This window comes from Dendropsophus ebraccatus, chromosome 15 (genome assembly GCF_027789765.1).
Source record: "Dendropsophus ebraccatus isolate aDenEbr1 chromosome 15, aDenEbr1.pat, whole genome shotgun sequence".
NCBI lineage: Eukaryota > Metazoa > Chordata > Amphibia > Anura > Hylidae > Dendropsophus > Dendropsophus ebraccatus.
Window position 1 is genome coordinate 23,307,237 of NC_091468.1, and position 144,179 is coordinate 23,451,415.

The 144,179-nt window shown below is 43.6% G+C and overlaps 1 protein-coding gene across 2 annotated transcripts; it reads right to left on the reverse strand.

The window, feature by feature from the left end:
- Window positions 1–25,888: 25,888 nt before the first annotated feature.
- ITPKB (inositol-trisphosphate 3-kinase B) lies at window positions 25,889–100,450 on the reverse strand. Of its 2 annotated transcripts, none has more exons than XM_069954929.1 (8): window positions 100,373–100,450; window positions 86,426–87,743; window positions 47,412–47,511; window positions 46,998–47,211; window positions 40,335–40,539; window positions 35,595–35,696; window positions 35,025–35,096; window positions 25,889–29,395 (listed from the first exon to the last, which is right to left on the reverse strand). In XM_069954929.1, the coding sequence occupies exons 2-8, from the start codon at window positions 87,596–87,598 to the stop codon at window positions 29,180–29,182; spliced, it is 2,082 nt and encodes a 693-aa protein (XP_069811030.1). In that variant the 5' UTR covers window positions 87,599–87,743; window positions 100,373–100,450; the 3' UTR covers window positions 25,889–29,179. The 2 variants fall into 2 exon arrangements, with proteins under 2 accessions (XP_069811030.1, XP_069811029.1); XM_069954928.1 differs by lacking the exon at window positions 100,373–100,450 and adding an exon at window positions 92,136–92,457.
- Window positions 100,451–144,179: the final 43,729 nt, after the last annotated feature.

A 144,179-nucleotide genomic window follows, 5' to 3' on the forward strand; every position in this document is an offset into this window, starting at 1 on the left:
GTACCATCCTTCCTTCCTAAGATCTCATCTACTGAGAATATCAATAGGGAAGTCTTCCTGCAAAAATTCATGACAGATCCAGCGTCTGAAGAAGAAAGCAGACTTCACACATTAGATGTGGTCAGAGCACTAAAAATCTATCTAGATAGAGTTGCTCAGTTCCGGATCGATGAAAATCTATTCCTGCAATTTGCTGGAGGCAACAAGGGGAAGAAGGCATCAAAAGATACCTTGGCCAGGTGGCTGAAAACAACTATTCTGGAAGCATACAGAATTCAAAATCTGCCACCACCAGAAGTTCTTCGAGCCCACTCAACAAGATCAATGTCAACATCATGGGCGGAGAGGGCTCAAGTCCCGATAATTGACATCTGTAATGCCGCATCCTGGACATCCCCGTCTACTTTCATCAGTCATTATCGACTAGACATGCAAGGTAGAGGTCCAGCCTTTAGCACGGCGGTTCTAAATGCAGCAGCGATACCCACCCTTTAGTAGCTAGTAAGCTCCCTATTGTGCTGCCTTGAGACGAAGAAGAAAGTAGAAATTTTTTCATACTTACGTAATTTTACTTTCTTCGAGTCTAAAGGCAGCACAAATATACCCGCCCTATTAAAAAGATTAAGCATCTAGAAGGCTATGTTATTACACGTGTCAGTGTGTGAGTGGGAGTGATTTAAAGGGGATCATACAGTGGTATTGGTGCTGTTAATGAGGTTTTTTTTAGGTGGGCGTTCCTAGGAGGATCTAAGGAGGAGCTGTATAACCCTATTGTGCTGCCTTTAGACTCGAAGAAAGTAAAATTACGTAAGTATGAAAAAATTTCTACTATAATACTGCTCCTATATACAAGAATATAACTACTATAATACTGCTCCTATGTACAAGAATATAACTACTATAATACTGCTCCTATATACAAGTATATAACTACTATAATACTGCTCCTTTATACAAGAATATAACTACTATAATACTGCTCCTATATACAAGAATATAACTACTATAATACTGCTCCTATATACAAGAATATAACTACTATAATACTACTCCTATATATAAGAATATAACTACTTATAAGACCCACGTGACCCAAATCAGCAGAATATACCTGTGCTCACATATCAGTACCTCCATGTTTCTCCCATTCTGTTTCTCCCATATTCATACTTGTGTTGTTTGGGGGTAGCTTTCTCCGCCGGTGGTGCTGGCTGGGTATTGGTGGGGCATTTTGGGTTTGGTCCTGTGACATTGGGGTTGCGGAGCCATTCTGGGGCCTCCCTTTCCTGCAGGTGCACGCTTTGCAGGGTTGCCACCGCTTTGCCCCTAGACCGACACAGTGTGGAGTTAGCGTGGGGACCCGTGTGAACCAGGAGACCTGCACGTGGTACACGGGGCGGTATGGTTTGATCAAATTATATGCCAACATCCTGACGTTGGATTTTAAAATAAGCTTAGCAGCACTAGTATCGGCCATAGGTGTGATGTGCAGCCGTTCCTCTCTCTCCATGTCGTGTATAACTACTATAATACTGCCCCCTATATACAAGAATATAACTACTATAATACTGCTCCTATATACAAGAATATAACTACTATAATATGCAATGGCGAGAGGAAATAGGGACTGGGGCACTCACCGATGCTTCCCAGCTGATAACTTTAATACTGATTTTTACAAGTCCATGGTGGAGGGAGGACAGATGGAGTAGCGGGCGCCTATACCCCGGAACGACGTTTCACGCCCACTCGGCGCTTTTTCCTGCCGGGAAGGTCACCTGACCTCAGAAGGGGGTGTGTTAAATACCATCACCAAAACCAATAACAAATTGCAAAACAAAAACGTGATAAACAATAAACAAAGTATCACAGGCAGTTGTTATAATCGTTGCGCTCGTTTAGTCCTAACGGGCCAGTGGCATTGAGCTTGGATATCCAATACACTTCTCTAGATAACAGCTGCTTGTGCCAGTCTCTACCGTCCGTGGGAGGTTTAACTCTTTCAAGGCCCATGTATCTCATACAGCTAGTATCTCCCTTATGTACAGTGCGGACATGTTCGATCAGGCGTGGTACGCCTTTGCCTGGCGTGAAACGTCGTTCCGGGGTATAGGCGCCCGCTACTCCATCTGTCCTCCCTCCACCATGGACTTGTAAATATCGGTATTAAAGTTATGAGCTTGGAAGCATCGGTGAGTGCCCCAGTCTCTATTTCCTCTCGCCATTGCATAGCATACTTCTGTTTGCCTTTTGTCTGGGAGCACCACTAGTACAAGCACTTCAGGCCGGTCCGCTCTATCATACGTCCTTTTATTGCTAGCGTTGCCGGCAGTGCCGACTGCACTCCCCAGCTCTATAACTACTATAATACTGCTCCTATATACAAGAATATAACTACTATAATACTGCCCCCTATATACAAGAATATAACTACTATAATACGGTTCAGGGAAGAAAAAGAGTGCTGCACCTCACACCTATGGCTGATACTAGTACCTCTCGGCTGCATAAAAAACATCAGAATTCTGTATGTGAATTGATCAAGTCACACTGCCCCATGTACCTCGTGCAGGTATCTGATACACATGGGTCCCTACACTAAGTCCACACTGTGCCGGTCAGTGACCACCACCCCCGCAGGCGTGCACAGTCAGGGAAGGGAGGCCATGGAACGGCCCTGTAACCCCCATGCCACAGGACCAGTCCCAAAAATGCCACACCAAAACCCAGCCAGCACCACCGGCGGAGGAAGCTGCCCCCAAACAGCACAAGTCTGGATAAGGTATTGCACTCACCATAGCTATCAAAGATAGAATGGGACAGACAGGAGGGATTAAAACCATGAGCACTCAGGTGTCTCCTGCTAATTGCGGTCATGTGGGTCTCACCAGGAGGAGTGCAAAACACGGAGAAAAGAGAGAAACAAAATACGGTTCAGGGAAGAAAAAGAGTGCTGCACCTCACACCTATGGCTGATACTAGTACCTCTCGGCTGCATAAAAAACATCAGAATTCTGTATGTGAATTGATCAAGTCACACTGCCCCATGTACCTCGTGCAGGTATCTGATACACATGGGTCCCTACACTAAGTCCACACTGTGCCGGTCAGTGACCACCACCCCCTGGCTGTGCACGCCTGCGGGGTTGGTGGCCACTGACTGGCACGGTGTAGACTTAGTGTAGGGACCCATGTGTAACAGATACCGGCACGAGGTACATGGGGCAGTATGGCTTGATCAATTCATACACAAAATTCTGATGTGTTTTTTATTTAGCCTAGCGGCACTAGTATCAGCCATAGGTGTGAGGTGCAGCACTCTGTTTCTTCCCTGAACCGCATTTTGTTTCTCTCTTTTCTCCGTGTTTTGCACTCCTCCTGGTGAGACCCACATGACCGCAATTAGCAGGAGACACCTGAGTGCACATGGTTTTAATCCCTCCTGTTTTTTCCCATTCTGTTTGCTGCAGCTATGGTGAGTGTAATACCTTATCCAGACTTGTGCTGCTTGGGGGCGACCTTCTCCGCCGGCGGTGCTGGCCGGGTTCTGGTGTGGTGTTTTTGGGTCTGGTCCTGTGGCATGGGGGTCGCAGGGCCGTCCCATGGCCCCCGTTCCCTGGCTGTGCACCCTGCGGGGTTGGTGGCCACTGACTGGCACGGTGTGGACTTAGTGTAGGGACCCATGTGTATCAGATACCGGCACGAGGTACATGGGGCAGTATGGCTTGATCAATTCATACACAAAATTCTGATGTGTTTTTTATTTAGCCTAGCGGCACTAGTATCAGCCATAGGTGTGAGGTGCAGCACTCTGTTTCTTCCCTGAACCGCATAACTACTATAATACTGCTTCTATATACAAGAATATAACTACTATAATACTGCTCCTATATACAAGAATATAACTACTATAATACTGCTCCTACATACAAGAATATAACTACTATAATACTGCTCCTATATACAAGAATATCACTACTATAATACTGCCCCCTATATACAAGAATATAACTACTATAATGCTGCTCTATATAAGGAACCTGGTAAGATTGGAAGCTTCATAAGTTCTCAGTGACCTCTCATGACTTGGTTGTGATCATGTGATTACATTTGTGACATTATTCCTGGTTAAACAAATTCATAGCATAGTTCTGAGATTGGGGCTCATGTTGTTTTGTTGCCACTGGCCAGGAACGTATCTCAGCGCTATCATCGTTCTGCTGACCGTAATGTCACTGTTGGCTTTGGGCAGCACCGCTGGTTGTTATTTGTATTTTTATTTTTTAATCTATTCCATTGTGTCCTGAGGGACTGGAGAAGCTTGTTTGCTTTACCCTGTACTAATCGTAAATTTAATCATGTTTTATTGTTGTTTTAGTATTCTGCCACATCCAGAGCTGCATTCAAGATTATGCTGACAATCAACCTGCAGAGGGCAGCAGTGAGGTTTATAGTTTAGGAGTGGATGTGACTCTGGATGTGATTGGAATATAATGCAGCAAGAAAATGAAGATTATTGAAAGTAAAAGTAATAAATGAACAGCTGAGTCTCTAATAAAAGTGCCCTAAAACATGCTTTTCAGTTGAAGGGACCATAAAGAAGCACTGATCCTAATCCTGTAGGTGATGTAGTATCCTGAATATGGCTGATGGAAAGGTAATGTCAGTGTAATCCCAGCAGGATGCCACAGCCGAGCATCATGTCACTAGCCCAGTCAGAGAACACCGAGGATGAAACATGACTCCAAATAATGCATCTACAGCAAACAGTCCTCTCAGGAGAGAGAACAACCTATGCGCAGTCCCCGGAGGAGGATGGGATGACAACCTATGTACAATATCTAAGGGAGGACTGGAAAACAACCTATGTACAGGCCCATGGAGGAAGGGAAAACCTATTGAGTCCCTGAAGAAGGATGTAATAAGAACGTATGTACAGTTTTTTGGAGGAGGATGGAATAATAACATATATGTGCGGTCAGTGTCGGACTGGCTACTTGGGGCCCACCAGGGGAAATGATCCTGGGGGCCCACCAATGAAGAACCATTAAGAGTGCTGACCCAATTCTATGCTGATTGATCTGTGTCCACAACTAGTCAAACTACAACTCTCAGAATGCCCTACACTTATGAAGCTCTCAGGGTATACTGGAAGTTGTAGTTCCAGAGAGGAGAATCCTTTAACAACTGAAGATCCATCAATAAATCTACAGCACCAGCTATTAGGGGATTTTCTATTCAGATATACTACAACTCCCACCATATCCTGAGGACTGTGTGCTGTCAGTAAATGCTGGGAGTTGTAGTGTTTGCAGCTGTTGTAGTAGGAGGATCCTGGGTGCATTGTACACTGGATGCTGAATGGGAGACCAGAATACACAGAATAGCTCTGTGGTGGCTGAGTGTATGGAAGTGACCCCAGCACTAATAGGGGATAGAACAAAAAAAAATTACACACACATAATTATATATATATATATATATATATATATATATATATCTTGTTGCTATATTATGACCATACAGTCACACTGTTACTGACCAAATCCAAAAAAACAAGACCAATGTTATTACCAATGTACTACTCCAATACAGCAATGTAGTGCTGGCCTATACAAGCATATATGTATCCTGTTTGTAGGCTGCATGGTACATATATGCTTATATAGGCCAGCACTACATTGCTGTATGTATATATATATATATATATATATATATATATATATATATATATATATATATATATACCTATATACTGTATATATAGGCCAGCACTACATTCCTGTATATACCTATATATATATAGGCCAGCACTACATTGCTGTATATACCTATATATATATGCCAGCACTACATTGCTGTATATACCTATATATATATGCCAGCACTACATTGCTGTATATACCAGCACTACATTGCTGTATATACCTATATATATACATATATATATATATATATATATATATATACATACATATACACACACACACACACACCAGCACTACATTGCTGTATATACCTATATATATATGCCAGCACTACATTGCTGTATATACCAGCACTACATTGCTGTATATACCTATATATATACATATATATATATATATATACATACATATACACACACACACACACCAGCACTACATTGCTGTATATACCTATATATATATGCCAGCACTACATTGCTGTATATACCTATATATATATGCCAGCACTACATTGCTGTATGTACCTATATATATATATATATATATATATATATATACATATACACACACACACACACCAGCACTACATTGCTGTATTGGTTACACACATATTGGAGTAGTACATTAGAATTCCCATTTTTCTCCTGTTCATACTGGTGTTGGTTGGTCTGAGGGGCCGTTTGTTACATCTCGGCCTCCTGGTTTTATCATATTTTTATTGTTTTTATCTTTTGGTGTTTTTTGCATGTTGTGTACTATTTAAAATGAAGATTTTTTTGGCTACTACATTTATTGGTGGAGCGCTGGTGTCTCTATATGACAGGTCTTTCTCTTATGATGCGACATATATACACGCTGCACCCACACACATTATACCTATATACACACACCCTGCAGAGTCAGTCACACATACACATATATACCCTCTGCACCCTCACACATTATACCTGTATACACACTTTGCAGAGTCAGTCACATACACATATATACACACTGCACCCCCACACCATATACCTATATACACACCCTGCAGAGTCAGTCACATACACATATATACACACTGCACCCCCACACCTTATACCTATATACACACTGCAGATTCAGTCACATACACATATATACACACTGCACCCCCACACATTATACCTATATACACACCCTGCAGAGTCAGTCACACATACACATATATACACACTGCACCCCCACACATTATACCTATATACACACCCTGCAGAGTCAGTCACACATACACATATATACACACTGCACCCCCACACCTTATACCTATATACACACCCTGCAGTCAGTCACACATACACATATATACCCTCTGCACCCTCACACATTATACCTATATACACACCCTGCAGAGTCAGTCACATACACATATATACACACTGCACCCCCACACCTTATACCTATATACACACCCTGCAGTCAGTCACACATACACATATATACCCTCTGCACCCTCACACATTATACCTATATACACACACCCTGCAGAGTCAGTCACACATACACATGTATACCCTCTGCACCCACACACATTATACCTATATACACACACCCTGCAGAGTCAGTCACACATACACATATATACCCTCTGCACCCTCACACATTATACCTATATACACACACCCTGCAGAGTCAGTCACACATACACATATATACCCTCTGCACCCACACACATTATACCTATATACACACACCCTGCAGAGTCAGTCACATACACATATATACACACTGCACCCCCACACCTTATACCTATATACACACCCTGCAGTCAGTCACACATACACATATATATACCCTCTGCACCCTCACACATTATACCTATATACACACACCCTGCAGAGTCAGTCACACATACACATATATACCCTCTGCACCCTCACACATTATACCTATATACACACCCTGCAGAGTCAGTCACACATACACATATATACACACTGCACCCCCACACCTTATACCTATATACACACCCTGCAGTCAGTCACACATACACATATATATACCCTCTGCACCCTCACACATTATACCTATATACACACACCCTGCAGAGTCAGTCACACATACACATATACATACCTCCCAACTTTTGCAAAGAGCAAAGAGGGACATGTGCGCCGCGGTCCCAATAGCCACGCCCCCATAGCGACCCTCCATAGCCACACCCCCATAGCAACCCTCCATAGCCACGCCCCTATATCAACCCTCCATAGCCACTCCCCTACAGTCACCACATGCTGCTGACTGAATAGTGCCCTATACAGTATCCAATCCCGCCAAAAATGCCCTATATGGTATCCAATCCCCCATTATAGTGCCCCACATAGTATCCAATGCCCCATATAGTGCCCCACATAGTATCCAATGCCCCATATAGTGCCCCACATAGTATCCAATGCCCCATATAGTGCCCCACATAGTAGCCATGCCCCCATATAGTGCCCCACATAGTAGCCAATCCCCATATAGTGTCCCACATAGTAGCCATGCCCCCATATAGTGCCCCACATAGTAGCCAATCCCCATTATAGTGCCCCACATAGTATTCAATCCCCCACATAGTGCCCCACATAGTATCCAATGCCCCCATATAGTGACCAACATAGTATCCAATCCTCACATAGTGCCCCACATAGAATCCAATCCCCCACATAGTGCCCCACATAGTATCCAATCCCCCACATAGAATCCAATCCCCCATATAGTGCCCCACATAGTATCCAATCCCCCATATAGTGCCCCACATAGTATCCAATGCCCCATATAGTGCCCCACATAGTATCCAATGCCCCATATAGTGCCCCACATAGTATCCAATGCCCCATATAGTGCCCCACATAGTAGCCATGCCCCCATATAGTGCCCCACATAGTAGCCAATCCCCATATAGTGTCCCACATAGTAGCCAATCCCCATATAGTGCCCCACATAATAGCCAAACCCCCAGAGTGCCCACATAGTAGCCAATGCCCCCATATATGCCCCATATAGTAGCCAATCCCCCATATAGTGCCCACATAGTAGCCAATGCCCCCATATATGCCCCACATAGTAGCCAATCCCCCATATAGTGCCCCACATAGTAGCCAATCCCCCATATATGCCCCACATAGTAGCCAATGCCCCCATATATGACCCACATAGTAGCCAATCCCCCATATAGTGCCCACATAGTAGCCAATGCCCCCATATATGCCCCACATAGTAGCCAATCCCCCATATAGTGCCCCACATAGTAGCCAATCCCCCATATATGCCCCACATAGTAGCCAATGCCCCCATATATGCCCCACATAGTAGCCAATCCCCCATATAGTGCCCACATAGTAGCCAATGCCCCCATATATGCCCCACATAGTAGCCAATCCCCCATATAGTGCCCCACATAGTAGCCAATCCCCCATATATGCCCCACATAGTAGCCAATGCCCCCATATATGCCCCACATAGTAGCCAATCCCCCATATAGTGCCCACATAGTAGCCAATCCCCCATATAGTTCCCACATAGTAGCCAATGCCCCCATATATGCCCCACATAGTAGCCAATCCCCCAAATAGTGCCCCACATAGTAGCCAATCCCCCATATATGCCCCACATAGTAGCCAATGCCCCCATATATGCCCCACATAGTAGCCAATCCCCCATATAGTGCCCACATAGTAGCCAATGCCCCCATATATGCCCCACATAGTAGCCAATCCCCCATATAGTGCCCCACATAGTAGCCAATCCCCCATATATGCCCCACATAGTAGCCAATGCCGCCATATATGCCCCACATAGTAGCCAATCCCCCAAATTTGCCCCACATAGTAGCCAATGCCCCCAAATTTGCCCCACATAGTAGCCAATGCCCCCAAATATGCCCCACATAGTAGCCAATGCCCCCAAATATGCCCCACATAGTAGCCAATCCCCCCACATAGTAGCCAATACCCCATATAGCGCCCCACAGAGTAGCCAATCCCCCCATTAGTGTGGCCCCAGCGGCAAAAACAATAAACCAGTAACTCACCTGTCCTCCGGTCCCAGCAGCTCCTCTTCCGGCAGAACGCGCACTCCCGTCATCCTCCGGGGCGGGCAGCGGGGTACAGAGACACTGACTGTGCCGGAAGTGATTCATGAGCAGGTCACTTCCGGTACAGTTAGTGACTCTGTACCCCCGCTGCCCGCCCCGGAGGATGACGGGAGTGCGCGTTCTGCCGGAAGAGGAGCTGCTGGGACCGGAGGACAGGTGAGTTACTGATTTATTGTTTTTTTCGCTGGGGCCACTTAAAATGCGGGAAACGGGGGGCCGTTCCGGGACCGCGGGACAGAACCCCGAAAACGGGACTGTCCCGCGAAATCCGGGACGGTTGGGAGGTATGCATATATACTCTGCACCCTCACACATTATACCTATATACACACCCTGCAGGGTCAGTCACACACACACACATATATACACTGCACCCCAACACCTTATACCTATATACACACTGCAGATTCAGTCACATACACATATATACACACTGCACCCCCACACACTATTATATCTATATACACACACTACAGAGTCAGTCACACATCACACATACAGTATAGTCACCCTGCACCTCCCATTACCACTATACCTGTGGAGCTTTTTCTCTTCAGGCCCCAGGACAGCAGAGGAGGGAGGGGGAGCTGACTGACCTCTGCCTGACTCTTCAGCAGCCACATCTGACCTCCTGGACGCTGCTGATAAGCAGGGGTGATTCTAGCCTCTCTGCTGCCCGAGGCGAACTATAGAATGACGCCCCCCCCCCCCCGGTCAATCCGCCCACATTATAATCCACTACTGCCCCCCCCCCCCACTGCTGTCCCCAATAAACATAATGTTTGGTCCCTTGCTGCACAGAGGATGTCAGGAGAGGAGGGGGCTGACTTTATAGGAGAGGTCCCAGCAGCACAGAGGATGTCAGGAGAGGAGGGGGCTAATCCTATAGGAGAGGTCCCAGCAGCACAGAGGATGTCAGGAGATGAGGGTGCTAATCCTATAGGAGAGGTCCCAGCAGCACAGAGGATGTCAGGAGAGGAGGGTGCTAATCCTATAGGAGAAGTCCCAGCAGCACAGAGGATGTCAGGAGAGGAGGGTGCTGATCTTTTAGGAGATGGTCCCCCTCTTCCCCCTTATAGATGGTCCCCCTCTTCCCCCCCTTATAGATGGTCCCCTCTCCCTTATAGATGGTCCCCCTCTCCCCCCCTTATAGATGGTCCCCCTCTCCCCCCCCCTTATAGATGGTCCCCCTCTCCCCCCCCCCTTATAGATGGTCCCCCTCTTTCCCCTCCCTTATAGATGGTCCCCCTCTTCCCCCCTTATAGATGGTCCCCCTCTTCCCCCCCCTTATAGTTGGTCCCCCTCTTCCCTCTCTCCCCCCCCCTTATAGATGGTCCCCCTCTCCCCCCCCTTATAGATGGTCCCCCTCTCCCCCCCCCTTATAGATGGTCCCCCTCTTCCCTCTCCCCCCCTTATAGATGGTCCCCCTCTTTCCCCCCTCCCTTATAGATGGTCCCCTTCCCCCCCTATAGATGGTCCCCCTCTTCCCTCTCTTCCTCCCTTATAGATGGCCCCCCCCCTTATAGATCGTCCCCCTCTTTCCCCCCTCCCTTATAGATCGTCCCCTCTTTCCCCCCTCCCTTATAGATTGTCCCCCTCTTTCCCCCCTCCCTTATAGATGGTCCCCCTCTTTCCCCCCTCCCTTATAGATGGTCCCCCTCTTTCCCCCCTCCCTTATAGATGGTCCCCTTCCCCCCCTACCTTATAGATGGTCCCCCTCTTTCCCCCCTCCCTTATAGATGGTCCCCTTCCCCCCCCTATAGATAGTCCCCCTCTTCCCTCTCCCCCTCCCTTATAGATGGTCCCCCCCCTTATAGATGGTCCCCCCTTATAGATCGTCCCCCTCTTTCCCCCCTCCCTTATGGATCGTCCCCCTCTTTCCACCCTACCTTATAGATGGTCCCCCTCTCCCCCCCCCCCCTGCACAGCAGATAAAACAAAAACAAAAAACAGCACACAACTCACCTACCCTCCGTTCCCCCGTCGAGCCTCTCTGGTCTGGTCCAGGCTGATGTGCGGCTGCCCGGGGTGTCCCGTCCTGTCCCCGGCAGCGCGCGCATCACAGAGCTCCCCATGCGCCTGTGACTTCCGGCACACAGGGAGCTCTCTGATGCGTGCGCTGCCGGGGACAGGACGGGACACCCCCGGCAGCCGCACATCACCCGGGGGACTAAGGCTGCATTCCCACGTTCCGTGATCCTGACGGATCACAGACGTGGAATGCATGTACTGGAGCCCCCCCCGCGCCCGGGCAGTATCTGTAATGAGATGCTGTGAGCGGGGGGGACTGTATTCATAAGCGCCGCGCTGTAGTATCAGCACGGCGCGGCTGATTTAGTACAGCGCGGCGCTTATGAATACAGTCTCCCCCGCTCACAGCATCTCATTACAGATACTGCCCGGGGGCGGGGGGGCTCCAGTACATGGTACAATCAGTGGCGGATTATAATGTGGGCGGCCGCCCGAACCGCCCATATTATAATCTGCCACTGAATGCCGCCAGAGCCGTTTTAATACATTGGTGGGCCCAGTGCACAGCCCTCAAGAGTGGGCCCCCCCTTCCCTTTCGGCACATTGTATAATGTACTGAATTTGCCCCCACACTGTATCAGGAGCCCCAATACATACAGTAGTTACCTTATAACACTATTTCCACAATACAGTGATTACATATTACATAAAAACTGCACTAAACAAAACAGAAAGATATCACCAATGATACCATTACATAATACCGCCACATCATGACCCCTAACACTACAATCCTATAACAGAGTGCAGTTACATCCAGTGACTCACCGGGGGCGTTTTCTCCAATCAGAGTCTGTCACCTTTTCTTTTTCTCTCCATCCAGCCTGGGCCACCTTGAAGTCTTCTCCTGGCTGTGAATCTTCTCTCCAGAATCTGCCAGACAAATATTTTAGGCTCCAACACATCCAGTAGTTAGGTCCCTTGTACCCCTATACAGTAGTTACACCCCTCTGTACTCCTACATAGTTACACCCCTCTGTGCCTCCATAGTTTTAAGGTGTCCCTGTAGTATATAGACCCTCATGTGCTCCTCCAGTTATATACAGCCCTCCTGTGCGCTCCCCCATTAGTATATAGCCCCCCTGTGCACTCTCCCCAGTAGTATATAGCCCCCCTGTGCTCTCCCACAATAGTATATAGCCCCCCTGTGCTCTCCCACAATAATATATAGCCCCCCTGTGCTCTCCCCCAATAGTATATAGTCCCCCTGTGCTCTCCAATAGTATATAGACCCCTATGCTCTCCCACAATAGTATATAGCCCCCCTGTGCTCTCCCCCAATAGTATATAGCCCCCCTGTGCTCCCCCCAATAGTATATAGCCCCCTGTGCTCTCCCCAATAGTATATAGCCCCCCTGTGCTCTCCATAATATATAGCCCCCCTGTGCTCTCCCCCATAGTATATAGACCCCTGTGCTCCTCAATATGATATAGCTCCCTGTGCTCACCAATAGTATATACCTCCCCTGTGCTCCCCAATAGTATATAGTCCCCTGTGCTCCCCAATAGTATATAGCTCCCCAGTGCTCCCCCATAGTATATATTCCCCTGTGCTCCCCCATAGTATATAGCCCCTCTGTGCTCCCCAGTAGTATATAGCCCCCTGTGCTCCCCAGTAGTATATAGCCCCCTGTGCTCCCCAGTAGTATATAGCCCCCTGTGCTCCCCAGTAGTATATAGCTCCCCTGTGCTCCCCAGTAGTATATAGCTCCCCTGTGCTCCCCAGTAGTATATAGCCCCCCTGTGCTCCCCCATAGTATATAGCCCCCTGTGCTCCCCCATAGTATATAGCCCCCCTGTGCTCCCCCATAGTATATAGCCCCCTGTGCTCCCCCATAGTATATAGATTCCCTGTGCTCCCCATAGTATATAGACCCCTGTGCTCCCCAGTAGTATATAGTCCCCTGTGCTCTCCCATAGTATATAGGTCCCCTGTGCTCCCCCATAGTATATAGCTCCCCTGTGCTCCCCCATAGTATATAGCCCCCTGTGCTCCCCCATAGTATATAGCCCCCCTGTGCTCCCCCATAGTATATAGCCCCCTGTGCTCCCCCATAGTATATAGCTCCCCTGTGCTCCCCCATAGTATATAGCCCCCTGTGCTCCCCCATAGTATATAGCTCCCCTGTGCTCCCCCATAGTATATAGCCCCCTAAGCTCCCCCATTGTATAAAGCTCCCTGTGCTCCCCAGTAGTATATAGCCCCCTGTGCTCCCCAGTAGTATATAGCTCCCTGTGCTCCCCCACAGTATATAGCTCCCCTGTGCTCCCCCATAGTATATAGCCCCCTGTCCTCCCCCATAGTATAGTCCCCTGTGCCCCCCCATAGTATATAGCCCCCTGTGCTCCCCAATAGTATATAGCCCCCTGTCCTCCCCTATAGTATATAGCCCCCTGTGCTCCCCCATAGTATATAGCCCCCTGTCCTCCCCCATAGTATATAGTCCCCTGTGCCCCCCCATAGTATATAGCCCCCTGTGCCCCCCCATAGTATATAGCTCCCCCTCCCATATAACATTGAAAAAAACAAACACTGTTACTCACCTGGGTCCACGCGTTCCTCTTCTCTTCCCTCCTGTGGCTGCACTTCCTCCGGTCACAAGAGGCTGCACTCCCCTTACCCTCGCGCCGACGCTCCAGTGACGTCGGCCGCTAGAGGGAGAGTGCGGCCTCTTGTGACCGCAGGAAGTGCGGCCACAAGAGTGAGTGACTGACAGGGAGGGAGCCAATGGCTCTCTCTCTGTCAGTGTCGCTGCTGCTGCAGCGCTGAAGAGCCGCAGCAGCAGCGGGCGGGGGCAGCGGTGATCGCCGGGGGGGCCCTGCAGGGGGCGCCATGGAGGCGTAAGTAGATTACCCATCCATGGCGCTCCCCCCTGACAGGCTGGTGGCCGGAGCCCTGTGCGACCGCATTGGTCGCACATAGCAACGGCCGGCCTGCTCGGGGGGGCCCCTTTAACCAGTGGGCCCGGTGCACGTGCACCATGTGCCCTCTGGTTAAAGCGGCCCTGAATGCCGCCCCCATTAAGATAGCTGGTGGCGCCGCCTGAGGCAGACGACTCAGGTCGCCTCATCATTGCGGCGCCCCTGCTGATAAGATCTTCTTTCACTTTAGTCGGAGCAGGAGGCTGGTGAGGAGAAGAGCAGCCAGGGCTCCTGTCATAGCTGCAGCCTCCTGCTCCTGCACATCCCGACAACAGCATCTATGGGAGGGTGAGGAGAACCTGCCTGCTGAGGCCCACTGAGGACCCTAGGAGAGCTGCCCACGGATCTGCCTGTATCAGGGGGCCCTGGAACTTGCTGTCATCTGGCTGGGAAACATCACCCAGGGCCCAGTCAGATGACAGCAGCACACACCTAAGGCTGCTCTGCAGGGGCCCACATACAGGCAGGGAGGGGGAGGGGCCCACCGGGGAAACCGAGCCTGTGTGCGGTCCATACAGAAGGAAGGGAAAACAACCCATGTACTGTCCCCAATCTGTTCATAGTCACCACAACAGTGAGAGCTAACAATCTATGTACAGTCCCCATAGGTGGGAGGGAATAATAATCTGTGTATAGTCACCACAACAGTGAGCGCTAACAATCTATGTACAGTCCCAGGGCCGTCGTCAGCACCTGGCATACTCGGGCAAGTGCCGGGGCCCACGGCCGCCCAAGGGGCCCCCAACACTTGCCCAAGCAGTGAGACAGATGCCCGCCGCATCACCGACCCCCGGGGGAGGACTGGAGGGGCTGGGGAAGGACCTGCCGTGTTTGCTGCACTGGGGAAGGACCTGTGGTGACCTCATAAGGGGGCGGGGCTGAGAACGGGAGAGGCTGCATATGGATGAAGGACCTGTGATCATTGTCATGTGACATGAGGAGGCGGGGCTCACTAATACCTTCCCTCTGTATGCTGTGAGTTTTAGTCCTTCTCTTATATCTCCTTCTGTAATGGCCTCTGAACTCCCATAATAACAGGCTGGCCATGCTGGGAGTTGTAGTACTCCTCTTAAATCTCCTTCTGTAATGGCCTCTGATCTCCCATAATAACAGGCTGTCCATGCTGGGAGTTGTAGTTCTCCTCATATCTTCTTCTGTAATGGCCTCTGATCTCCCATAATAACAGGCTGTCCATGCTGGGAGTTGTAGTCCTCTTATATCTCCTTCTGTAATGTCCTCTGATCTCCCATAATAACAGGCTGTCCATGCTGGGAGTTGTAGTACTCCTCTTAAATCTCCTCCTGTAATGTCCTTTGATCTCCCATAATAACAGGCTGGACACGCTGGGAGTTGTAGTCCTATTATATCTCCTCCTGTAATGTCCTCTGATATCCCATAATAACAGGCTGGACATGCTGGGAGTTGTAGTTCCCCCTGGTATACCTCATGTTATGTCTCTTATTGTAACTTCATTCTAGCCTGCTCTATGGTGAAGGAGCTAGAATACAGACTCCAGGGGGACGATCTCCTTCTAGCACCTCCATTCTAGTCCATTCTAGCATGATGCGCTCTCACCAACAGGCGCAGAGCGATGACGTCATCATGCCTGCTGGTGGATCCACAAGGCGCACACAAGGGAGAAGAGGACCCGTCCCCGCCCGGATTAGTGAGTATGATTCTATTTTTTTTTATTTTCTTGTGCTGAGGGAGATCAGGGGGCATTTCTATGGGGCAGAGTAGGGGGCATTTCTATGGGGCAGAGCAGGGGGCATTTCTATGGGGCAGAGCAGAGGGGCATTACTATGGGGACAGAGGGCATTATTACTATATGGAAGGCACAGCATGGGGACAATATTACTATATGGGGGGCACAGCACGGGACCCACAAACCTCCTTACTTTACTGCACATGACACCAAACAGTGGAGTTACTACTGTATGAGAGTCTATGGGTGGGGAAAAGAGAAGGAAGTTGCTGGAAATGTGCGGAGCCTAAGATGTTTGTCTGACAGGTCCCGAAGAGATGAATTGTAGCTGGAAGAAATCATCATGGAGGTCTGGGCAAGATGGAGAGGAAACGGAGAGCGATCGCCTCAGATCAAAGAAGAAGACGTCACCTGTGAGTTACTGAATTACGTTTTTTTCCCGTATTTTGGTAGGTGTGGCCCGAGGTGTGCTAGGTGTGCCCCGAGGTGTGCTATACAAAGGGGCCTGCTGAGGCTCTCTCGCCCAAGGGCCCACAAAAACCTGGAGCCGGCCCTGTACAGTCCCCATAGGTGGGATTGAATAATAATCTGTGTATAGTCACCACAACAGTGAGCGCTAACAATCTATGTATAGTCAGTGGCGGTCTTTGGCACCAAGCACCCCAAGCGATCGCTTGGGGCCCCCAACGTCCAGGGGGGCCCCACGCCCCGCTCTTGTGCTCAAGACCGCTGGACAGGGCTGCTGCCCCGCTCGCTGCTGCCATCTGAACTGTAACTATGAGCACTCGTAATGAGCGCTCATAGTTACATGCAGCAGCACTGACAGAAAGGGAGACATTGGCTCCCTTCCTGTCAGTCACTCTTGTGGCTGCAGGAAGTGGCAGCTTTGTCCTTGTGGTGCCGGCGCTCCAGTGACATCACTGGAGCATCGGCGCCAGGACAAGGGGAGTGTAGCCTCTTGTGATCGCAGGGAAAACCCTTCCTGCGGCCACAAGAGTGAAGAGAAGAGGAGACGCCCAGACCCAGGTGAGTATAAGTGTTTGTTTTATTGTGTTATATACTATATGGAAGGGGGAGCACACAGGGGTCTGTTTAACTGGGGGAGTGCACATCGGGGGTCTATATAAATGAGGGGAGCACACAGGGGGGCTATATAAAGGGGGAGCACACAGGGGGGCTATAGACTACTGGGGCTTCACAGAGGGGTCTATATACTACTGGGGGCAGCACACAGGGGGTCTATATACTACTTGGGGCAGCAGAATGGGGTCTATATACAACTTGGAGAGCACACAGGAGGTCTATATCCAAGTGGGGGAGCACACAGGGGGGCTATATACTACTGGGGGAGCACACAGGGGTCTATATACTACTGGTGGGGCACACAGGGGGTCTATATACTACTGGGGGAACATACAGGGGGTCTATATACTACTTGTGAGGCACACAGGTGGTCTATATATAATTGGGGGAGCACACAGGGGTCTGTATACTACTGGGGCAGCACACAAGGGGTCTATATAATACTGGTGGGGCACACAGGGGGTCTATATACTGCTGGGGGAACCACACAGGGGGTTTATATACTACTGGAGGAGCACACAGGGGTCTATATCCAAGTGGGGGAGCACACAGGAGGTCTATATCCAAGTGGGGGAGCACACAGGGGGGCTATATACTAGTGGGGGAGCACACAAGGGGTATATACAACTGGGGGCAGCACACAGGGGGTCTATATACAACTGGGGCAGCACACAGGAGGTCTATATACTTCTGGGGGAGCACACGGGGGGGGATATATATAACTGGGGGAACACACAGGGGTCTATATACTACTGGGGGAAGCAAACAAAGGGTATATACTACTGGGGGCAGGACACAAGGGGTATATACTATTGGGGGGAGCACAGAAGGAGTATATATTACTGGCGGTAGCGCACAAGGGGTATATACTACTGGGGGCAACACACAGCGGTCTATTGTTTCGGAACGGTGTCGAGGGGGGGGGCCAGACATAACTTCTCTTGGGGCCCCAGAAATGCAAAGACCACCCCTGTGTATAGTCCCCTCAGGTGGGAGGGTAGCAGCTTATGAACAGTCTCCACAGGAGTCCCCACAGCAGTGAACGTTAACAATCTATGTACAATGCCTTGAGGAGGAAGGAACCTATGTACAGCCAGCCCCCGCTGAAGGAAGGGATAACCTATCCAGTCCCTGGAGGAGGAAGGGATAACAATCTATGTATAGTCCATGTAGTAAGAAGGGAAAACAACCTATGTACTGTCCCTACCATTGTCAAGGATTACAAGGTATGTACAGTCTCCAATCTATGAACAGTTCTTAAAGGTGGGAGGGGGACAACTTATGAATAGTCCTTAGAGGGAGGGAAAAATACTATATACAGTCCCCACAACGGAGATGGCTAAACAAGCTATGTATATTCCCTAGAGGAGGAAGGGATAATAACTAGAGATGAATGAAAGTTCGGGTTTGCATAGACTGAACGATTGGCATTTGAATCCTGCTGCCCAGAAAAGGTGGATGCAGCCTGAGGACTGCTTGGAAAACATGGATACAGACATAGGTTGTTATACAGCCAAAGGCTGTATCCAGGTTTTCCAGGCAGTTTTTGGGCTGGATCCACCTTCTCCAGACAGTGGGAAATGCTGATTGTTTGGGTTCATGCAAACCCAAACTTTTGACAAGTTTGCTCATCTCTAATAACCTATATACAGTCCTCCCAGCAGGGACAAATAACAACCTACTGTATGTGGAGGAGGAAGGGATAACAATCTATGTACAGTCCCCAGAGGACAGATAGACGATAACAATCTATGTACAGTCCCCAGAGGACAGATAGACGATAACAATCTATGTACAGTCCCAGAGGACAGAGGAATAACAATCTATGTACAGTCCCCAGAGGACAGATAGACGATAACAATCTATGTACAGTCCCCAGAGGACAGAGGGTTAAAAATCTATGTACAGTCCCCAGAGGACAGAGGGATAACAATCTATGTTAAGTCCCTAGAGGACAGAGGGATAACAATCTATGTACAGTCCCCAGAGGACAGATAGACGATAACAATCTATGTACAGTCCCCAGAGGACAGAGGGATAACAATCTATGTACAGTCCCCAGAGGACAGAGGGATAACAATCTATGTACAGTCCCCAGAGGACAGAGGGATAACAATCTATGTACAGTCCCCAGAGGACAGAGGGATAACAATCTATGTATAGTCCCCAGAGGACAGAGGGATAACAATCTATGTACAGTCCCCAGAGGACAGATAGACGATAACAATCTATGTACAGTCCCCAAGGGACGGAGGGATAACAATCTATGTACAGTCCCCAGAGGACAGAGCGATAACAATCTATGTACAGTCCCCAGAGTACAGAGGGTTAAAAATCTATGTACAGTCCCTATAGGACAGAGGGGTAACAATCTATATACAGTCCCCAGAGGACAGATAGAGGGATAACAATCTATGTACAGTCCCCAGAGTGTGTATACCACTACGTTCAGTATGCAGTGCTAAGCACTTTAAAGGGAGGGGAGTCTAGGTACACCCTAACCCATGCCGAGAACACATCTAAAAAACGCAGGGCAGTATCCCGAACACAAGAGGAATTAGCCTGGATAGGACAAAGCTATCGTAAAGAAGGTCTACGTATCCTATATCGCGGTGCAGGTAACTGGGATACCCCCAGACACTTAGCTAAGCCCAGATAACCACAGCAGGGGGTTGTAGTACCTTGACAGGACAAGTTGCTCGACACTGTAGGGCACAAGGTGGTCAGACACAATCTAAACACAACTGCAAGTAAATTTCTCACTATAATCTATATCTATATCTCTACAAGTTGCGAGTACACAGCTACACAAGGTTGTATTTCATGTGTTATGAAGGCCTCCATGTATGTAGCCATTACTGCAGCCTGATTCCCTTGCTTCATATGTATATACCCAATGAAAGAACCAAAAATGTTCATATTCACTTGTTTGTTCTACAAAGTCATTGGAAACAATAAGAAAAATAAGGCTGCTTCCAGACATCAGGATTGTGCCAGCAGGATAAGCTGTAGTGACAAGTCATCAGCACCACCTTTCTGCTCCCACTCCATAGGTGCACAATGCCAGCAGGGCCCCGCACCACAGCCTCAAGGAGATGAAGAGGACAGACACATGAAGACACCTGAACCCTGACACCTTACACATCTGCATACAGAGCCTGAGCCAAGGGATGGTAAATAAAACATCCAGAGCTGCTCAGCATGTCCTATCTAATATATAATCAGTCCTTAAACCATGCAGTATCTTTTTGAAAGGGATATGTACAGTTTAAGGCTGCGTTCACACTACGTATATTTCAGTCAGTATATGTATATTTCAGTCAGTATATTTCAGTCAGTATTGCAACCAAAACCAGGAGTAGATTTAAAACACAGAAAGGCTCTGTTCACACAATGTTCAAATGTAATGTCCTCATCCCTCGGTGAAAGTATATAACATGTACAGTACATACCCATTAAATAATTAAAAGGAGGTAATGTCTTTTTTTTCTTTATATACTTTGTTTTGTTTTTTTCTTTTCTTGTTTGTATGTCTTTATCTGATTTTATGGAGGAAATCGACTGCAGCCTCTTCCTTCAGGGCAACAATGTAACTGAAATTTTCTATAAACTGAATTAAATGATATATTTCAGTGCCTGGGCGCAATGTAACAATATTTCTTATGGTTAAAGTGGGGCAATGGTTATAATGGTCACAAGGACTCTTGTGACTTTTCCCCATATGAAACAACTGAAGTTGCCTGATGCAGTACCTCACAGAAGTCAGTACATCCCTAAATTTTTTGTAAAGATTTTATTATATCTTTTCATGGGACAACACTGAAGATATGACACTCTGATACAATGTATAGTCAGTGTGCAGCTTGTATAACAGTGTAAATTTGGTGCGCCCTAAAAATAACTCAACAATCAACTAAATACTGTATGTGTGATTCTATTCTTCCTAGACTTTCAGCCTATATCCCTCTAGCGAATGGAGTGCCCACAGTAACTTATAACATGTTGAAATGAAGGCATGCACTGCCACCTAGTGGAGTTTTTGTAGAATTGCTGCTTTGAAGACTTCTTGGTTGAATAAGCATAACGTGCTCCTAGCCAGAGGGGTGGCTACAGGGGTACAGAGGTAAAAGTTGCACTAAGGCCCTCTGCTACATAGGAAGAGAGGGGAATTATAATTATATATATGTAATCTGTCCTACATCTGTAAGTGAGAGAGAAAGAGATGGATGGATGGATGGATGGACGGACAGTGACAGATAGGAGATAAATAGATAGAAAGAGACAGACAGAGACAGATGTCTTTTCACTGTTCCATTCCCACAGGAGAATGTAAAATGCAGAACACCGCAGTGACCTCTGTATTACTTGTGTGGAAAGTATACAGGACTTCACGCTACCTGCAGCCATCTTCCCATGACCTGACAGTCCAGGACATAGAGAACACTGCAGTATTTCCACTCAGCTTTAGCAGATAATTCCATAAGAAAAGAACATTATAAATTGAATAAAGGAAAAGAAAATCTTATGTACACATAGAATCACATTTACTATGTCTGGCATTTATAGCGCTTGGTTTAAAAATGTCCCTGCAGCGCTTAGGTTCACCAGATTTATGTAGAGGCCCAGTTCCATCCCTTTCTGTGCAAACCTCTTCATGTGCGCATGCAGTGAACCCCATATCAGCTCAGAGCTGGTGCAGGTTTCCTTTTAAATTTTAAATGCGACACATGCAGAGGCCATGCCCCTTCTGCGTGCAGCCGAACCCCCATTACACCCCTCTCTGCCCCTCTAGTGCCAGCGGGGCAGAGGTACCCGATGCAAATAATTTAATCACACAACAAGCGTGTGCAAATAAATGAATTGGCATCTGGCCCCCCTGTGCCAGATAATGTCATTTCTGCTAGTTCCGTTTCTTAGGTTCCCATCTTTTTAGCGGTAGCACTGCAATACTGGGGAGAAATAGATAGATAGAAATTTTGATGCTAGATAGGACACTGCATTTCCAATCGGTTCTGTTTATATTTTCCGTAAAATTAAGTAGAAAATAAAAATTCCTCCCCTCTATTGTTATTTCATGGAAAGGATCAGGAATAAGGTGGGAAATCTTCCCCCGCATATCCCTTTGACTATACTCTGCGCCTCATCAAATCCTTGGCTGATGGTAGAATGGATTTGTAGTTTTTGATATAGGATTAGCTTACTGCATGAGATCCTAGTATAGATAGTATACAGGGAGCTACCTCTAGGGGTGGACGATTCCACACACTATGATACCAATTATGTTTATTTATTTATTTTTATTTGTATGATAGGAAAAGATGTGATTTAAACTTTTATTGGGGGATGTTTAAAAAAAAAAAAAGAATTTAAAAACTTTTTTTTTTACACACTCTTTACACTTTAAGTTCCTAGATCATTAGATTGCATATACTGGTCATTGATATGCCATCAACGCTCTTCTCAAGGACTCTGCCTAAGGCAGACTCTATGAAAAGATCTCCAATCCGACAAGACGGAGGTAAATACTATTCTTCTACCTCTCAGAGAAAGTGATCACTTCAACCAGTCTTGACCAGTGACTGGTACTTCTTCGGTTACTGACTCTCTTAAACACTGCAATGGCTATAGATCATTGCATTTAGAGTTTAATGGCAGGCAGCTGTGTCTTCGCGGCAGCCTGTCATTATCTTTGCCTCCTGGAGGATTAATGTGTGCGTGAGTGCTCACATTGAAGCAGCCCCACACACATTAAAAGTATCAGGCCTCCAGTACATTACTAGAACTAGTCCCTTAGTCGTTCTCTTCCCTCTGGTACCTATTATAGCTGTTTGGTTCCCACTGAGGTCCCAAAAATATTTGTACTGCATCTGGCTATGCAGTATGCAGGTCCTCTCATGTGGTGTCTGGGGCAGCTACCGGTCCCTAGGTCTGGCTGAAAGCCCACAAAGGTCCTAGGATACTTACAAAGGAGCTTCTGTATAAGTCTCAAGTCTCTCTACTGAAACATGGGGCTGGTCCTTCTGTCTCATGAACCCTGCAAAAAGAAATCTTGTTTGCCCTATCCATTGCATCCCTGTTCATGGGATAGGTGGAGATCTGAACAGTCACGACCTACACCCCCCCCCCCCTCATTTTCTTTAAAAAATGACGCCATAGGAATCTCATATACTGTACATGCCTTTATTGGGTAACTAGGGCTGGAGTCACCACGGTGGGTGTATCCACTACATCCACACAGAAGCATGTACCAGGAAATATTCACAGCAAATAAACACGTTCCAGATAAACCACCCTCCACATGAGAAAACAACCCCCACCAACCGTATGTACAGCGAGACATGCTGCGATATAAAACTAAGCAAGCCGTAATAGCACACAAGCCGCGCTGCCATGCTGTTAGTGTCCCGTGCGATAAAAAAAATTATGAAATAAATATTAATTAAGAACATTACACAAAAGAAAAAAAAAATAAAAGCTATTGAAAGTTATTAAGGCACTTTATAATATATGGCTGATATAAATATATAATCTACATGTAACAATGTAAACGTGCCGAAGAAAATATCATACAACAAAGAGTTAAAAAGCCTGTGCCTGTGACAACAAATATGGCCGCCATTACTGCTCACCCAGATCTTAGGCATCATACTAGATCATAACTAAAGTTGTAAAGGTTGGTACGACGGCCATTTTGGTTGTCACCCAGCCTTTCCAGAAAACTGTAAGAAATTGCTGAATAGATTTTATTTCTAGAGTTTATATTATAAAACACAATCTGCAGATTCCACTTATAAGAATGTAATTGGTAAAATGGTTCCTCATTTAGGGTGGACATAGGTGTTGCCCCTAGCAAACAATCAGATTGCAGTTCTTAAAGGGGTTATCCAGCGCTACAAAAACATGGCCACTTTCTTCCTGAGACAGCCCCTCTCTTGTCTCCAGCTTGGGCGGGGTTTTACTGCTCAGTTCCATTGAAGTGAATGGAGCTTAAAGGGGTTATCCAGCGCTAAAAAAAACATGGCCACTTTCCCCATACTGTTGTCTCCAGTTTGGGTGGGGTTTAGAAACTCAGTTCCATTGAAGTAAATGGAGCTTAATTGCAAACCACACCTGAACTGGAGACAACAGTAGGGGGAAAAGTGGCCATGTTTTTGTAACTCTTGTAACCCCTTTAATTGCAAACTACACCTGAACTGGAAACAAGAGTCGTGTTGTCTCTGAAAGAAAGTGGCCATGTTTTTGTAGCACTGGATAACCCCTTTAACTGCTCCCTTAGCAATCAATCTATACTAATATCTATTTAGCCTGTATGGTTTACAACATGAACAAAATGGCCACCACCTACTTTGTAATATTTGCCCTGTATAATGCTATTCAACCGTGATAATATATTTTTTTAAATTAAATTTCGGTCCTTGACAGCATATACATTATACACTTCTCCTATATCAAATTGCTAAAAAAAAAGTTCTCCCTCTAAGCCTATCTTTATGTGACTGCACGCAAGTGACGCCTTAGGGTGACATCAGCTACTGGGGCCAGCAGCGGATCAAAATAGGTCCTTTTCGGGCGGTAGCTCCTGGGGGGCCCATGGCCACCCAAAAAGACTTATACTTTCAGGGGTGTATTGTCTCCTGGCTACAGTTCTGCCATGATTTGCAAAAAAATTGCTACTTTTTTACCGCAATTTTGCACAAAACAGGGCATCATGACATTATCTATCCTGTACCATGGACACTACTCTAGTGCTACCAAAGTTACAGTGGGGTGAGGGGGCCCAAGCTTGGTCAACAGCCCGGGGCCTATGGGAAAGTTAATCCGCCCCTGACTGGGCCACGTATATGAATGATCCTTGATCATGGTTGCCATGACAACCTTAGCCCTGTAACAATACAAAGGCCTAAATCACAATGAAATATCAAATTGGGGCTCCTTATACAGACATGCTAACCCCAATAGGGTCATTATTCTAAACAATGAGACTGTGTTCACACTAGCATAATATGGATGCTTTTTTGCATCCACATTATGACCGCAATTTCCAGCCTGGTTGTGCAGAAATGCACTTGTGTTATGCTAGTATGAGGGGAACATTAACTGGGTTCACACTACGTATATTTGAGGCTGTATGTTTGAGGCTGTATAGCAACCAAAACAAGGAGTGGATTGAAAACACAGAAAGGCTATGTTCACATAATGTTGTAATTGAGTGGATGGCCGTCATTTAATGGCAAATATTTGCTGTTATTTTAAAACAACGGCTGTTATATTGAAATAATGGCCGTTATTTACCGTTATATGGCGGCCATCCACTCAATTTCAACATTGTGTGAACAGATCCTTTCTGGGTTTTCAATCCACTCCTGGTTTTGGTTGCTATGAGGACCTGACATGAGGACCAAATACAGCCTGAAATATACATAGTGTGAACCCAGCCATTATAATTTGTAAAATTTGAGATGTTTTTGGCAAGAAAATCCACATCTAAATTTCATGTGGAATTTTGGGGAGCAGTTTTTAAACACAAAACCGCACCAAATACTAAGCCTAGATATTCATTCAAGTTCCCTTGACTTAAAAAAAAAAATAAAATGGGGAAAATCTGCAACTCATCAGCAACATAATATTGACGTGTTGCAGATTTGCATATCCTACTGTAAATACTGGAAATTCTGTGCAGAAAATCCACAGCATGTGTGATCACAGGCAGTAGGTAACTCCAACCTATCTATGTTATATGAGGACTCTGAGAAATGCACTTTGTTCAGCTCTTGGAAAATTACAGGAGACTCATCATTTGCATTGTTTTTACTGAAAAATTTCCATTAGTGGTGTAAACAGCATGAGGGCACAAAGGTACGGGGTCATTAAGGGTGACCCGGATATCTGATAATGAGTAAAGGTGGGATAATCCGATGATCATCGTCCATAGAGGATATCCTGAAAACAGACTGTTCAGGAAATTACAAGCAGAAAATGACATTTAAAAACTGAAAAGTGCTATTCCCTGTTTGGCCATTAGGGGGCAGTCAATACCACCATTTTTAAATGGTAAGCCTGCGGTAAACTTTTTGTTAAATTTTGTGATCTGCATAGATTAATTTTAAATTCTAAAAAAATATAATAATAATAATGTGCACCATTGGCATAATTCCTAATATGGTGAATTAAGCTGTAACTGGTGCCGACCCGCCCTCTATACGCTACAGTTGCCGCTAGCTTCTGGAATTTTAAAATTGTAATAATATTTAAAATTTAATTTGAATACAATAAATTAATTTGATTGTAAAGTGAAGAGAAACGGACAAGAGTCGTCCTAGTTACCCTTCATAGGAAATATTTAAAAACGTTGTCGTAAAAGCTCTAAAAAATACTTTTCCCTTCCTTTATGCTTCTTGTGTAATTGCACGGTATATTTTCTAATCAGTGGATCTATGAAATCCTGTGCAGGTTCCTTGCTGCCCCATATGTGTTGGAGAACTGTAACTCCCAGAACGCCTAGACAGCTGTTGATGTTTAACTAAATTCTCTCTATAGCTGTATAGGAGCACACCCCAACCTGTTGCTTTCCAGCTGTTGAAAAACTACAACTCCCATCATGCCCTGACAGTCTCTATCTGGAAAGGAACTGGTTGGAGAACACTCATTTAGAGAATTAGGCTATGTTCACACAATGGTTTTTTTTGTTTTTTTTTAAAGGCTGTTCTTTTCATATTGAAATGTGTTGCATTAAAGTCAATGCAAACAAGGGCCATTGTTCACAGGATGTATTGAACAACGGACATTGTTCGTTACGACTGTGAAAATAATTGATGTGTCAATTATTTCCGGCCATTCTGCATTAATTTCAAAGGTATTTTCAATGCAGCAACGGCCATTGTTTTTGAATTCCAAACAACGGCCGTTGTCTGTACTACGTATGAACATAGCCTCATTCTGTAAAACTTCTGGTTTATTTTCTCCTCCACTCACAGCCAAAGCTCTCCTGTCCCCAGGGAGTAGTGAATAAGATGACAACAAATCACATGACTGAGAGGGGGTGGAGCAAAACTTTTTTTTTACTTTAAACAATTAAAAAAAAAAACTATGATTATTTGTCGACTTTTAACTTTTTTTTTCAAATAGGATGGCTGGAGGATTGGATTAAAATTACTATAATATAAAATGTAATTTTTTATGGTTTTCGATTGTATTTGGATTCAATTGAAAAAAATAAAGTTTTCAAACTTTTTAAGAAGACTGCAATGGCTGGACAATTGCATTAATATGGATCTTTTTTACTTTAATAAGTGTGTTTGGATCCAATCGCTGTGCTGTACCCTCGTCATTCTCTTCCTCTGTGTGTAAATTGCAGTAATGGCATGAAAATATTTAATAACATTTCCACCACTGATTACCCAGAAGCCCTTTCAGAAGACAAAGCACAGGCAGGGCCTATAGGTCAGGTGACAGATGATGGAGTGGTCACCACAGAGGCATCTGTACAGTCCTACACTAATAGAGGGGCATCTTAAAGGGAAATATGATTATTTTAACACTAATGAGGCTATAATCCTTCCTGAGTCACATGGTAAAGATATATTTAAAAATTTTCCTTACAACCTTTTTTTTTTAATTTTACATTTACCTATCATATTGCCAGTGGGTGTGGTATAAATTTCATGTTCTAGTGAAACTGGGTTGAGCTTATTCCCATGCTCAATATTGCCCCCTGCTGATTATTACAGAGGAAAAGGAAGTGACAACTGCTTTGTATTACAGGCTGCTAAAAGATGGCAATCTAAGCTTAAAGGGGTTATCCAGCGTTAAAAAAAAAAAACATTGCCACTTTCTTCCAGAGACAGCACCACTCTTGTCTCTAGTTTGGGTGTAGGTTTTACAACTTAGATCCATTGAAGTAAATGGTGCTTAATTGTAAACCACGCCTAAACTGTCTCTGGAAGAAAGTGGCAATGTTTTTCTAACGCTGGATAACCCTTTTAATATATCAATGCTTCCCCCTATAGATAAGAAGATGGCATATTTATGCAGAATGGCTCTAGGTTTAAAAAAGACCAAGGCCCTATAATGTGACTTATCCAAAGAGCTTACAATCTAAAGGTGATGTTTCCAGTAGATGTATCAGGCAATGGAGACACAACCTGGCATGACATACGAAGAGCCAGGCCCATCGCTTACTCTCACGTTGTACTCCTGTGATCCTGCAGACAATGGAAGCAGCCATCATGTGGGCTGTACCCCTATTCTTTCAGAAGGATCCATGAAAAGATCCCCCCCCCCATCTTAATTATAAGGCTGCGCTCTCAAGAATAGCAGGTGGGGAGTAATAAACATGGCGGCTTCCATTGTGCACTGTTGGCAGGAAATTATATGGTGAAGAATGAGAAGACGACGAGGCTTGGAATATGCGAGTCTATAGAATATTCTGGTAAAAAAAAAATGTCTCTTTGTTCTGGCGAATATTTACAAAAAAATTCTGTGATCAAGGCATCAATATAAAAATAGGTCCTCGTTCACTGTACGGCGGTAGGAGGGCCACTGCGGGGTTTCCAGTATCTAAATGCGGGTGATCCCTATAAACGTCCTGTAGTGCATTCATGGAGTATCAGTCTGGAGAAGGATGAGCCCCCCTTGTTAGTCTGTGTCCTTCTCGTTGGCCAGCTCTCGCAGGATGTCTATCAGATTATCTAGTCCGTACAGGTAGCCGTCCTCGCGGTTCCCCTCCACCCAGGCTATCCTGTGGTTCAGTTCTTGGCCTTCTGGTAATGGGGTTGTTTTTCCAAAGTCGATCATCCAGACTTTGGCTTGTTCCCTTTTGTCGTGGATGAAGAGTAAGGAGCTTCCAATGACCTGCGGAGGGAACATTGGACAGGTTTAACTTTGGCGTAAGACGTACCAGAACTTGACGTGTTTTCATTTAAGACATATTTTTTGTCTGTTTAACAAGATTAGTAAGACTTAGCTGTATTCTTGCACAAAAACAGCGCCACCCCTGTCCTCGTGTGGTATTACAATTACATTCATTTCAATAAAACAGAACTGCAATACCACAGACAAACTGAGGACAAGAGTGGTGGCTTACATGAAAGAGTGATGACTTAAAGGGGTTAGCCAGGATTAGAAAAACCACACCTACTTTATTGCAAAAATGGCACCACCACTGTCCTCAGGTTGTGTGTGGTATTACAACTCAGCTCTATTTACTTTAATGTATCTGAGCTGCAAAAACCATACCCTAACTGAAGACAAGAAAGCGGCCATGTTCTTGTAAGCCTGGATAATGCCTTTAAACAGAAAGGGGCATGGTTCCCTGGGAAGAAGGTGTGGCCTAAGGGTGAAAGTGGAAAATCCGGCAGCAGCATGTGGCAGAAATATGGCAGCCGATCACTGGATCCTGTGTTTTCCCCATAAGGGTGCGTTCACACCTACAGGATCTGCAGCAGATCCGCAGCGGATTTGATGGTGCAGATTTGAGGCTGTGTTCAGTTATTTTAATGAAATCTGCTGCAGATCTGCTGCGGATCCGCAGCAGAAAATCCTGTAGGTGTGAACGCACCCTATGAAAGATTCAATGCTGAAATAGTATTTTTCTGCTTGTATTTTGGGGCTCATTATAAACTATAATATGGGCTGTAAAAATGCATGCAACACACAACACAACACAAAAAAAATTAGTAAAAAAAAGTCTAAATAATCTGAGGCAGATATCTGAGGCTGAATTTTTGGCAGACATTTCACTGCACATTTTTTTCCACAAGTGGAAGTATTAGATAGTGTCTGCCAATCTATTCCAGCCTGTGTAGTCACAAACATTCATGTCCACCTCTTCAGGCCATTTAAAGGGGAAGTCTATTTTTAAAGGGAATTCCACCTACAGATGTCACAAACCTAAAAAAACATATGAAACCCACCTCTTCAGAACATTTAAAGGGGAAGTCTATTTTAAAGGGAATTTTGCCTTTAAAACCAGTGACTCTTCATAATTGATGGGAGTTGTAGTTTTGCATCAGCTGGAGACTAAGTAAAGAAACACTATCTCAGAGCACAGGGAGACCCCAGAAGAGCGCAGCTCTGGATGTGAATGGAGAATAAAGATGTAAAATCAACTCAACTCAAAGCAATAAAACAAAGTATTTGTAAAGTTTCATAACTTTTTCTGTAGATGGAAACGTGTCCCCAGGATGTAACCTATTAAGTAGATTCGTCTCACTTGCCGGATTGGGTTCCTAATTCCCCTGTAAATCCTGCCATCCTCTAAGCTAATGTACTTGGCGTGGCGCTCGCTCTGGTGTGCAGCCGCCGTAAAACTATTAACGCTTATAAATAGATAATAAGACCTTTGTTGTACAGTAAATGAGTCATGAGAAAACATTAAGTTATATTGTGTCTCCACAAAGGACCATATTTAGCCGCTCAATAGAGAGAGTCAGACCTCCGTACTAGAGCGCTGAACACCCAAACCGCAACGGTTGAACCCGACAATAGCCGAACTGGGGAACGCCAGATGAGGGCTTTAAATAGAACTCCATTTCTTCCAGCGTTTTATAGGTTAAATTTACATTTTTAAAAAATCTAAATATTTTGCCTTTCTTTTTATGGTATTGTGAGCCATTTGGGTTGCTATGGGAAACAGACAGCAGTATTAGCTCCGCCCATCTGTCGGTCATGTGACCTCATAGCTTTTGCTCTAGTCCCACGGTATTCTGCAATGCTGTGGAAAATCTACTTAGAAGATCAAGAAGACTTTAGCTCTTCAATTGGAACGTTCCAGAGCAGTCTAGAACCCAAAGGATTTGTAATAAATGTCAGTACTGTGTTCTGGACTTGGTTGATGTAGAACATTACGGTCTTATTCTCACGCTCCGTAATCCACGGAGGTTATGGAGCATGAAGCTGCACTGTGGACTGGCAGCCCACATAGCTACACCATGTGCACGTCAGCCCTGCTACATCATCAGCTAGTATGGAATATATTCTAGGGTGATGTGATGCAAAATCAGTAAAAAAAACCCAAAAAACTGTCCTGTATTTACTGTGCAATAGTAATGAAAGCAATGGGCAGGAAAGAAAGCTAAGGGGGTGAGTACATGGATGGGCCAATCAGGGAAATGCATGATGGGAAATGTAGTTAGATATAGATTGCCTTTTAGAAAAAACGTGTACCTCAGGAGTGGAAGCAGCTAGAAAGAGAGGAGTCGGCTCAAAATAATCAGGGAGACTTGGTGAGTACGACCAACTAACCTTTTAATTTTTTCGTTCTTAGGTGGATAACCCCTTTAAATCTTTGCGGGACTTTACTGATGCAGACGTGTCGGTTAGGGTGGAGAATTTCCAATGTCGGTAATAATCTCAATGTCCATGGCTCAGTAATGTTCAGGAACCTCTATTGTCTACTATTCTTTATGACCCTATGAGTTAGTGTTGCTTATTAACCCCAGGTTTCCATTAGGACAGGTCTGTATATTGGCGTTGGACAATAAAAGACCTTGAACTTTACTTATACTGGTAGTGCTATAGAATTACAAGAACCATTAATGTTCCAGAGCCTCAGGGATCTTTAAAACTCTAGAACCATATGTAACAATTGTGCTGTAGAATGACATATAACAGTACCAATACCATGCTCTAGGTTGACAACTAACATTAGTGCTGTAGCATCAATAATCCTCTGTAACAGGGATGGGGGAACCTGCAGCCCTCTGGCTGTTTCAAAACTAAATACCATCATGCCTAGACAGACAAATATTTGCCATGCCCGATGCCTGCTGGTGCCATACCCTCTAGCTCCAGGTCTACGTGCCACGGTGAGGTGCCCACATGGAATATTTACCTTTCTAGGTACATGTGCTCCTAGTAAACAGATGGCACAGAGCTGGCATCAGCTTATATAAAGAGTCATCACCTGCCCGCAGTAAAGTTATATTAGAAGTACCTGCCATGTTTAGGGAAAGCTGGGTAACAATCCCTGCTGAAGCTGTAATGGCGGACATGTTAGCTTGGCGTCTAGCTTTCTCAAAGCTGATTTGTCTCTGTAATGCTCTTTCTATGCCAGCTTTGCCAATGAAGCCGGCAATTGTTGCTGCGTTTGCTGTGGCCTCCATGGAATATTCCGTCTTCGGGAAGCGTAGCCCCTCATAGAATTCCTCTCTATGGGAGATGGTGACTCTAGATGACCTCCTGTAAGATCCTCTAAGGGACGAGTGTCCTGAGAAAACGTCCCACATCTCGCAGACACTGGGGAATATTCATCTCCTCTTCCATATAAATAAACATCGGGTCGTGCACAGAATTCTCATTTTCATCGGCTTAAACAATATTTGCTCTTGTTGCTAAGTGAGGAGAGCAAGACCCCGCAGAATACGGGTTAGTGTACGTCGGGGGGCTGACGTAACCCACATTCCCTTCGGGTCAAAAAGCTTTCTAATGTACTTTAGCTTTCACTATATTCAAGATCTCCACTTGCTGCTGCTGAATGGAAACATTCTTGTTTCTAGAGATGACTGACAGAGAGATAAAACTAATGATTCCTGTCTCTTAGCTGTTAGCTGTTTGCAAAGCTATAAAATGTTTTCCTTCTAAGCTCAAGAGTGACAGAGGTCAGGCTGAGCTGCAGCATGCATGCCTCCTCCCTCCTCCACCCCTCCCTGCTTGGTTTAAAGCACGGAGCCTTGTGTATCTGTGGTGTCCCACCACAGGTGTTGCTAGTCTATACACCCCTCACAAAAGTCTGTACTTCAGGTAAACCTGTGCACCAATAAGAGCTTTTCTCTTTTCTCCACCTATCTCTATTCTCTCTTCTTTTCTCTGCACTTTCTTCTCCACCACTCACAGGAGTTAGTACACACCCTGTAGGAAGTTGTCACATGGGGAGAGCAAGTACACTCCCACACTTAAACAGTCCAGTGTAATCTAGTCTGGAGTGCGGTAGTGCACGGACACACATGGGAGACACAGAGACTTTCTTCCTAAAAGCAACTCTTATTCTAGTTATGCAGTTTTAAACCACTCCAGAGAACATCTCTAAAAGTGCAGAACAGTATTCCGAAACAAGAGGAAGTGATCTGGATAGAGCAAAGTTGTTACAACCCTACATACTATATCTCGCAGCGCCAGTGTAATGAGGTAATTTTGGACACCCTGCTAAACTCAGGTAACAAGGTCTGGGGCTTGTGTCACTCTAAGAGGACGGGTTATCTGACACTGTAGGGCAATAGGTGGTATTACGACAGAGGTGGAAACACGGGTACAAGTAGTCTTCTACTTTTAAGTATTCTTAAGTATTCTATTTCTTCTTCTTCTAGCAGAGCACATTTCTACCCTGGGTTGGGATTCTCAGGACAAAACTCCTCTCTGCTACTCTGAACTCTCAAGACAAACTCCTCTCTGCTACTCTGAACTCTCAAGACAAACTCCTCTCTGCTACTCTGAACTCACTCTACATCTCAGCACGCAATCAAGTCAGCACAGCTCTTCTGCCCCTAAAGCTCGAAGATTGTGTCTAGTCAAGTCAGAAGCCTATGGTCAGCTGGTGTATTAAGTATTCTTGCAGTAAAGAAGATTTTATTTATGGTAACCGGACTCAGTGATTATTGTTTAGGCACCTACACAGTTGTTGCACCTTCCTTGGGTCATCTCTAGAGATGAGGGAACCTGGAGCATGCTCGAGTCGATCCGAACCCGAACTTTCGGCATTTGATTAGCGGTGGCTGCTGAAGTTGGATAAAGCCCTAAGGCTATGTGGAAATCATGGATATAGTCATTGGCTGTATCCATGTTTTCCAGACAACCTTAGAGCTTTATCCAAGTTCAGCAGCCCCAGCTAATCAAATACCGAAAGTTCGGGTTCGGATGGACTCGAACCAAAACTCGGTTCGCTCATCTCTAGTCATCTCCCCTGTCTGTGGGTGGCAGATAGTCAGGGTGGGTCACAACTTCACTCCGGACCACCGTGATAAGTACCCAAGGGATCCCCTCAAAGCCCGGCAGGTCACCGACCACAGGGGAAAGGGTATAACCAGCCACCTTAAAATAAAAGCAGGTGTGCCCCCATACCTGTGTGTCCAAACGGCACTGGCGTCACAACAACCTACCATGGCGTCACAAAGCACCATCTGGCAAGTGACCGGTCGAGTGCACGCCACATATCAATCATGCAGGGCAGTGAGGGGTGGAGGAGGGAGGAGGTGGGCATACTGCAGTTCAGCAGGGCTTCTATGATTTTATATCTTAGCCATCAGCCCTCAGCTGTAGGTATCATTAGCTTTATCTGCCCATGTCTGCAGCTCCGAGCATGATCTAAAGCTGACAGATTCTCTATAAAGCCTATTTCTGGGACTCATGTTTTTAGACTTGTATGTAAATACACCATCTGGTGGCATCCAAACTGAAATCATTGCATTTGAATGGGGATGCCGCGCTCTATGTCAGGTGGCAGCATGTGAGACACAAGTTATGTAAGAGAACTGGAATCCTCACTCACCTCATGGGTCTTAAAGAACGAAGATTGTTCTAGAGTGCTCCTTATATCTTCTAAACGGTTCAGGTAAGACTTCTGCAAAGATAAACACAAGGTTAGTTTATATGGTGGTCAGGGATGGTTCTGGCTTTTGTGCTAACCCCCCTCCCCATGTGCCCAGTTTCCTGTAGATGATCTGCAGCGTATAACAGTAACAACAAACTGTACTGTATACCTCTATATAATAGTGTTACAGTTATCGAATAAGCAGTGTATTCCTAGTCCTGACTGCCTTGCATTCCATATCTGTGTCCAGACATCATCTGCAGTCATGGGGTCATTGGGTTTGCATACAGTATGGTCTACAGCCACTCCATGGAACATCCCATCCCACAGGGGACTCTGCAATCTGCCGCCAGAGGCGAGATACTCATCTCACTTCATGACAACATTTGAAAGGTCTATAGAAAAAGAATGAAGTGGTGGCTGTTGTACTACAATGTTACTAAGTCTTCAGGGTTGGTGGATGTTCCACTGGCTTACACGTTATCCCCTTAGGAGTACTCCTACCTTGCAGTAACCGGCAGTACTTACTAGAATATTGACATTAGATTTTGTGAATTCTCTGAAGGCAGCCATGACTTGTTCTCGGGTTTTGGTCTTTTTAAAGTCTTTGTTTACAGTTCCATCTTCTTTCTTTAAAAAAAAAAGACAAAAAGTTGCTTTAGAATAGATTTACTTAAAGGGGTTATCCAGTGCTACAAAAACATGGCCACCTCCTTCCAGAGACAACACTGCTCTTGTCTCCAGTTCAGGTGCGGTTTGCAATTAAGCTCCATTCACTTCAATGGAACTGACACTCAATCTGGAGACAAGAGAGGGGCTGTCTCTAGAAGAAAGTGGCCATGTTTTTGTAGCGCTGGATAATCTCTTTAAAGAGCAACTCCAGGAAACACCACATAACCCCACTGTAATTCCTGATTCGAGGGTCTCTGCTCCTGCCAAGCAGAGCTGCAGTGTAAAGCATGGTGCAGAGAGAGTCTCTGGTGAGAGCAGGAGGATATTGGACTACTTTAGGCCCCAATACACAACAAACATGATAGGGGATGTACGTTTGCAATAGCTGGAGCTATACAGGCTAGGGAGCACTGATATACAGCTATAGAGGGAAGAGGATATTTCATTAAATGTGAACGGAAAAAAAAAATCTCATTTTAATCTTTTGCTGCATCATGTTACACACGTGACACCTTCTAAAGGTCACCTGTGGTTTTGCGGTCGGCATCCTGGACATAAACAAAAAAAAAAGTATAACACATATTCTGGCCAGAAACATCTCCTGCAACTAAACGACTCGTGTTAAAGTGTTATTAACAACAATTCTATCGGATGGAACTATTTACAGAAAATGTTTTCATGTTTTCCACTCAGGTCGGTTACAGATAAGAGAACAAATCTCCAGAGCGTTGTGATCTGACTGGAGATACTTATATCTCCTCCAGGACAAGAAAGCAGCTGGGATCTGTATTTTGTTTAGAGGGTCTGGTCTGGGATCTGTTTTAGTTTAGGAGTCTAGTCTGGGGTCTGTATTAGTTTTAGGGTATGGGGTATATTAGTTTAGGAGTCTAATCTGGGGTCTGTATTAGTTTAGGAATCTAGTCTGGGTTCTGTATAAGTTAAGGGGTCTGGTCTGGGGTCTGTATTAGTTTTAGGGTATGGGGTATATTAGTTTAGGGGTCTGATCTGGGGTCTGTGTTAGTTAAGGGATCTAGTCTAGGGTCTGTATAAGTTTAGTGGTCTGTGGTCTGTATTAGTTTATGGGTCTAGTCTGGGGTTTGTATTAGTTTAGGGGCCTGGGGTCTGTATTAGTTAAGGGATCTAGTCTGGGGTTTGTATTAGTTTAGCGGTCTGGGGTCTGTATTAGTTAAGGGATCTAGTCTGGGGCCTGTATTAGTTTAGGGGTCTGGGGTCTGTATTAGTTTATGGGTCTAGTCTGGGGTCTGTATAAGTTTAGGAGTCTGGTCTGGGGTCTGTATTACTTGAGAGGTCTAGTCTGGGGCCTGTATTAGTTTAGGAGTCTGTGGTCTGTATTAGTTTAGATGTCTAGTCTGGGGTCTGTATTTTTATGGGTCTAGTCTGGAGTCTGTATAAGTTTAGAGCTCTAGTATGGGGGTCTGTATTTGTTTAAGGGTCTGTGGTCTGTATTAGTTAAGGGGTCTAGTCTGGGGTCTGTATTAGTGGAGGGGTCTGTGGTCTGTGTTAGTTAAGGGGTCTAGTCTGGGGTCTGTATTAGTTTAGGGGTCTAATCTGGGGTCTGTATAAATTTAGAAGTCTGTGGTCTGTATTAATTGATCTGGTGCGTGTATGTTTTAAAGGGTCTGATCCGTAATGTTTATCTATTTAGAGGATCTGGTCTGGGGTCTGTATTTGTTTAGGGATCAAGGTTCTATAAATCTTAAACACGTCTAGTTTGGGGTTCGGGCTTTGTGCTTGCTTAGTGGTCTGGAGTATATATTAGGTTTGTGGTATAATTAAGGGGGGTCATGTAATTTATCGCCGTTTACACAGAGAGATTTATCTGACAGATTTTTTTGAAGCCAAAGCCAGGAATGGATTTAAAAAAAAAAAAAAAGAGAAATCTTTCCTTTCTGACCTGTTCTCTGTTTACAGCCTGTTCCTGGCTTTGGCTTCAAAAATCTGTCAGATAAATCCGTCTGTGTAAATGCACCATTAGGTTGGTGAAGGCATTCCCCATAAAAATTCATGGAGTTCAATATGTTTGTGTTGAGCCCCTAAATACAATATTTTACAGGATGTTATTGATGTCACCTCTCAAAAGTTGATATACAGCATGCTAGCTGAGGCTCCTACAATGTCACTATATGGCATTATTACATGCAGTCTCTTCTGCACTATAGTATCCGTGAACCGTGCACAATGCAATAAAAGGACCATAAAAAAAATAAAAATTTAAAGGTCGACAAATTAAAATTCCTGATCTATAATGTAAGAGAGTCACATTTCTGTTCTGGCACCGGGCTCTGGGCGCAGGTATTTCTTTATTAAATCTCCATGTATTTAGCTTCTGGCAACATTAACACTGTGCTCCATGTAAGGGTAGTTTCCAGACATCCCAGTAAATTCAATTTATTTCATATTGAACCCGACAACCCCCTCCTCCAAACATCTGCCATCATCTTAGGGCAAGATAAAAGAGACCTTATAGTAAACTGCATTCGCCTCTTATACTTATATGTTATCTCTCTCTCTCTCTCTCTCTCTCTCTCTCTCTCTCTCTATATATATATATATGTGTTACAGGAGCAGCAATGATGCAGCTTCTATGTGACCACAAAACGCATATAAGGTGTCAGTAAATACTGACATCTGTCATTCTATTCATTAAAGTGGTTGTCCAGCAAAAATCTTTTTCTTTCAAATCAACTGGTGTCAGAAAGTTATATAGATTTGTAATTTATTTCTATTAAAAAATCTCAAGTCTTCCCATACTTATCAGCTGCTATACGTCCTTCTTTTCAGCCTGAGACATTGCTCTCTGCTGCCAGCTCTGGCCGAGACAGGAACTGTCCAGAGCAGCAGCAAATCCTCATAGAAAACCTCCCCTGCTCAGCCAGAGATGTCAGCAGAGAGCACTGTGTCAGCCTGAAGATAAAACAACATTTCCTGCAGGACGTATAGCAACTAATAAGTAAAGGATGACTTGAGATTTTTTAATTGAAGTAAATTATTAATCTTTATAACTTGCTGACCCCAGTTGATTTGAAAGAAAAAAGATTTTCGCTGGACAACCCCTTTAACTCAGAGTATGATCACTGCTATAGTGGTATTGGAGTATGTACAATATAAAATAGATCTAAAAAGCAGCCTATATTTGGGGTATATGATGACATGGATTCACGCAAAAAAAAACCCCAAAAAAACAGAAACAGAGAAAAAAAACACTGATCGCTGAGCCAGCGCCTTCTCTAAGCAATCGGATGATCGCAGTTTCAAGTTCCCTAGTCGGAGTAAAAGTAAAAGTAAAACAAAAAGTATATTGAAAATATATAGATAGATAGATTGAAGTAGAGTGAATGCATAAAATAGATATATTGAATCCTCAGCTATCAGCACTGGAGAAACCTAGAAGTAGGTGTTCAGTTTCCCTGCAGCGCCATCACAGGATGAGCTAAGTATTACACCGAGCCTATTCAATTCAAAGAGTTGTTTGTCTAATACAGGACAAGTCAGATCCTCCAGCGCAAGGGACGCTCTTTGCAACTGCTCCTGACTCTAGGCAACCCCTCTAAAGGGGGGGGGGGGGGAATAAATAGATGAATGCATTGATTTAATGATTATGTTAAAGTAAATCTTTAATTGTAATGTATTGGAACTTCTTCAATAGGAATTAGCTGCAGTGCACGCCACAGGCGGCAACACCCTGCACGTGAAGTGTAAAGTTACATAAATACTCCCACCGCAGGCTCTTTCCTGAAGGAAGCGAGTGACAACATGATGGAAGGACAATACACATCCTGTATGATGCCATTACTGAACATACAGCTGTATACATCCTTCCTGAGACACGTCGGCCGGTCACGTATACGGCACAGATGTTATATAACTATGTCCATGACATTTAAAGGGAACCTGATCCTCCAGCGCTCCAGGTTAGATATGGCAGATGATAGGATTGTTTACCAATTAATTTAAATTATTAAAGCGATACTGTATCCACCAGCCCACCCACCCCCCCAAACCGCTGGTACCAATGACAGTAAATTCTTCCTGGTTTTTTTTTTTTAAATGCTCCTGGCGCCATGGTAAGCATAAAAAATTATCTTTTAATCTGCAGTAGCCAAGTCAATGAGGCGTGGCCTATGGAAGCTCCAAGCCAAGCCTCATTGACTTATCTGCTGAAGATTTAAAGATATTCTTTTTACCCTAACAAAGGCACCGGACGCATTTTAAAAGACACAACCGGGAAGGACTTACCGTCATCAAACAGACAGACAGGTTGGTGGATACAATATTGCTTTAAATCTAGACTAACTATAAATTTCACCAAAGGCCTCCAAACAATAGATATGTTAATAACATGGACAAAACAACCCTAACTATGCGTCGAATCTGCGTATATGGCCATATGTATATCTGCATATATGCAGCAGATCTATTATTGCTGGGAAACAGTTACATAAATTGTATGACAATCAGGTTCTAAACCTCAAATTTAAACAGAAGCACCAATGGTTGCACTTCCTGCTATTACAAAAATGACATGTGGCTATTTTAAAAGGGAAGGTGGAATATCCCTTTAATTCTGGCCTGTACCTTTATGCCCTCGATTCTGAAGCCCAGGGTGGCGGTGGAGCTGATGGTCTCCCTCCATGTCATGTATCGCGGTTTGGTGACTGCTCTTTGCTGGTTCTCTTCTTCGGTTGGAGCAGTGGGATCGACCTCGATCATCTTGACGTACATGTCCTTCCTCAGGCTTGGCTTCTTCCTGGCCTTGGTCAGCTCTTCCTCTAAGTAAGTCCTGCAGATAGTGACACATAGTAAAATGGCAATCAGTAAATTTTCTACCAAAGACATGATTAAAATATAATTCTGGCTGCGAATGTGGCAACAATATAGGGATTGGCCTTAAAGGGATTATTTGGAATTAGAATAACTGTAGCTGCTTTTTTTCCCCAGAAACAACGCCACTCTTGCTCTCAGTTTGTGTTTGGTATTGCAGCCCAGTTCCATTAAAGTGAACGGAGATGAGCTGTAATATGGCATACAACCTGAAAATAGGTGTGGAGCTGTTTTTGGAAGCAAAGAACTATGCTTTTCTATTCCTGTATAAACCCTTCAAACATTAAAATATTGAAGACGCTAAGAAAGATATAGGGGAAGATTTATGGCGCTGTCTTGTGCAGACCTCTGAGGTGGCCAGTAAAGAAACTAAAATGGACACCTTTTATAGGGACTTCACATAGGCTACACTCATATTCATATTGCAGCCCCCCCCCCCCCCCAAAAAAAAAAGAAAATTGGGACTGCTAGCTAGAATGGTCGTGTACTGACAGTAATGAAGAGGGACAGCAGCCTGGCAGTGGTCACTCTACAGCAGTGTCTACTTTTCAGGTATATAGATAGAAAAACTTCTCTAAAAGGGTTATCCCATATAGACAACCCCCTCTCGAACCCAGGATCTTAGCTACTCAGCAAAGAACCCCCCAGTGATCAGCTATGATTACCAAAAAGAGGTGCAGTCATTAATCCTGCAGTGGCCACTACTGGAAAAATGTGGTATTACATGGTCCCTATTTAAATGAATGGGAAACCATATAATACACTGCAATACTGAGTCCTCCAGGGCAAGAGTCAGTTTTAGTTGCTTTTGCTTTGATAACAATGCTCAAACTACACACATCAGTACAAATGGATACTAATGGACAGAGCCAGGTTATCATTAAAGAATATATAGAATGTGCCGAATTATCAGACTTTCTGGATTGGCCAGTACCATGGTAGCAATGGAGGTTGCATTTTTGCAATCGTTGGACTGTCTCATCCTGAAACCCTCTGGGCTGCTGTTAATATGTGCCGACCTCCTTCCCTCGATCCCTACGGTGGGCTATAAGGAAGGACAGGGCGTGCGCCCTATTGTCCGTGTATTTTGGATCCGCTGGCTTTTCGCTCTGCTTTGGGTATTGTCGACAATGGAAACTTGTGCACTGATGTATTTAACAATAGGCTGTGTAATTATTATACTGACGGAGAACGAGTTTCCATCGAGCAAACAGGAAGAGGAGCCGAGGAGATAAGGAAGAACCGCAGAGAACACTAGAGCGACATTGTAACACTGCGGACTAAAGGTCAAGGTCCTAGCGAATGACTATAACAGCCCTCACCTGGGTGACCTGTGCTGACCAGCTGCACACACAAGTCCAAGACACGTGCAGCGGTATCAGAGCATATACAATGGGACACAGGGGGTGGGAAATAGTGCAAACAGGAGGGCCATACCTATAAAACCTATGGACGCCATTTACCTTCCGTATTTATGACAGCTTATATTATAGGGGTACTGTGGCTGACTCTATTATAGGGGTACTGTGGCTGACTCTATTATAGGGGTATTGTGGCCGACTCTATTATAGGGTTACTGCGGCTAACTCTATTATAGTGGTACAGTGGCTGACTCTATTATAGGGGTACTGTGACTGACTCTATTATAGGGGTATTGTGGCCGACTCTATTATAGGGGTACTGTGACTGACTCTATTATAGGGGTACTGTGACTGGCTCTATTATAGGGGTACTGTGACTGGCTCTATTATAGGGGTACTGTGGCTGGCTCTATTAAAGGGGTACTGTGGCTGACTATTATAAGGGTACTGTGACTGGCTCTATTAGAGGGGCACTGTGGCCGTCTCTATTATAGGGGTACTGTGGCCGGCTCTATTATAGGGGTACTGTGGCAAGCACTGTTATATAAACACTATGGCTGACTCTATTATAGGGGTACTGCGGCTAACTCTATTATAGTGCTACAGTGGCTGACTCTATTATTGGGGTACTGTGGCTGACTCTATTATAGGGGTACTGTGACTGACTATTATAGGGGTACTGTGACTGGCACTATTATAGGGGCACTGTGGCTGGCTCTATTAAAGGGGTACTGTAGCTGACTATTATAAGGGTACTGTGACTGGCTCTATTAGAGGGGCACTGTGGCCGTCTCTATTATAGGGGTACTGTGGCCGGCTCTATTATAGGGGTACTGTGGCCAGCTTTATTATAGGGGTACTGTGACTGGCTCTATTATAGGGGTACTGTGACTGGCTCTATTATAGGGGTACTGTGACTGGCTCTATTATAGGGGTACTGTGGCCAGCTCTATTATGGGGGTACTGTGGCCAGCTTTATTATAGGGGTACTGTGACTGGCTCTATGATAGGGGTACTGTGGCCGGCTCTATTATAGGGGTACTGTGGCAGGCTCTATTATAGGGGTGCTCTGACTGGCTCTATTATAGGGGTACTGTGACTGGCTCTATTATAGGGGTACTGTGGCAAGCACTGTTATATAAACACTATGGCTGACTCTATTATAGGGGTACTGTAGCTGACTCTATTACAGGGGTACTGTGGCTGGCTCTATTATAGGGGTACTGTGGCCGACTCTATTATAGGGGTACTGTGGCCGGCTCTATTATAGGGGTACTGTGACTGGCTCTATTATAGGGGTACTGTGGCCAGCTCTATTATAGGGGTACTGTGGCCGGCTCTATTATAGGGGTACTATGGCCGGCTCTATTATAGGGGTACTGTGGCTGACTCTATTATAGTGGTACTATAGCCGACTCTATTATAAGGGTACTGTGGCTGACGCTATTATAGGGGTACTGTGGCTGACGCTATTATAGGGGTACTGTGGCTAACTCTATTATAGGGGTACTGTGACTGGCTCTATTATGGGGTACTGTGGCTTACTCTATTATAGGGGTACTGTGGCTGACTCTATTATAGGGGTGCTGGGACTGGCTCTATTTTAAGGGTACTGTGACTGACTCTATTATAGGGGTACTGTGACTGACTATTATAAGGGTACTGTGGCTGACTCTATTATAGGGGTACTGTGACTGACTCTATTATAGGGGTACTGTGACTGGCTCTATTATAGGGGCACTGTGACTGGCTCTATTATAGGGGCACTGTGGCTGTTTTTATTATAGGGGTACTGTGGCTGGCTCTATTAAAGGGGTACTGTAGCTGACTATTATAAGGGTACTGTGACTGGCTCCATTAGAGGGGCACTGTGGCCGTCTCTATTATAGGGGTACTGTGACTGGCTCTATTATAGGGGTACTGTGGCTAACTCTATTATAGGGGTACTGTGACTGACTCTATTATAGGGGTACTGTGACTGACGCTATTATAGGGATACTGTGACTGGCTCTATTATAGGGGTACTGTGACTGGCTCTATTATAGGGGTACTGTGACTGGCTCTATTATAGGGGTACTGTGACTGGCTCTATTATAGGGGTACTGTGGCTAACTCTATTATAGGGGTACTGTGGCTGACGCTATTATAGGGGTACTGTGGCTAACTCTATTATAGGGGTACTGTGACTGACTATTATAGGGATACTGTGACTGACTCTATTATAAGGGTACTGTAGCTGGCTCTATTATAAGGGTACTGTGACTGGCTCTATTATAGGGGCACTGTGGCCGTCTCTATTATAGGGGTACTGTGGCCGGCTCTATTATAAGGGTACTGTAGCTGGCTCTATTATAAGGGTACTGTGACTGGCTCTATTATAGGGGTACTGTGACTGACTCTATTATAAGGGTACTGTGACTGGCTCTATTATAGGGGTACTGTGACTGACTATTATAGGGATACTGTGACTGGCTCTATTATAAGGGTACTGTGACTGGCTCTATTATAGGGGTACTGTGACTGACTATTATAGGGATACTGTGACTGACTCTATTATAAGGGTACTGTGACTGACTCTATTATAAGGGTACTGTGACTGGCTCTATTATAGGGGTACTGTGACTGACTATTATAGGGATACTGTGACTGGCTCTATTATAAGGGTACTGTGACTGACTATTATAGGGGTACTGTGGCTGGCTCTATTATAGGGGTACTGTGACTGGCTCTATTATAGGGGTACTGTGACTGGCTCTATTATAGGGGTACTGTGACTGGCTCTATTATAGGGGTACTGTGGCTGACGCTATTATAGGGGTACTGTGGCTGGCTCTATTATAGGGGTACTGTGACTGACTCTTTTATAAGGGTACTGTGACTGACCCTATTATAGGGGTACTGTGACTGGTTCTATTATGGGGTACTGTGACTGACGCTATTATAGGGGTACTGTGACTGGCTCTATTATAGGGGTACTGTGGCTGACGCTATTATAGGGGTACTGTGGCTGGCTCTGTTCTAGATTTATTGTAGGGCAGGGTCCTCTTCCCTTTGTACCAGTCTGCCAGTTACGTTTATGTAATGTTTTTTTTTTTATCTTGTATTGTTCCTGTTTTTCACCCCCAATGACTTGTATAGCACTCTGGAATTAAGGGAGCTTTTAAAATAAATAAATAAATAATAATAATCCTCATTTCCATGGCTTGTCCTGTTATGGAAGCACTGTGGCTAGAGCTGCTGTGGGAGCATTATGGCTGGGGGCACTATGGCACTGGTATGGCAACATGAACCTCAATATTTCATCACAGCCCTCATGGGAGGACACAGTGCCAAGACAAATGCTTTTCTGTGTTTGTTTGCTCGGGGTGGGTATTGGGGGCTCTGTGGCGGACGGGCACAGCTCTGGGTACAGTTATCACTGTCGGCATAGACACATGCAGCGCGGCTTCCTTCCATCTATATACGGCGCACACCCACGCACTATCTGGCTTTTGACAGCTCCTTTAACCCTTCAGATGCTGGACAGCTCTGTCTCTCCAAGTATTTCTGTCTTGTCACCACGGACCGCACTGAATAATTCCTCATTATTATTATTTTGTCAGCCAGATATCCATTCTGTAACATCACAATGACAAGTGGCTGCTTCGGGGTCTGGTCTGGGGTCTGTATTAGTTTAGGGGTCTGGTCTGGGGTCTGTATTAGTTTAGGGGTCTGGGTATGTATTAGTTTAGAGGTCTGGGGTCCATTAGCTTAGGGGTCTGGTCTGGGATCTGTATTAGATTAGGGGGTCTGTATTAGTTTAGGGGTCTGTATTAGTTTAGTTTGCCTAGTCTTGAGTCTGGAATAGTCTAGGGGTCTGGTCTGGGGTTTGTATTAGTTTAGAGGTCTGGTCTGGGGTCTGTATTAGTTTAGGGGTCTGGTCTGGGGTCTGTATTAGTTTAGAAGTCTGTAATAGTTTAGGGGTCTGGTCTGGGGTTTGTATTAGTTTAGAGGTCTGGTCTGTATTAGTTTAGGGGTCTGGTCCAGGATTTGTATTAGTTTAGAAGCCTGTAATAGTTTAGGGGTCTGGTCTGGGGCCAGTATAAGTTTAGGGGTCTGCTCTGAGGTCTGTATTTGTTTAGAGGTCTGGTCTCAGGTCTGTTTTTAGGGATCTGTAATAGTATAGGGGTCTGTATTAGTTTAGGGGTCTTGTCTGAGGTCTGTACTAGTTTAGAGGTTTGATCTGGGGTCTGTAATAGTTTAGAGGTCTGGTCTGGGGTCTGTATTTAGGGATCTTTAATAGTTTAGGGGTCTGGTCTGGGGTCTGTATTAGTTTAGGGGGTCTGGTCTGGGTTATATATTTAGGGGTCTTGCCTGTGGTCTGTATTAGTTTAGGGGTCTGGTCTGGGGTATGTATTAGTTAAGGGGTCTGGTCTGGGGTCTGTATTAGTTTAAGGGTCTGTAATAGTTTAGGGGTCTGTATTAGTTTAGGGTTGGTATGGTCTGGGGTCTGTATTAGTTTAGTGTTGGTCTGGTGTCTGTATTAGTTTAGGGGTTTGGGGTCTGTATTATTTTAGGGGTCGTGTCTGAGATCTGTATTAGTTTAGGGGTCTGGTCTGGGGTCTGTATTAGTTTGGGGGTCTAGTCTGGGGTCTGTATTAGTTTAGGGGTCTGGTCTGTGGTCTGTATTAGTTTAGGGGTCTGGTCTGCAGTCTGTGTTAGTTTAGGGGGCTGGTCTGGGGTCTGTATTAGGTCTGCGGTCTGTATTAGTTTAGGGATCTGGTCTGGGGTCTGTATTAGTTTAGGGGTCTGGTCTGCGGTCTGTATTAGTTTAGGGGTCTGGTCTGGGGTCTGTATTAGTTTAGGGGGTCTGGTCTGTGCCCTATTACCTCTCTGCGGACCTGACTGCTAAGAAGCGTTTTTCGACTGTAGCTAGCTTTCTCTGACCACCTTATTCATACTCAGTTAGGGGCCATTTTGTTTTTCCAGGTTCACTCATTTGGCCATATAGGAAGCCATGCCCCTTTATCTGCCCCAGAACAATTCACTACAAGAAGCTTCCGGAAAGAAATCTCACCTCACACCCATTTTACAATCCATGACACAAGGGCTTTCGAACTCTGAGAGCAGGTCTTCCATCTGGTTGTACTTCTCGCCATCTTTAAGCACATCCCCATGATACGCAGGCACAAAGGGCTTCAGGATGTCGTTCATCAGCTGACTCAGGCACCGCTGCTCACAGTCGCAGTGCTTCTTCAGGATCTTACCATTGGCTGCAGCTTTAAAGCTACCTGTAGATCCAAGGAAATAAAACCAGTCAGGTTACGGGAATACAAGGAGACACAAACCTTTAAACTCGCTATTGTGTGACATTAACTAATAGCAGCCAATAGCCTGAAAGATCTAGGGCCAACAATGCCAACACCTAGTTGGATTTCTTATAGTAGTACAATATTCTACATGATGGCAGCAATGACTATCTTTCCCATACCTGCATGTCCTGCCAGCTGAACCCATGGATACTTCTTCTTGAATGACATAACAAAGGGCGACCAATGCACCATGTTCTTGATTTTTCTCCATGATTTGCTCTGCAGAATAAAGAAATTAGATGTTATATTGGTGATTGGCTTTTGGATTTATTTTTTATTTCTATTAGTTTTATTGTTAATGTATGTACAGCGGTACTTCGATTTAAGAGTAACTTGGATTAAGAACATTTTGCAAGAAGAACTTTTCAAAATTGTAACTTGGTTTAATAGTATTGCTTTGGTTTAAGAGCTCCCTATTCTGGGTGCTCCCTGCAGTCTCTGTCAGCCGTTGTGTTTCCCATCCTCTCAATTCCTGCTATAATGTACCTGCACTTACACTCAGCTATACACACTGCTGCTATAATGTGCCTGCACTTACACTCAGCTATAAACACTGCTGTTATAATGTGCCTGCACTCACACTCAGCTATACACACTGCTGCTATAATGTGCCTGCACTTACACTCAGCTATAAACACTGCTGTTATAATGTGCCTGCACTCACACTCAGCTATACACACTGCTGCTATAATGTGCCTGCACTCACACTCAGCTATACACACTGCTGCTATAATGTGCCTGCACTCACACTCAGCTATAAACACTGCTGCTATAATGTGCCTGCACTCACACTCAGCTATACACACTGCTGCTATAATGAGCCTGCACTTCCTGATTGGTCCAGGCTGAACCCCCCCCCCCTTCCCTATTGCTGTCATGTGACCATCCAGACCTCTGACAGCAGCCCTGCTTCTCTATTCTAGCCTGTTGTGCTACGCTACTGCATTATGGGGATCTGCATCTCCATCCTGTATCTGGAAACTGCTCCTGTTCTTTCATTCCTATGTACAGTAACTTATAATATCACATATTCTGCTGTTTCTAAATGTTTGTTTCATCTGTTCTACGTGTTATTTAGAAGAAAAAATGATTATTTTTATGGTGTGGAACCAATTGTCTGCATTTCAATAATTTCTTACGGGAAAATTTGCTTTGGTTCAAGAGTGGATTTGGAACGAATTATGCTCACAATCCAAGGCACCACTGTGTATGTGTATATATATATATATATATATATATATATATAGTAAATGTTTAATTTAAGATCCAGTGGTGCACAAACAAGAGTGGTCAAATGGGTGTGCACCTCCTCCTGACGCTTATGAGATTGTCCTTACTGACCCTGGGTACTGGGGTAAAATATTGCCCCTGTAAATTTTAAAAAAAAGTTTGTATAGTAGTAAGTATATAACTCAACAGAAATGTAAAAAAACAATAAAAAATTCACATGGGATTTTTATGTAGTGTCTCTTTAAGGCTAGTGAGAGAAGCAAGGTTGCAATTACCCTCTAGCACACCCACAGGAGAAATGATACACAGTACTCATTGTAATCAATGGACTTTGGATGGATAGCTGTATGTAGCCATTCTAGCTTCTACAACAGGGCTAGGGAACCTTTGACCCTCCAGCTGTCCAGGCATGATGGGAATTGTAGTTTTGCTACAGCTGTAGGGTTGAAGGTTCCATATCCCTGTTCTACATGAGAAATAAATGGCATGAATTGCCCTTTACAAGAAATACCAGGTGGTGGCGCCTTCTTGACCCAGTAACCCAGTATAATTGCAATGTATAATGCAGAATATTAATCCAATATAGTAATAGTAAACTATCTATAGTGAATAACTATAGCTGGAGAGAAGATGCAACATTCATAAGAACCGGCCGAAGTAATCTTCAAGTGAAGTTCAAGAGCATTGAAACAAAGGTCTGCATCTTGTAGAGAACACGCTGGGAATATTGAGCTGTTCCCCAGCAAGGAATGTGGAAGCCCCCGGCGTGCAGGAAACGAGCGGCCAGCCCCGTCCTATGTCATGTATCAATAATAGTACACGGCTATATACACAACATGGTCACCCATTAAAGGGGCAAATACTGTAAAACAGCTTCATGGTGCGTTCACACCTACAGGATCTGCAGCTGATTTTCTGCAGCAGATTTCACTTAAATAACTGAACACAGCATCAAATCTGCTGCAGATCTGCTGCAGATCCTGTAGGTGTGAGAGTAAAAGTCCGAATATGAAGCATAAATAGTCTGGTATACTGCATTATTGTCCTAATCTACATGCACTATAGCAGTGATCTCCAACCTGCAGCTCCTCAGTTGCTGCAGAACTCTTATGTTTTGATAGCCAGGGCATAGTAGGAGTTGTAATTTTGTCACCGCCCGAGAGCCACACTTTGCTGAGATTGTTAAGGCCTGATGGGGTTGCGGCTACATAGAATGCTGGGTTGACAGGGCATAATGGGAGAGGTAGTTTTGCAACAGCTGAAAAGCTGCAGGCAGTCAGGGCATGCTGGGAGTTGTACTTTTGCTACTGATGGAGAGCTACAGGATGTTAGAACATGATGGGTGTTGTTGATTTGATATGTAACAGTGTAGTAGGCTCTCAAGAAATGGGTGAAATAATATTATAAATGTAGCTGTAATGATTTCAACAAATATTTAATACTGCAAGATAAAACGTCCACATGGACAATAAAAATATCCAATAAATGGTGGAAATGTATATATATAAATATACTAAAAAGAGAGCCAAGTGGTGAGCACCGCGCCGGGCCCAGCGCGGTCACCCCACTTTAATAATGGCAGTCCCGAGTCACGGTTTTTAACCTAGGCTCGTATTGTTGTTGAGCCGGTGTACTTGTACTTTAGATAAATAATACTCCTTTTAGAATGAGATCATGCAAGGGAGAATTAAAAGACAAGTAAATGGTGGTGGGATATCCACCTCTCACCCTGCTGGTGATATCATCTGCAGTCAAATGCGGTATTGTGATGGTAATCCGTGAACCAGTCTCTGCAGTCAGCTTGGAAGCCGTGTGATCGCGGTCTAGTGCAACTATGCGTTGACTTGTGGCGTCCGCGTGGATGGAAGCGCGCGCTCCTTCTGGCTGATGTTGTGTAGGGTGCCAGGGGAATGTGGCTCCGGTTCGGGATCTGCGTTTGTAAACTTAGGTATAGTTTCTAGAAGGCTCTGTTATCCTGAATTCCCAGGACGCGTTTCAAGAGATCTACTCGCTCCTTTCCTCAGCAAAAGGAATCTGGATAACTCTGTTGTTGATTTGAGGCAGCTGGAGAGCCACAGGTTGGGGGTCATTGTTTTATTATATAAATAGCCTAATATACTATATAAATGGTTTAAATACTGGGATTGATAGCCAATAACTAATACTAAAACTCACTCAACTTGACACTTTATTTTGATACATTATCCTGACCCCTGACTGTGATGCCTGACACTGATACTTGACTGTGATTCATGATTGTGACTCGGTTACCTGACACTGATACTTGACTCTCATAGATTTTTCTGATTAATGACACTTCTACATGACTCTGATTGATGAATCTGATATTTGACACTGATAAATGACTGACATCCAAAAGATATAGTATATATATCTATATATAAGTATATATAAGATCTCTGCTTGTTGTCAGCTGGCCATAGACACAGCTGAAGCAAGAAGTAATGAAATATAGGTCAGTGGGTTTATTTGGGTGCAATAGGGATCTGCCATCTGATGGACTGGACATACATGGTTGCAGCTCCATGCTCAGAAGGGCTGGGCCTTATTGTGACAGCAGGGATTTCCTAGCTGACATGCTCATTGAATTCCCCTTTAAGCACTCCTAATACATACAGCAGGTACACGGTTACCATACAAAACAATCCACGGATCCTTTAAATGGAAAATTAAAAGACGTCGGACATTGTAATTAGAGAAACATTGACCTTAAATCTGATATTTCAGCACAATGGCCAAATCTGAAGCGATTGTTGTCCTTGGGTGTTTAACCATTTTGTTTAGTGGCCGCACCTTTTGTTTCCAGGGCCGAGATTCCTGGAAGATGTGAACCTTCATGTTGGAAAGATTATATCAGGGAGCTGCGAGTCCTTGTATTCGCCAACTACGAACCTGGGCTGAATTGTAGTGTAGGTTAACCCCTTATGAGTGGTTTACCACATGACGATTTTTTGGAAAATACTGCATTTTTTCAGATTTTTTTTTCCAAAAAAATATCTGTATGTATATCATCATCATTGCAGCAGTTTCCACCAGTGCATTTTTCACGTGCTACACAAAAATCTCTGGTCTATGTGCAAAAATGATCGATAGTAGCACAGGCCTAGATAAATATTGTGGAATTTTTGCATTTTTTTGGCTTAAAAAAAGGCTTATAAACTACATCAGGGTCGGACTGGCTGCGTAAAACAAAAAATCGCACATGATAAATCTGGTTTTAGAAATAAAGCTAATATAAACCACACCCCCTCCGAGTAAAAAATTTGCAAAAAAGGCGCGGCCAGCGTAAACTGCTCAAAAATAGTGCAAATGGCTTGATAAATGCTGTCGAAATTATAAATTAAAAATGTATTTAAAAAAATATATGTATAAAAGTGAGGACATCCGCTGACCCAATAGGCTGTGAATTCCTCTCTGCGTCCAGAAGCATGGGTAACCATGGCGACAAGCACGCTGAAACCGTAATGCGCACGAATATCATTTTGGTAGAAAGGGGGGGGTCACGTGTATTACAATTTCTGCACGTTCGTAGCCATGGTTACGCATGGTTACGCATACTTCTGGTCACAGAGACGAATTCACGGCCTATTGGGTCAATGGACGTACTGACAGGTACACTTTAGAAATATCTCTGTACTTTGCTCCATTCAGCTTTCCCGCCACCCTGACCAGTCTCCCTGTTCCCCCCTCAGCATGATGATGCCCCCACCATGCATCATTGTAGGGATGGTATGACACCTTTTGAATGTATTGTACAATGTCTTTTTTTTTAATCCTTTATTCATAAGATCCATATGTAAACGTGTGTTGTTTTTTGTGATTTTTTTTTTTTTTTTGCAGATTCTTAAGGAAAAATCCTCGAATCACACGGTCAAAGAAAAAATGCGACAAATAAAATGCAACCAAAAACACACCTGCTAAAACATTATTCTAGAAAACCACTATAAAAACGATGTATCTCCCATGTCTCTGTATCTAATCCCAGCACTAGATGCCTGTGTAGCTATCAATGGGGGAGGGGCATGTCCGGTTTTTATAGGCAGCCATATAGTTACTGGATATAGCTGCCAGATGGCCACGTGTTATGTTTACACCACACCATATGGTGGCTACAGTTAGAAATAGGGTATTCAGAGGTGTAGTTACTGAATGTTATTTTCCTATGTGACTTGTATTCTATAATTGAATTTTCCAAGGAAAAACGCAAAAAAAAGATCAGTGCATGCCCCCATCTCCAGAATAAATCAGATCAGTATGGTTCTTCTCCATAACACTGAGCAGAAGTTGCAGAAACCTCACATTAATCCACCTACACTTGCTCCACTAAAAATAGGGAAGTACCCCCCCCCCACACACACACACACACAGACAGACACACACTTATTCCGTCCGACACCCCAGCAGACTATTGCATCACTTTATGTGGCACTTGTACAAAATGACCCCAATGAAATTAGTTTCACCTCTCCATTAAATACATCATATCCAGAGAATGCTTTATGTCAACTGATGGAAATACTTGAAGTGTCTGTAAAAGAGGATCAGGTGGTTGCAGAGATGCCAGGAAGAAAGGAGAACTGGTTACAGATGTGAAGTTTCCACTTAACTTTTGCAAAGGAGAAAAACAAAATAAAAAAAACAACGAACCAGGGTGGAGGATCCACCACTGGAGATGTGAGATAAGCTAGTGCTCACAGGGGGGAGGGCAAGACTATGGCCAATGTATCTGACAGGAAAATTAGTTGCAAGTACCATCAGGCACTATAGAGCACTGCATGGAGAATACATCATATGGTGCCATACGGAGCACAATATATGGTAATTCCCAAACTTCCCAAATATAGAGTCGCTGTGGATCTCCTATAATACTGCCTCCTATATACAAGAATATAACTACTATAATATTGCTTCTAGATACAAGAATATAACTACTATTATACTGCCCCCTATATACAAGAATATAACTACTATAATACTGCTCCTATGTGCAAGAATATAACTACAATAATACTGTCCCCTATATACAAGAATATAACTACTATAATACTGCCTCCTATATACAAGAATATAACTACTATAATACTGCTCCTAGATACAAGAATATAACTACTATAATACTGCCCCCTATATACAAGAATATAACTACTATAATACTGCTCCTATATACAAGAATATAACTACTATAATACTGCTCCTATATACAAGAATATAACTACTATAATACTGCTCCTATATACAAGAATATAACTACTATAATACTGCTTCTATATACAAGAATATAACTACTATAATATTGCTCCTAGATACAAAAATATAACTACTATAATACTGCCCCCTATATACAAGAATATAACTACTATAATACTGCTCCTATGTACAAGAATATAACTACTATTATACTGCTCCTATATACAAGAATATAACTACTATAATACTGCTCCTAGATACAAGAATATAACTACTATAATACTGCTCCTAGATACAAGAATATAACTACTATAATACTGCCCCCTATATACAAGAATATAACTACTATAATATTGCTCCTATGTACAAGAATATAATTACTATAATACTGCCTCCTATATACAAGAATATAACTACTATAATACTGCTCCTATATACACGAATATAACTACTATAATACTGCCCCCTATATACAAGAATATAATTACTATTATACTGCTCCTATATACAAGAGTATAACTACTATGATAGTTCCCTGAACCGCATAACTACTATGATACTGCTCCTATATACAAGAATATAACTACTATAATACTGCTCTTATATAGAAGAATATAACTACTATAATACTGCGCCTATATACAAGAATATAACTACTATAATACTGCTCTTATATAGAAGAATATAACTACTATAATACTGCGCCTATATACAAGAATATAACTACTATAATACTGCTCTTATATAGAAGAATATAACTACTATAATACTGCTCCTATATACAAGAATATAACTACTATAATACTGCTCCTATATACAAGAATATAACTACTATAATACTGCTCCTTTATACAGGAATATAACTACTATAATACTGCTCCTATATGCAAAAATATAACTACTATAATACTGCCTCCTATGTACAGTAATATAATTAGTATAATACTATATTGTAAGATATTATAAATAACATATTGGAACTGAGATATAAATTCTCTCCTTTATTCTCATCTGCTATTATATTCTATGTTTGATAACAGATGCCGCACTGTAGTGCCAGGACGTGGAGGGGGCAGAACAAATGTTCTCTGGCTGAATACACCACCTGGCCTTAGTCCGGGTATTAATAATGGATCACAGTTGTAATGTAAATCAATAAATTTTAGAAGTCAGAAGGCCGGAAAAACAATTATTCTGTTTTGTGTTTCTTTTGTTTTTTTAATTATCTAAATAATGACAGGACATAAATGACCGGGGACAATGACGATTGTACGGATGTAAATAATTCAGTGACCTCTGTATCTATGGTCATTACGGTAACAATCTCATATATCATAGGGCTGGATTACTGGATATTCTAGATTATTAGATGTTTTCCATTTCACCACTTATATAGCGCTATACTCGGGTACGTATAGACTTCTTATGGATCTACTGTACCGCCTTGTACCAGACTGAGAGACTGCACGGCGTCCAACAATAAGCGACTGCTCAATGATGTGGGGCAGTTTTACACCAAAGTCTACACAAAAACTATTGATAAATTTCCCCCTTAATGTTTTTGAATCTTCCTTTAACATATGATATAATGCTGTTGGATCTTAGCTAGAAATCAATAGGAAAATATAAATGAACTTTACCATTTGCTGTGCCAGTTCCGAGTTGCAAATGTGTGTAAAATGAATGAGCTGGTGCAGGGAATGATATATTCCCACCCTATACCTACAACGCCAAGTGTATAGGGCCAACCATGTCTCCCGGCTCCTTCTGATTGGTGGAGAGACTCAGTGTCTCAGTGTAATGTGTTGTGCGCCTCTGCCCTCCGATCAAATAATTGACATGTCAGTTCTTTGAGTGGAGAGTGGAGGTGTACAACAGATTACATTGAGACACTGAGGCAGGTGGGATTCCAAGCGGGGCAGGGGGTCTACTTGGGATTTCCACCCGTTTTACTCAGTGTAAATAGGTCCTAAAATTTTTTACTTGTCCCTTTAACCCACCTCCCCCTGTGCCTCCTCCAGGACCCCCGCCAAGCTCTGGGATCTCCAGGGCTGCAGACGCCATGTCCCGGCTGATGGACTGGCCACTCAGCGAAATAGTGATTGTGTCGGGATGCCGTCCAATCTCTGATTGGCTGAGCAGGCTGCCGCTGCCCATTAGCGGAGACAGGCATTTTTCCCCCCCGAGTCATAACTTCATCACAACACAGAGAAAATGCCTTCCGGTGGGGGTCCCAGGACCGGTCAGATGGCGCATCACATGCATGGGGAGAGGTAAGCAATGCCCCTGTCACCTGTGAGAAGTTAGCTGTGGCGGACTTCCCCTTTAAATGCTTGAATCACATGATCAAAGACACACTATTTAGTAAAATTACAAAAATTAGCTAAAAAAAAAAAAAAAAAAAGGTTAAGTAGAAAGAATGTAAGTGTGAAGGAGGGAAAAGTGATGCAGGCAGGTATGAAATGTTTTTGAAATTTTTGCTTAGTTTTAAACATGTTGAAATTTTCCACGTTCATTTTGAATAATATTATCTTTGAAATATGATTTACTAATATTACTTACAAGGAGTCAGAATTATATTTAGAAAGATGATTTAAAAAAAATACAAAAAAATACATGATATATAAATCATGCCAAATACAATTCACACCATTCTTTTCTTCTTTTACTCCATGTAATTTAATGCCCTATCTATATATGAGAATTGTTCCTCGAAGAACTCCCCGTCCCCTGTTCCTAATCCTCATACGTAAGCGCTTACATAATAGTTTCCTACCCACAAACACTACAGTCTGCAGTCAACAAGCCCCAAACACCTCGCAGCCTCCATTGTGTAACTTGGCTTTTGTGAAGTGTAAATTTAATAAACATCTCAGCCGACACCCCCCGGCGGAGAGGAACCCCGCGAGCCGCACTCTACAGGCCGCTGTGTATTTACTGTGGCCTTTGAATAGCAGAACAAATGGTTGTTGAATTTTCCATTGCTGCCAGCGTTCGCCTAATCTCCCGCAGGGTTTCCCTGAGAGACCATTCTACCCGTCCGCAGGTGAAGAACAGGAACAGATAAAAAACTACTTCACTACTATCACCACAATGATTATTATTATGGTTTTTGTCCTGCCCCTCCTCCGTTAAACACAAGTGTATTACGCGAGTTATTCAGTGCAAGCCCGGACAGGCCGTGACCACACTCATCGGCTCCTTTCTGGAACACAATGTAACCTGTAGGAAAGGAATTAACCCTATGCGGCGCCTGAAGGTGGAATAAATTTTTGTGGGATTGGGGACTCTCCTATCATAAGGACTATAAAATAACTGCAAATAATCATGTTTCCAAAATTGTATGGGGAGGGTACTGAAGTAAAGTTTAAGAATGATGATATTTTTATGATTTGTATGCTTATTTTTTTCCTGTTAACACTTTTTTCATATGAAATTTTAAAGCGGTTGTCTTATAGTCTGTTTAGACGAAGCCATAAATTGCCCAATCAATCGTTTAACGATTCTGAAGCAACGATTTTGTTTTAATGCCGATCAGCGTTTAGACGAAGCGATAAAAAAATTGTTGGAAATTTTTTTTTAACTTCGCTTAAGGTCATCTCACACACTGGGATGAATCTTTGAAAGACTGTTCAGATGAAGTCATCTGTGAATTTTCTTCGAACAACCCAGGACGATTGATTTGAGAACATGGTGAAAGACCACGATGAACAATTTCTCGCTTGTCGCTTGATCGTTAGCTGTGTTTACACGAGCCGATTATAGCTCAAATGCGATTGTTATCGTCAAAATTCAAACGATAATCGCTCCCTGTAAATAGACCATAAGATGAAACAATTCACAGGACAGGCTATCATTAGTTGATTGGTTGGGTGCCAACATCTGTGCATAGGACATCAATTTTTTTACTGTACTGTATACTCGCCAGCCAACACTGTGCCAAACGGTTACTAATAAATCACAATAAACTTTTTTTTTTTAAGGCCAATTTATTCACCATTTTAAAAAAGTTTAATGTCAGTCAGCAAGTACTTTTAAATGATAAGACTTGTATTGTGGTGTGTTCTGTGGGGGTATGACCACTACCAGAATATAGAGGTGATTATAGACCACGGAAAATCATTCTCTTATATAATGTATCTAGCTCATCCATTCTACATAACCAAGGAAGCCCTTGGGGAAGTATCTATTCCATGCCCAAGTGCAAATGGATGAAGGAATTTTTGGAATATGGCATTTTGATCATTTTTTTGGTGCCTATATCTATCAGAGTTGAGAGTAATTTCTTCTTACCCCCACCACCATGTTTTATTCTTCGCAGAAGCCCTTGCTGTGCCTGTATACAAAATGGTGTTAATAAAATGAAATTCCCCTCTAAAGGATCACAATGAGCCACGTTGATGAATTATGAGAATGGATGAAGTTCCTGCAAAATGCTGAATATTTATTACTACTATATATTACAATATTTATTATTATTATTATTATTATTATTATTATTATTATTATTGTATTATAGGGTTATCTACGTAGAACAAAAAGAAGATTAGATAAATCACAGGATCTCCAAACCTCAGTAATCGGCTGTAATAGGAGGTATTAAATTCCCCTACAGCACCACCACAGGAGAAATAAAGCATTACACCAATCCCACCAGGCAGTCCATCTAAATGGGGCTATGTAGAGTCCTCCAGAGACACTCTTTGTAGTTGACCTCTGAAATTTTTTGGGGGAAGGCCCCTTTTTGGTAAACTTTATATAATGTTGACATTAACCCAGTTTTGGGTTGTTTCTTGGTTGATTGCGGTGTGTGTGTGTGTGTGTGGGGGGGGGGGTGATTTTTTTTTTGTATTTATATGAATAAGTCCTCTTAGGGATTAATAATACATTTGTCATTTTTGTTATTTTCCGCAATGACTATGATGAGCTATTGTCACTCACTTGTGTCACCACAGTCGGGGGGACCCCCATTGGTCATCGTGCACTCACCAACAGCGTTTGCTTTGTGTCAGGGCCCTGGTTTTATAAATAGCAGCAATGTTTGCCAGCCTTGTACAAAGCACACTTGTTTAGCTAAGCCTCAGTTTACTTTTCCATCCTATGCTACATCTGTCAACACATCCATATTTCATGAGCTCCAAGACGGCTGGGGATGGCGCGGAGCACGATGGACGTCTGACAATGGGGATTTCTACACTGGGTGCGATGAATTACAATGACTTCAGTGCTGAAATCCCAAATCCCCAGCAAAGAGAAGCTCTTGAGTCATCTCCTATTTCTAGGAAAGCTATATAGCCTTCATTGGGGATGTCACACTGCTTTCATATACTCCAATGGGCTCTCTTGCTTATTGGGGGTCTTTTTCTGCCCAACTATGTTTGCTGGCCGAAATTTATGGCTATGGTAGAGTCCATATAGTTCTGTATCCCAGAGTTGAAGGCAATTTGGGTGCCACCATATTATGGAGATAGACTATAATAATATAGCATCCAATGTGTTAAGGGGCAATGATTCTCCTTATGGAAAATACCAAGTGGTGCAGGGTCTTATAGGCTCTGCAGAGCTTCCTGGGAAATATAGCATGCAAATTAGCTCTCCTCCAGAAGGAAGAAACTGTTTGCTTGTTCTAGGGTAATTTACAGTATATATGGCACCTTGCAGGGTCTATGTGTCTGTTATACAGAACTGCAGTGACCAGAGGTGTAACCTGAGGTTCCTGAGCTCCAATGGAAATCTGTAACAGGGCCCCACCTGCCAGGTGCCATTTTCAATGTTAGGGGGAGATTTATCAAACATGGTGTAAAGTGAAACTAGCTCAGTTGCCCCTAGCAACCAATCAGATTCCACTTTTCATTCCTCACAGACTCTTTGAAAAATGAAAGGTGGAATCTGATTGGTTGCTAGGGGCAACTGAGCCAGTTTCACTTTACACCATGTTTCATAAATCTCTCCCTAAGTGTCTGCTTATGTGCCATAGGGTCTCCCTCGGGCATCAGTACACAGTCTATGCACATGGCTTGCCTCTGTGCATCAATACTCTTAAATGTGCACTGTCAAAAGTTTTAATCTGAGTGTTCAGACCCTGACTAATGATTGTTAAGAAACCGGGACAGAGTGTCTTCTGTCCCAGCTCTGTGCCATGTGACTAAGATAGACTCCCAGTGTAAGTCTATAAGACTGTAACAGTTGAGACCGGAAAGAGAAGAGCTCAGGTTTGTGCTTCTCTCCCAGCTCATTCAGGGTTTAAACACTCAGATCTCTCACATCCATGCCTCTATGACATGTCAAAAGGTTTTGTTTTTTTTTTTAAAGGGACAGGCGCATGTTAAAGATTTGACTTTTAAGGGTCATGGGAAGTAGTGGTACACCTTTTATAGCTGTATAAGAACATACATATAATAACAAAAGGTTTAATCCCATGTAAAATAAAAATAAAATAAAAAACAAGGTATGAGTTTTCATTATAGAAGCAGAACCATGGGTGCATTGCTTTTGCTGAGTTTGCAAAACTGAAATTGTTGATTCTATGTCAAACTACTATTAGTTAATGTCAAATTTATTTACAGAAAACTAAATCTCTCCCGTCTCCGACCCATCAGGAGGAATTTTCTGCTTGATCAAATATTGTTTCACAAAGTTAGAAATGTCAGAGCGGCTCCGAGGTCGGGATTTTCACCAGGAATTTTGAAGCCAAATGTTTAACAAATGACAAGTTTACTGACCGCAGAAATGGAATTTCCATCGACATCAAAGCAAGCGTTAATATTTGTCTTCTCTGTGAATTTCCAATAACATATAACACCTCTGAGTGATGGCGGCAGACTGAGCTCCCAATACTGCCCTATATGAATTCTCCTGTGTAACAGCCCTGTAATCCAGCATCCAGTAATCCAGAGAGTCTGACAATCTAATCTGACAGATATATAGATAGATAGACAGATATTATGCTACGTTTACACAGAACGATAATTCGCCCGATTGTACGATTAACGATGTCGGAGTAACTTTTTTTTTTTTCATAACGATCAGCGTTTAGACGGTACGATATGTCAAATTTATTTACAGAAAACTAAATCTCTCCCGTCTCCAATAGATAGATAGATAGATAGATAGATGACAGACAGGGTTACATGGAATATTAGATGTGTGTTTTGTCTGCCCTGCCAGGAGAACACAGTCCAGACTTGCCTGGATTTGTCCCAATTTATGATAAAACTTTATCTGCTAAGAGTCAAACAGACAAAAGAGAAAAAAACTTTGTAAAACGTAAACTATGAGGCCAACGTTTCCTTTATTGTAATCTCTAGTCAGATTTTATGTCAACAGTCTGCTGGACGCGGAACAAATAGCGGGAGAGACAGACTTCCTATGACTAATACTAGATATCAGTCTAATCCCAGAGATGACTCCTGCATGATACCTCATCATAAAGCATGAGACTTTATCTATCTATCTATCTATCTATCTATCTATCTATCTATCTATCTATCTATCTTATATCTATCTTCTGTATGCCGGGGTAGCTTGTGCGGTGTAGTGGCAGCTCCGTGTACATGGGGTCACTTGGGCACTTGTCACGGTGGCCAGGAGTGGTGTTATAACCCACCCCGGACAAACGGCACAGCTGTCAAGGTTTGGATAGCTCAAGTGTGAATTGATGTGTAGGTGCTGGTGCAGAATGATAGACTGGAGTCCAGTGGCTTAGCCAAAACAACTTGGTTTACTTGTAGGAACTTCAGTGCAATACAAAATAATACACTTGTGGTAACTGCAGGTGCAGGCAGGAGGTAGTAAGAGAGATTGTGACAGCAAGGCAGAGGAGAGGAACGTCTTGAGGGCCCTGTCCAATGTAGCAATGTACTCTGCCGGGATAGCATAGTAGAAGATACAAGTGACTGAAGAAGAAGATACTCATACTCACATATAGATACAGTATCTGTGATCTGACTGCCTTATGCCCTATAGTGTCGTCATACCCGTCCTGCTAGGGTAGTACGAGGTCTCAGGTCCCTGTGTTGGGTTGAGCAGACTCTCTAAGACTTCCTTGAATAGCCGCGTGTTACAGTAGGATACGTAGGTATCCCTGGGGTGGACAAGGTTCTCCTGAGAGGACGTCCTCCCTCCTGAGGGGTATAGCGCTGCATGCTAGCGATAGTTGGTGCCATAGAAAATACAATAAGTCTCTTGGTTCCTGACAAAGGTCCTGGCCTGGGCCAGACCCTGGCTTCACTGCAGCAGGAACTGCTCTCTGTGTCTTTCTTCACTGACTAAAGAAGAAGAACTACCCTCGCACCAGGAACTAGCTCTTTTATATAGGGTTACCTTAGCTAGTGTAGGATTGGTGGGTCTGTGTGTGCAGAAAAGAGAATAGAGACGACAGGGTAGAAAAAAAGAAGCAAAAAGACCTGCACCTGTGACAGGAGAAAACATGACGTGTGACAAAAAACAGTTAACCCATTGCTTTCTTCAGCTGTGCTCAATACAAACAAGAAATACAACAATGACACCTAATGGGGAAAAACAAACAATACACGTATCCTTCATCCCCTTTGTGAGAACCTGAGTAAGTTACTTTGCCCAGGTGCAAAGGAAACTTAGTGGCACACCTGTGCTGGGATACTACATATCTATCTATCTATCTATCTATCTATCTATCTATCTATCTATCTGTCTGTCTGTCTGTCTGTCTGTCTATCTATCTATTTATCTATCTATCTATCTCATAACTGTTTATCTGTCTATCTATCCTTCCCCCTTTTTGTAGTGCTACCGCTAAAAACGAAGGGACTTAATAAACAGACTTATCTATGTTTTTATAAGATTTTATTTTCCTTTGTTCTTAAAATGGAATTATCCGCTGAAGCTGAGTGGAAATACTGCAGTGTTCTGTATGTCCTGGACTGTCAGGTCATGGGAAGATGGCTGCAGGTAGCGTGAAGCCCTGTATACTTTCCACACAAGTAATACAGAGGTCACTGGGGTGTTCTGCTCATCTTCTTCTGCTCTCTGCACTAACTACTGCACACAGCATATAACATGCTTGCTACATTTTCCTAAAAGAGTCAATAGAGACAGCTCCACTCCTTTCTCTCCCTGCAATGACTGCTGTACATGTCATAGAGCATGACCACTACACACTCCTATAGTATTCTCAATAGGGACAGCTCTTCTCCTTCTGCCACCGCTAACTATTGCACACAACATAGGGCATACTTAGTAGCGGATTATAATAGGTCCTTTTCGGGCGGTAGCCGGGGGCCCTGAGCTCCTGGGGGGCTCATGGGCACCCAAACAGACTTATTCTTTCAGTGAAGTATTGTCCCTGGCTACAGTTCTGCCATGATTTTCAAAAAATGGATGTTTCTTACCACAATTTTGAGCAGATCAGGGCACCATGACATTATCTATCCTGTACTACGAACACTACGCTAGTGCTACCATATGTACAGTAGGGTCGAGGGGGGGCCCAGACTTGGTGAACAGCCCGGGGCCTATGGTAAGGTTAATCCGCCCCTGGGCATACTTACTACTTTACTTCTGCAGTCGTCAATGGGGACAACTCTCAATTTCCCTCTGACTACTACATAGGAGAGAGCATGCTCACTACACTCTCCTACAGAGGTCAATAAGTAATCTTCTTACATATGTTATCACAGTCAGATACCTGCTCTAAACCAAATCTCTTTTTGTCCCTGTGTCTTAAGTGGTGAGTGACTATGTCACATCATTGTTGGGAATAAAAGCCAGAAACAAACATTTATAGATAAATTTCTTGATAAATCTAACTTTCTATATTCTTGATATTTAAAAAATTTTTTTTGCTTTCATTTATTTTATTCTTTATGTAATTTTTTTCTATTTTCGAGGGGCCGGGTAATTTATTTTTACTATGAACAATGTGTCCTGGTAATGAGAAGATTAAAAGATTAGAGTGAAAAAAAAAAAAAAAGCTAACATAAAATGTTTATCACCACAATAGCAGGCAAAACACTTTACGCCCACACTGTAAAAGTAAAAACAAAAATGTACAAATATGTGAAAAAAAGGAAGAGAACCTCACTTTAAAGAAACAGCAGTGATCAGACGTGCGAAGACGTGACTGGGAGGATTTTGGTCGAATGTTTTTTTTGTATCATATAAACATTAAAAAAAACTTGAAATAAAATTTTTACTACTACTTGACTTCTAATCTTCCATATGCTATAAATGTGGCCTCCTCTGCCTCCCTTATAGCTACATATAGTCAATAAATACAAGCTACAGCCGAGTATACACATTACTGAATTGAATTGTCTGTAGTTTTTAAATTTGCATAATTTATGCTGAAGTCAACAGTCCGACTCAAATTTGCATATCCCTACCCACAATTTCTTTGGGTTATTTTTCCGGATGTGTCTCCTGAATGCTTAGCGTCTACTCTGATATTGAAACAATTCCCAATAATGTTTTTTAAAGGAGATTTTTACACGTTTTTACACAAACAGCGCCACTTTTGTACACAGGCAGAGTCGGGTTTTGCAGTCCAGCTCCATTTATTTTAAAAAGGCTGAGATGTAATTTCAAGAACAAGCCATGGACTAAGGTGGCACTATTTTCCATGTCATACAATCCCTTTTAAGTTGTCCAAGACTGGGTAATTTTTGAACTACGGTAACTTTCAGAGGAAATGTTCAGGTTGGCGTACCGTGATCTGCAGTGGGTGCATCAGGTTCCTTAGTCCCATGCAATGTAGGTACCCTTCACCTGTCACGGGAAATGCTTCATTCCACAGCACAAACACACAGCACAAGCTCAGCACCACTAGTACAAGGACTATCTAGTGATTAGGGAACCTACAGGCCTCCAGCAATGATCATCTGTCATGTATCTGTTTACTGTGATGCCTGATGCTTAGGGGAAGTGGTTTCTGACCCCGAGGGGAAACACTCGTTTGAAACAGGAAAATGGAACCCTTAATTTTCCATTGTAGCGGTGCACACACAACCCGCCGATGAGCCAGCAGAGCACAGCCACACTGTTCATTGTGATTGTACTGTATATTAATGTACATAGGAGCAGTATTATAGTAGTTATATTCTTGTATATAGGAGCAGTATTATAGTAGTTATATTCTTGTATATAGGAGCAGTATTATAGTAGTTATATACTTGTACATAGGAGCAGTATTATAGTAGTTATATTCTTGTATATAGGAGCAGTATTATAGTAGTTATATTCCTGTATATAGGAGCAGTATTATAGTAGTTATATTCTTGTATATAGGAGCAGTATTATAGTAGTTATATACTTGTACATAGGAGCAGTATTATAGTAGTTATATTCTTGTATATAGGAGCAGTATTATAGTAGTTATATTCTTGTATATAGGAACAGTATTATAGTAGTTATATTCTTGTATATAGGAGCAGTATTATAGTAGTTATATTCTTGTATATAGGAGCAGTATTATAGTAGTTATATTCTTGTATATCGGGCCAGTATTATAGTAGTTATAGTCTTGAACATAGGAGCAGTATTATAGTAGTTATGGTTCAGGGAAGAAACAGAGTGCTGCACCTCACACCTATGGCTGATACTAGTGCCGCTAGGCTAAATAAAAAACACATCAGAATTTTGTGTATGAATTGATCAAGCCATACTGCCCCATGTACCTCGTGCCGGTATCTGATACACATGGGTCCCTATACTAAGTCCACACCGTGCCAGTCAGTGGCCACCAACCCCGCAGGCACGCACAGCCAGGGAACGGGGGCCATGGGACGGCCCTGCAACCCCCATGCCACAGCACCAGACCTGCGCGGTGGTACACGGGGCAATATGGCTTGATCAATTCATATACAGACACTCTGGTGTTGATTTTTAATATAGGCCTAGCAGCATTAGTATCAGCCATAGATGGGATGTGCAGCCGTTCCATTCTCTCCAGTTCGTGTTTTACAGTTCTCCCGCTCTGAACAGCTACCACTCCTTTATAAGACCCACATGACCAAAATTAGCAGGATATGCCTGTGCTCACATGTCTGGACCCTATGTCTTCCCCATTCTGTGAGAGCAGCAATGGTAAGTGTAATACCATATCCATACTTGTGTCGTTTGGGGGCAGCCTTCCCCGCCGTTGGTGCTGGCTGGGTTTTGGTGGGGCTTTTTGGGTCTGGTCCTGTGACATTGGGGTTGCAGGGCCGTTCCATGGCCTCCCTTCCCTGTACGTGCACGCTTTGCGGGGTTGGCGGTCGCTGACCGACACGGTGTGGAGTTAGCGTAGGGACCCGTGTGGACCAGAGGACCTGCGCGGTGGTACACGGGGCAATATGGCTTGATCAATTCATATACAGACACTCTGGTGTTGATTTTTAATATAGGCCTAGCGGCATTAGTATCAGCCATAGATGGGATGTGCAGCCGTTCCTTCTCTCCAGTTCGTGTATTATAGTAGTTATATTCTTGTATATAGGAGCAGTATTATAGTAGTTATATTCCTGTATATAGGAGCAGTATTATAGTAGTTATATTCTTGTATATAGTAGGCAGTATTATAGTAGTTATATTCTTATATATAGGAGCAGTATTATAGTAGTTATATTCTTGTATATAGGAGCAGTATTATAGTAGTTATATTCCTGTATATAGGAGCAGTATTATAGTAGTTATATTCTTGTACATAGGAGCAGTATTATAGTAGTTATATTCTTGTACATAGGAGCAGTATTATAGTAGTTATAGTCTTGTATATAGGATGTAGTATTATAGTAGTTATATTCTTGTATATAGGAGCAGTATTATAGTAGTTATATTCTTGTATATAGGAACAGTATTATAGTAATTATTTTTCTGTATATAGGAGGCACTTGTCCCTGGGATTGTGTTATATTTTCAATATAGTTGAAGGAAAAATCCCATATGCCCTACATTCCTGCTTGAACATTAAATATGACATTTGGGCTTTCATTGAATTTAGTGGGGGAACATTTGAAATATTTTGTACCAGCACACATTTGCCTCGTGCACGTTACGTCATGCCCAAAGTCATGTAGCTCTTTTTTTCTATGTGAAGCATTCGTGAATGAGAATCAACCTGGGGCTAAAAATAGTATTGCAAGAACTATTCTGATCTGTCGTGCAGGAGGCGTAAAATTAGCCATATGCAAATCAGCACCATTCACAATTTATTAAAGGAATAAAGTTAATACATAAGATGTTACAGTGAAAAGAGTTAGTAGCACTACTCTCAACCAAGTATTGGTGTGTGACAGTATAATACTTGTGGGACTGCTCCTCCCTCCCTGTCACATACAGCTCAGCACCTCTGCTGTGTCACATGATCCCACAGTGAAACTGAAAGCCCTATGACTTTTTTTTCAGTGAGTGCAGGGATTCTGAGCAGTTATAGTTAAACAGCCAGGTATATGGGGAACATAAGAATTTTTCTTTATCATTATATATTACATTTTCATGGTGTATTGTTAAATATACCATAGATTATATAATATCCTTATTATATAAATATATAAATAATATATATTAATGTTAAAAAAACGGAACGATAGACAGCTGATGTTAGCAGTAGAGTCCAAAACGTCAATTCAATGGGAAACCCCTTCAAGTTTAGTTAGAACAGGGAACTGAGCTTTTTATAGACACAGCTGAAAAGAAAATATTAAAAAATATGATGTTTTTATACTTATTCTTAGCCCATCCAATAATTCACACTGGTTATGTCATTGTATGCTGTAAAGTTTATTAACGAATATACTGTAGATTTCATTTCCTCACCATTTTTAAGTTCCTTGCTGGCAGTGAATATAAAATACTTATATATACCACAACTCTGACCAAAACTCATACAGGCCTAATACTTTTCACAGCTGTTGTATCCAGTCTTTAACCCCTTAAGGACCCAACAAATTTTTTGTTTTTTCACTTAATTTTTTTACTCCTCGTGTTTAAAAGGCCATTCCACTTTCTTTTTTTCACCAACAGACCCACATGAGGTCTTCCTTTTTGATACACCAATTCTACTTAAAAATATACAGCAAAACAAAAAAAGGTAAAACTGGCATGATATCTATGTTCCCCAAGTTAGTACAGTGTAACGCCTGGAGTCGTGGATCCACTGAACCGTCACTAGCGATGGCACTAACCGCACCAGGGAGCGGAGTCTAAGGGGCCGCTGGTTTTTACCAGAGCCCGCCGCAAGGCGGGATGGACTTGCTGCGGCAGGCAACCCCCAGGTCGCTACCCCTTGCTTGGATGCTAGTGACAGCAGGCGAGGCGTGGCAGGAGCAGTAGGCAGATGATAATGCAGGCAGAGGTCTGTAGGCGTAACCGCAGGTGGCAGACAGTGCGCAGGAACAATGGGTAAGCAGCGGACAGGGACTAGGGACCGGGACAGCGGACAGGGACTAGGAACAAGGACTGAGGTCAGGAACAACAGGGAGCTGGGCCAAATGCTATGGGAAGCATGTAGAGGCTCCAACACGAGGGACAGGGCATGCTGGGATTTATAGGGAGTGATTGGTGCAACTTCCAATTTGGGGGCGGACTGGCCCTTTAAATCTGAGACAGCCGACGCACGCGTGCCGGCCGGCACAGATGGAGACAGGAGCGGGGCGAGGTAAGGCGCCCTCCGGGGCCGAACAGGTAGCAGCGCCGGGTCCCTGCACATGAACCCCGGCGGCTGCATGGGGCGGAGAGAGGTCGTGACATACAGTTACAACTATAGGCTATTTGTATAGCTTTTATTTTATTTTACTACTTAAAAAAATTGATTAATTTGCTATTCTGATCCTTATAATTTATTTATTTCTTTTTTTATTTATTTGGGGGGGGGGGAATCTGTGGGGATATTTGAAGTGTCATCTTTTGTACTATGGTCTGTACTTTTTATCGAAACCTCACTTGCGTATATAAAATAAACTTTTTGATCACTTTTTTTTTCTAGAGAACATGTGACCAAAAATCTGCAATTGTGTTCCATGGCGGGTTTTTGAGCTTACACAATTTTCTGTGTGAGATCAGGAGTTAAATCATTTAATAGCCTGGGCGATTCCATATGCGGTGATAGTAAATATGCCTATAATTTTATTTTATTTTTAAAAAATGGAAAAGGGGGGTGATTCAAACTTTTAGGCCACCGCCACAAAATGTCTTTTTTTGTCCGTTTGATGACCGGTTTTTGGAATGTAATTAGCATAAAAAGGGCGCATTTTGGCACCAAAATGGTGGGCATCCAAAGAAAAGGCTGTCAAACAAACTATAAAAAGACATTGTGTGTTTGAGGCCTTAATATGCAAAGGTATGTTTATACATTTAAAACCTTTTTTGTAGTGCCCCTAGACTTCAATGAGCAATACCATGACTGCTCATAGAGATCATTGTAGTACATATGTACTGCATTGATCAATCAATCTTATCTTCACTCAATTGCTAAAGGCTGCTGAAGCAATCCCGGAGCCACGGCAGCCCGGGCGGCCTAGCAGAGAAGGCTTCCCATGATTGCAGGGAGCAGATCCCCCAGCATTACTAATGAGCGCATTTACAGGCCATTTAAATGCTGCTGTTAGTTTTGACAGTAGCCGCTAAATGGTTAATTAGCCAGCACAGCTGATCATGTATAAAGCTGGCACACGGCCTGAGAGTGCTCTATACACTGTCCTGTGTCATCAACAGGTTAAAATCGTCTGGGTATTAAAACAAGAAACATTGGAAGCTGCACAATTTTTCTGTATTACTAGTAGAGATGCCGAGATTTCTGGTTCGTACAAACCAGAAATCCGGCAGGTTCGCTCATCTCTAATTACTAGGTATAATGTATAATGACATACTACCTAGGATACGCAAGCTAGTTAAAGAAAAAGACTAACTTAATCAATCCATGCACCAAACCATTAAATTATCCAGAACCCAGACCAGGCACCAAAATTAAAGGGAATGTGTCACCTAGATTTTCTCTTACTGATTAGAGTCAGATCCAAGAACTTGTTCTATTATTCTAATCTGTTTCTATTTTCTGAGTGTAATTTTTTTATTTCACTTTTTGCACATTGTTATGGGGGCAGCCATCTTGCCTGAGCTGTTTTTAACAGTATTTAGTGACATTCTTTATGGCAAGACTCATGGACTCAAGACAACAATGCACAGAGTCCATAGAGTCAGGATAGTATTACACAGGCCGATGGGGGCCCAATAATACCTGTAAACGAGTACCAATCTGCCTATTACACAGCCCAATAATCGTTTAACAAGGGCTGCAGGGACATCGTTACTGATGTCCTTGCAGCCCTTGTTTAAACTGTATACGTTACCTGTCCAGGTGGCAGAGCTCCTCGTCCTCTGTGCTTCTCCCCGGGTCCGCGCGCTCCAGCTTCAGAGCGGCCTGTCTTAGCTGACAGGCCACTCAGGTTATCACTGGCTGTGGTGTTCCCGGCCTGTGATTGGCTGAGCAGCCTGCCAGCTGAGACAGGCCGCTCTGGAGCTGGAGCGCGCGGACCCGGGGAGAAGCTCAGAGGAAGAGGAGCCCTGCAGCCTGGATAGGTGACGTATTCCTCTTTGCATATCGTCAGCGTCAGCCGTGCACCGCTATTACACGCAGTGGAGCACGTTTAGCGTCCGGCGATTATAGTTCAGAACCTATATCAACGATCAGCTGTTGACAAAGATCATCGGCTGATCATTGTCTTTATTACACGGAACGATAATCGGCCAGATAGGGCCAATTCGGCCGATTATCATCCGTGTAATAGTACCCTCAGACCCCTAAATGAAATCAGATTGCCTGAAACCAAAATTGTAGTAATCAGACCCCAGACCAAACTCATATATAAATTAAACCATAGAACAGATCGCTTAAATTAAACAGACACCATATAGGACCCATTAAATTAAATCAGATCCCAACATTAATAACAAACCCTGAAGCAGAAATGAACATTGTCGGACTACAACTCCACAAATAATCTACAAAGTAATAGACACCAAAGAACAAACTCCACACCAGACCCCAATGAATCAGACCCAGACCTGACCTCAACTGCTAAGTAACACATATTTCGATTCTTTAATTATTATCTTTTTTATTATTTTATTATTATTATTATTATTATTATTATTATTATCTTTTATTTTATTACAATGGGCTCTCTTCCTTATATACTTATACTTTTATTCATTGTCCTCTGTTCTCGTACATTCACATTTTATTGTCTCTATTATTATGGTGACTTGGACATACACCCCCCATCCTCCGCCCTCGTGTCACACACAATGAGACCTGACTGGTGACACTCTCCATATGCGGCAGCACCCCGGCCAGTAATGATAATAATTGCCGCTGGCTGCGTCTCCTTGTGCCTTTCTATCGTCCAAAGTCGCGGCTGTGAATCGTCCGGCTGTCAGAAAAATATTCAACAGGAAAGAAGTCATCTCGGCGGCTCGCTCCACGCCACAGACACTCTTTTGTCTGGGGAGAACATAACGGATTTTTCTAACAAGGGATGTATAGGATGATGTAAAGCTCAGAGACAACGGGAAGGAAGTGAAGGAATTCAGAGGGATGACGCAGATCCGTTCAGGTGATCCGTCTCCCTCAAACAATGCGAAAATATTTAACGGAAGCATTACTATTTTTTACCTGAATTGTGTCCTCAGGGAATGAAAACTGAAAGGCTCAAGGATCTGAGCAAGACCCTATGTCAAAACTATGTAACATGTATAAGCATATGTATTCTTATGTATGAATAAATTGACAACTGGGCTTTACCATCAAATAAACTTACAACTGGGCGTCACCTTAAAATTAATTGACAGCTTAGTGTTACCATTACCCTTGTCTGTGTAAAGACTATGAAGGAAATCAGAAGTGGGGACTAGGTGACAACTCTGGTTGGAAGTGTAATGGTGGCCATATTGGCTGTCACCCAATTTACCTTTCTAGGCCTCAACTGTAGGTTGTCTCAAGGGTGATTCAGATAGGAACAGTATATTAGAGAATTTCAATATGAGAGATATGCTTGACATCATTGACTATACCGCGGCTTCCTGTAGGATATTCCGTGCCGTCGCTATGACACTGGCTTTCTGCAGAATTTGTACAGCGCTGGATCAACAGATGTAAAAAAAATACTGTTATTGAAAAATCTCATAAAAGTTTGGACTCCTGAGCAAACTACAAGTGTCAGAGTTTGAGTCGAGTTTCTTAGCCCTGAAGTCCTCATGAAAGGTCACAGCTTTCCATGGAGAAGCCTGTCACTGAGCACACAGCACTACGCATTTCACTATGTCAACAAGCCAGGCAGCATTACGTTACAAGGGATGCCCTGTGCAGGGACGGGTCAGTGTTATGCTGGCTCCTGTTCAGTGCTAGTACGCCAAAGCGCTCAGCTCAAGCCAAGAGAATATACCAGTCTATCTATCCATCCATCTATCCATCCATCTATGTATCCATCTTATCGTTCAAAGATTCGCTATCACGATCGTTCGCTAGCGATTTTTTATCGAACGATTCTGAGGTCATCACATTCACTGATTGCTGTTATGAACGATCATTTTGACGTCGTTATATGGTCGTTCCTCAGGACAGACCACACAACATGTTTTATCGGCGAACGTCTTATTACACGTACAAATATGCAAACAATAGGCGAACTACCAATGATAATTTTTCAACATGTTGAGAGACCAAAATGAACGAGTTTTCATTCGTCGTTTCATAGTTGGGTGTTATTACACGGACAGATAATCGTTCATTTTGATCATTTTAGCGCATTTTTAAATAATAGTCGTTCCGTGCAATAGGGCCTTAAGTATCTATCCATGCAAGTATCTATCTATCTATCTATCTATCTATCTATCTATCTATCTATTGTCTATCTATTGTCTATCTATCTATCTATCTATCTATCTAGCTATCTATTGTCTATCTATTGTCTATCTATCTATCTATCTATTGTCTATCTATCCATCTGTCTATCTATCTATTGTCTATCTATCATAATTAAGTTTAAATTAATTAATGATGTAATATACCCATGTGATCAATACTACTAGTCCTGCGTTTTGCGCAAAAGGTGTGTTCCGTAGTCCATGGCCGAATGAGAAACATATAATGACAATTTTGTTTGTATGTGAGTCTGATACTTTATATATTAACATTGTCACTATATAAATCACTGGGGTTTATGAGATTAACCCCTGCTGATCAAAATGTAACTGTTAACCCTTAATGATGGATACTACACGATACTGTGCCGTAATATGTTTGTAATCTCTATGGTATCGTATCGGTAAAATGCAGATCACCCGGCCAAGCTCTCTCCAGACACTGAACATGCAGGGAATGCTGGGAGGTTTTAGTTTTATCCTTGTTTAGGCAAACTGTAATTGCAAGAAGCAGCCAGAAGTTAGGAAATAAAAGCTGCAAACAGTATCTATATATAGATAGATAGTATATATAAAATACAGAGGAGAGGAAAACATACAAATAATTAAAAAACCTGCATAATACTGCCATAGGGGTCCTATATAATACCACTGATCTATACATTCTATTAAATAATTTTTAAAAAGCTGTATATTTTAATCTAATACTGCCTTATGGGTCTTACATGATACAGCACTATATATTCCACATACTACTGCCATATGGGTCCTATATAATTCTATCATTTAGTTGCCACATAATATTGCCATAAAGGTCACATGTAATAGTGCCACACAGGTCATATATACTACTGCCATATAGGTCATATGTAATTAGTTCATATATAGTTTTAGTCATATATAATACTACCACATAAGTCTTATATAATAGTGCCTTATAGGTCCCATATAATACTGCTCTATTGGTCATATATATAACTGTGCCTTATAGATTTTTTCAACCTTGCCATATACCATGTAGGCCCTATATTATACTACTGTATAGGTCAAACACAATAGTGCACTCACCGGCCACTTTATTAGGTACACCATGCTAGTAACGGGTTGGACCCCCTTTTGCCTTCAGAACTGCCTCAATTCTTGGTGGCATAGATACAACAAGGTGCTGGAAGCATTCCTCAGAGATTTTGGTCCATATTGACATGATGGCATCACACAGTTGCCGCAGATTTGTCGGCTGCACATCCATGATGCCAATCTCCCGTTCCACCACATCCCAAAGATGCTCTATTGGATTGAGATCTGGTGACTGTGGAGGCCATTTGAGTACAGTGAACTCATTGTCATGTTCAAGAAACCAGTCTGAGATGATTTTAGCTTTATGACATGGCGCATTATCCTGCTGAAAGTAGCCATCAGATGTTGGGTACATTGTGGTCATAAAGGGATGGACATGGTCAGCAACAATACTCAGGTAGGCTGTGGCGTTGCAACGATGCTCAATTGGTACCAAGGGGCCCAAAGAGTGTCAAGAAAATATTCCCCACACCATGACACCACCACCACCAGCCTGAACCGTTGATACAAGGCAGGATGGATCCATGCTTTCATGTTGTTGACGCCAAATTCTGACCCTACCATCCGAATGTCGCAGCAGAAATCGAGACTCATCAGACCAGGCAACGTTTTTCCAATCTTCTACTGTCCAATTTCGATGAGCTTGTGCAAATTGTAGCCTCAGTTTCCTGTTCTTAGCTGAAAGGAGTGGCACCCGGTGTGGTCTTCTGCTGCTGTAGCCCATCTGCCTCAAAGTTGGACGTACTGTGCGTTCAGAGATGCTCTTCTGCCTACCTTGGTTGTAACGGTTGGCTATTTGAGTCACTGTTGCCTTTCTATCAGCTCGAACCAGTCTGCCCATTCTCCTCTGACCTCTGAAATACTCAGACCAGCCCTTCTGGCACCAACAACCATGCCACGTTCAAAGGCACTCAAATCACTTTTCTTCCCCATACTGATGCTCGGTTTGAACTGCAGGAGATTGTCTTGACCATGTCTACATGCCTAAATGCACTGAGTTGCCGCCATGTGATTGGCTGATTAGAAATTAAGTGGTAACGTGCAGTTGGACAGGTGTACCTAATAAAGTGGCCGGTGAGTGTATATATATATCTATATATCTATATATATATATATACACACACACACACACACACATATATATATATATATATATATATATATATATACTGTATATATTACTGCAATATAAGACCCGCAGCTTCATTTTCTAGATAGGGGACAAGTAAGAAATTGAGGGGGTCAAGTGGATAGGGGACAAGTTAGTTTTTCTTGGAATACCCCTTTAAGGCCCTATTACATACATAGATTTACCTGATAGATTCTTGAAGCCAAAGCCAGGAATGGATTTAAAAAGAGGAGAAATCTCAGTCTTTCCTTTGTGACCTGTACCTGTTTATAGTCTGTTTCTGGCTATGGCTTTAATGATCTGTCAGATATCTGTGTGTGTAATAGGGCCTTAACACATTAGGCAGCCGTATACAGCTGGTTTTTGCACACTTCTTCAGGAGGCTCTAGGCATCAGCCTAGTTTGCCAACCCCTATATCCATGTGGCTAGTAGTTCAGTGTCTCAGTTGCAGTAATGTAGACAATTTATAGGATTTCTAGTCGAGCGATCCCCTGATTTCCCACCATGACCCCACTGCAGTCAGCACTAATGTGTCAGGACAGGCTGATGTTCTACTTCTGCAGTTGTTCCGCTCCCCTCCCCCATCGCTCATAAACCTTTGAGACAGCTTCAACTTTATTTTCCATTATAGAGCAGGAAATTCTATGAGGTCGCCTTTTGCTTTTTTTTTGGTTTTTCATATGAAAGTCCCCAAAATGCAGAAAAAGAAACTGCAACAAAACATAAGCTTTCCGGGTCACACCGGCCTTAGAGGGGTTGTCTGAAATTAAGGAAAATATGGTCGCTCTTTTCCAGAAACAGCGCCACTCTTATCTGTGGGTTTGGTGTTGCAGCTCAATTACAATCACTTGTGTGTAGCTATGCTGCAATACCAAACCATCCTCTAGGGTGGCGCTCTTTCTATGTATGGAAGCTTTTGGGGGGGTCAGTTTTACATGACACATGTATTATTGCATCCTCATAATGTGATTTAAAATATCTAAACCTAGTGTGCTATAATAAAGGCTACAAAATGGCTTCTGCAGGGACATGCAGCAGCTGGACGTGGACTGAATAGCTGATGTGTCTGAAACGAGGTCAGTGACATAATCTCGGCCGTACACATTGGTGGCCAACGTGCCAAGAATGGCGTCTGGCAGCTGCAAGGCCTGGGAATCTCGCTCTACCTGGCAGGGGACACTGCACCACAAAGGGCCCTATTTTCTGGATCTCCTCAAAGTTTGAAGAAAAAAAAAACATGTCATTGTCCTGCTGAATGGAACCTATCCCTTATAACCGCAGCGGAAAATCTCTACGAGCAGAAATGTAAATAAGTTCATTTGGTCGCCATGCGAGACTGACGGCTGTGGCCCTGTTGACTCTTCGGTCAAGGAGTGGTGCTCATCTGTAATGGTGCACGGGATTGTATACTTCTACAACTGCTGCGGGACTACAACTCATATTCTCTCAAATGCTTAAAAGGTGGGGTTCCAAACTTAAAGGGATTGTCCAGAGTAGAAAACCTCATTACTAAACACCCTATTAGGTACATCTGAGTAAATACAGATGGGGGCTCTCCTCACCCCTGTTCAGAATCCTCATCTCTTGGTCAGAATGTACAGTAAGAACAAGGAGTGTCTGTCTGTCTCTCTCTCTCTGTCTGGAGGACCTTACCTGTCCTGGGTTACACAGACTACCCAATGATATGTATTGACACTGTGCAATACTTTATTTACCCTGTGGTGGTGCTGCAGAGAAATTGAGCTATTTACTACCAGGTTTCCCCACAGATTGCAGCTGATCGATTGGATTCCAGCAGAAGGACAGTGTCAAAGCTTTGTGCCAAAGGCCAAGCAAGTAGGGATTGGAGACCGTGAAAAATCCCTTTAAAGGGAATTTGTCAGCTCTATACTATGGTCTGAGCTCAAGATTTATAAATGATGTACAAGGTTTAGAGCTGGAAGCACATCAATTATGGAGGGGTGGGGGAGGGAGGAGGCATGCATGCTGCAGCTTAGTACTGCCTCCTTGACCCTTGAGCCACATGCATGATACAGACATGACAGATTCTCTTTAAAGCATATTCTACACCAAAACTCAATCCTTAGCAGTTTATTAAAATTTTCAAGATCACTGCTTACTGTAAGTGAATTGGAACATTCTTGGTTTTATCCGATGGCTGAAACCCCTATACAGAGCTGAGAGCGTGCTACAATAGTTACATAGTTTTACCATACAGTGTCTTGCCTCCAGGGCCTCCAGTCATCAGCTGTTCTCTGCAGAGAAACCTTGCAGCAACTATTCAGCTGCCTCTACAGCACCCCCCTAGGAGACATTAGGTATTACACCTGAAACATTTGATGATGAATTGTATATGTGACCCAGAGGCTGAAGTACAATATGTGTGGTAAACTGGTGTAATCAGCTGGGGAGTCCAGCAGTGCGTGTTCAGTTTTACAGCAGCGCCACCAAAGGGGAACTGGAGTATTGCATACATCTCATTGAAATCAATTTGCTTTCTACCTAATAATGCTCAAATATATCAAGTCCTCCAGAGTAAGATGTACTCTGATTAATAAACGATGTCATGAATTGAGGCCGCTAATATAAAATCAGAATTTCCTAATAGTTTAAGAAATGGGTTTTCCCCTTTAAGAGCTTACAGTGTGAGTATAATTTGGGGGGGGGGGGGGGACATAAAGTGACCCACCAGTGGTAAATGCACAGGATCTTGGTCCCAGATTTCAAGTCCATAACAAATACATTTAGAGGCATTTCAAAAATTATCTTTATGCTGCACAGATACAAATGCAGTTGGTAAAAAAGTTAACCCCCCATCACTTGCTGAAGCGTGCAAATCCCCACTGTGCATCGATAGGATCCTGCATCTGTGTTACACTAAAGTTTCTGCAAAGCTGGTAACCACATGCAACGTGAAGTTTCCACTCCATAGTAAGTGTGCCTCGCCCACGCCCTGCCCACCAAACACAGGCGGCTATGTTATAGTATGACATAACATGGCACAGTATACAGCCAGACACACACTTGTTTAACCCTTTCTATAGACCTAGGGTCTATAACACCCAGTGCCCTTACCTCACATCAGTTATATGGTAGATGTCAGAAATCATACTCTGCAACACATGTAAAATCAGAATACAATTTACCATGTAATACTTCATTTCTCCTGTGGGGGCGCTGCAGGGGAGTTAAACAGTTGCTAATAGGTTTTGCTACCAATCACGGACTATAGCTGGAGGTCCCAGCAGCAAGATACAGTATGATTAACTTATAGCTGGGGGTTATAGTGGACATTCTCTATAAGAAGCTGTTTTATTTGTGCACAGAGTTAAAACTATGAGGGTGTTTTAAGGATTTTTTTTTCTCCTTCCTATAAACCAGATTTGCTTTCTAGTGTTTCAGGTATGATCCTGTGCTGGCAATCTCTGATACCTGAACAAAATTTGTGTATGCAAATAAGCGAAGCAGAACGTGACTTCCAGCGGCCATCTTTATTTGTATACTTTATTGTAAGTGTAAATTACAGTCCCTCAGAGTCATGCCAGTTCACTGTGTTTGGCTTCAGGAGTTTGCACAGGGTGACTGTAGTTACAATTTTAGGCTATGTGCAAACACAGTAAGAGACCGGCCGTTCCGTAACCCGTCCGGTAACATATATTCTCGTAATAATCACGGACGTTGTACAACGGGCGTGGGTTTACGAAAATATACGTTGTGTGAACATAGCCTAAGGGTGTTTCCCAAATTTATGTTGGCCTTAGGGCCAGCGTCAGCACGGGGCTTGCTGGGGCAAGTGTGGGGGCCCACAACGCCTCTAAGGGCCCAGAGAAGGAGAGGGGCTCGGTGTTCTAATGTTCAGCTCACTCACTGTAGTGCAGGGTGATTGGGCCGAACATCAGAAGACACGGGAGATGGAGCAGGACCTGCACAGAGAGAGAAAAGGGTGAAGGACCTGATCACATGACTTGAAGAATGTGTGGAGATCAGCCCCTCAGGGAGGAAGAGGGAGAAGACTGAGCTGTATGTGCTGTGTGTTAGTGTCTGAGTGTCAATCAGTCAGTGTCTGTGTCAGTCAGTGTTAGCCAGTCAGTCAGTGTCAGTTAGTGTCTGTGTTAATAATGTGTGATTGTGTATGTTAGAGGTGTCTCAAGTGATTGTGCATAGTGTGTGGATGATGCATAGTAGATGGGTGAGGGGCTCGCTGAGGCTCTGTCACCCGAGGGCCCACAAAAACCTGGAGCCAGCCCTGGTTGCCCTGTTGCATTTACATAGAAAACCAAAGACACTTCACATATAGCTTTTTTTGCCTACAACTCCTACACGAATCTATGTGTTACCATGGTAACAGACTACAAATAAACCCTGTATAGTCTGATACTGTAGTCATACTCCCTTTTATGTGACCTCTTCTTTTTGGTAAGTAATGTGTGTTTATCCTAAAAATACCATAATACATATGGCGGTACATTTGGCACTATATAGTATACACTATATTGTACAGTGCCAGGTACGTTACAGTGTATAGTGTATTATATAACAATAATAAAACTTTTTGATAAAAATGTGCGCCTTTCACCTAACAAAACCTTGAATAACCCCCTTTAAAATGGCTGCTCGATATGGAAAATTTTAAGGAAAATTATAGAGAAACTGACGGTTCTATGAGGTGATTTATTCCTCCCCTATTGTTCTCAATTCTACCAATCCAACAATCGACTGGAAAATATTTCCCAGCTTCTACCAGCGCGGTTAATAAATCTGCCGGGATAAGATTTGCAGGGCCGGAAAGTACCATAATATTTCGGGCATATCTTGTACTTTTCATCAAAAGACAGCGTAGTGCAAAAAGCGATATGGAAAAGCAGGCGCTCCGACTTGTAGGTCCATTAATAGGAACAGACTGGGCAGATGGTGTGAAGATTGTGGCGTACACACCTATCATAGGAGTATGAAAACAAGAGCGCTACACAACACGGCCAGGAACCTCCACTAATATCTCCATGAAAGGAAATACTCATTTTGAGTACAATCTGGAAATGTGAGCTGTCTGAAATCGACTTAAAGGGCAACTCCACTAAGTATATGTTTATACATAGACAGGATCAGAATTCATGATTGTGTATAGTGTTTTATAGGTTTTATATGTAATTTTTTGGGTGCTGAAATTTGCGACCCTAATGCTTTGCAGGCAAGGACAGGATTCAAACCTGCCCTGGAGTGGATGTGTCCTTCGGTGACAACTACTGTTATCTTACAGCCATATCATATCCCTTTCTGGAGTTTTTCTTTGATGTCGTAGGATGAATGTCCTTTTTTTAGAGAGTATTTCGCTGAATTGTTTACAGGGTGTCTGACAGTAGCTTTCTCCTCTCTGCCTATATCAGTTAATACAGTACGTGCACACTCAGCCAAACTGAGCATGCATGTAACTGGATGGACTACGAGATAGCCAAGTCATATCTATGTATCATAGCTATGTAATGAGACAAGACTCAATGGCTGCCATATTGGTTTTCACCAAGCTTTCCCAGGTATAGATAAAACAGCTAGAATTTATAAGAACTTGCAAGAAGAAAGGCTTGTACTGGATGAAGAGCACATGTGGACTGTAAATCATACATAACAAAGAGCCGCTTCCCCTCAGAGACCCCGCTTCCTGTGACATGCATTGCTGGCCCATTACAGCGACATTCCACACTCCAATATGCATTGAAGTATATTTTCTTTACCCCCAGCATGCGTTTCCTATGGACAGACGTATAGAGGATCAGGCAGAAATAGCTATTTTGTTTTTTCTGGAATTGGTCCCGCAGCTGCTGTGCTATTTTTATCCCTCCGCTCGATACGTGTTCCATAAAGAGTGAATTCTGCCACAATGGCAACCGTGCCGCGCACCCTCCCTGTCCAATGGATGGTTTTTATACTGCACTGTGGTCCGCTGATTCCCACAGATTATATAAAAAGTACAAGAGGGTAGACAGCTGTGAACAGGATTTATAGGCTGCAGCTGGTATAATAGACCTGCTGCGGTATGGATGTGGTAGCACTACAGGATTCAGGATGCCCTGCTAGCTAAAAGGTAGCATGCTGCAAATTTTACTTCCACACAAACTGCTTCACATTGGATGGTGACTTCTACTGCACACTGTCATACAGTACATAACTATACCATATTGTACATAAATATTACCGCCATATTAGGTAGTGGCCCAATAAGCGTGCCAGAATTTTGCAACAGAGGTCCACCATAGCGATATACAGCTCATATAACATAAAGAGTCTCTGTTGCAATTCCACTTAATAGCGCCATATAATGCTCAAATATTACCAACATACAATAACTAAATAACAGGTATACATCCAAGCTAATCTAATGTACTTGACTGGTGACATACTGCGCAAATAACAAACTTTAAAGTGTCTAAGTTACATTGCTGCTTAATAGCGCCATATAGTGCCCAAATAATACCAACATACAATACATACAAGCTAATCAAATGTATGGTACTAGTGATGTACTGCGTAAATGATAAACTTGAAAGTGTCTAAGTTACAGTGCCACTTAATAGCGCCATATAATGCCTAAATAATACCAACATACAATGCCCAAACAGCTTCATCCATAAGGTAATCCAGTCGCAGTCCTATCGTAAGATTCTCCTTGTTGCCCATAGCAACCAATTACAGCTCAGCTTTCATCTCTCACATCACTCTGGTAAAATGAAAGCTGAGCTGAGATTGGTTGAACAGAGAAGACACTGAGCTTTGTGGGGAATCAGAGGTGTCTTCACTTTGACATGGTGGAAAATCCCTTGAAGTACTGGTCGTCTTACAGCGATGACTGGAACCATGTGTTCAGCACCCGACAAGGGAAACATCTGTGCGGCATTTGCATTTTTCTGTGATTGCTCGTGTATCCTCAGGGCACGTCCATCCATGAGCCAAACACATACCGGGAGATGGAACCCATCCACATAGATCAACCCCCGTCTGTAAGCATGTGGGGATTCAGAGAATTAGATTGTAAGCTCTTCTGATGCAGATTTCAGCATGAATGAGCACACTGTGTATACACGCTGCAGTATATGTTATACATCAGGTGATATAATGTATATTATGTATATAACTCATATGATCGGAAATGCAGAGGGATTGGTCGGGGGTCGGTATATAATGACATTCAGACAGGGCTTAACTACGGTCTGGGGTCCTCTGGACAAAACAAACATCTTCCTAATAATAGTGTGATTCCATATCCATATAATATAGCCATGCCAAATTGTGCCCATATAACATAGCCATGCTGTGTCCATGTAACAGAAGCAGTAAAAAAAAAACTATACTCCATACTCCAATACAGCTATACTACACTATTCCCATATAACACAGCCATACAGTGCACATATGACAGTACATTACAGTATATAAACTGAGCACTATACAGTGTCCATATAACATGGCCATACTGTGCCCATATATCATAGCCATATAGTGCCCATATAACATAGCCATTCTATGTCTATGTAACATAGCCATACCGTGCTCATATAACATAGCCATATAGTGCCCATATAACATAGGCATACTATGTCTATTTAACATAGCCATACCATGCCCATATAACACAGCCATATAGTGCCCATATAACATAGCCATACTATGTCTATGTAACATAGCCATACCGTGCCCATATAACACAGCCATATAGTGCCCGTATAACATAGGCATACTATGTCTATTTAACATAGCCATACCGTGCCCATATAACACAGCCATATAGTGCCTATATAACATAGCCATACTATGTCTATGTAACATAGCCATACCGTGCCCATATAACACAGCCATATAGTGCCCGTATAACATAGCCATACTATGTCTATGTAACATAGCCATACCGTGCCCATATAACATAGCCATATAGTGCCCATATAACATAGCCATACTATGTGTATGTAACATAGCCATACCGTGCCCATATAACATAGCCATATAGTGCCCATATAACATAGCCATACTATGTCCATGTAACATAGCCATACCGTGCCCATATAAGACAGCCATATTGTGCCCATATAACATAGCTACACTGTGGCCATGTAACTTAGCCATACCGTGCTCATATAACAAAACCAATAAGAAAACTATACACCATAAAGTGCTCATATAACAGAACCATTATGAAAAGTATATACCATAGGGTGCCCATATAACATACCTATACAATGCCTAAACTACACTCACCGGCCACTTTATTAGGTACACCTGTCCAACTGCACGTTACCACTTAATTTCTAATCAGCCAATCACATGGCGGCAACTCAGTGCATTTAGGCATGTAGACATGGTCAAGATAATCTCCTGCAGTTCAAACCGAGCATCAGTATGGGGAAGAAAGGTGATTTGAGTGCCTTTGAACGTGGCATGGTTGTTGGTGCCAGAAGGGCTGGTCTGAGTATTTCAGAAACTGCTGATCTACTGGGATTTTCACGCACAACCATCTCTAGGGTTTACAGAGAATGGTCCGAAAAAGAAAAAACATCCAGTGAGCGGCAGTTCTGTGGGCGGAAATGCCTTGTTGATGCCAGAGGTCAGAGGAGAATGGGCAGACTGGTTCGAGCTGATAGAAAGGCAACAGTGACTCAAATAGCCAACCGTTACAACCAAGGTAGGCAGAAGAGCATCTTTGAACGCACAGTACCTCGAACTTTGAGGCAGATGGGCTACAGCAGCAGAAGACCACCCGTTACTAGCATGGTGTACCTAATAAAGTGGCCGGTGAGTGTATATGCCATACTATGTCTATACACCAAATCGATAAAATTTAGCCATACAACAAAAAATACCAGACTTTTCTAGTACATAAACTATACACCATACTGGGCCGAAAGGATTCTATCGTACTGTACCCATATAACAAAGCCATACAATGCCCAAATACAAAAACTTCAAGTTGTCTAAGCTAAATGCCATACTGTGTCCCTATAGCTCTGCCATATCATGTGCTACAGTTATACAGTGCTGAAACTATATACCATATACTGTTCCAATAACATAGTTCCAGTAACAAAGCCTTACAATGCTCAAATACGCCATAATCTTTTCCAATAGTATCACTATATAACTGCTAAATTATCAAAACAATACAATGCAAAAACTGTACACTACACAGTACAGCTATACTATGCCCATATAACACAAGTATACTGTGCCCATATAACACAAGTATACTGTGGCCATATAACAGAGAAACAGATCGCTGATCTTAGGGAGACCAGCCAAACGATAACACTGCCGGCTGCCGGTTAAAGCGCTCAATGCAGTGTAATCTTAGGTGCATTGCTCCCTGGGAAACATGAATATGCACAAGAAGAGCCCATGGAGCCTATTTAAGAGTCTCGAAACACAGGACTAGCCAGATATCCCTCCAGGAAGGACCCAGCCAAGGGGTGGCTCCTGTAGGGAAACCACCAAAACCACCATATTAAGTGGCCCCATAAGTCAATGTAATGACAAGGGAAAAACCAAGGCTAGCTATCCATCCACATACAGCTGTTTTGGGGTGTTGCCCCTCATCAGTGTGGAGCAGGATTCTGAATAAGTGGGAGCAATGCCTAGTAGAGCCATAAGAGAGACAGATCGCTGATCTCAGGGAGACCAGCCAAACAACAACACTGCCGGCTGCCGGGTAAAGCGCTCAATGCAGTGAAATCCTAGGTGCATTGCTCCCTGGGAAACATGAATATGAAAATATGCATATAACACAAGCATACTGTGCCAATATAACATAAGCATAAATATAACACAAGCATACTATACCCATATAACACAAGAATACTATGCCAATATAACACAAGCATACTGTGCCCATATAACACAAGCATACTGTGCCCATATAACACAAGCATACTGTGCCCACTTACCACAAGCATACTGTGCCCATATAACACAAGCATACTGTGCCCATATACCACAAGCATACTGTGCCCATATACCACAAGCATACTGTGCCCATATAACACAAGCATACTGTGCCCACATACCACAAGCATAATGTGCCCATATACCACAAGCATACTGTGCCCATATAACACAAGCATACTGTGCCCATATACCACAAGCATACTGGGCCCATAAAATACAAGCATACTGGGCCCATATAATACAAGCATACTGTGCCCATATAACACAAGCGTACTATGCCAATATAACACAAGCATACTGTGCCCATATACCACAAGCATACTGTGCCCATATACCACAAGCATACTGGGCCCATAAAATACAAGCATACTGGGCCCATATAATACAAGCATACTGTGCCCATATAACACAAGCGTACTATGCCAATATAACACAAGCATACTGTGCCCATATACCACAAGCATACTGTGCCCATATACCACAAGCGTACTATGCCAATATAACACAAGCATACTGTGCCCATATAACACAAGCATACTGTGCCCATATAACACAAGCATACTGTGCCCATATAACACAAGCATACTGTGCCCATATACCACAAGCATACTGGACCCATAAAATACAAGCATACTGGGCCCATATAATACAAGCATACTGTGCCCATATAACACAAGCGTACTATGCCAATATAACACAAGCATACTGTGCCCATATAACACAAGCATACTGTGCCCATATAACACAAGCATACTGGGTTATACAACATTAAAATACCAGAACTATGGGATGCATAAACCATACACCATAACAGACAAACATAGCAGACATTCACTGCTATGAGATTTGCTTGGTCAGCGGTCGGTGACTGTTCACACTGAGATGGCATTTACTGCATATACGTCATATATCATACAGCCACGGTGGCGCACCACCACTGATCTGTTGTCACAAGTTACTATTTGACTACTTAATATAAACTTCTGCAAAGACGTCTTCTTTACAGGAAGGTGGTGTTTTCTGGGTGACGGTCCCCGGGTACTACGTGAAGTTCATGCAGCTGGGTGTGGTGGAACTAATGCAAGGGCTGAGAGCAGGAGGTTATGTCATATTTCCTCTGTGTTATTAAAGCACCTTTAAAAAATTTCTCAAAATCTAGAGACGTTTCTTCTAGGACGTTTCTGGCTGACACGGTGGTGGTTGTCACTCAGCTTTCTGCAGATCCTGAATGGCTAAATAAAATCTGCATATTATGTAAAATTATGTCCCTACCCCCACCTTCCTTCTGTATAAGCCTTTTTACAGTTACAATCATGAACCAGGAAGATCAGGATGGGCTCTCCAACTGTTGTACAACTCCAACTCCCATCATGCCCAGACAGCCAAAGGCAACAGCTGGAGAACCATAGTTTGGGGAACAGCTGATGGTTACATGATAATCCAACAAGTTATAAAAACATAGAAAAAGAGTCGCATTCAAAATACTGCATAAATTTATGACAGATTATAAGTCAGTTGTGGAACAAACATGGAAAAAATCTTAAAAAGAAAAAATATAAATGTAATTTCATATATAAATATAACCAAGCTGAATTTGTATGATGTAGCTGAGCCGAGAACATCATGAAGAACAACTCATGGTGATAAAATGTCATTGACACTGCAGCACCCCAATACAAGGTAACACTTACCACTCTTGGCTTCTGCTCAATAGTTTGAAGAAACGGGGTGCTGTGTTCGGGGGATTTTTCAGGATCGCTGGATACGTCGTCCTCAGACTCATCCCATGAAGACGAGAAGCCCGTAGATGAAGCTGAAGATGAAGATAATTTCCTAGGAAGATTAGTAGGATTGATGCTGAGGCTATTACCGTCCACTTCACAGTCTTCCCCATGGTCAGTGACTATGACAGCAGGGATAGGTCCTGGAGAAGTAACCCTTGGTGGGGTGGTCTTAGAAGGGTCTTCTAAAGAGGTGTTGAAGTTTTGCTCAGATTTGGTTCTATCGCAAGTTCTATATGTGTCCAGTGATGGTGATACTGGGACCACTGATGGAGTTCCTAAAACCCGAGATGATGATACTGGGACCACTGATGGAGCTCCTAGAACCCATGATGATGATACTGGTGCTACTAATGGAGATACTGGAACCACTGATGGAGTTCCCGGAACCACCGATGGTGATATAGGTGAAGGAGGGGTAGAAGTTCCTTCCAAACTGGAGCAAGATGACTTGTGCCCCCTATCTTGACCAAAACTAAACACACTATCCTCCCGCTTACCAAACCGTAGCGGTGATGGGGACCTGCTACTCAATCGAGGACTTCTAAGCACTGGAGAAACGGGGTGGTTTTGGGCTTGTATATGGGCTTCGAAGAGTCCCACCACCTGATTGACCTGAACATTTTGGAGCTCCCGTTGTATCTGAGCCAGGCGTCTCTTCTCCTCAGTTTCCCCAAGTCCTGTTCCATTGCCATGCCCTATCCCCAACAAAGACCCCGACCGTGAATCTATTACAGAAACTGCCTCCCCCACATTCCCGCCTTGAAGCCGTAAAGGCGAGGGACACCTTCTAACTCTTGCTAGCCTCGGAGAATGGTCATCTCTGCCGTTAAAACTAGGACTACGACTTCTTGACGTGGAGCGTTCTCCTGACTCAGGAAAGACGAAGGAGGTTGTGTTATTTCTGGGAGAGTTGCCGGGGCTGGTTCCAGGACTATGGAGAGGCAGTGGTGGTCGGACTAACAGTGGACAGTAGGTGCTACGTCTCTCGGGCACTGGCAGCACTGGTCTCTGGCTTGTCTTCGTCACACTGTTGTTATTCATAATGACCAAGCTATTCAAGGCATAGCAGTACATAGCCATAGTCCTGTGAGGAGTGAAGACACTGAGCGAGCTGGGCACCAGTGGCTCACACTCACAGATCCCCGAGACTTCTTCTCATCCCCAGCACTAACATTGCTTGAAGAGTTGAGTAGACGACGACCCCGACCTCCATAAAAAAAATCAGCTGTAAAAAAGAAGAAAAAAGAGACAAATGTAAATGACTTTGGCGGGACTCTCTCTCTCTCTCTCGAGATCATAGAACAGTCTGCAACTCGACAAGTTCATGACTGTCGTTCACACTGATGTTACAAAGCCATTTTGCATATACCTGCCCAAGACTTACAACCTGTATTGTAAACAAGGCATGATGTCAGACACAAGATCGGGCTTGTAGAACCATCCCAGAAATGTGAGCGAGGCTCTGAGAGTCACTTCTCCATCAATTTGCCTTTTTGTTATAAGATTATATTTGTGAAACAGAGTGGGGGGAAAATGTATCCCTCGAAAATCCATAATAAAAAAAATTATGGACAATTTAAAGGGAATCTGTCACATAAAATAAGATGTCTGATTTGCCACGTTACGTTATAGAGCCGGAGGAGGTGAGCAGATTGAAATATAGTTTTGTAGGTAAATATATAGAAGGCAGAGTTTAATGGCCAGTCCTCACTAAGTAGGACCGCCCACTGGACTCCTAAACCCAAAAAGAGTAGTGGTTTAAGTTAATAAATGACAAGGTATACAGAATCTTTCCCCACAGAACTATATATTAATTTGCTCAGCTCCTCCTGCCCTATACCAGGATGCTGCTCGATCACACACTCATTAAGCATTACAGATTGCCTTTAAGGTACATATTGCAGAAAATTCTACAAATTATTACAATAATTTATTTTAGAACTAATTTTTGACAATCGTTAAATCGTTATGTCACCATATCAAAATGAATGGCAAGGCAACTCCTTTTTTGGGGTAGATTCCATATGTTATACTTGCCTACATCTAAAATTTTTGATCTTATAATCAGATTTTTTTTTTTACATATAAGCCCCGCCCCTGGCGCTGTCCTCCAAATGGATACGCCCACTAGAGTGGGACGATCCTTGGAATTGTCCCGGGAAAATCTGGACTATAGTCAGCAACCTCTGCTACATCTGCTATCAAAGAGATGTAAAACTTGCTAGTGTGAACAAAGCCTAACCAGCTTAGTGGTTTTTAGGATTGTCCTTTAAAAATCACGACACAATTAGTTATATGGCGCCATTACTTTTTATTACACAACCTAGACGTAATATTAGGTGATGTACATACTTCTGATCACATGCAGGACCCGAGGATGTGGCGGCACTGGTGCATGTAATACACTATAACAGATGGCCCATCTACCAGCTCATCAGTCACAGGAGGAAGACCTGACGTCTGGCACCTCTCCAGCCCTGGTATTATGAAGAACCAGTTTTAGCAACAGGTGATCGCTCCGCACAAGGCGGCAATGTTTGTAATGCAGAGAATTATCCGTACACTGTCCAGGGCTGGGATAGACAGGGAATTCCCCCGGCAGCTGGCATCAGCCGCATAAACAAAATCCTCCAATACTACTGGGATACATGAATGGGTTGTGAACCAGAAATAGAAGGATCAGGCAGTAAAAATCCTGATGGGCACAAGGAGGTCACAACATTTACCAGGCACAGGGCATCAGCAACAGCATTGGATAACAATGGGTGCAATGTGGTGAAGGGACCCATTTCAGTAACTTCACCAGCCAAATAGTGGGTGCAGCTCTGGAGTATAATACATGATGTCATTCCGGATCAGTACAGGATAAGTAATGTAATGTATGTACACAGTGACCCCACCAGCAGAATAGTGAGTGCAGCTCTGGAGTATAATACAGGATGTAACTCAGGATCAGTACAGGATAAGTAATGTAATGTATGTATACAGTGACCCCACCAGCAGAATAGTGAGTGCAGCTCTGGAGTATAATACAGGATGTAACTCAGGATCAGTACAGAATAAGTAATGTAAGTTTACAGTGACCACACCAGCACAATAGTGAGTGCAGCTCTGGAGAATAATAATGCTGACACATTAGTCTTTTGTTTTGTGCTGTATACAGGCATATAGGGCACTGAACTTAGGGATGTGTGTGGGGCTGAAAAGCCTTAGTGTGGTTTGCTATGTGTGTTTGTTATATTGTTTTGTATATATTATTAGTGTGTGTTTATTTGTATATATTTATAATGTTTATATTTATATTTATTTTTGTATATGTTATTAGAGTGTTGGTTTGTTTATGATGTTGGGCACAATGGGGCTGATTTACTAATGTGTTCCTGTCAAAAAATTGATGGGTTTTTGTCCAATTTCCCTGTTGGTTCAGTGTTCTCACATATTTACTAAAGGTGTGTGACACAACCCGACAAATAACCTGACAACTTGTCATTTTTATCCAAAAACCCTACAAGTGGGCGTGTTGTGGGTGTGTCCTTTAAAACCCGCAACAACCGACGGATTTATTAAGCAAACCGTCATTTTGGTCCTATTTGTTTATTTGGTGTGAGAATTACAGCCGGGCCAGGGGCTTAGTATAGTTCTGTTAGGGGCGGTATTGTGCATAGATTATTATATTATTATTAATTATGATTACTATTGTTTTTGTTATTTATTCTATAATATAAACTTGCACACTAGAAGTGTGCACATGTGGGGGGGTTGTTAGGGTGGGTTCACACTACGTAATTTTCACAGGTATAAACTCCGCGGAATTCCGACGGCTGTACGCGCTCGCAGACGTGCGCCTTTCCGCCGGCTCTATAGACACCGTACTATGGGCTGTCTGATTCCGCATTCCGCCATAAGAACTGACATGTCAAAAGTATTGATGGATGCCCTTCTTTATGATGATCATGATAGAGAGCCCTGTGAGCCCAGTGAGGGAACCATGACACTACGCCCGCCACAGTCAATGGACACTCCATTTTGGGGTCCTGTACAGCACATCTGCTCACAGAGCCTGCAGTTACTGTAGCATTATGTTTGTGCCCCCTATTTTCAGAGACATCTTTATATTTTAAGGGTTTGGTCTTTCATGGCTTTCAGTAGCATTGCCTGACCTGCGCTGTGTATACTGACATAACAATGTGTCACCCGTTACCTGCGAAGCAGCGATCCTCTGGTTGACATTAGGAGGATCCCACCCCTCGTTGTCCCTGAAGGCGACTCATGTTGTCATGTCACTGCTTAGTTTATCCATATACTAAAGGTCACCACCAGGTATTGTAGTGCAGCCATCAACAAGGTGGATTCTAGTGTCCTGCTCCCCGACTGACAGCTGGTAATTTATCCTACCATATATGAATCCTAACTCTATAATGCTGTCTATTCCCTGTGGCAATACTACAACTCACATCATACCCTAAAACCTGTGTATCTACAGATGTTTGAAGACTAAAACTCCCATCAGCATGCCGTATCAACCTGTGTCTCTCCAACGGCTGCAGAACTACAACTCCTAGCATGCCCTAACATAGAAATCTTAAATTGTTGCAAAACTGGAGCTCCCATCACATCCTAACAACCTGTGACTCTCCAAGTGCTGCAAAACTACATCTACCATCATGCCCTAAGAACATGTCGTTACTCTCTAAAAGTGGAAAAACTCCAACTCCCATCACACCCCATTGACCTGCGGCTCTCCAGCTTCTGCAAAACTACTAATTTAAACAAAATTAAGGTTTTTATTTTTTCCTGCTGAATGGACGGAAACAAATTCACAATGCTGTAGTGATGGTATTAGATTGTGAGCTGTGCGTGCATGGGTGCCCCCTCAGCCTATAAATAAGTGTTCCCCAACCAGCGGCTCTGCAGCTGTGGAAGAACTACAACTCCCAACTGTCAGCTTCAGGTTGTTATGGCATGCTGCTGGGAGTTGTAGCTTTGCAACAGCTACAAAGCCTTTGGTTGGAGAATTGAATTGTTACTTATGCAATTGTCCCAATGAAACTGCACTGCAAATCTATATCCATTCATAGCGACGGCAGCGACCTGTGATCATATACATTATAATTACTGTACAGGTTCCCTACAGTACATACGATTCTACACTATACAAAGTACACAGGGAAATAGCTCAAGTAGCAATTCCATATATATATATATATATATATATATATATATATATATAAGATAAAGTCCGGTCCAACCCCACTAAGGCGACAGACTTGGATCATGGATATAAATTGGGAAATACTATAAAGGCAGGTTATGGTCCGCGCACAGCTTTATAAAATGATGGGAGTTGTAATCCTATCTGCTATTGCACCGTACCTAATGAGTCTCTCCATACATGGAAACCTTGTATATCCTTTGGCTCTTATCGATAGAAAGAAAAACGATTTGATCGCCAGATTACGATTTTGCCATTGGGCGATTAAATCAGGCAAATAAGTACGTGCCATATATTGCCAGATATCTGCCCATGCAGGGCACCCGCCGCTTATACCATACCCTGAGACCACCCCACATCTGCACACTGTACATGTATCTAAACGCAGAGTGTGATACACCTTACCTGTGGCAGACCCCACTTGGAGGGGCTGATCCCTGGTCCCCGGCTCTTTCTCCTTGTGGGTTTCCTGGGCAGAAGACGCCTTTCCTTCTGCAAGGAGACGGTTGTGGAGGGAGAATCCAGCCCCAGGGTCCTTAGATGTGGAGGAGCAGCCGCTCGCTGGCTGTCTTTGTGCCTCCCTGCAGTGTTTGTTCAATGTGCAATGTAAAACTATGTAGCAGGAAGGAAGTTGTGTAGTTTGTCTGGGGCTGAACTCAGCTCAACAAGCTTCCTTGTACTGGGGGAACTGAGAAAGTTTCCATTGTCAGCCACACTGCAGCTCTGCCACCCTCCACTGCCTGCGCCTGGGCGCCCGCACACCTCTTTTCTCTCCTCTCCCATCCAATCGCTGGGATGCAGAGGAGGACACACCAGCCCCATGGATAGGGAGAGGAGAGAATGGGATGAATGGCCGCCTGGGGGGGCTCCCTGGCATGGGCTCACAGGGACACATGGGGGTTATAACAAAATAACAAAAGAAGTTATATAAGGTTATAATGCACCGTGACATTATATAATCATCTCCAGGGATAGGGTGTCACTGAAGAGGCGTATCTAAGTCTGTAGAGGGTGATACTCTCTACTGAGCTAAGCCTTTCATATGTCATACTGTCTGCAGAATCAGTGTATCTAAGGCTATCATGGGTGATACACTCTGCAGAAATAGAGTATCTATAGCTAGGATATATGGTACTGTGCTGTAGGGTATTATGGGTAATACTGTACATTAACCACATATGTCTAAGGATATCCATCTACATGTAATACCGTCTGCTAAGGTTGTGTGCGTGAGCCTATTCTGTGTGATAAGGCCTGCTGAGCTTGTATATTGTGTATCTGAGCCTATCATGTGTGATGCTGCCTGCTGAGCTTTTGTATCTGAGCTTATCATGTGTGATACTGCTTGCTGAGTTTGTATATTATGTACCTGAGCCTATAATGTTTGATGCTGTCTGCTGAGCTTTTGTATATGAGCCTATAAAGTTTGATGCTGTCTGCTGAGCTTTGGTATCTGAGCCTATCATCTGTGATATTGCTTGCTGAGCTTTTGTATCTGAGCCTATCAAGTTTGTTATTGCTTGCTGAGCTTTTTTATCTGACCCTATCATGTGTGATACTGCTTGCTGAGCTTTTGTATCTGAGCCTATCATGTGTGATATTGCTTGCTGAGCTTTTGTATCTGAGCCTATCAAGTTTGTTATTGCTTGCTGAGCTTTTTTATCTGACCCTATCATGTGTGATACTGCCTGCTGAGCTTTTGTATCTGAGTTTATCTTTAATGATACTGCCTGCTGAGCTTTTGTATCTGAGCTTATCTTTATTGATACTGCCTGCTAAATTTGTAAATCTGAGTTTATCATGTGTGATACTGCCTGCTGAACTTGTGAATCTAAGCCTGTCATATTTAATACTGCCTGCTGAGCTTTTTTATCTCAGTCTATCATGTGTGATACTGACTGCTGAGCTTGTGTATCTAAGCCTATCATATTTAATACTGCCTGCTGAGCTTTTGTATTTGAGTTTATCATGTGTGATACTGCCTGCTGAGCTTTTGTATTTGAGTTTATCATGTTTGATACTGCCTGCTGAGCTTGTGTATCTAAGCCTATTATATTTAACACTGCCTGCTGAGCTTTTTCATCTGAGTCTATCATGTGTGATACTGCCTGCTGAGCTTATATATCTGAGCATGTATCATACTGTGTCGTAGCTGAGCTTATTTTGCGCAATACTGCCTAATGTGTTGATGTATCTAAGCCTATCATGTGTGGTATTGTCTGCTAAGATGGTGCTTCTCAGCATGTCATGTGTGATACTGCCTGCGGAACTTGTGTATCTGATCCTATTATGTGTGATACTGCCTGCTAAGCTGGTGTATCTGAACCTGTCTTGTGTGATACTGTTTGATTTGCTTGTGTATCTGAGCCAATCATGTATGATGTTGTTTGATAAGCTGGTGTGGCCAAATCTGCGAATATAAGATACAGTCTGCTGAGCTATGTATCTCAGCATATCATATGTGATATCGTTTGCTTAGCTCTGGTACCTTAGTTTATCATGTATGTATCTCAGCTCAATATGTGAGTTACTGCCTGCTGAGCTGGCGTATCTAAGTCCATCATGTGAGATACTACTAAGCTGTTGTATCTAAGCCTATTACTTGTAATACCATTGCACCAACACTATCTGAGAATGCTTTTTATTTTATGGATAGGGTTGCATCTGCCATGAGGCGAGATGAATATCTCACCTCTGATAGCCCCCTTTAGGGCTATGAATACAGTGTATATATGGCCCCTTACTACAATATATACTGCTGCTCCTGTAGTGAATGTAATCTTGACAGGATGTATGTACAGTAGCAGGAACATCTGTATCTCATCAAACTCCATGCTCAAGTAACCGAATGACAGTTTTGTTTAGTAACAGTATGGAGGTAATATGTATGGTGATACATTTAAAGCGACACTGTCGCCCCCTTTTTACATTCTGACTTCTCTTCATAGATGTAATGGGTAAATTTAGCAGTTTTTGTACCTTATTTTATCTCATACGTCATGGTGCTTGTTCAAGTAAAAAGTGATCTTTTATTAACTGCAGATTGTGCTAAGTGGGCGGGGCTTCACAGCAACAGCGTCACTCAGCCCTGCCCACAGCGCCATTGGTACTGCCCTTCCGTGACGTCATCAGCACATAGGCCCCACCTCCTCGATGTCCATAGGTATGGGCCAAACTAGAGGGGGTGGGGCCTAGACCATTAGGCCAGCCTGTTCCAATGGTTGGTGAGGGGGGCAGGGCCTATGTGCCTATGATGTGATGGAGGGGCGGGACCAACAGTGGCATGGTGGGCGGGGCTAAGTGACACTGTTGCCATGAAGCCCCGCCTATTTAGCACAATCTGCAGTTGATAAAACATCACTTTTTACTTGAACAATCAGCATGACGTATGATATAAAATAAGGTACAAAATCTACTAAATTTACCCTTTACATCTATGAAGAGAAGTCAGAATGTAAAAAGGGGGTGACAGTGTCACTTTAAATATGTGTTCTTTGTATAATTGTTATAGTAACTATAGGACTAAAAAAGAAACCCTAAAAAAAGTCTGCCACAAAATAATGCGTTTGCAATTCAAATATTAAATATCAACCAAAGAAAAAATTGCAGAACTAATCAGTGAATAAAAAATATTTCTTTATTTTAATCAATAATAAATTACATAATTATCACCATGAGATACACAGAAGTACAAAACTGGGGAGGGGAATAGATGTCAGTGGGGAATATATATGTAGCTGTGCCTTACACGGGGTGTTCCCCTTTATACTGTTTACTTATTATTTGCCCTTAGTCACATATACCCCACTGACATCTATTCCCCTCTCCAGTTTTGTACTTCTGTGTATAGGACTATTATATAGAAGTATACAGTTGACTTTTCTAGTTATACGATGCAGATTTTGTATGGAGGGGGGTCAACAAATATTCTGGAGCTCCGAATGAACTGGTCTACAGGAGAAGCAGCCGCCATAAGGCCATTTTCTATTGCATCTCTTCACGCTGCTTCAGCTCTTTTCCATCCTCCTTGCCCTTCCCTCCTACCCACCGGAGCCCATTTGCGCAGCTTTTTCAACCTCAATGGCCTTTTTATCCCCTTTTGCCCATCTGTTCACACCATCTTGGGCCTCTCTAAGCTCTTTTCCCAACTCAAGTCCTCCTCTTTGCCCTAACAAAAAACAACATTTGGCTCCACCCACTGTCAGACATGGGACCTGAAAGCTTATGTCTAATTTGCATCTGCCATCAGAACTCCCACAATGCACCGCTCTCTCAACAGGAAACCAGCAAATGTAGCTTTTAGGCTATGTTCACACACCATCAAAACAACGGCCATTTTTATTGGATCATCATAATGTAGTGACAAATAACAGAAGCGCAATGGCCGCAAAACGGCCAAAGCAAAGACGTTGTGCGAACATAGCCTCAATGTGATCGGAGAAGAAAACATTGTGCAATTCTAAGGCTATGTTCCCACAATGTCTTTTTGTAGGCAAAAAAAACAGCTGTTGTTTGATTATAATGGCCGTTAATAATAATGATGCATACCTCCCAACCGTCCCGGATTTCGCGGGACAGTCCCGTTTTCGGGGTGCTGTCCCGCGGTCCCGAAACGGCCCCCAGTGTCCCGCATTATATGTGGCCCCAGCGAAAAAACAATAAACCAGTAACTCACCTGTCCTCCGGTCCCAGCAGCTCCTGGAGCACTATATGGGGATTGGACACTATGTGGGGGATTGGACACTATGTGGGGCACTATGTGGGGGATTGGATACTATGTGGGGCACTATATGGGGGCATTGGATACTATGTGGGGCACTATAATGGGGGATTGGATACTATATAGGGCATTTTTGGCGGGATTGGATACTGTATAGGGCACTATTCAGTCAGCAGCATGTGGTGACTGTAGGGGAGTGGCTATGGAGGGTTGCTATGGGGGCGTGGCTATGGAGGGTCGCTATGGGGGCGTGGCTATGGAGGGTCGCTATGAGGGCGTGGCTAAGGAGACCACGGCGCGCATGTCCCTCTTTGCTCTTTGCAAAAGTTGGGAGGTATGATGATGACCATTATTTACGGCCACCATTATAAAATAAGAACTGTGGGGGAGATTTATCAAACATGGTGTAAAGTGAAACTGGCTCAGTTGCCCCTAGCAACCAATCAGATTCCACCTTTCATTCCTCACAGACTCTTTGGAAAATGAAAGGTGGAATCTGATTGGTTGCTATGGGCAACTGAGCCAGGTTCACTTTACACCATGTTTGATAAATCTCCCCCTGTAATTTTAAAAACAATGGCCATTATTTTACCCGAAAAAACATAGGAACATAGGGGGAGATTTATCAAACATGGTGTAAAGTGAAACTGGCCCAGTTGCCCCTAGCAACCAATCAGATTCCACCTTTCATTTTCAAAAGAGTCTGTGAGGAATGAAAAGTGGAACCTGATTGGTTGCTAGGGGCAACTGGTCCAGTTTCACTTTACACAATGTTTGATAAATCTCCCCCATTGCCTTAGGGCCCTATTACACCAAACAATTATCGGCCGATTACCAGCCACTCTGGTCAATGATCAGCTGACATGCACAATGTCAGCTGATCATGGTTTTTACACATGACCTCTCAAAACAATCACAATAGCAACAGTCTGCTGGTCTAAGCAATAGGAGTGGAGGCAGCAGACCACCACTCATTTGAATGGGCCACCCGAACGATCTAAGGATTGTGCAGGCAGACCCTCCCACTGCTCCCCATGGTCCCCCCCATTCCTCTCCATTTGATGTCTGTGTGAGTAATAGCACAGACAACAACTGGGGAACAAGGAGGAAGTGACTGATGACATGACAGGTCGGCACTCACTTCCTCCTCTACATACTGGTGGTGGAAAGGTGTCAACTGCTCTTGAAAGGTGGAGTGTCCCTTTAAGTCTTTATGTTGTTTGCTTATTGTATGGACTATAGGGAGGATTATGGTCGTGAAGGAAGGTGATCTGTGTAGTTTTGTAGAACCGGGGATACATTGTCTGCTAAGAGTGTCTGTATGGCAGATGTGCCATAACACAGGTCGGTGTGAATGGATACCGAGCCGGCTATTACACCGCACACACTGTATACATATGGTCGTTGCTGTATAAGAAAAGCAACAGAAGGTAGAAAACAAACACAGCTTGTTTGTGTGTTCTGCTTGTATTTATTTAGAGCAAATGAACAGTCAGGGCACGGCCGGCGGGAACGGGAGACGGTACGACACCGAGGAAAAATTATAATGGGAATGTTTAGTGGGGAATAAAGGAGCATTCAATTTCTGTAAAAATTACAAAAAATTATTCAAATGACACATTACATTGTGTGCTACACTCTAATCACAGCCAAAGCTGCATTCACAATCCTGCCAGCTTCCTGTCATAGTTACATAGCTATGATGTATGGACGGCTGTCCGGAAGAAAAGTGACACAGAGGATCTTGGTCTGCTTCAGTAGAATTGTTTTCTATTGTAATTTTTAATTTAAAGGAATACTTTGGAGAGAAAAAGTTATTAAATCAAAATATGTTTAAAGAAAAATTAAAAATGAGATGGAAAAATGTTAAATAAAAAAAAGTTAGTAATCAACTTTAATAAATCAAGTCTTTCCTGCAGGAAGTGGTGTATTCTTTCCAGGCTGACACAGTGCTCTCTGCCTCCATCTCTGTCCAAAGCAGCAGCAAATTCTCCTAGAAAGTACTGGAAGACTGTAAAAATTTTTTTTTTTTAAGAAGAAATTTACAAATCTGTATAACTTTCTGACACCAGTTGAAGAGGTAATTTCATGGGGAGGGGGCTGAGCTGTGAGCTTCATCTATTGCAATGCTTCATCACTGTAATACAGATCAGCCTTTCCAGCAGCCTCCTCCTTATCATCACTGATAAAACAAGAAGTCTCAGCTTAGTTTTAGGGTATGTTCACACTAAGTAAAATAGGCTGAATTCCACAGCGGGGACTGCCTTAGTGTGTCAATGGGATGCCTCGCGCGTCTCCGCTCTCCGCCGCTTTTTGCTCAAAGAATTGACATAGATTATAATAAATGGTCTGGCACCACAAACCAATAAACGGGGAGTGCTAGTCAACACAACTCCTATACAATGCATAGAAAAACAGCGACCAAGTTCAAACAACCAGACTGCACCTCACAAAATATAATTGAAAAATATTCATGTCAATTCTTTGTGCGGAGAGTGGAGGCGCGCGAGTCACCCCATTGACACAATAAGGCAGGCGGGATTCCAAGCGGAGCCCGAGGCAGGGGGCTCCACCACAGAACTGCGCCTGTTTTACTCAGTGTGTACGCACCAAGTTGGGCATGAGTAGAAACTGCAAGATTGCAAGATTCTCTTATAATAATAAAATGGGAAATTATTTTCTGTTATTACATTTCCATATTGAAACATATATAAAGTCCGCATGGCAAACTGGCAAAGTGATATTTTACACAATACCAATGATAGAAACGCCCTCTAGGACACAGGGGTCAAAACTCCAGCTGTAGAACCACAATTACCATCATGCCTGTATAACCACCTGTGTCTTATGGCAACATGTAATCACTTGATCACTTCCACAGTACACTGCAATACTCATACTATTATATCGCTGTATGTGATCTCTTTATATCTTCTACAGTACACTGCAATACTAAAGTATACTATTATATTGTGTATGTGATTGCTTGATTGCTCCTACAGTACACTGCAATACTAATGTATCCTATTATATTGCTTATGTGTATGCTTAATCGCTTCTACAGTACACTGGAATACTAATGTGTGCTAATATATTGTTGTATGGGTTGGCTTGATCACTTCTACAGTACACTGCAATAATAATACTTTTATATGGCTGTATGTGAACGCTTCTGCAGTACACTGCAATTATATTATATTACGGTATGCCATAGTTTTACCAATCTTTTATTATAGCTTACCTCTGGCCTCTGGCAGGGTGTTATAGGAGTACTATTACATGGAGACTATCATAAAGCCTCTGGTTGTCATGACAACCCAATGTCCGACTGTGATTGCATAATGATTGGGGGAGCCATTGGGGTTCTTACCATCTAGATATCATGGTTTCTATTGACTGTGGCATCTAGGGAGCTAAATGGAAGGAATGGGAGGTATCTCTGATTCTGCTTGGCTGTGGGTGTCATCTGCAGTTAACAGTCATCACCCACAGTGTCCTGAGCCAGCTCCACACCTCCTTCACATGGCCATGACATACTAGTACGTCATAGGGTCTTAGGGGGTTAAAGATGTAAGCCCTGCAACATGCATTCCAACATACTCTTTATATACAGCCCTGCTCTTAGTATTAATAGCCGCCAGGCAGCCATGTAATTGAATTTGGCGAGCTCGCCCAGATCCCATGTTGGTGGTTACCAGGCGGGTGTGGGGCATAGCTGCCATCATCTAAATTAAGACAAATTTATACAAACCCAAACCAAATTAGGTATTGGTGTGCGAGCGTGTGCGGCGGATTAACCCTATGTGCACACTGGATCCCACGACACTTAGTCCTGCGGAGGTTTCCTATTTCTAAGGAGAACACAAGAAAGATATGCAAGAACTTGTAAGTGAAGACGTCTCTTGCCTAAGAAAATAATTACCTGTGGTCTGCGGATGTGAGCGAGGGCCAGCCCCGTGCCTCCGGCTCCACCGCATCCCGGAGAGATGTTTTCTTTCCTTTAAAAGAGAAGAGACAATGTAATTGGTTTTTTATTACTGCCAACATTTAAGACATTATCCAAGGAATGCCATGCTGAGCTGCTGTATCTAAGACCATCATGTGTGATACTCTGAGCAGGGCAAGATAGTTCAGCTTTTCATGCTTGATACTGTTTGCTGTACTGGGGTATCTGAGCCTAACGTGTGATACAATTTTCTGTGTTGGGGTATCTAAGCCTTTCCTAGGTGATACTATTTGCTAATTTGGTATATCTAAGCTTAGAATGTGGGATACAATCACACATCATTTTATTATGCGTGATACTATCTGTATGTCTTCCCCTAAGTACCACTATTATGGTATATATGATGAATGCCGGGCACTCCACACTGTTTATAGGACAGAGAAGTGTTAACTCATAACAAGTGCTGAAGAGGGTTCATCACTGTACAAAGCCTTGTGTATAGTGCTGCCATGGTATAAACGGTAGTTATATATGTACAGCTGGTATAACCTGGGTAACTCCTGTATATAATTATATATGTACAGCTGCTATAACATGGGTATCTTCTGTATATAATTATATATGTAGAGCTGCTATAACATGGGTATCTTCTGTATATAATTATACATGTACAGCTGCTATAACATGGGTATCTTCTGTATATAACTATATATGTACAGCTGCTATAACATAGGTATATTCTGTATATAATTATATATGTACAGCTAGTATAACCTGGGGATCTCCTGTATATAATTATATATGTACAGCTGGTATAACCTGGGGATATCCTGTATATAATTATATATGTACAGCTGGTATAACCTGGGGATCTCCTGTATATAGTGACATGGAGCATGCTGGTATAATGCAGGTATCTCCTGTATATTGTTATATATGTACAGCTGGTATAACCTGGGTAACTCCTGTATATAATTATATATGTACAGCTGGTATAACCTAGGGATCTCCTGTATATAATTATATATGTACAGCTGGTATGACCTGGGTACCTCCTGTATATAATTGAATATGTACAGCTGGTATAACCTGGGGATCTCCTGTTTATAATTGAATATGTACAGCTGGTATAACCTGGGGATCTCCTGTTTATAATTGAATATGTACAGCTGGTATAACCTGGGGATCTCCTGTATATAATTATATATGTACAGCTGCCATAACCTGGGTATCTCCTGTATATAATTATATATGTACAGCTGGTATAAGTTATACATCTCCTGTATATAATTATATATGTACAGCTGCTATAACCTGGGTAACTCCTGTATATAATTATATATGTACAGCTGGTATATGGTATATAGTAATATGGACATGCTGGTACAACCTGGGTATTTGCAGCTTGGTAGACTTATATTTTCTGACTGTGAAATCACTTCAATTTGGCCTTGAATATGTAACATGTATTGAAATCCATATTCATCTAAATTTTGGCCAGACATGTGGGAACTTTGTGTAATTTAGCTACACCCTCCTCCTTTCTCCCATACAAGTTGGAGTATATAGAGCCGGAACACACAGATAGGGTTTTGTGGGTCTGGGAGTTAATGTAGCTGTTTCCATACACTGACTTGTACAGTGGAATTCAGCCCGATGTTCCATAACATGAGTCTTAGGAGACAGGATGTGGGGATGCCATCACCGATTTTGCATTGGGGCCCACACTGAACTTCAGATAATTGCTGCTGGTATGGGGGAACCTGTAGCTGGACATTTTCCCTGCAGTGGCCACTACTGGTGAAATTTAGTATTACAATTAATGTCATTTTAAAGGCGTTATCCAGCGCTGCAAAAACATGGCCACTTTTTTCTAGAGACAGACCCTCTCTTGCCTCCAGTTTGGGTGGGGTTTTGTAAGTCAGTTCCATTGAAGTAAATGGAGCTTAATTGCAAACCACACCTAAACTAGAGACAAGTGGCCATGTTTTTGTAGCGCTGGATAACCCCTTTAATGTATCTAATACACCAGGACTAGGGATGGTCCGAACCTGGCGAGGTTCAGGTTCGTATGAACCCGAACGCTCGGCAGTAGATTCCCGCTGTCTGCCCGCTCCGTGGAGCGGGCGGATACAGCTGGAGGAACGCCTGGAAAACTGGGATACAGCCTATGGCTATGGCTGTATCCCAGTTTTCCAGGCGGTCCTCCCGCTGGATCCGCCCGCTCCACGGAGCGGGCAGACAGCGGGAATCGTTGCAGAGGGTTTGGGTTCGTACGAACCCGAACCAAACTTGTTTCGGACCATCCCTAACCAGGACTATTTCCACTACAGTTCATAGAAGTTTCTAGGTACATGATCTCCCACAACGTTGTCTTTATTTTCTCATAGCTGGACACTTGTACAGTGATTGCCTTACAAGACAATCCCTTTAAAGGGATTATCTAGGATCAGAAAAATTAAGCTGCTTCTTCCAGAAACAGCACCATCCCTGTCCTCAGTTTCTGTGGGGTATTCCAGCTCAGTTTCATTGAAACCAATAGTTGCAACTCTACTTTTTTGAGGCTAAATTCACACAGTATTATACCTCAGTATTTTGGTCAGCATTTTTCAACCAACACCAGGAGTGAAAACACAGAAAGACTATGTTCACACACTGCTGAAATTGAGTGGATGGCCGCCATTCAAAACAAAGGCTGGTGTTTTAAAACAACGGTAATTATTTGCTGTTAAATGGCAAAGGGGTTCCGTCCCCTCGATGGCCGTTGGAATGGGCTGGCCTAGAGGTCTAGGCCCCACCCCTTTAGGTCGTACCATTACAATGGCCGCTGAGGGGGCAGGGCCTAGACAGTGATGGCCTCACAGAGTGGCGTGGCTTACGGAGCAGTGTCACTTTAACCTGAGAACAGGTGATGCTTTTGGAAGAAAGCAGCAATGTCCTTTAATCCTGGATATTTCCTTTAAGAAAACTTTAAGGGTTTCCTTTACATCAGACATAAATACCTCCACATTTTTCCCAAGGACCTTTGGGCACCAAGAATTATCTGGATCACACATAATACTGTAGACAGACATCAAATGTCAGGTAGACAGTAGAGATGAGCAAACCGGGTTCGAGTCGATCCAAACCCAAACTTTCGGCATTTGATTAGCGGTGGCTGCTGAACTTGGATAAAGCTCTAAGGTTGTCTGGAAAACATGGATACAGCCAATGACTATATCCATGATTTCCACATAGCCTTAGGGCTTTATCCAACTTCAGCAGCCACCGCTAATCAAATGCCGAAAGTTTGGGTTTGGATCGACTCGAGCATGCTCCAGGTTCGCTCATTTCTAGTAGACAGACATCAAATGCGGTGCAGGGGAACACTTGACAGAGTTGAAACAGGAAACAGTCAGCTGGTAGGCACAGTCCTGATGGAACAAGGGCAAAATATTTTTTGGCTTAAAAATTTAATACAAAAGACATGAGCGCTGACCACGCTTACCAAGGTTAAAACAAGAAACAGTCAGTAAGCAGGCAAGGTAAAGATGGGACAGGACCTGAAGAAATGTCACGAGCTGAACAAGATCAATATTGAAAAAGTTAACCGTAACAAAAAAATTGTGAGAAAAAATTGTCATAAAAGTCATAAAACTAGCAGCCAGTAAAGAGGAAAGTTGACAATAACAACAACAAAAAAACTAAAGAGATAAAATAAAGTTTAAAAAGTTTCCAAGTATGTAACCTGTGAGCCACAGCGAGAATTCCACACGACGTCGGATAGAACAAGAGCATTTCCTGTTTCCACTTCCATCTACAGATGTTTATTTGAAAAGTTCACGACATTCCAAGTATGTTAGAAGGAAGAAATTGATCCGTCATCCACGTCTCTTGTTTTGCGCTCCGACCTGCTGACAGCGTCTCACCAAGACCCAAGTCAAGAAGAAATAAGGAGAGAAAATGTTACCAGCTGTGTCTGGAGACGGTCATTAGGAAATCTTATCCCAGGCTCAGACTCCCGCACAGGGTCTGGTTTAGTAATTGTGAGGGCATGGCAGACCACTCAGACCCCCCCTATCCTCACATGCCCTGCAGTTACATAGAAAGTGAACTTCATTCCTTTGTGGAAAACAATCAGGCATTGTATGAAATAAAAAATGTGGGGAATCATTTGTTTTCCCTACTAACAGCGCCATCTTTGTCCATGGGTTGTATCTGGTATTGCAGTTCATCCGCATTCACTTGTAACAGCTGCACAGTTCTCTCAATAATAGGGCAGCACCAAGGATAACCTAGAGTTTATGATTACATCCCTAGTTAAAGACGCACTCCAGCACTTTTTTTTTTTTTTCATTACACAGCTATTCAATTGTCATGTGATCTCATGGTGACCCCCCTAATAAATTACATGTGTTTCTGTGCTCTCAATGAAGCCATCCCCACAGTCAGCTGAACCTCCTGCATGATGAAGCTGCATGGACTGTTCCACATAAGCTTTCTATAGGGGGAGACAGAAACTTCCATTGCAGTAACTAATAATGATTATGCAGCTCCGATCATACATTTATACTGGATTTGATGACAGTTCAGCCTCCCTAACTGTATACTGTATACTAGAAACTGCCTGCACATAAAATAATTATTGGGATTTTCTAGTATAGCACAATAGAACACGATCAACATAGAAGCAGGTGGTACTCTTACAAATGTGCCCAAAGTAGGTGGGAGGTTTGTGGGCAGATCTGGGGTAGGACATACAATGCCCCCAGTTGGGAAGTGTGCAGTGATGTACCAAGAAAAGGGGATGGGACCAACCAGTGATCAACCCCCTTCTCTTCAAAGGCCCCTTTAAGATAGCCATACACAGGACATAGCTGTAGGGCGGCATAGGATCATTCATCTTATGTCTCAGAAAATACACTGAGAAGAGGTAAACTACTGTGGATGAAACAAAAGGATCAGGCAGTTGAAAGGATGAGGCCATTGTCTAATCCTTCTCTCCCCTGACGTTATCTGTCCAGACTACTCTCTTTAAAGGGGTTGTTTTTTCAGATAAACTGATATCAAAAAGTTATATAGATTTGTAATTTACTTCTATTAAAAAATCTCAAGTCTTCCCATACTTATTAGCTCATATATGTCCTGCAGGAAATGTTTTATTTTCATTCTGACACTTCTCTCTGCTGACATCTCTGGCCGAGACGGGAACTTTGTCTCGGTTTTCTATGAATCCCCATAGAAATCCTCTCCTGCTCTGGACAGTTCCCGTCTCGGCCAGAGATGTCAGCAGAGAGCACTGTGTCAGACTGAAAATAAAACATTTCCTGCAGGACATACAGCAACTAATAAGTATGGGAAGACTTAAGATTTTTTAATAGAAGTAAATTACAAATCTATATAACTTTCTGACACCAGTTGATTTGAAAGAAAAAGATTTTCGCTGGACAACTCCTTTAACCCCTTAGCGACCCATGACGTATCTCATACATCATGGCGCCGCGGGGGGTGTTCAGAGCGGGGTCCCGCCGGGACCCCGCTCTGAACGGCGCTGATCCCGGCTGACATGTGCAGCGGGGCAGTGCCTCTGTTAGCCGGCGCGGGTCCCGTTGCCGCGCCGGCTAATTAAGCCTCTAAATGCAGCTGTCAAACCTGATAATAAAAGTCCAAATCACCCCCCTTTTCCCATTTTATAAATATAAATTAATAAATAAATAAATAAATAAACATATTTAGTATCGCCGCGCGCGTAATCGCCCGAACTATTAATTAATCACATTCCTGATCTCGCACGGTAAACGGCGTCAGCGCAAAAAAATTCCAAAGTGCAAAATTGCGCATTTTTGGTCGCATCAAATCCAGAAAAAATGTAATAAAAAACGATCAAAAAGTCGTATATGCGCAATCAAGGTACCGATAGAAAGAACACATCATGGCGCAAAAACTGACACCTGACACAGCCCCATAGACCAAAGGATAAAAGCGCTATAAGCCTGGGAATGGAGCGATTTTAAGGAACGTGTATTTGTTAACAATGGTTTGAATTTTTTACAGGCCATCAGATACAATATAAGTTATACATGTTATATATCATAGTAATCGTAACAACTTGAGGAACATGCATAACAAGTCAGTTTTACCATAGGACGGACGGCGTAAATGCAAAACTCCCCGAAATCAAAACAAATTCGTTTTTTTTTTCAATTTGACAGCGCAAATGATTTTTTTCCGGTTTCGCAGCATATGTTATGGAAAAATAATGCCGGTCATTGCAAAGTACAATTGGTTTCGCAAAAAATAAGCGCTCATATACGTCTCTAGGTGAAAAAATGCAAGCGCTATGGACTTTTAAACTTAAAATGGAATAAGCAAAAGCGCAGAAACGAAAATAGGCTTTGACCTTAAGGGGTTAAGCTGCTCATAGCCAACAATCATTCTGTGTGTGCTGCAATGCTTTTTAACCCCTAGTGGGCTTGTGCTAAATCTCAGCAGCCAATCTGAATAAGCAGAATTGCAGTGTAAAGACTGTGAGAAGATCACATGTACAGTAGCTGAAACCATTGATTCATTCCAGACGTCTGCTGGAAGTTATACTTTTATACATTTGGATGTTCCTAGTAACTTTTTCTATATTCATTTAAGGATAAGAAGGTGTAGAAATTGGGTCGATCCCACTGTGAAGACTATAAGAATTAAATTAGGTTTTTCCGGCCCCCTTCTCCCTGTGAGTCTATACAGGGTCTATCACATATACAGTAGCTGCGACAGACGAAGAAAAAAAAGAACGGCTGCCTCTTTGTCTCCTGTCTCACAGCTGCATCTCAGATAATGGAAAATGCAACAGATGTAATAGGACTGAGACAAAGGGATGGAACCTGCGTCGGTGTCTTCCCACAGTCCCTTTGAAAGTCTTTCCTGCCGTCTCGCAGCCTCGGTGAAGGGATAATCAATTACAAGACGAGGAACCATGGGCCACACACACAAGACTTGTAAGGATGTTACACCATGGTGGCCGGGCCGGATTTTCACAGCTTTCAATTGAAAAGACGTCTTGGCTACGGGCAGAAACTTTTTCCCTTTCTAGGAGAGTTGTCATCGGCTTGTTATTACACGGTTATGGGCTGTTGCGAAAACTATAAACCCTGAATCCTCTAAGACAAAATAGTACATCAAAAATATAAAAGAAAACTTAGATAAAGGAAAGTGTTACTTATCTCAAGGGGAAATTCCGGTATCATAATTTTTTTTAAATACAGCTATCACCTCAAGACAGGCCCGGATTAGAAATCTGGCAACTCTGGCAAATGCCCGGTGGGCCGCCAGGATGCATATTTAAATTTTGCAATATTATAGGTTAAGCTATACACACCCCATTCCCTCAATAGTAGGCACTTCTTTTAGTTCATTAAGTGCCTGGCTGGACGTGCTACACCTGTTCTCCAGGTAGTGACCTAACCTTAATGGGTTGCTAGACCACACCTGCAGGGAACCCAGACACAAGGGAGTCTCACCCCTTGCCTTCGCCGTGGATTTTTCTAGCTTTAGGGCAGTCAACCACCTAAAGAAAGGAGAGGACAATAAAGGCTTTACCCAGTAGAGCACAGTGCAAGTTTAGCCGCTCTCTAATACCTGCTACTGTTAACTTCTTTTATCAACTCTCCTATTTACCAGTTCCTATTGCTACTGTTGATTGGGCTATTGTTAAGCCCACAGTTATCGGAGGTGTTTAGAGCAGGGAATCCCTTCATTATGAAGAGATTTCTCGCTTCTCTAAATGGGATTTCCAGCAGAAGCAAAAGTTTCTGCTCTGGGGGGAGCCCTGTCTGTACTGCTGCTGAATCAACTCAGTTTACCAGCCAGGCAGGGGTTAAGTTGTGATGCTCTGCACAGAATCACCTTTAAAGGAGTACTCCGGCGATTTACTTTTTTTGCCTAATTAACACACATTACAAAGTTACATAACTTTGTAATGTGTGTCAATAAGCTGTCTGGCCCACCAGCAGCCTTTTCATTGGCTGGAGGGCATCACATGGCTTCCATCTTGCTCAGCCCTGATTGGTTAAGCAAGCTGGAAGCAATGTGATGTGCTTCAGCCAATGAAAAGGCCCCTTTTCTCCCATTCACTGCTCCCCAACCCGGAAGTGAGGGAGATCTGAAGACGGCAGCCGGAGATGACAGGGACCGGAGGGATGGTAGTATAAGCTGTGTGTGTCTGTTTTTTTTTTCATCAGTCATCCTGAGTACTCCTTTAATCCCCTAGGATTTTTTGTGCTCCCTTTTGGAAAAGTTTCACTTAATTTTCCTGTCTGTGTCAGAGAGGAGCACAACACTAGAGATGAGCAAACTTTTCAAAAGTTCGGTCTGACCGGACTTTCGGATTTGTTCGGAAAGCTCGGTCCGACCGAATTTCGGATTTCTTCGGATTTCATAGTTTAAAGCATCTATATGATACGGGGGTAGTGTATTTGGTTGAATTTAGGGCTCTACATGTCAGTAACATCATTATCTTTTCAATATCTCAAAGTCAATTTTTTTTTTTAGACTTCAATATTCACCATTACAGGGTCTATGCAGGAAATTCACCATTACAGGGTCTATGCAGGAAAAAGGTCACAAATGCAGTGAAGGAGCAGCAGTAGTCATTGGAGGCCAGTGGAGGTCCAGCAATAGTCATTTGAGGCCAGTACAGGAGCAGCAGTAGTCAACATGGAGGCCAGGCAGGAGCAGCAGTAGCCAACATGGAGGACAGGCAGGAGCAGCAGTAGCCAACATGGAGGCCAGGCAGGATCAGCAGTAGGCAACATGGAGACCAGGCAGGAGCAGCAGTAGCCAACATGGAGGGCAGGCAGGATCAGCAGAAGCCAACATGGAGGGCAGGCAGGATCAGCATTAGCCAACATGGAGGCCAGGCAGGAGCAACAGCAGTCAACATGCACTTTTTTTAAGATACAATGCTTTACACCTGAATCAGGTATTTTAGTCTCTCAGTCTAAGACGGATGTGATATACACACTTTCAATCAAAAGGGTCCAAGTATGGAAATTGGGTATATATATATATATATATATATATATATATATATATATATATAGCACTTTTTTTAAGATACAATGCTATACACCTGAACCAGGTATTTTAGTCTCTCAGGATAACACAGATGTGATATACACACTTTTAATCAGAAGGGTCCAAGTATAGAAATTGGGTATATAGTACTTTTTTAAAGATACAATGCTATATACCTGAACCAGGTATTTTTGTCTGTCAGGATAACACAGATGTGATATACACAATATCAGAAGTATAGGACTTGTATATCTGTACTGCACGTTTTGGTTCCGTGCACCCTTTGCTGTCTTGCCTAATCTATCTACCTATCTTTCGCCCTCTCTATATTTCTCTCTCAATCACTAGATGTTTCTCCTCTCCGCTTTCCTAATCTTTCCTTTTCTTTCCCACAATATATTCTCAGTAGTCTGTAGTACAAAACAGCAGCTTGCTTCCTCTCTCTCTCCCTCTACACACTGCGTGGTGTCGTGTGACCGCTCCTTTTAAAGCAATACCGATGTCACACAGGGATGGGCGAGTACAAGATCCCTGCTGATTGGATGTGTTCCGGGCATCATGGGAAAGCGCTTTTCCCGTGGCTGCCATTTTAGAAAGCAAGAAAAAAAAAATCGGAGCGGATTTCCAAAACTCCGAATCCGATCGGACTCCGATTTTTTGGAAAATCCGATCCGGATCCCATACCGTGCAAACCAGTTCGCTCATCTCTACACAACACCCATCATTTTGGTATTCTGCTCCTCCTAGGGGGTTAAGAGGCAACTCTGTGCACAGCATCACAACTTAAAGTGTCACTGTCTGTCGTTATAACTTTCAAAATCTAAATCAACAGTAGATGTGAAATAAAGCAAGTTTGCCATATACATTCATTACTTTTTTGTTGTTATCATGCTGTAAAACAAAGCTGAACACTTACCAGACATCCAGGTCCAGTCTCCTGAAGGCAGATTTTCTGACTTGTGCTGGTGAAAAAAAAAACAGACTAAACACAGGAATTTCGACTAGTACAGAGAGTCACGGCTCAATGTGTCCATCAGTCACATGACTGCCTTCTATCTGTGAGCGCTCAGATAGCCTGGGAAATACAGGACTACAGGATACCTGTTATCTGACTGTTACCTGTGTAAGTTCTGTGTTTTTCAGGATAACAACAACAAAAAAATAAAACGACAGTGACACTTTAACCCCTACCTTGCTGGCAAACTGAGATGACTCGACAAAAACACAACAACCAGGGCTCCCACCAGAGCAGAAGCTTTTTGCTCTGGACTTGGAAACCCTTTTTGTAGCTGGGATTCCCCACTCCTGCAGTAAGGAGCAGTGTGCAATGCACCGCTACTTACTGTATGCCCAGACAAGGTAAGCAGTGATGCTATTGCATCACCACTTAACTCTTTGCACTCTGTGGGCCAGGCTCTTTGCACCCGAACCATGGAGTGTAAAAAAAACAAAAAAACAATTAAATGTATTTCCATGATTTACTAAGAAAAATCTCTGCTCGATTCTCAAACTCCTCGGTTCTGCAACAGATTAAGTTCAAGAACAGAGGTACATACGTAGAGGCCAGCAGAATTGTGGATGCAGCTTTGGATGTGAGTGTAAGACACATAGCTAGGAATCGATAGTGGAACGCCCCTTTAAGTTGCTGTTAGTCACTGGTGAGCTGTATCCATTTCAGAAAATATCTGTATTAGTGATGGAGACATTGTACATGACTTTTACACGCTTTGCTTCGCACGTGTGCCCAATAACTCTATTACCTAAAGCCGCAAATGAAATGGCATCCTCTCCTCTGCTGTACAAACATCAGTGTATGAGCTCCGTGTACTCTGCAAGACAAACACTGGCGTTCTCATGTAGTCTCCCTTCTACCAACACTGGCAACAATTCTTATAAGCAGTGAAGATCATGTTACAAACTAGTCCTTTATATAATGTATACCAACAAAACACAGCAATCACTGAGCTCAGGGAGATCAGCGAAAAAAACACAAAGTACTCACTCAAGAGTCTCCATTGATACATTGCCCCAAATAAATTGTAATGTGCCAAAAAGGAGTCTGTGGAGCCTCCAGTGGGGAGATCACCAAACCACCCTGATACGTAGCTCCTTAGGTCCCACTTGGTTCGGAATATTGGAACATAAAAAGGGAAAAACCAGGGTGGCCCCTTTTGGGTTAAAGTCTAACTGTTGTGAGTTTTGCAACATGACAAGGGATTACCAAAGCCAGGCATCCATCCACAGACAGCTGTTTAGGGTATTTGCCCCTCATCAGTGTGGAGCAGGATTCTGGCTAATGGGGGAAATAAAAGTAGACAAATAAAACACAGCAATCACTGAGCTCAGGAAGATCAGTGAAAAAAAAAATCCAAAGAAGTACTCACTCAAGAGTCTCCCTTGATACATTGCCCCCTATAAATTTAAATATGCAAAAAAGGAGTCAGTAGAGACTCAGTTGGGAGTCTCTGTGGATGGATGCCTGGCTTTGGTAATCCCTTGTCATGTCACAATACCCGCAACAGAGTTAGACTTTGACGTAAAAGAGGCCACCCTGGTATTTCCCTATTTATGTTCCAATACTCACAACCAAGTGGAACTTAAAGAGGTTTTCCAGCGCTACAAAAACATGGCCACTTTTCCCCCTACTGTTATCTCCAGTTAAGGTGCAGTTTGCAATTAAGCTCTATTTACTTCAATGGAACTGAGTTTCAAAATCCCACCCAAACTGAAGACAACAGTAGGGGGAAAGTGGCCATGTTTTTGTAGCGCTGGATAACCCCTTTAAAGGGTTATCCAGTGCTACAAAAACATGGCCACTTTCTTTCAGAGATAACATGACTGTTGTTTCCAGTTCAGGTGTGGTTTATTCATTCACTTTAATGGAACTGAGCAGCAAAACCCCACCCAAGCTGGAGACAAGAGTGGGGCTGTCTCTGGAAGAAAGTGGCCATGTTTTTGTAGCACTGGATAACCCCTTTAAGGAGCTACGTATCAGGGTGGTCTAGTGATCTCCCCTTTGGGAAGCACCACTTGGCAACAGTTTTCCTTCCCAGGAGTGATATCAGGCTATATATAACGTATAGGCATATATTGTTTATTGTATAATATTTTTATATATCTGACACCAGCCTCCAGATCTCCTGAACAAATGTTTCACATTTTTTTATTTATTACTCCAAGATGGAAAAAAGCATAAACCCTGTATAGGCTGAATTAAAAATGTCCTCTGGTTTTTAGGTGCACAACTCAGACTAATGTGTCTCTATGGTAACAGACAACAAACTAACCCTATGTAGTCTGATTGTAAGGCTATGTATAAGCATTGCTTTTACTGGTCGAACACCGGCCAGTGTTTTCATGTTCCTGTGGCCGTCAAAGCTCTGACAGCTGCAGGAACATTTATTTCTATACGGCTCATTTGGGGTGTGTATGGAAGTTAATTAAGCATTGATTTCCATACACAACATGGATGAACAGACTGCATCCGTGTGTGCATGGAAGATTGGTAACGGACGCCGTTCGTGGAACAGTGGCCATAATTAATTGACATACTTACTTTTTTTGCACGGCTGCACCAAACAATGGCTGCTGTCAGTGCGTACGGTATGTACATGGAACGGGCGGCTTTGCATTGATTTCAATGCAATGCCGCCCAGGCTGAAAAGTACGTCCGCTGTTTTTTTTGGCCGTTCTTTTCAAAACTATTACATGTGTGTGAACATACCCTAAAATAGACATGGTTTTCATGTAAGAACAATAGTCTCCTAGATATTTACAGAACCACAAATAGCCAGGTAATAAATGGCAGTGCAGGTGTATAGACAGGTAATAGACAAGACTGCAGGTGTATAGACAGGTAATAAACCAGCTGGTTTATTGGTTACAGCAGAGTCTGAATAAGATGTGATAAGGAGCAGGAAATTTATAAGATAAAGTACATAGAACCTTTAAAATGAACTCAATGAAGTCATGTCAAGTATACCACACTATGGGGGAGATATATCAAAGGATGTAGGATATACTGGTATGGGCCAAACTGTACACAGCAACCAGTCACAGCTAAGCTCTGGTAAAAGGAAAAGGGGTTATGATTGGTTGCTGTGGGCAGTTTTCACCAGTCTATATTTTACACCCTTTGATAATTCTGGGCCTATGTGTTCACTTATCGCCCTGCCAGTATGCCATTGTATACCCCATAAATAGGATACTTGTCAAATGTGAACACAGCATATGGCAGATAGATGTATGGGGGGTAATAGGAATGAAGGAAACAATGGTGACAAATGATGTATCCATTATTAGGGTTTAATAATAATCTCTGAATATAGGGATTTGGGGGAAAACCTACGTTTTTTATGTGGAGGTATAAGAGATCAGTTCAGTGAAGTTTATCACGGCCTGTACTGCAGTACTAGACGGATAAACTTAATTTCTATTGAATTGGGATGCGGACGCATCCGTGTGCACCCGCATCCCATTCACCATTGCCAGAGCCGTACTCTCCATTGTGTGCACTGTCAGGGTTGTGCGGCTGCTATTCAAGGAACAGCGGCCACACAAAACTGACATTACAGTTTTCGCTGCGTCCGCTATGTGTGTACACTCCGCCCATGATCCCATTGACTGCAATGCAACATTAATTTTCTGCGAATCGGCAACCACGGCCGTGACTAATATAAAATTTATGTTGTGTGAACGTGGCCTATAGCTGTAGAATTAGATTTTGAGGCATTGCAGAAGCTGTGTCAGTACATTCCCGCAAAGATTTAAAGCGAATCTGTACCCACAATCTGACCCCCCCCACCCCCCCCAAACCACTTGTACCTTCGGAGAGCTGCTTTTAAGCCAAGATCTGTTTTGGGTCAGTTCGGCAGGTGATGCAGTTATTGTCCTAAAAAACAACTTTTAAACTTGCAACCTGTGCCAAACGGGATATCTGTGCCATAACTTTGCACCACTCCTCTGTCCCTCCTCCCCACCCTCCTCATCATTAGGAATGCTCCAGGCGGATTGCCTCCTATTCCCCACCTGTGAGAGCCCAACACATGGGCTGGTTGTTAAGGCACCTGTGCAGTGTTCAGCATGAAGAAAATGTTCCAGTGGCATTCCTAATGCTGAAGAGGGTGGGGAGGAGGGACGGAGGGGTGGAGCAAAGTTAGGGCACAGATACTGCCGTTGGGCACAGGGCTGCAAGTTTATAAGTTGTTTTTAGGACAATAACTGCATCACCTGCCAAACGGATCCCAGGACAGATCTTGGATTAAAAGCAGCTATCTGAAGGTACAAGGGGTTTGGGGGGGTCAGATTGTGGGTACAGAGTCGCTTTAAACAGTCTCCCAGCATCATATTGATAAATGATGCTGGAAAAGCTGCAAGTCCACTGAACAGCTTCATGCTCCGTAACTTCAGTGGATTGCAGAGTTTGGGAATAACGCTTTAGGCCTCATGCACACATTAGCTTTTATTTTCAGACATCAGAAATCAGGGTCATTGATGTCCTGGAGAAACCATCAGTGAGACATCAAGGATGCATCAGTTATTGCAGATCTGCAATAAAAGATAGGAGGTTAGTAAGTGGCCACAGGTTGGGTCCTGCCAAGGGCTTGCTAGGCAAGGTTTTAGTGAAAAATGGAGGGCACATATTTGGTCGTCCATTACAATCTGACCCATTGACTTCTATTGCCACTTCTTTTCTGCAAAAACGCGCTGTATAATTGCAGGTCCTACTTTTTTGTGGAAGGGACCAGTAGTTAAAAACGGATGTGGGGGTGATCACACTGCAATCAATGGATCCTTCTTTTGCCTGTGAATCAGGATCTTGATTTACGGATAGAAAAAAACGTCCAGGTCTTCTGCCGCTCGCCATAAGGTGCAGGAGGTTTCCTAGTCTCCCTGGTTGAGGGATTGGTGTCTCTTCATAAACCGCTTGCTATGGTTTAATAGATTTTTTGGGTGATTAATAGATTTAACTAGATGAAGGAAGAGCCTTAAATATGTTCTGAAATTAGACCACGGTTGCTAAGCAAAGCTATAATATTTTCAGGGAGTTAATTACTTGGAACACAATTATATTTCAGAAGAGCGCAGCCTGGAGATAGGATAATGTCTGCACATCGGCAGAGGGAACATCTGTGACCTGTAGTGGTGTGGAGGTGGAGAACAACTACTGGGTACAGGATAATGACACTTGGGGTAGAGGATAATGACACTTGGGGTGCAGGATAATGACATACTGAGACTTGGGGTACAGGATAATGACACTTGGGGTACAGGATAATGACACTTGGGGTACAGGATAATGACACTTGGGGTGCAGGATAATGACACACTGAGACTTGGGGTGCAGGATAATGACACTTGGGGTACAGGATAATGACACTTGGGGTGCAGGATAATGACACTGGGGGTACAGGATAATAACACTTGGGGTACAGGATAATGACACTTGGGATACAGGATAATAACACTTGGGGTACAGGATAATGACACTTGGGATACAGGATAATAACACTTGGGGTACAGGATAATGACACGCTGATACTTGGGGTACAGGATAATGACACTTGGGGTACAGGATAATGACACTTGGGGTACAGGATAATGACACGCTGATACTTGGGGTACAGGATAATGACACTTGGGGTACAGGATAATGACACTTGGGATACAGGATAATGACACTTGGGGTGCTGGATAATGACACTGGGGGTACAGGATAATGACACTTGGGATACAGGATAATGACACTTGGGGTACAGGATAATGACACTTGGGGTACAGGATAATGACACGCTGATACTTGGGGTACAGGATAATGACACTTGGGGTACAGGATAATGACACTTGGGATACAGGATAATGACACTTGGGGTACAGGATAATGACACGCTGATACTTGGGGTACAGGATAATGACACTTGGGGTACAGGATGACACTTGGGGTGCAGGATAATGACACTTTGGGTACAAGACAATGACACTTAGGGTACAGGATAATGACACGCTGATACTTGGGGTACAGGATAATGACACTTGGGGTGCAGGATAATGACACTTTGGGTACAGGACAATGACACTTGGGGTACAGGATAATGACACGCTGATACTTGGGGTACAGGATAATGACACTTGGGGTGCAGGATAATGACACTTGGGGTACAGGATAATGACACTTTGGGTACAGAACAATGACAGTTGGGGTACAGGATAATGTCACTTGGGGTACAGGATAATGACACACTGATACTTGGGGTACAGGATAATGACACTTGGGGTGCAGGATAATGACACTTGGGGTACAGGATAATGACACTTGGGGTGCTGGATAATGACACTGGGGGTACAGGATAATAACACTTGGGGTACAGGATAATGACACTTGGGATACAGGATAATGACACTTGGGGTACAGGATAATGACACGCTGATACTTGGGGTACAAGATAATGACACTTGGGGTACAGGATAATGACACTTGGGGTGCAGGATAATGACACTTGGGGTACAGGATGATAAAACTTGGGGTACAGGATAATGACATGCTGATACTTGGGGTACAGGATAATGACACGCTGATACTTGGGGTACAGGATAATGACACTTGGGGTACAGGATAATGACACTTGGGGTGCAGGATAATGACACTTTGGGTACAGGATAATGACATGCTGATACTTGGGGTATAGGATAATGACACTTTGGGTACAAGACAATGACACTTGGGGTACAGGATAATGACACGCTGATACTTGGGGTACAGGATAATGACACTTGGGGTGCAGGATAATGACACTTTGGGTGCAGGACAATGACACTTGGGGTACAGGATAATGACACGCTGATACTTGGGGTACAGGATAATGACACTTGGGGTGCAGGACAATGACAGTTGGGGTACAGGATAATGACACTTTGGATACAGGATAATGACACTTGGGGTACAGGATAATGTCACTTGGGGTACAGGATAATGACACTTTGGGGTACAAGATAATGACACGCTGATACTTGGGGTACAGGATAATGACACTTTGGGTGCAGGATAATGACACTTGGGGTACAGGATAATGTCACTTTGGGTTCAGGACAATGACACTTGGGGTACAGGATAATGACACTTGGGGTACAGGATAATGATATTCGGGGTACAGGATGATGACACTTGGGGTACACGATGATAACACTTGGGGTACAGGATAATGACACTTTGGGTACAAGACAATGACACTTGGGGTACAGGATAATGACACGCTGATACTTGGGGTACAGGATAATGACACTTGGGGTGCAGGATAATGACACTTGGGGTGCAGGATATTGACACTTTGGGTACAGGACAATGATATTCGGGGTACAGGATGATGACACTTGGGGTACAGGATGATAACACTTGGGGTACAGGATAATGACACTTTGGGTACAAGACAATGACACTTGGGGTACAGGATAATGACACGCTGATACTTGGGGTACAGGATAATGACACTTGGGGTGCAAGATAATGACACTTGGGGTACAGGATGATGACACTTGGGGTACAGGATAATGAGACGCTGACACTTGGGGTACAGGATGATGACACTTGGGGTACAGGATGATGACACTTGGGGTACAGGATAATGAGACGCTGACACTTGGGGTACAGGATGATGACACTTGGGGTACAGGATGATGACACTTGGGGTACAGGATAATGACACTTGGGGTACATGATAATGACACTTGGGATACTCAATTAGTTGACATATTTAGAGATTTCCAGTCCCCACACTATATACTCTATATACTACCTCCACCACTGGCCCGGGACTGACACCACTGATGTCTCTTGTAAACTTCCTGCTCTGTGTGGGAGTCGGTTTATTTCAGACACAAAATGAAGAAACAAGTCACCATGCGGAATATATATATATTTATTTATTTATTTTTTATATATATATATATATATATATATATATATATATATATATAGATATACATACTGTATATTTTTATATATATATATATATATATAGAGAGAGAGAGAGAGAGAGAGAGAGAGAGAGAGAGAGAGCACCATTTTAGGGGACTCAAAACCATGAACCTGTAAAGCTCCCTATAGGAAAATCAGAGTTCAGCATCTATGATGGGGGAACTTTACCTCTGCAGCATCTATCTCTGACCAAAGGGGGCAGTACCTCACTATTCTGCCTCACCATACATACACTGGATCTCATGTTCTGTATATAAACAGTGTTGTAACAAAAAAACATCACAGACAACACTGGCAATATATGTATAAATGTATGATGGTTATTATCAACCTGGCCCCATCCACATCAATGTGTGTATATATATATGTATATACAGGGGCGTAGCTAGGATTCATGGGGCCCCATAGCAAAAAACTGTATGGGGCCCCATGAATCCTGTACGCTCCCCCCCCCCCCCCCCCCGCGCGCCAAACACAGACAATGACGCACATATACACACACAGAGGCACCATTAACAAATATACAGATACGCCACTGACATACACGCATATATACGCTGTAATGTGATTACACTAGTGCTGATGTATACACCATGAGTAGACTGTACACAGGGAAATCATCTCAGTGTAATACGAAATACTCAACCAGAAATAAAAGAAAATGCAGCAGATATTGGTGGTGGGTTCTTTTATTAGAGCCCAGCATTAATAGAAGCTGCTGCAGAACATCTTTGGGAGCAAACCTGTCAATCACTTGAGACACTACTGACATACACAAACACACATATACACGAGTGTTAGTGTTACAGACTATATATATATATATATATATATATATATATATATATATATATAGCCACAGATACATACACACACATGTATACACCAGTGTTACAGACATTGCTGACATACACACACATACATATAGCCACAGATACATACACATACTGACAAATAAATATACACACAGATACATATATACACACACTGACATATACATATACCCACAGATACATATATACACTCACTGACACACATACACTGCACTTACAGCTCCCAGGCTTCCCCCTCCTCCTCCTGTAGTCCGGGCTGATCTTCACATAGGTATTGAGGACCTTTGGGTCATGTGACCCAAAGGTCCTTCATCCCTCTCCTGTGCCGTCTGGCAGGTCCTGCTCCTCTGTTCAGCCCGCTCACCCGGCACTACAGTGAGGGGGCTGAACAGTGCAGTGGGGGTCCCTCTTCCTCTCTGGACCCCTGGGGGAGCGAGGTACCTACCATGAAGGCAGGGCAGGCTTCCTCGGGCCCCCTTCATGCAGGGGCCCCATAGCAGTCGCCTTCCCTGCCTTCATTGTAGCTACGCCACTGTGTATATATATGGCCCGGGTTGCTGGAACTAATGTTGGGCCTGCTGGTGGGTTCTGGTGTTTTGAAGGCTACTTGTCATGGTGGCCAGGAGTGGTAACACTCACCCCCAGACACGGCAACTGAACTTTGGTTTGGACTAAGGTGAGGTGTGAGGTGGAGGTACAAGTGCGACGGAGTCCCACTTTAAGCTTAGTGCAAACAGTTACAAACAGTGCTCAGGTACTCTAGTGCAAAAATAATCAGCAATAATACTCCCAACAGGAAGATAAGCGGGTTGATAGAAGAAACAGTAACAGGTGATATGGAACAGATAGGAGGGCCCCTTGCCTAATGTACTAGGTACTCTGCCGGGATGTGGTGAAGTGTCTCTAGAGTGTTGAAGAATCCTCATAGTCACGTATGGATGAGTCCCAGTTGTTTCACCTAACCGCCTTCTGCTCCACAGCATCGGGTTTCTGTCCTCTGGGGTAGTACATGTCCCAGGTCTCTGCTGTGGGTGGAGATGGCATGTAAGAACCTTCCTACAAAGCTGAGCATCTGTCAGCAGAGAACGGCTTTCTGGCACTGTGCTCTACTGCAGGTCTATTCTTCAGTAATCCGTCCCTTCTCTCTAAGGTGGTCGACTGTCCTATTTTAGCTGTAAAATCCTGCTCTCTTCTCTCTATGGAACTGGAATAAATACCTCAAGGAAGTGCAGACTAACTAGAGAAAGTGTGTGTGTGTGTGTGTGTGTGTGTGTGTGTGTGTGTGTGTGTGTAGCTAGACCTAGTGTTAGCTGCAGCTGTGCTGTGTGAGTGTGACATCTAGTGGTTGGAGTAAGGAACAACGACCACCTGTCCTAGCCTGTGACACTAGAGTGAGACACTTTTACCAAAATGTAAGAAGAAGAAAAGAAAACGCGTATATCATATATATCATGTATATATATATATCATAACTGCCTATGAGCTGTGGACACTGAGGCTTCTGTATGACTTTATAACCATGGCTCGCTATATTCCTTTTGCTTCTCGTTGCTCTGACTGGAGCCTGCAGTATAAAGGATGGTGGTTTCCATTTCTTTTGTCGTTTTTTCTGTCAAGGAGCTGAAACCAGATGGAAAACCTCCATTCTTTACATCGCAGTTTACAATAAGAGAGTTCCATTCCATATAGCAGCATAGCAAAGAGTGAAGATGACTGTTAGTAACATATGACAAGGCTGATGACAGAGAGCAATAGATTTCATTGTCGGCTGATTGTTGCAGTCATTTGGTTTTCAACATGTTGAAAACCAAACGACTGATACAGCAACGATCTGCTGCCGGCGCTCCGTGGAATAGGATCGTCGGCAGCAGACGCTGCTGTATCCTATGGGCTGACGATCAGCGATCCTCCGAGCAGCCCCCCTGCAGCTCCCTGCGGCCCCTCCTGTACTAACCCGCTCGCTGCAGCCGCGTGGAATAGCGGCAGCAGCGAGCGGTGAACGAGGAGCAAACAAGCGCTCGTTTGCTCCTGTCAGTAGCCCGTGGAATAGGGCCTTAAGATGACTGAATTTGGGTGCAGTGTAGAAAGAGGGGTCCTGAGCCCCCCGATCTTTATTGTTTTGTGTCACATAAATAACCGTGTTTGTATAAGCGCAGGGCGGATGCACGCTTAGGACGCTGCAGCTCTGGATGTCATATTCAAACTCCAGTGATCCAGATTTACATACAGCCCGAGCGGCCGCCTGGACCATTCAAATGAGTTTCCACGGTTGAAGTATTTCTTTCCATTCCTAGTTAGAGGATTTATCCAAATTGACTTCACTTCCATGAGTAGGAAAAAGCTGAGAGATTTACCTCAGGTTACAGCAAAAGAAGAAGAGCGGCCAAACCGAGCCCACAAAGAAGAGGATCCATTCCTAAAATACAGAACCCCTAATAAACACAAGGCAGTTCCATCTGGTCAGCTGATTCACAGCCATTTTGTAATCACACCTCTTTCTGGAAAAGCTGGGTGACTTCCAAAAATACCGTAAAACTACCATAAAACTCTCCCACCCAGCTTTTCGTGAGCAGGAGTAGAGGGATGTGTTGTGTAGTAATCTCTGTCAAATATCGTATTATCCCAAAAAAACTAGAATAAAAATTTCCCCCTTTTATTGTCTACAGTTCGCAGTATGCAGATCTATTTGTTTCCATGGTAACAGACTACAACTAAACGCTGTGTAGTCTCATCCTACAGTCAGATTTTCTTCTCATACTTGCCAACAGTTTTAATTTTGGCGGAGCAGTCTCATGAATAATAAATAATAATAAATATATGTTAGGAAGAAGTAAAGGATAGAAGTAAGGAAGTCACACATGACTGCAGGATCAGACTACACAGGGTTTGGTTGTAGTCTGTTACTATGGAGACGCATAGGTCTGTGAAGTATTTTGAATCAAGTCTTCTGTTCTGTTATTAAGTCTTCTTTTTTTATGTAGTCTTTTTTTTAGTTATTTATTCTTCTTGACAACCACTATAATGGCCACCATTATAGCTGGGGTCTATATTACTGCACTGCTAGGTGGAAAAAAATGTGTACAGTCAGTGTATAGGGATGCTATGTATCTCTGGCTCCCCCTGCAGGTTGTGCTGTGTACATTATATTGATGTTATACTAATAATAACAACAAACTTTTGCAGCAGATAAAAGCAGTTTTGTTGCTTCTTTTATGTATTTGTGGTGGAATCCTATGTCAGCGCCCAGAAGGTCTTCACTGCCGGAGATGAGATTGTTTGATCTTATTATTTAAAGTACAGAAGTCAACACAGGAAGCTGTCGCTGCCGCCATGTTGTTACCACTGAGGAGGATGAATAGGAGGAAACTCGCAGTTACTAAAATCTAACATCAAACACAAGATAAAATTGTCAGGTGTCAGCGCCTGGTGTACAGCCCTGACGTCTTCTCTGAGGCCTCCATGGGCAGGATGACAGTCACAGTGATGGGGCAGAAAGATATTTTTGTTGTAGAAATGTATTTTTTGTTGCTTACACAATACAATGCTGCATTTACACAGAGATTTATCTGACAGGTTTTTGAAGCCAAAGCCAGGAATTGATTTGAAAAGAGGAGACATCACAGTCTTTCATTTATGACCTATTCTCTGTTTATAGTCTGTTCCTGTCTTTGGCTTCAAAAATCTGTCAGATAAATCTCTGTGTGTAAACAAACTATTAGTGTGTCCATTATAGCTGTAGTCCCCATATCAGCCACATCCCAGCATATCAGTTACAGTCCGAACATATCAGCCACAGAACCCACATATCAGCCACAGAACCAACATATCAGCCACTGTCCCAACATATCAGCCACAGAACCCACATATCAGCCAGTGAACTCACATATCAGCCACTGTCCCAACATATCAGCCACTGTCCCAACATATCAGCCACTGTCCCAACATATCAGCCACTGTCTAAACATATCAGCCACATCCCAGCATATCAGTCACAGTCCCAATATATCAGCCACAGAACCAACATGTCAGCCACAGTCCCAACATATCAGCCAATGTCCCAACATATCAGCCACTGACCCAACATATCAGCCACTAATCCAACATATAAGCCACTGTCCCAACATATAAGCCACTGTCCCAACAATTAGCCACAGTCCCAACATATCAGCCACTGTCCCAACATATCAGCCACAGTCCCAACATATCAGCCACTGACCCAACATATCAGCCACTGTCCCAACATATCAGCCACAGTCCCAACATATCAGCCACTGTCCCAACATATCAGCCACAGTCCCAACATATAAGCCACTGTCCCAACATATCAGCCACTGTCCCAACATATCAGCCACAGTCCCAACATATCAGCCACTGTCTAAACATATCAGCCACATCCCAGCATATCAGTTACAGTCCCAACATATCAGCCACTGTCCCAACATATTAGCCACTGTCCCAGCATATCAGTCACAGTCCCAACATATCAGCCACTGTCCCAACATATTAGCCACTGTCCCAATATATCAGCCACTGACCCAACACAGCAGCCACAGTCCCAACACAGCAGTCCCAGTCCCAAAAAGGCACAAATACAAAATCTACAGCAGGATCACCAACTACCACCTGCTATTCCCAGTTCTCTGTGCCCTCTCAGTGATATAGGGGGACACTATTTTAGAGTGGTCACCTGTATGTAGACAGATTGGCTTTTGCTGATTTGCTGCAGATCATTTATCATTAAAATAAATAAATAAAACACTTATCTACTTGCACATAATACACTTATGTGATCTGTGATACTTAGGTATGTTGGGTAGCAGCACAGAGAGATGTCCTGCACAGGTGCACCACCTGGTGGTAAAGGGCAAAATTACATTTGACTTTATCCATTTAGGGTGCCTTCACCCTACAGTACACTATTGCAGCAGATTTCAAGCAGCAAAATCCACTATGATGCTGTATACTGTTCTACCCTGCCCCCTTAACCCACCGCTGCCCAGTTAATTCATTACCCGTCCACACTCCGGCCTGCTTCTCCGGCTCCCTGACTTCCTGCTCAGCCAATCAGTGCGCTGTCTCGCCACAGAAGTGGGAGGTCCAGGAGCTAGAGAAGCAGGCCGGAGTGTGTACGGGTAATGTATTTACTGGGGAGCAGTGGGTTAAAGGAGCAGGGGCTATATTTTCACAAAGGAATGAAAATTGGCTGCGAGAATGTAGTGCCATAGGGAATGACAGCACACAATATCACAGCGGATTACACTGTAGAACTTGCAGTGTAAAATCTGCTGCAATACTGTACAGTGGTACATTGGTTTAAGAGTAACTTGGTTTAAGAGCGTTTTGGTTTAAGAGCTCACAGTTTTTCAAAATTGTGACTTGGTTTAAGAGCATTGCTTTGGTTTAAGAGCTCCCTATACTGGGTGGGAGCGCAAGTGGGGGAGGGGCATGGTCTACATAGCGGGGTCTACAGCACTGTACTCTGACCCAGGAAGTCTCCCTCACCTTCCAATCATAGCAGATCCACTTCAGGCTGGGGCTTACATCAGGGGACAGGACTGTGGAGGTAATCTCCTCATAGCTGTAACCCCTCTCTCCTTGCACAGAGAGTGTTGCTATACAGTGCCCGTATCTGCCCTGCTCATTCCTTCATGCTCCCTGCAGTCTCTCTCAGCCCTTATGTTTCCCATCCTCTCCATTCCTGTACAGTAACTTATAATATCACACATTCTACTGTTTCTGATGTTTGTTTCATAATTTTAACATGTTATTCAGAATAATAAATCATTATTTTTGGGGTGTGGAACCAACTGTCTGCATTTCTATCATTTCTTATGGGAAAATTTGCTTTGGTTTAAGAGTGGATTTGGATTACAAGCACGGTCCCGGAACAAATTATGCTCGTAATCCAAGGCACCACTGTATTTGTGTAGGCAAATGTGTGTGCTCACTGTGTCAGATTGGAGAGAACACACCACTTCCTGCAGGACATACAGCAGTTGATAAGTACTGGAAGACTGTTTTATTAGAAGTAATCTACAAATCTGTACAACTTTCTGACACCAGTTGAAATAAAAAAAAAAATAATAATAAAATCAAAGAACTTATTTAACCACCTAAAGTCATAAATTCAAAGTTTAAAGTTTTTTTTTTTAAATATATTTTTATTTGATTTTCAGCAAAAGAAAAGGAAAAAAGAAAGAAAAACATGGTATAACCAAAAACAGCCAGGACCGAAAACAGAGGTCCCCAAATCAGTGATAACTTGGCGCATGTTCACAGTAATTATATACACTATAACCTCCCAAACCAGACATCTGCCTCCAGTGGTCGTCCATATCACCCATATAACAGCAGTAAGCAGCAAAATGCACTCTCGCCACCAAGATATATGAAATATAAAATATAAAGAGGGATTCCCATAACAGCCAAATGAACATTCACTCTGTGATATCGATCAGCCCAACTATCCCATGTCTCTGCGGTCCACCACAGGAAGTCGAAGGGGTCCCAGAGTCCCTGCTAGGTCACTTTTACAATACCAGTCTGTGCAGCGAAATGGAAAAACAATATCAACAATTTCCTGTGGTTGGTAGTGAGAGATCAGAAAAGACTTCCATCTATTAAAAAATCGCTTTGTTCCTTGTGTCTTGTGACGTTCAGCATAAATTCTATAAATGCCTAGTAACAATTTCAGCTGAGATACTACCATAGAAACCTCTGGGACCTCTTTCGCCAACCACTCATGAAACAGGCATCTAAGGGCTACATGTAACACAATGTGAGTCATTTCTGGGATCAACCCCTCATTGTTTTCCTCCTCTGGCGGGCGCAGTTGGTGGAATAGGAAAGCCTGGGGAGTGACAGGGATCCTGACCTTCCAATGTGTATAGATATAAGAAGATACATTATCCCAATAAGCTCTCGTTTGCGGACACTCCCATACCCCATGCCATAAGTTGGTTAGCGGTGTATCACATTTCGGGCAAGCTGTTATTCTGTCAGGGAACGCGGGAGAGGGGCGAATATTAAAACCATACCGCGCTGCATGTGCTAACTTAAATTAGGTTTCTCGCCATCGCTCATTTATTATGCATTTACGAACAATTTGCCAACCCTGGAGGATGGATTCCTGTATATGGGGGTCATCTCACCCATGTAGGAAAGATGGCTTTAGGATTTATTTTAAGGAAATTAGTAAGGATGGCAGTATACAATTCTGATATAGAGGTTTTTCTAGCCCTATCCCCTAATATGTTATCTAACGTGTGGGTAGTGGCTTCCACTTCTAAGTGACTTAATCTAGCCGAGCAAAAGGAGTGTGCCTGACTAACATAAAGAAAATGTGTCCGTGGCAGCGAAAAGATGGTCATTATTTCATGTGGGTTAACCTCTTTACGACGCATGACGGGTATACCCGTCATGCGGCCGTTAAGAGTAAACAGAGAGCCCTCTCTGCAGCGCGAGGTCCCCGGTTGCTAAGTGCAGCCAGGGACCGCGTGTATTAGCCGGCACGGCCGATCGCCGCGGCCGGCTAATTAACTATTCAAATGCCGCTGTCAAAGCTGACAGCTGCATTTGAATAGCAGCTGTGCCCCCTCTCCCTGGTGTCCAGTGGGGTATCTCCCCCCCGCAATGCGATCGCGGAGGGGAGATCCGTTCTAATGAGCCGGCCGGGGCTCAGCGTCGGAATGACGCTGATCCCGGCTCGGCAATCTATTCAGATGGTCTGCAGTAGACCATTATAATAGAGCACCGATCTGATGGATCATTGCTCTATTATATACACAGGATTGATCTCAATGGGAGCCCCCAGGGGGCTTCATATTACTGTAAGGGAAAGTTAAAAAAAGTGTTTTTATTAATAAAAAATCCCCTCCACTAATAAAAGTCTGAATCACCCCCCTTTTCCCATTTTACAAATAAAAATAAATAAACATGTTTTTTTATCACCGTGTGCATAATTGCCCGAACTATTAATTAATCACATTCCTGATCTCGCACGGTAAACGGTGTAAGCGCAAAAAAATCCCAAAGTGCAAAATTGCGCATTTTTGGTCGCATCAAATCCAGAAAAAATGTAATATAAAGCGATCAAAAAGTCGTATATGCGCAATCAAGGTACCGATAGAAAGAACACATCATGGCGCAAAAAATGACACCTGACAAAGCTCCATAGACCAAAGGATAAAAACGCTATAAGCCTGGGAATAGAGCAATTTTAAGGAACGTATATTTGTTAACAACGGTTTTAATTTTTTACAGGCCATCAGATACAATAAAAGTTATACATGTTACATATCGTTTTAATCGTAATGACTTGAGGAACATATATAACAACTAAGTTTTTCCATAGGACACACGGCGTAAAAATGAAACCCCCCCAAGGAAAAATAATTGCGTTTTTTTTTTTCAATTTCACTGCGCATATAATTTTTTTCTGGTTTCGCAGCATATTTTATGGAAAAATTCAGCCTGTCATTGCGAAGTACAATTAGTGACACAAAAAATAAGGTCTCATGTGGGTCTGTAGGTGTAAAATGCAAGTGCTATGGCCTTTTAAGCACATGGAGGAAAAAACGAAAACGCAAAAACGAAAGTTAGCACGGTCCTTAAAGGGTTAAGCCATTGTTTCGTGTCTTTATCCATCAACTGGCCCACCGTCTTCAACCCTTTTTCTAACCACTGTGACTCCCACGGTGGGTGACATCCCCAGGGTGTTTCAGGGTTACCAAAGAGCGGCATACATTTAGACAGCAGGAAGGGAAGTTTAAATTTTTTTACGCACCTCTCTCCAAGCCATGATAGTATCCCTCATAAGAATGCAGCTCTTAATATAGGATGGCAATTTCGCCAGCGTTGAGTGCATAACAGCAGTAAGTTTCCAGGGGTGGGAAATGCTTTTTCTACATCTATATTGGAATGGAAGGAGGAGTCATGAATCCAGTCTATAACATGTCTTAACAAGCAGACGACATTATAGCCTCTGATGTTGGGGAAGTTTAAACCCCCATCTGATTTACATAGGGCCAGTTTAGGGAAGGCTATCCTTGGTCTTTTTCCAGACCAAATAAACTGTGAGAATGCCTGCCGCAAACGGTCTATGTCTGTATGTTTCAACAACAGGGGCAAAGTTTAAAGTTTTTTATAAACCGTTGTATAAGGGATTGTTTTTTGGGGATTATTTGGGGGATTTTTTTGGGGGGGGATGGGGGCATTTACTTTTTACCACATTTACTTTGCAGTGATAATCACAAGATGACTGTATTCTGTGGATCAGTATGATCACAATGATACCAAATAGTTATAAATGTTTTAATTTTTTCCTCCGACCTATTTTTCACCAGTTTCATGCAAGACAATTTTGCCAAAGGCCAGGGGGTTACCACCATATTGTTACTGAATAAAATTCTATACTATACTAAGACCAATACTGCCCCTATATAGTGCGCACATACTGGTAGATCCCAGTTCACCATAGGCTCTACAGACCATACCAATGACATATCCAGAGACTATAGGAGCCTACTTGGTTTGTAGGCCATTCACTTTTCTTTTTCTTCAGCCAGGCTTTTACTCTTCTCGGCAGAACATGCCAGAATAACATTCTATGTACCTTGCTTCAGCACACACAGTATAAGACCTTTCTCTGCCCCCATATAGTAGTTAGGTTCCTGTGTGCCCCCATATAGTACTTAGGTCTCTGTGCCCTCATATAGTGCCTAGGATGTTCGGTGCTCCTGTATAGTACTCAAGCCCCCACTGTGTCTCCTTGTAGTAGTCTCCTCTGTGCTCCCATATAGTAGTTAGGCCTCCTCTGAGGCTCCATAGAGAAGTAATGTGGTAACCTAGGTAGCCAGGTGTTGTTAGCTAGAGTTGCGGTACCGCAGCAGTACTTGTCACAGGGCCTGAGTACCAGAAACATACCTAGTAAAGTTATAGTCCGCATTGCAATCACGAAGGAATGGGATCCTTTCCTCTTACCGGCCCATGCCTCAGCATCGGAGTGATGCTAAACCGGTTAAGTAATCTATAGATCTGGTCTGCAATAGACCAGACCAATACAGCTCTGATCTCATCAATCAGTGCTGTATAATGTATACTACACTGATATCTATGAGGGATCAGTGTAGTTATACTAGAAGTCACCCAGGTTGACTTCAAATTAATGTATAAGCTTAAAAAAAAGTTCATTTTTTATTAATAAAAAATCCCTTCCCCTAAAAAAAGTTTGAATCTCCCCCCATTTCCCGTTTTAAAAATAAACAAACATATTTGTTGTCACTGCAGGTGTATTTGCCTGAACTATTAAATTATCACATTCCTGATCTCACATGATAAACCGCGTAAGTGCAAACATTTCCAAAGTGCAAAATTGCGCATTTTTCGTCGCCTCAAATCCGGAGAAATTGTAATAAAAAGTGATCAAAAAGTTGCAGATATGCAATCTAGGTACCAAGAGAAAGAACAGATCGTGGCGCAAAAAATGACACAGTTCACAGCCCCATAGAACAACAAATAAAAGTGTTATAAGCAGGGCTGTGGAGTCGGTAAGCCGCAGCTCCTGAATTTTATCAGGACCCACTCTAACCCAACTCCGACACCTGTGCCTTCATAAATGGCCGGTCATATACCAGGGGAGTTATTTCTCACACTGGCTCAGCAGCTTCTCCCTAATGTCCTACATGATCCTGGGACGACTTTTGAGTGAATAAAGGAATACTGTATATAAAGCAGCTTCTCCTGTGTGTGCAGTGGATGCAGACAGTCTCCAGCCTCCATGTCCTGAACTACTCAGAACTAGACTAGATGGAGCAGGTGGTCTCTTCCTGCTCACAATTTTCTAACTAAATATTCTACAATACACACAGAAACACTGCTAACAATGCCAGATACCTGTAATATAGATGTCAGCCATAGTGATATAGAGGGGTCAGCCATAGTGATATAGAGTGGTCATACATAGTGATATAAAGGGGGATACTGTGGGGGCACGCCATAGCACACACACACACAGAGCCTGCTGCAGTCATAGCATACACACACACACACACACATACACACAGCCTGCTGCAGCCATAGCAAACACACACACAGCCTGCTGCAACCATAGCATACACATACAGCCTGCTGCAGCCATAGCACACACACACACACACAGCCACACACAGTCTGCTGCAGCCATAGCATACACACACATACAGCTTGCTGCAGCCATAGCGCACACACACATACACACACATACACAGCCTGCTGCAGTCATAGCATACACAAACGTACAGCCTGCTGCAGCCATAGCACCCAAACACATACACACACAGCCTGCTGCAGCTATAGCACACACACACACACATATAGCCTCCTGCAGCCATAGCACACATAATCACACAGCCTGCTGCCGCCATTGCACACACACAGCTGCAGCCATAGAACACTGAAGAAAACACACAATCTTCTCCTAGAGAGGAAACACTGCATTGAGGACAGAGGTTACTGCTACACTACTTATGTCTTCTCCTCCTCCTCCTCTATATTACACAGGATATCTCCATATTACACTGCTGCTCATATACAGTCATCCAGGAAGACAACAGCACAGATCTCCCCCCACACAATGGACTCTTCCAGCTCAGAAACAAACTGCCAAATAGTGACCGACAACATCTCCCCGACCCCCCTTATGTAATAGGGCCAGTGTCCTATCAGAATGTTGCTCATAATATATATTGATGAGTAAAACTTATAAAATTCATATGAAAACTCAATTCTAAATTTTTTAAAGATTTTTTTTTAAAGCTGGAGTCGGAGTCTGTACATTTTTTCCGACTCCAACTCCAAATCCAGCCGAAACTAGCTCCAACTCCCGACTCCACGGCCCTGGTTATAAGCATGGTCATAGAGCAATTTTAAGAAACATTTAGGTTTTTTAAAAAAGGTTTTCATTTTTTAAAAGCTGTCAAATAAAATAAAAGTTATGCAAGTTACATATCATTGTAATCATACTGACGTGAGAAACATATATAACATGTCAGTTTTACCATATGGTGAACGGCAAAAACACAAAACCACCTCAAATTTAAAAAAAAAAGTGTTTTATTTTCAATTTCACTGTGCAAAATTTTTTTTCCCGTTTTCTCAGCATATTTTATGCAAAAAGCCTGTTATTGCAAAAAGTACAATTAGGGGCTCATGTGGGTCTGTAGGTGAAAAAGTGTAATTTCTACTCATCGAAAATTCTCTTTCCTGTAGTCCGAGGCAGCAGCACATAAGGGGATGTTTCCATCACCCTGCAATTACAGGACAGATGATATCAATTGAACAAGGCTTAATAGACCTGCCTATATAGCCTCCCTCCTGATCCTTCCTCAGTGTGTGATTATAAAGCTCTTGATAAAAATTGAGAAAAAAGGAAAATTGCACTCAAAGTATGCTGCAAAGATATATTTATTTAGGGAGGGTAGTCTGTGCTGCTGCCTCGGACTACAGGAAAGAGAATTTACGGTGAGTAGAAATTACACTTTCCCTTAGTCCTCAGCAGCAGCACATAAGGGGATTTAGCAAGAAGTTACTTAGGGGGGGTTACTTGAAGAACTTAGAACCGCTCTGCCGAAGTTCGGCTGCTCTGAAGATCTAACGTCTAGGCGGTAATGTCTTGCAAAAGTGTTGTAAGAACTCCAGGACGCAGTTCTGCAGATGTGATAGATTGGGACACAGTTCCTTTCCGCCCATGATGCTGACATGGCACGTGTTGAGTGTGCTTTAATAGGTCCTGGGACTTGCATTCCTGCTTCTTTATAGCAGAGTGTTATGGCTTCCTGTATCCATCTGGATAGGGTGGCTTTGGAAGCTTTTTGTCCCCTGTTCCTTCCTGCAAAAGACAAAAATAAATTGTCAACTTTCCTTGTGTCCTTTGTTCGGTCCAAATAGATCCGCAGCGCTCTTCCTACATCAAGAGAATGTAGTCTTGATTCTTCCTCATTGGAAGGGTCCGAAAACAACATAGGCAACTCGATCTGTTGGTTAATATTTGTAAATGAAAAAACTTTAGGGGCAAAATTAGGCAGGGTTCTTAACAGGACTCGATCTTGGAGGAACACGGTGTATGGTTCTGAAGCTGCCAAAGCCTGTAGCTCGCTCACTCTCTTAGCAGAGGTTATTGCTACTAAAAAACATACTTTGAGTGACACAAATTTCATGTCTACAGATGACATAGGCTCAAACGGTGGTTTACAAAGATAATCCAGCTCCAGGTTCAAATCCCACTTAGGGATTGGGTCTGTGACCGTCGGTCTTAGCCTAGTTGTGGCTTTCAGGAATCTCTGAATCAGAGCATTCTGGGAAAGACGAATGCCCCATAATGCTGAAAGGGCTGACACATGAACCTTAAGGGTATAAACCCACACACCGTATATGCAGCGTATTTACTGCTGCGATACGCAGCAAACTCGCAGCAAAAACTCGCAGCAAAATCGCAGCAGATTAGATCTAAATAACTGAACACAGCATCAAATCTGTACCAACAAATCTGCTGCGTATTTGTTGCATATCTGCTGCATATACGGTGTGTGGGTTTATACCCTAAGCATTCCAGGTTTTAAACCCATATCGAATCCTTCTTGAAGGAAATCCAGAATAGTCTGGATAGAGGGAGTTTGGGAAGAGTTTGAACCCCTCTTCCTGCACCATGCGTCAAATGCTGTTTTTACCCTTAGATAGGTCCTATTGGTGGACGCTGCTCTCGATTGCAATAGGGTATTGATGACCGCATTTGATAACCCAGAGCCCATTAGTAAGGGGCGGTCAATCTCCAGGCCGTGAGCTGAAGACAGGGTAGGTCCTGACACCACCTGTCGTTCTGGGACAGTAGATTGGGGCTGCGAGGAAGTTTCCAGTATTCCCCCTTGGCCATGGTCATCAGAATGGAGAACCAGGTTCTCCTGGGCCAAAACGGACCTATGAATATGACCGATACCTGGTCCAGTCTCACCTTCTGCAAGACTTTGGGTATCATCGGAATGGGAGGAAAGATGTACCCCAACTCGAACTTCCATTGGAATGAGAGGGCATCCAGTCTCCATGGTCTGTCCGACCTGAATAGGGAGCAGAACCGGCTCACTTGGGCATTCTCCCGGGTGGCCATTAGGTCCACGTATGGGTGGCTCCATCTCCGAGTAATCTGGAGAAAGATGTCGTGGTTCAGAGACCACTCTCCCAGTATCGGCATATCGGCTTAGTTGGTCTGCCAAAGTGTTGTGGCAACCTCTGATGTGGGCTGCCGACAACTGGACAAGATTCTTCTCTGCCCATCGGAAAATTCTCTCTGCTTCCAGAAGAAGAGGAATGGATCGAGTACCTCCCTGGCGATTGATATATGAGACCGTTGTCATGTTGTCTGACATGATCTTGACTGATTTCCCCAGAATCTGAGGAGCAAAGCTCAGTAGTGCATTGCGAACCGCCTTCAATTCTCTTAGGTTGGACGACATGATTCTCTCCGTGGGAGACCAAGTCCCTTTCTTCCAAAGACCTTTTATGTGGGCTCCCCAACCCGAGCTGGAAGCGTCCGTGGTTATAATCGTCCAATCTGGGGGTCGAATGATCTCCCGTTGTTCAGGGCGAGCCACCATGCTAGGGAGGATCTTGTCTCTAACGAGACAATCACTCGCTGGTCTAGACTGTCTGAGTCTCTGTCCCATTTCAACAAAATTTCTTGTTGAAGTGGTCTCATGTGCCACTTTGCCCAATTCACAGCATCGCTGGCAGAGGTCATTACACCCAAGACCCTCATAAGCTGACGTAAGGACACAAGGCGTGGGTATCTGAGCTCGGATACCGCCTGTCTCAGCTTGGTAAGTCTCTCTGGAGGAAGAGATAGGGTCATGGTCTGGGTGTCTAGAATGAAGCCCAGGAAAAGCTTTATTTGGGCAGGGCGCAAATGAGATTTTTCTAGATTGACAACCCAACCCAATGACTGAATGAAGTCTAGGGTGGTGGAAATATGACCTGACAGAATTTGTTCTGAATTGGCGATCAGTAGCCAGTCGTCTAAATATGGCACTATGACTATGCCCTGTTCTCTCAGTTTGGCTGTGACAACAGACACAATTTTTGTAAAGACGAATGGCGGGGAGGTGATCCCGAAAGGCAGGACCGCGAACTGTAGATGACGCCACCTGTCTTGAATGAATACCCTTATCCTTAGATACTTTCGGCAATCTTTGCGCATAGGCACATGTAGGTACGCGTCCTTTAAGTCCAGTGTCGCAAGGAAATCGCCTTTCCTTATGAGGGGGAAGACTGATCGGATGGATTCCATCCTGAACTTGTTCTGACAGATGAATTTGTTTAAGAACCTTAGGTCTATGATCATCCTCCATTTGCCTGTGTTCTTTGGGACAAGAAAAACTTGGGAGTAAACACCCAGTCCTTCTTCTTCCAGAGGAACCTCCTCCAAGACCTTCATCTGTACAAAATCTAAAATCATAGTCTCTAGCAGGCGCTGTTTTTCTTCCCCCATTACAGGTGTAGACCGGAACCTGAACTGAGGCGTTCTTCGCCATTCTATTGCATAACCCTGACGTACAACACTTAAGGCCCATCGGTCTGAAACGTACCTGCTCCATTGGGGATAGAAGTGAGTCAGTCTTCCTCCCACCGGCAGGATCCTGGCGTCATAAGGTGGACTTCTGATTACTGTTGGACTGTCCACGTCCTCGGCCACGCTGCTGCTGAGAAGATCCTCTGCCTGATCCTAGACCTCTTTTGGTATAAGATCCCTGTGGCTTGGAGGAATTTGTGTTCCTGTTAAAGGAAGAACGAAAGGAATAATTCCTTTTCCTCTTGTAGGTCAAGGGAAGAGAATTCTCTTTCTTCTCAGCCATGCCCTCCATAAGGGTGTCTAATTCTGGCCCAAACAGCCTGTCTGGGCAGAATTGCATGGAGCATAGGGAATTCTTCAAGTGCATATCTGCACCCCAAGGCTTGAGCCATAGTGCCCTTCTTGCTGCTGTTGACAGTGCCATAGACCTTGCTCCAAAGCGCACCTGCTGGATTGAGGCGTCACACAGGAAATTAGAGGCAAGGGCTATACGTTTGAAGGTTTTAAGGATATCATCCCTAGAAACCCCGCGATCGATATCCTCCTCCATTCGGAGGAGCCATGCCCTCAGGTTTTTTGCCATAACCTGTGCGGATGCAGCAGTTTTCACCTGGGCAGAAGCAGAGATATAACTTCTCCTTAATGCAGTCTCAATTTTGCGTTCCATTGGGTCCGCAAAATTAGACCCATCCTCACTGGGGACTACGGTTCTCTTAAACAGCCGTGAAACAGCGTAATCCACCTTGGGTGGATTCCCCCATACTTTATCCTGCTCTGGATCAACTGCATACATGGTCTTAAATTTCTTATTCAGGGTAGGAGCTTTCTCTGGAGCCTTCCACTCATTAACTATTAATCTTTTAATGACTGGATCAATTCTAAAGGTTCTCACCTTCTTTGCAACTCCTTCATCGTTTTCAATTTCAGCTTGTACATAATTTTCACTCCCCATAGACTTGAGTAACCTGTTCATTTTGTCAAGAGGAAATAGGTTAATGTCCTGTTCTTCCTCACTGTCTGAAAGGGACGAGTAGACTACGTCAATTACTTCAAAATCCTCTAAATTCACATATTCCTGCGGATGACATACAGCAGACTGTACTGAACCAGAACAGGTAGCTACCTCTGTAACACACTGTTGCGCTGAAGTACCTGACATGGACTCCCGGACAAAGTCCTTTACCCAGTCCATAATCTGTTGAGATGACATCTGAGGCTGTTGGGCAGAATGACTCTGAGTCCTGCAGCTATCACAACATGAGTGTTCATAACCATCAGGCAAGGGGGTGTTGCAGTGATTACAAGCTAAATGTCTGGTCTTCCTTGTGTTCTTTCTACTCAAGGAGGATCTGTCACCAGAGCCTTGGGACATCTGAGTAAAACAAGGCAGAAAAAACTCAATAGAATTATGTAAACCAAAAGCACAGCATATGAAAAAAACCCTGTAGAGCCATGCTGCCATCTGGTGGCTAAAAATGGCATAGCCATACATAACAGAACAATAGTAACATCAAGAGGCATACTCACGATTCCAGAAGAGGGAGGCAGACTTGCAGCCAGGCAGAGCGGTGCTGCGGCTCCCATGCCATGGCTACAAATAAAAGGGCAGCCGGGAACGCTCTCCGCCCCCTGTCGCGCCGGGATGACGTCATCACGCATGCGCACGCCGTACGGACCCACACTCAGACGTCACCCGACCAATGAGGAAGCAGAACGCCCCCCAGCCCACCCTACAGCTGCGACGTCATCACGCACGCGCGCCGCGCGACATAGCAGTGACGCCACAGAGCAGGAGGACTGCCCCCCGCCGTACCGCGTCATCGCGCATGCGCACAGCCGCGCGCCCGGCCAAGGAGGTAAAAAATTAAAATTTAAATTAAAGAAATGAATAGTGAAAGGATAGACCTCCACTTAGCCTGTTCTCCCTTCAGATCTCCCACCTCCGCACGACCATGCTGGAAGGGGGAGGAAAAGGGAGCAAAAAAAGGAGACAGCCATAGGCTGCCTCCTGATACCACGTGTCCCTAGCAAGAGGACAGAAAAAAACACACTGAGGAGGGATCAGGAGGGAGGCTATATAGGCAGGTCTATTAAGCCTTGTTCAATTGATATCATCTGTCCTGTAATTGCAGGGTGATGGAAACATCCCCTTATGTGCTGCTGCTGAGGACTAAGGGAAATACAAATGCTATGGCCTTTTAAACACGAGAAGGAAAACAAAAGCGCAAAAATGAAAATTGGCTCCATTCTAAAGGGGTTAAAACATTAGAGCCACTTCAACGTGTTTCGTTGTGCTCCCACAATGTCCTCAGGAAGAAAATAGCCTGCCAAGGCGTAGCCTATTTTCTGCCTGAGATGCATTACGGTTGGGCAATTCTAGCCTGAGTACAAGATGAGATACAGTTGGGCACATCTAGCCTGGATACAAGATGGGATACGTCTGGGCTGCTCTTGCTTGGATACAAGATGCGATAAGGTTGGGCAATTCTAGTCTGGAACTGGATGGAATTTTAACTTTGAACACTTTATGTAATTTATAGTTTAGTCTCCAGGGGGCACTGTATGACAACACTTCTAAAAGCTTATCCCCCTCCCCCAACAAGTCATTTCTCCTAAACACCAGCAGGAGCAACATAATCACATCATAGAAGTCAAAACATGTTGCTACATTCTGAAAAGTTCTATGGCTTTCTAGTACATCTGGTTTTTTACTTTTTTACTATATTCAAGATCTCTGTTTGCTGGCAGTGAATAGAAACATGTATTTTCTTATTTTCTTCACCTGCAGAGACTGATCTTGTGCGCTTCGATACACTGCGAGGCTATGTGCATCAACACTGCACATTTTCTTCAGCTGATCCTGAGCAACTTCACAGCTTCACAGCCATCGGCAACAACGGCCGTACTTTGTACGGGTGAACACGCCGCATGTACTTTTATGGGATCTCGGCCATTGTATACACTCTGGCCGGGATCCCTCGCGGCGCCTCAAAGAACTGACATGTCAGTTTTCTGTGACCGCAATTGCAGCCGTAGAAACCCACGTCAGTTCACACAATGCGTCCACATCAGAACACTGCGGCCGGAAAGATCCTCTGGCCGGCGGATCACAGAACGGCCGGTCTCTTACGCCGTGTGAACATAGCCTTACACAGCATATGGCGGTATTATTTGCTGCAATGTGGTTGTTGTACATCCGCCATCCATCCAACCTGCTCTCTTCCTTACACTTGCATCTTAGGGAATAGGATATGGCCAGGAAGGATTTTATTTCTTTGATTGTTGAAAAAAAATTTAACCACCAAGAGTAGAGGTACCCCTGAGTTCTGACCCTGAGCACTCACCAATGTATGCCAACCTAACTGCCCCTGTATATAAACATTGGGGGAGATTTATCAAACATGGTGTAAAGTGAAACTGGCTCAGTTGCCCCTAGTAACCAATCAGATTCCACCTTTCATTTTCCAAAGAGTCTGTGAGGAATGAAAGGTTGAATCTGATTGGTTGCTAGGGGCAACTTTACACCATGTTTAAACAATCTCCCCCATAGCCTCTAAATATCGCTTCACATCAGCATAAACTTCTGTTACATGATCTGTTATATAAATTACCACTAGAGGACGCTGAGCTGTAATAGCACACACAACCTGTAAAGGGGTGGCACTTTTTTTTGGGGGGGGGGGGGGAGCCCTGTTTCTGTAATTCTGTGCTACCCCCTTAAATAGATCATAAACCGCAGCATTCTGGTCTCTGCTCTCATTTTGCCAGATATTATCACAAGGCAGGGAGAAGAGCCCGGAGAATTCTCCAATATTCCCATATCAGTGCATGTACCACGGACGTCCAGCAGGTTGACAGTGGGAGACACTTATATAACATCATAACTCGGAGCCAAAAATAGTTATGTGAGAGTATAAGGCATTCCTAGAAGGGTCAGGGGCCCCTCTGGGATAAGGTGATCACACCAGGCAGGAATTATATCTATAGCAGGATGGTAAAGTTGCAGGAGGTATATTTGGTAAAGTGGCAGGCTGGTGGTATGTGTAAATTATGATAATGTAAACTTTTATTATACAAAGAAATGAATGTATTTTATATATACTGCATGTCAGAATCAACATGAGAGGTAGCGGGATGATAAAGTGGATGGATGGTGACAAGATGTGTGGAAGCAAACTGGCAGGATGGTGAAAGATGTAGTAGAGAATTGTCAGATGTGTGGTGTATGTTGAGGTGAAGTGTCAGATTAGTCAGATATGTGGAGTTAAAGTTGCATGCTGGTGACATATGCAGAAATAAAGTGATACACACCGATCAGCCATAACATTAGCTACATGTAGTTACACAGTCCTATACACAGCGAGCTTCAATGCATTGTGTAATAGACAGCAGGAAGTTTTCCAGGTATTTGAGGGATGGGAAAAGAGGGCCTAGTCGTCACGCCTCAGAGCATCCTATGATAGTGGTGACTAGTCAACAGAACTGAACTCCCTCTATAGCAGTCATCTTTCCTGGGTGCTGTCTGTGGCTCCCAGTACTCAGATACCCCAGGACTTACAGTAGTGCTAAAGTGTGTAACAACCAGGAGCTGTAACAAAAAAAAGATGCAAAGTAAATATCAATGAAAGCAGGTGACAATTGTCAGGGCACCTGGGAACAAAGAGACACAGGACAAGTGGGCCCTATAGCTAAACCCCCCCCCCCATGCTGTCCCTACCTACTTGCCACAATCCACCCTAAGATGGCGGCGAGCAACTGGGCGGCGATCCCTGCACTCAAATAAGTGAAAACACAGACAAGACACAGTACAGACGAACAAGGTACAATGACAGCAGACAAGGCAAAGTCACAAAAACACACAGAAGGACAGGACCATGAACTGGTGTATTGCAGATAGCGGGGTGACTACTTACCATTACCCCTACTGCCCATAGTAGCTCCCTTCCCACCAAAAGACCGACACTGACACCATCTTAAATTGGAAATTTTGGCCACAGCAGCCTCTTTATTAAATGCAAAATGTCCAACCAAAACGATTAATAAAACAATTCTAACTTTATATGTATGACATATATATAACTATAACATCCCCAGGGGAGGTGAAGGATGGCACTTCTGGCAGTATGAAATGGAGAATCCCTATGTCGCAACGCACCGACTCAGGGGAGGGGCAAATCTGCCCCCATACTGCCTCCCCCCCGTTCCGAGCACCATGTGCTAACCACCGCCTAGGCGGTAACCAATAGCCACCCCTACCTGCTTCCACGCCCTGTAACCAACAAGGGGTTGCTATTCCTCCAGATTCCCTCCAAACACCTCCTTACTCCGCGCCATCCCCCACCTCCCCACCGCAAGCTGCCGCGACAATTACTCTTCCAGCCACCACCCACCGGCCAGAAATAAAGGGGCGGGCGGGCGGGCGGGCCGTTCTCTGGTCCGGATCAGGAGCATGTGAGTAGCCCCTCCCCCACCCTACTCTTATACCTCCCCAAGCAGCCCACCCCCTTTTATTCCCTATTGGCTATTCCCCAAAACTTCCTTTGCTCTAACCCCTCCCCACTCTAACTGCTAAACCACCACGAGCCCCCCATGCACACTGTTAACCCCCTATACACCTTCACCCCCCACTGCCCACACAGTCATGTCCGGGCTGCCACTAGCTGCGCCCGTTCGCGCCCTCCCTTGAACTGGTGTATTGCAGATAGCGGGGTGACTACTTACCATTACCCCTACTGCCCATAGTAGCTCCCTTCCCACCAAAAGACCGACACTGACACCATCTTAAATTGGAAATTTTGGCCACAGCAGCCTCTTTATTAAATGCAAAATGTCCAACCAAAACGATTAATAAAACAATTCTAACTTTATATGTATGACATATATATAACTATAACATCCCCAGGGGAGGTGAAGGATGGCACTTCTGGCAGTATGAAATGGAGAATCCCCATGTCGCAACGCACCGACTCAGGGGAGGGGCAAATCTGCCCCCATACTGCCTCCCCCCCGTTCCGAGCACCATGTGCTAACCACCGCCTAGGCGGTAACCAATAGCAACCCCTACCTGCTTCCACGCCCTGTAACCAACAAGGGGTTGCTATTCCTCCAGATTCCCTCCAAACACCTCCTTACTCCGCGCCATCCCCCACCTCCCCACCGCCACTACGAGCAGGCCCGACCCCTTGGGGCTGTGAGTCACGCCACACCTTAACAGCCTTCTCAATCCCATCTTGCAGATCTGATGTCCACAAATCCAGACCAACTCCATTTAGGTGCACCCCGTCTCTGTCCAGGAAACCCCATCCAGGCACCTCCAACTCCTTATGTCGCACCACTATCCCCCCATTGCGTGCGACAAACCGGGACACCTCCCGGTTCACTCTGCCCCGAGCTCTATTAATTCTGTCAACAGACCGCGCATGCTTCCAGACAAAGCGGGCCACCATCTCAGACCAAACCACAAGCAGGCCTGGGAACATTGACCACAAACGGAGCAGGTCAAACTTTACGTCCCTGATCAATTCCCGCGAAGAACGCACGCCAAGGTCGTTACCCCCGACATGCAATACTAACACGTCAGGCGACCTATCCATACGGGAGTAAAAGTGAATTTCCGGCAAGACACCGCTCCACAATAAACCCCCGATTCCTATCCACTGGATACTGACGGTCTCCCTAGGGAAACCCAAAAGGACGCTGGTTGACCTCAGGGAGATCAACCAAAACACCGCAGAGACACCATCACGTGTCTCAACGTCAGTGTATTCTAGAACATTGCCCCCTGGGAAATCGAATATGCAAAAGAACACTGCAGAGACACCATCACATGTCTCGACGTCAGTGAACTAGCCAGACCTTCCCTCCGGGAAGGAACAACCAAGCCAAAGCGTTCTCCAGTCAAGGAAACCACCTCAGCAAGGTATCCATCCACAGACAGCCGTTTCGGGGTTTTTGCCCCTCATCAGTGTGGAGTAGGTTTCTGGCTAGTGGGAGCAATGACTAGTAAGTGCATGCAAAAGGACGCTGGTTGACCTCAGGGAGATCAACCAAAACACCGCAGAGACACCATCACGTGTCTCAACGTCAGTGTATTCTAGAACATTGCCCCCTGGGAAATCGAATATGCAAAAGAACACTGCAGAGACACCATCACATGTCTCGACGTCAGTGAACTAGCCAGACCTTCCCTCCGGGAAGGAACAACCAAGCCAAAGCGTTCTCCAGTCAAGGAAACCACCTCAGCAAGGTATCCTTCCACAGACAGCCGTTTCGGGGTTTTTGCCCCTCATCAGTGTGGAGTAGGTTTCTGGCTAGTGGGAGCAATGACTAGTAAGTGCATGCAAAAGGACGCTGGTTGACCTCAGGGAGATCAACCAAAACACCGCAGAGACACCATCACGTGTCTCAACGTCAGTGTATTCTAGAACATTGCCCCCTGGGAAATCGAATATGCAAAAGAACACTGCAGAGACACCATCACATGTCTCGACGTCAGTGAACTAGCCAGACCTTCCCTCCGGGAAGGAACAACCAAGCCAAAGCGTTCTCCAGTCAAGGAAACCACCTCAGCAAGGTATCCTTCCACAGACAGCCGTTTCGGGGTTTTTGCCCCTCATCAGTGTGGAGTAGGTTTCTGGCTAGTGGGAGCAATGACTAGTAAGTGCATGCAAAAGGACGCTGGTTGACCTCAGGGAGATCAACCAAAACACCGCAGAGACACCATCACGTGTCTCAACGTCAGTGTATTCTAGAACATTGCCCCCTGGGAAATCGAATATGCAAAAGAACACTGCAGAGACACCATCACATGTCTCGACGTCAGTGAACTAGCCAGACCTTCCCTCCGGGAAGGAACAACCAAGCCAAAGCGTTCTCCAGTCAAGGAAACCACCTCAGCAAGGTATCCATCCACAGACAGCCGTTTCGGGGTTTTTGCCCCTCATCAGTGTGGAGTAGGTTTCTGGCTAGTGGGAGCAATGACTAGTAAGTGCATGCAAAAGGACGCTGGTTGACCTCAGGGAGATCAACCAAAACACCGCAGAGACACCATCACGTGTCTCAACGTCAGTGTATTCTAGAACATTGCCCCCTGGGAAATCGAATATGCAAAAGAACACTGCAGAGACACCATCACATGTCAACCAGCGTCCTTTTGCATGCACTTACTAGTCATTGCTCCCACTAGCCAGAAACCTACTCCACACTGATGAGGGGCAAAAACCCCGAAACGGCTGTCTGTGGATGGATACCTTGCTGAGGTGGTTTCCTTGACTGGAGAACGCTTTGGCTTGGTTGTTCCTTCCCGGAGGGAAGGTCTGGCTAGTTCACTGACGTCGAGACATGTGATGGTGTCTCTGCAGTGTTCTTTTGCATATTCGATTTCCCAGGGGGCAATGTTCTAGAATACACTGACGTTGAGACACGTGATGGTGTCTCTGCGGTGTTTTGGTTGATCTCCCTGAGGTCAACCAGCGTCCTTTTGCATGCACTTACTAGTCATTGCTCCCACTAGCCAGAAACCTACTCCACACTGATGAGGGGCAAAAACCCCGAAACGGCTGTCTGTGGATGGATACCTTGCTGAGGTGGTTTCCTTGACTGGAGAACGCTTTGGCTTGGTTGTTCCTTCCCGGAGGGAAGGTCTGGCTAGTTCACTGACGTCGAGACATGTGATGGTGTCTCTGCAGTGTTCTTTTGCATATTCGATTTCCCAGGGGGCAATGTTCTAGAATACACTGACGTTGAGACACGTGATGGTGTCTCTGCGGTGTTTTGGTTGATCTCCCTGAGGTCAACCAGCGTCCTTTTGCATGCACTTACTAGTCATTGCTCCCACTAGCCAGAAACCTACTCCACACTGATGAGGGGCAAAAACCCCGAAACGGCTGTCTGTGGATGGATACCTTGCTGAGGTGGTTTCCTTGACTGGAGAACGCTTTGGCTTGGTTGTTCCTTCCCGGAGGGAAGGTCTGGCTAGTTCACTGACGTCGAGACATGTGATGGTGTCTCTGCAGTGTTCTTTTGCATATTCGATTTCCCAGGGGGCAATGTTCTAGAATACACTGACGTTGAGACACGTGATGGTGTCTCTGCGGTGTTTTGGTTGATCTCCCTGAGGTCAACCAGCGTCCTTTTGCATGCACTTACTAGTCATTGCTCCCACTAGCCAGAAACCTACTCCACACTGATGAGGGGCAAAAACCCCGAAACGGCTGTCTGTGGATGGATACCTTGCTGAGGTGGTTTCCTTGACTGGAGAACGCTTTGGCTTGGTTGTTCCTTCCCGGAGGGAAGGTCTGGCTAGTTCACTGACGTCGAGACATGTGATGGTGTCTCTGC

What these genes read in the sequence shown, in the direction of transcription:
- ITPKB (XM_069954929.1), bottom strand. Translation starts at nt 87,598, where the DNA reads ATGGCTATGTACTGCTATGCCTTGAATAGCTTGGTCATTATGAATAAC. An exon ending in TTGAGCAGAAGCCAAGAGTG is followed by an intron (nt 47,512 to 86,425) that starts GTAAGTGTTACC and finishes TTTATTCTGCAG; the next exon opens with AGCAAATCATGGAGAAAAAT. An exon ending in AATCTAATGTCAATATTCTA is followed by an intron (nt 35,097 to 35,594) that starts GTAAGTACTGCC and finishes TTATCTTTGCAG; the next exon opens with AAGTCTTACCTGAACCGTTT.